This window comes from Cheilinus undulatus, linkage group 13 (assembly GCF_018320785.1).
Source record: "Cheilinus undulatus linkage group 13, ASM1832078v1, whole genome shotgun sequence".
Classification (NCBI taxonomy): domain Eukaryota; kingdom Metazoa; phylum Chordata; class Actinopteri; order Labriformes; family Labridae; genus Cheilinus; species Cheilinus undulatus.
Genome location: NC_054877.1, coordinates 3,519,797 through 3,663,975, shown reverse-complemented (window position 1 = coordinate 3,663,975; position 144,179 = coordinate 3,519,797). Strand labels below are relative to the sequence as shown.

Genomic DNA, 144,179 nt, shown 5'->3' with positions numbered 1-144,179 from the left:
CTTCCCCGCCTGCATGACTTCACATCTCTGAAGAAACCCCTCCTCCTCCTTTTCCTCTCAATCTCCATCTCCTCTGAAAACCGAGCCCTCTGTGTGAATGAGCTCCTCTTATTCTTCAGACTGTGGGTGCTGCTGCTCCTTTGTTTTATAAATTGTTCTCTTTGTCTGTGCAAAAGTCTAATCTTACGGAGGGAAATGTGATTTACCTTGAATGTCTTCTCAGATTTCTCTTTTGATAACATAAATTCATTCAGGAACAGCAGACAGAGCTCCATGGATCCACTCTGATTAAAACACTCAGCGGCTGCTGTCACCAGTATTCATGTGATCAATCAGGTTGAAAAAATGTACTGTTTACTGTTTTTGAAGAAGTAGAGTCCTGAGTGTCCTGACAACACAGAATAACTGCATGATATAACATAAAACACAATACATCATAATAAGACAGGATAAAATACCATACATTACAATATGATGCTTTATGATAAAATGTAATAAATACAAGACAATGTGATACAACAGAATACAATACAATATCATAAAATATATAAATATAAATATATATATAAAGTATTATGTGATGAAATGTGATACAATAAAATGTGTGATATATTGTTACATGTCATGATACTATATGCTATAATAATAATAATAATACTAATAATAATAACTTTATTTATATAGCACTTTTTAAAACACACAGTCACAAAGTGCTTCACAAATCCCAAAAGGGGCAGACAGATAAGCAGACAAGCATAATAAATATACCCACAATAAATGACACAGCCAGTGCACTGTATGTTTAATTACAAACACAGGCACACACACAAGTTCAACAGAGGGGGGTGGAGATTCTAAAAACATGAGTTTTTAGCAGCTTTTAAAAAAAACACACAGATAAGGCAGATCTGATGTTATCAGGAAGGCTGTTCCAAAGTTTAGGAGCTGCCACTGCTAAAGCAGATCTGATGTTATCAGGAAGGCTGTTCCAAAGTTTAGGAGCTGCCACTGCTAAAGCAGATCTGATGTTATCAGGAAGGCTGTTCCAAAGTTTAGGAGCTGCCACCTCTAAAGCACGATCACTTCTGGATTTAAAATTTTGATGAGGGACTGTCAGAAGGCCCTGATCAGATGATTGTAGATGGCGACTGCTAGAATAACGGCGCAGTAATTAACTCTTATATGTTGGAGCTAGGCTGTGCAGGGCCTTGTTTGTACCGTAATTATTGAAATTTTGAAATTGATCCTAGAAGGTAACCGGAAGCCAATGAAGAGATGCAGGAACTACAGTGATGTGGGAATGATAACTAGTATATGTCAATAACCCAGCTTTTGCACTTCGTACAGACTGAAGATGTGAGGTGGAGGACTGAGTGATGCAAGAGAAGAGAGAGCTACAGTAGTCTGTTGGGTGTGGATTAAAATTTTAGTATTTCTTGTTGTTAGTATGTATTTGATTTTTGCAATGTTTCTCAGCTGAAAGAAGCATGATTGTCCTACTGTAGGAATCTGAGAGTCAAAGTTTAAATGATTGTCAAATACAACACCAAGATTCTTGGCGGGAGACTTGATGTGAAAGACAAGGTCTCTCATGTAGTGGCCGACCTCCTCACAAAAATGATCAGGTCCAAGAATGTCAGTTTTATCTGGGTTGAGACTGAGAAAATTTCGAGTCATCCAGTCTCAACAGTCATGAAGGACAGAGAGATTGTTAGAGTGATGAGGTTTAAAATGAAAAATACAGCTGGGTATCATCAGCGTAACAGTGGTAAGAGGTGTTACCAGTGGAGTAGAGCAAGTCAATATATGTGAGCTGTCAGTTGTTTGTGTGCAGCAGCCATGTCAGCCAGTCAGTAATACATACAATACAATATAACACATGAAACGATACGATTCAACTCTGTATGATACCATAAAATTCAATACAATAAGATATAGTACAAATCGATAAATATACGAGAAGATTTGATATGATACAATACTATTCAATACGCTTGAATACGACACAACATTCTATACACAACGATGCATTATGAAAATATACCATACAGTATTCTATGGTACAATAATACAATGTAATATAGTGTATCAGTGTAGCACAGTCTCCAGCGTTATATTACCATACATGTTATGATACAATAAAACAAAATAATTTAGTATAATACAATGTGATACAATGTGATGCACTGCTCTTCAATGTGATATAAGAAGGCACGATAAAGCTGTATAATAAAACGGGAGGTGCTGTATTACAATCAATGCAATACATTTTATAATACAATACAATTTAATACTAACCTGACACACCAGATGGATTTGTTCCACACATCCATCCAGTAAACCTCCCATAGATGGCGTTTGGGAAAGGGCAGAACCTTTGAAAAAAACTCAGAGGGTGATTGGATGAACACTCTGTCTGTCACATCTTTACGGGCCAATCAGAGCAACAAAACACGAGACATAGCCGCTACGGAGGAGTAAACTCTGCGATGGTAGATATGTCACTACACGACTTTTGTTGTTTTTGAAAAGAAAACAACTCACTGCTGTTCTTTGTTCTTCTTTTAACCAAGAAATGTCGTCAAGTTCTGATAAAACTGGCGCTTTAGCAGCACCAAAAGTACTGCCTCTTACTCCTGATTGGTCCTGTCACTTTCTAACCGGGAGCAAACAGTTCAGATGGGAGCTTTGCAAGATGGATTCGCCAGTGAGAAACACGGAAATGGGCGTATCCATCTGCTTTGCAGGGTTAAAATGTTACAACACAACACGACATTACAGGACAAGACACGATTCAATATGGTGCAACCTAGTACAAAATACTTTTTTGGCCTCTTTGGGAAATTTGTTTTCATTTGTCAATACACACAGACACACAGTTATCACACCTACCCATCCTGCACATGATGTGCATTTAATAGAGATAATAAATAATCCCAATGACAGAAAGATACAAGGTTAAAAGTTAAGACAAAGATACCATATTTGTAGCAGAAATATTTATCTTGAATTTTTCCTGTGTGCTTGAAAAGAGAGAAGACACTCTAAGCAAATCGCCAATGTCAGTTTTCTGGTTCAGATCCTGTTTTAACAGTTGCAGCATTCTTACTCAGGTAATGTTAGAGACATGAAGTTGTTTATCAGGCAGGTGGTCGACGTGTTTAGTTTCAGTGAAATGATCGTCAGGTCTGATAATGAAATCTGATACAACGGAGCTGCAGAGGTGGGTTTATTAACATGAGAATTCATCAGCCGTACTCACAAACTGATCAAATTCAACTGTATGAGACCTGATCTCTATCTACGGCCTGGAATTTAAAACACACACACTCAGATCCGCAGCAGAGCACACAGAGGGTCTTTGTGTTGGTGTTTAACATGCTGCTCCTCTCTCTTAAAGATAACAGGGGTTTTATCTGCGGGCAGGTTCCAGTTCGCTCTGTCTCATGCTGCTGTTGAGCTCTGGAAGTTTACCTTGAGGTCACAGCGAGTCTTACATCACTGCACAAACCACAAAGAGCAGCTCAGATGTGTTTTTCTTTTGATGATAGCAGAAAGTATGACAACATATAACGCTGTCCGACAAGGTGGCTGCTTTGCAAAACTTCTTCTGCTTTATGTTTTCACACAACAAATTCTATCTGAAAACATAGCTCAGGTTTCTGAGGTTTCATACGAGTTGAAGTTTTAGATGCAAACAGTGACTTTGGGCAAATAACATAGACTGATCAGATCTCAGCAGCCACAGATTAAATGTGCCCAATCATTTTAATGCTGCCTTTATTTATACCTGACTGATGAATCAAAGGAAAGAGTTGTTTCTGGTAAGAAGATGTCACCTGGTCAGACTAGCTAGAAAACAGTATAGAGGATTGTTTCACCAAAATAGAAGGGCTGAATGACTCTGGACTGTGACACACAAAGAGAGAGGAGATAAAAAGGAGAGAGAGAAGGTAAAGCATTTCATTTCTTCATTAACTTTACAAGCAATTCATGTTGATGCTTCTTATAGGTAATAAATGTCATCAACCATTTGCATTCAAAGTTCTATTTAGTCTACAGCTGTGGTTCTCAACAAGGGTCGGAGTCATGTTTTGGGCCAGAATCATGAGGAGAGAGCTGTTAGGCCCCTTTAGGGTCCCTGAAGGTGTGACCTCGGCAAAGTATATAGAGTTTCTGACTGACCACTTTCTTCCATGGTACAAAAAGAAGAACAGTTCCTTCTGTAGCAAAGTTTTCTTCATGCTTGACAATGCATCATCTCATGCTACAAAAAATATCTCTGTATCACTGGCTGCTATGGGCATTAAAAGAGAGAAACTCATGGTGTGGCCCCCATCCTCTCCTGACCTTTAACCCTACTGAGAACCTTTGGAGCATCCTCAAGCTAAAGATCTATGAGGGTTGGAGGCAGTTCACATCAAAACAGCAGCTCTGGGAGGATATTCTGACATCCTGCAAAGAAATTCAAGCAGAAACTCTCCAAAAACTCACAGGTTCAATGGATGCAAGAATAGTGAAGGTGATATCAAAGAAGGGCTCCTATGTTAACATGGAACTTGACCTGTTAAGATGTTTTTGATTGAAATAGCTTTGATTTCAGTAAATATGACCTCCTAATGCTGCAAATTAAAAAAAAACGACCATTTTCAGTTCTTTGAAACCTATAAAATGTTTTAAAACTCTGTTTTGTGTAATAATGTGAAACAGTGCATTTTGAGTTTTTTATTTTTATTTTTTTAAATAATGGTTGTCATTATGAAGTTTGTTTAAAAACATTTGAAGTATGCTCTAAAGGCTGATGACTTGAAAAATATTTTGACTGTCATTTGCTTTAATATTTAGGAAAATCAGAGAAAAATGTCATTTGCATAATAATGTGGAAAGTGGTGTATTTGTCTTCAAAAAGAGTAGGGTGAAAACCTGAACAGAATAGACAATTGATGTGTTAATTTCACAAAACTCATAGGAAAATAAATAAATATGCATAAATCTCAACCTAGGAAATAAAATATGGTTTGTTATTTAGCCCTTGACTATGTTCTGTTTGATTAAAGAACAGTTAATAGATTCAGTTGGATCCAAACAAATGATTATGTAACTTGAAGTCAGTTGTAGCATCATTTAAGAATACTTTAACTTATTTTATAGATATACAACTTTTATTTAAACCTAGGTAATCACATCAGAAATGCATTTTTTACGTTATCTTACTAAAACTACTTAAATTATTTTAAGTGTTCAGTTTTTAATTAATAATGCAATTACTTTATGCTGTTTTAAATCAAATCCTTTAATAATTTACATTTATACACAATTATAGGATTTAATTCTCATATTAATTTATCTATTTGTCTATTGTTTGATATTGTTTCCAAATTAAATCCACTATCTACAACAGTATTTTAAACATTACATTTAAACTAAATTTGCACCAAATTAAATGTAAATAATCTTCAGTGATCTACAACATTATTTCATCGACAAACAAACAAAGTAGTGTTCTTATTTCATCAAAACAAACGATCTTTGCTGAACCTTCTTGGAGGTAACATCAACATGGGATTCAAAACACAGTTTATTATCAAGGACCACAACCAGATATTTGTAGCTCTTCAATACCAGCACCTGTAAAAACAGTTAGTGGTGGAAACGAGGGAGACTTCCTAAATTCAATAATCATGCCTTTAGATTTTGACACATAGACTCATCACTCCAGGCCACAATTTCATCTACAACAGGCCCCTGAAGACTAACAATAACCGTATCATCAGCAAATTTTAAGATTTGTCTGTTATTGAAGCTGCTATGGCACTCATTAGTGTACAAAATAAAGAGAAGGGGTGACAGGCAGCAACCTTGAGGAGAGGCAGTAGAAGAGGAGAGCACACTGGGAAAAAAAAACACCATTAACTCTCACACTCTGTGACCTGTTCTTAAGCGTCTGTCTCCAGTGTCACGTTGGTGTATCTGTGATGACAGCATGATACGATACTGTTAATAGCCAATGAGAGCAAGCCGGCCAGGAAGTGTGGTGATCTAGATGTTGCATACTTTTTACCCACAGACATGGCAGTGGACATAAACATGACTGTGCCCCAGGACAAATGTAAATACAGACCAGGTTGCAGAATTAGGACAACAACACGAGCGCCTTTAACATGTCTCATATAAGATTTACAGCAGCAGAAAATCATTCTCCATAGGTTTTTTTTCTTCTGGTGTCATGAGTTTGATTTCTCAAACTTCATTATGAGATGACACATTAAAAACATTGATATTAAAATAAATAATTATGGCACTAAAGGCTTTTCTCCCCACACATCAGGTTTGAAATCCAGGAAACGACTAGTAAGGTTTTCCTGCTTAAATGTGAGGGTTTAAATGTCTGAAAAGACATTTTGTGCTTTATGAAAACATTGACAGTATTGTAAAAGAGCTTCTGGTTCATATATTTGCAGCCATTGCACATTAGGGCTGATTTAGAAAACTGCTTCCACAGGACAGTGGATTTTAATGCAGCAGGAAGGAAAAGGAGGAAACGTAAATGAAGCAGACTTTCATTTGCTGTGGTAAAAGTTTGATGAAAGCTCAGAGTCGAGCCGACAAGCAGCAGAGTGATGTTTTCACCCAGGGAGAAAAACCCTCTCTAAATCTTTAAACCCGAGGAGATTTGTGATGCATGAGGCCGGCGGTGAGAAAATGAGCGAGCGTTTCGTCGACTACACGAGTTTAAACATTGAAACAGGAAACTTCAGCCGACGGGGAGCTGAGTGATGTTTTCAGCAGGAGAACACTGTGGGTTATGTTCCAGGCTGAGAGAGGCCGTGTACTACAGAATCACTCAGATTAACAACATGATCAGTGAGGCTGTAGGAGGTGATAGAGACTCACAGCACAAGGGGCAAATTACATGTTGTTTGCTCAAGTATAAAGAGAGATTCATGTTTAGAAAGACGATTAAACTGCTTTGGTGGAGGAAAGGGCAACCCTGGAAAGCTCTCATACAGTAACAGTAAGGCTATCAGGGTTGACGAGTCCATAACTACACAATGAAGGACAGGGGTAAGTCATAGGGCTTAACGTCAGAGCTTTGGAGCGCGAGGTGATTTCTGACCAGCAGCAACAACACTGAGTGTTACTGATGGATGTGTTTTTAGCTCGCTAGCTTCCCTCCGTCTCACTGCTCCTGTCTGTTCTTGTTGTGTTTTCAGTTCCTCTTCCTGTCAGAGGTGTTACAGTGGCGAGCTCAGACCACGCCAGACCACGTCCTCTACACGCTGCTCAACTCCAGGGTGAGACTTCACAACACACTCATACACACACATGGATGTGGAGTTTTGTGGCTAACTCATTAGCTATACTGTACACTTACACCCAAACTGATGTGCCAGACTGTCCTCAGGCAAATCCTCAGCAAAGCTCCGATCCACAACATGGCTCTGACCAATCAGCGTCATTAGAGGGGAGCGAGGTGGTAGCTATGGGTGGAGTCATGTAGTAACGTAGCCGATCGCAATAGCTGGAACCGATGTAGCAGTTAGCTGAGATTTAGCTTTAGTATAGCAGCAGATTTATCAGAAGTGGACCACGTTTCTTCAGCTTTAAAAATTTCTTCAGTAAATAAAGACACTGAAGGCTTTTCATGACAGAGAAGATGTAGCTCTACTGCCGACCTTCTTTAGCATGAGTTTGCAGTCGTTACAGATGGGGTTTAGTTGGACTGAAACAGTGGCTACCATTAGGTAGCGGTTAGCTTGGATGTAGTGGAGGAAAAGTGTCAGATTTTTTAAACCTTATTAATAAACAAATTCTGTGTCACCAGCAGTGGACAAAGTCCTCAGCCTCAGTGCTTGAGTGACAGTACAGTTACTCCTAGTGTAATTTTACTCCAATACAAGTGAAAGTACTTCAGTGTGTTTATTACTCCAGTTAAAGCTCTGGAGTACTCGCTTTAAAAATATTCATTCAACCTTTATTTAAATCTCGAGGAATCATTGAGAGCATGTTCTCATTTTCAATGATGTCGAGAGTAGGGCTGGGCAATTAATCAGAAATTAGATCAAATTGCTATATGACCTGCAATTAACTAATCAGAGAACTTGTGATAATTCTTTAAGTTAACGTGTATCAAGAATGGTTTACGGAAATCCTCCTTTTTGTGTATTATTTGTTTTTCTTAATCAACCACGATCAGCTGATAGCCAGCTGATACCAATTATTGCCCCTCAGCTCCAACAGCCAATCACAGCTCATTCTCCCAACGCAGCGTTCCATTTGAATATGACGTACTTCTCACTGATACCTACTTGTATTTATGCAGATGTACCACACTGCTGCTGCTGGCTAAGCTTCATCTCCTCCACCCCAGCCGCCTCCTTTATAGCTTGAAGCTTGTTGCACGCCCATGCTCAGATTCATGCTACTATGGGTTCATTGCTTCTGAAATAATGTTGTTGTTTTCAGTGCACACTGTCATAATGTATCTATCAGGTGTGTAACAGTATGGAACAATTGACAGAACGACAGAATTTATTATTATTTATTTTATTAAATTGTATTAAAACAAATAGGCTGTATAAATTACATTTAGATTATTAATAATTCAGCAACCTCCTTCCAAAAGTTCTTCAATGAATAAAAATATTACTCAATAAGTACACTTTTGAATTACTAGGTTATTTTAATTGATATATTGACTTATTTAAACACCAAGTTTTCTAGCCAACATGAACACATCATCATACAACCGTGCGTTAGCTTGTTAAGTATGCTAATTAGCATCTATCCTGCTGATTTCAACACAGACTTCAGCACTGGATTACTTTTTTAACCAATGGGACCTACTACAAAGTTTGGGAGAACTTTTCACAGCCCATCTAGGCGGATAAAGAGGTTAGAGCTGTGTGAAATCTGAGGATTACTTTACCAGTGATGCAGCTGCAGACATGATGGAGTCCCCTCTCCCCCTACTCCGAGGCTGACGGTTGAAGGTACTGCTGCATTTAGAACTACTTTTATTCTCAATACCAGGGGCCTCATTTATAAAACTGTGCGTAGGAAAGATCACTACAGGAAATGCGTACGCACAAAAACTTTCAGATTTATAACAGAGTGCGCACGCACGTCCTACGCCTGTTTCCATTTATAAATCACAATCAACTCTAAAGTTGTTGCACGTGAGGGAACGCTTTACCCCGCCCATATGGTGCCTATAAAAGGTCAGGTGAACGCCCTCGATGAATATTCAATGATATCAGTTTCACGATGGACCAAGATGGAAAACGAGCGAAAAAAAAAAAGAAATTCCACTCAATGTGAGGTCGAGATATTAATAGGAGAGGTGGACACACGCAGAGTCTTATTTGGTGGGCACAGTGTGGGCGTCACTAATGCCAGAAAGAGTGGAAGCATGTGGCTGACGCTGTAAATAACGTTGCCTCAGAGGGTCGGACTGTGGCTGAAGTAAAAAAGAAATGGTCCGACATTAAAGTGGAGGCGAATAGTAGTAGTTGTCCATAGAAAGAGTGTCTGTGTAACAGGTGGGGGAAAGGGCACATCGGAGCTCATCCCCACAGACCACAAGCTGGCGGGGATCATTGGGGAATCCCTCCTGAGCGGTGTGGTGACGGAGGCGGAGGGGGACACGGATGCACCAAATGTGCCAGAAGCGATCATGTCATTGATCATGTCATTTTAATTTCAATTATTATAAATGTAAAACTTTATTTGTATGGCACATTTTGGGAGCACGGTTACTGTCTGCCTTATTGTTTATGTGAATGGACGTCATAAAAACATGTAGGGTTTGTTTCACAATGACAGAACATGATCGATTCAATAATAAAGGCTATGTGTGTGGGCACGTGCGCGTGCGTACGTTCACACACTCCCTCGGGCATCAATGTAAATTTTTCCTCTTTTTGTCGTTTTTGCAAATATATCCTTCACATATGTTATGTGTTGTGAAATGTGTAATGTTTGATTGTTTCACACAAATGTTTCAATCTCACATCAGTCTTTAATTTCATCCTTCTACTGTTGAGGTCAGTGTCTCGTCTATCCAGATTTTGTGCGTATGGCAGGGTCAGAGCTGCCGTGGAGGTGCAAGTTTGTTTTTTATAAATCCCAAACGTGACTTAGAAGTGACGTACGCTTTCTTTTGTGCATACGCAGCGTTTATAAATGAGGCCCCAGAGCACTATTGTTAAAATAAAAACATCATAAGGGGAACTTCGTAACGGACTGGTGAGACTTCTTGTTGTTCCTCCTCGTTACAGTGACGTTCTTGTTTGAGTGGTGCTTTTTTTAAATGCTTTGATTGGTCCGCTGGATGATGTGCTGTCAGCGACACAGCTGCTGAATAATGTCAGCGCTACTGTTGTTGTCTTTGTCCACTGCTGTATTTTACTGGGAAATAAAGTGTTCCTCAACAGGACACTTTTATCCGGGAATATTCAGGCTGTAGCTGTTTGCTGTGGTTGTGTGGTTGCCGGGACAGTGTGACAGTCAGTTGAGCCATGGTTTTCTGTTTGTATGTAAGCTTCGTTCCACATATATCAGTTCAGTACCCATCTGTACCGTACCCAGAGGCCCGTACCGAATCGGTACAGTACGAATACACGTACCTTTACATCCCTAGTATCCATCTGTGTGGGGGTTTCAAGCTACGCACCCCTGGAAAGTCAAAGCAGCTGCTTGACTAACTCACGGAGTATTTTTGGAGCAGTCTTCTCCGCCAAACTGTAGATCCATTTTGCGATAAGATGGTTAAATCTCTGATGAGTTCCTGACTGAATGTAGGTTATAATATAGAATGATTTATTGCTTGAATTTGTTGAAAAATACATTAGATAAGGAACCTTAATAAATTGCAATTGGGAAAAAAATCACATTTAGATTCTTTTTGCCAGCCGTTCAACCCTAGTCAAGAGACGAAAACAACAGGGTTATACAGTGCTGTGAAAGAGTATTTGCCCCCTTTCTGATTCCTGATTTTGTATTTGTCACAAATGTTTTAGATCATCAAACCTATTTGAAAATCTCACAAAGACAACTCAAGTTAAAACAAAATGCAGTTTCTAATTGATGATTTTATTTATTAAGGGAAAAAAATCCAACCCTATCTGGCCCTGTCTGAAAAAGCGTTTGTTCTTACTCGGTTTGCTCTGCTGTAGCCGTCATTAGCATTGAACTGCCCCGTCAGAGTTGCGTATCAGGATTGAACCCCTGAGAGTGCTGAGTCCAGCTCCTCATTTTGAAAGTTTCAGTTTAATCGGACCTTGACCAAATTTTTGTATTAAACGAGAGCCACGCTGACAGATGTTTTAACACGTCTCCAGTCAGGCTTCTTCATGAATTTTATCCACCAACAGAGTGGCAGCAATAGCCTGTGTGGCTCAGGTTAGCAGTGGAGCTGTGCATGCCTGCATTTTGTCTTGTCGTTCTGATTGGCTTGTCATGAATGTGACAGACGGAACGTTTGTCCAATCAGCCTCCCAGTACTTTTTGAAAAGTCCTGCCCTTCACTAACACTTTTTCTGGGGAGGTTTGCCTGTTGAATGTGAAATAAATTCATGCAACGGATCCATGAAACAGTCTATGTTGCGTGTCAGGTTAATTTAAACCAGTCTGCCACAACATTTTGAATATCTTTGCAATCTAATGTAATCAAGGATGATATAAAATCAACTCAGCTTTATTTGTAAAACACCTTTCATACATTAAAAGCAGAGCCCAAGGTGATTCAGAAAAAACAGACAGAATATAATAGCAGGAGTAGAAAAGGGCACTGATTCCAGGGAACCCAGAAGGTCCTTTTCAGTGCTTTTCTCCCTCATTATTAGAGATTTATGAATGCAAACAAAGCTTCAGTTTTCTTTTTGGTAAATTTGCCGTTTTGAGTGAACAGAGTCCTCAATTTGATACAAGAAGTAGTTTTGAAAAATGGGCCTCAGAGCTGGGCGGGGCTGAACAGGGCTGGTCTTCACTTGCTGGAAATGCTGAGAGTGCGGGGGTTTCCATGTCAGAGGTTAGCAAACCTGCTGCAGCTTCCATAAAAAAACACTTCCTGTTAAAAATAAAGAATTTCCTGTCTTCTAAAATTGGGAATTATTTGATATTCTGTAAGACTTCAATGTAATGAAATTATTTTAGATATTTCAGAGAAAAAATTCATACTGTGACTTTAAAAGCCAGGTTGAACTCACACGTCTTTAGCTTGGTTTCCAAAACACCCAGACAGCTCGCCATTTTGACGGCGGACAGAAAGCTCTCTCCCCGCTGCATCAGTGGATCACACAAGGGTCTTTTAACGGAGAAGTCTTCAAGGACTACAGTGCAGAACCATAAAACAAAAGAAGGTCTGTTATGTATGGAGGAACAAGGCCGTGCTCAGGCTGGTTTCACATCAGAGACCCAGGCCTGGATCCAAGTCCTCTTGACCTCAGAGTCTGGTTTACTTGTTTCATTGTGAAAAATAAAGAATCAACCCTTATTTATTTACTGTTTAGTTCACCATAGTTTTTCTTGCAGATTTGAAAAAGACCACAGGGAACAATGCAAAGGTTTTCACAATGGTGCTTTTTTGTCCATAAACTCAGAGAAAGAAAATCTCTAATCCTCTTACTCCTTTGGCTGTTTGTTTGTATGAAACAACCTCACAGACAAAGAGGAGTTATTGTAACAGTTCTGATGGAGTCGCTGTATGAGATTGTGCATGGATGGTCTTTGTGTGGCAGTGCTGTTAGTTTGCATAATGGCAATATGATCCGCCGGTTTGTTTACAGCTGTTCGGCACCGTGATGCTGCAACGGAAAATCTGACATGACATCTGCTGATACACTGCGCTGATTGAAAGTGTCACTCATCTCTCTGTCTCTGCAGGGTACGATAGCCAGCTCTCTGACATGTGTCCAGCTTCATAAAAGGGCAGAGAAGATCGCAGGCATGCTGGCTGAACGGGGCCACCTACAGGACGGAGACCACGTGGCACTGGTCTACCCTCCAGGTAAGCAAAGATCAGGATGAGGCTGCAGTGTCTTAATGTTTTTGTTTCTGTTTGTTTTAATATTTTCATGATCAGTCTGGGTATGTCTTTGTAATGACAGTGTGGCATCTGAAGGCCTTGCTTCTGACCCTTGAATCATGTAGATTTGTTGCTAATAAAAGAAAGTAGCCAAAAATATATGGACAGATATTAGTGTACTAACTAATGACAGGACCCTTTAGCAATCTGCCAATATCTGAAAGAAAAGTTAAAAACTCAGAGGTGAGAATTTTCAGTTGCTAGAAGGAGGTGCTGTGACAAAATATTGATATTGATGTATGGATGTGTTCAGGATAGAAGTGTGATCATCCCTGTGAAGTTTGGAGATGATTGACTGAAGCATTAAAAAGTTCTGAGGCATAAATGATGTGTTTTTACTACAAGAAGTAGTAAAAAAGTTTTTAAAAAGTAGTTTAAGTTAAGCTCTGGTCATGGCCCTACCCTAGTGTAAAAACTCACAGTTAGCACAACTTTAAATCTCCAGGTTGTACAGTGGTTCTCACCCTTGGGGTCGGGACCCCATTGGGGGTCGCGAGACACTAAGAGGGGGTCACCAGATGCCTTAAAGAAACTAGAATATCTTTTTTTTTTTTTTTTTGCCACTTTAAACCAATCTTGCCAAATTTTAACCCATTTTCATCCGTTTTCCCAACCAATTTTGCCAATTTTGGCACATTTTTGCCACTCAAAACCCATTTTTGTCAAATTTGAAACCCTTTCCACTTTTTCTGCCAGTTTTTGCCCCTTATTAACCAATTCTTGCCACTTTCTGCCTATTGTTGGCTCTGTTGACCCATTAATGCCACTATTGACCCCTCTTTATGCCCCCTTAAACCACATTTCACTATTTGATATGACCGTTTTTGCCAGTTTAACCCATTTTAGCCAATTTCTGCCTCAGTGAACCATTTTATAGCAGTTTATAGCAATTTTTCACCCTATTTAACCAAATTTCCACCATTTTTGCCACTTTAAATTAATTTCAGCCACTCTTTAATCCTTTTTTTACCACTTCATATGCCCGTTTTTACCATAGTAACCCATTTCTGCCATGTTTTGGTGATTTTTTTGCCACTTTTCTTTATTTTTTGTTTGACTTCTAACCCTTTTTTGCTACATTTAAAATCCAATTACACCAACTTATCCACCATTTTTTGCTATTAACCCATTTTAATTCTGTTTTTAAGAAAAGGGATTTATATTTTTAAGAGGACTGCTAACTGCACAAATGTATAACAAAGATATTTTTTGCTTTGATAAGAGTGGTTATTATTCAGGTTAAATATAATATATGGATACCACAGCTTAACTTTACAGTGGCACCTTTATTTTGGGGGTTGCAGGCTGAAAAGGTTGAGAAAGGTTGAGATCTAGTGAGCAAAAAAATTCTGGAGTCAATCGGATGAAATCCCTCGGACTAGTTTGTTAAAATATGAAACTTGTGAATCACCCAAAAACGCCAGGATTTGACCTTTAGCTGTTTGTAGTGACCATTCTGTGCGTTTTAGAGGAGGCCTCCAAGAGACTTTTTTTTCCTCTAATCATAATACATATGTGTACCAATTTTCATGCATGCAGTTCTTACCTAGTCCACTATCTCACGTTTTGGGCCCCTGTGGGGCTCCTGCTTGAAGGACTTGATGGACTACAAAATTTCCACTGGGGGACAATTTTCTGTAAAGTTTGGTGAGTTTTGAGCTGTAAAAACCCCCAAATTAGTAATTTTTCTGACAGAAAAATGAAGCATGTGATACAATAAGGTCCTCGCCAACCTCAGGCCGATGCTTGAGCCCGAATAATGGTAATAGCTTTTATTTATATAGTGCCTTTAATGCAAGAGTGTCCAATATATGGTCCAATTTTGATTGGCCCGCAGCAAATTCTAGAAACAAGAAGAATTTATTGATGTGTTTTTTTGTGACTAAACTGGGACAACTCTGTACATGGTAAAAAATATTGGAAATCAAAATATATCTTGTTTTCTAACTCCCTGATAAGTTTCAACAGCAGCATCAATAATATTCCAGGGGTGGAGCCAGTGGTAGTTAGGGCCAAACAAGGACCACTGGAATCTAACTGGCATCCTCAAAAACCTGAAACCAAATGTCTGTTTTCACTGTCAGCCATTAAATCAAGCGTTTAGCATTAGTTCAGGCAGGCCATGGAGTCAAGTTCTTCCCGATCAGCTGATCTAATGCAAGCCGTCATCAGCTGACGGCCGGCTGATTTGCTCTAAGCCTGCTCTTGGCCAGTCATTCTCATGCTCTTACTTAAACTACTCTTGACTGGCCACGCTGTGTAACTCTCTCTGCAAAGCTGCTCTTGCAGCCCTCCTCCACCCCAGCTCCTCCTTTATTCTGCTTCAGACTTGATTAATGTCTTACACCTTGCTTTGTGGATATCAAAGTGGCCCCAACATCCTTATATATTTCCATATTTGGACATCCCTCCTTTAATGGAAACGAAGAATGGTTCACAAAATTACAGAAGCCAAGACAACACAACGACAAACACTAGGTTGAGAGTTTGGAGAGGCTTAGATTTAGGAGATATTGTAGGCTGTGGTCAGGTGGTTCTTGGGGATTTTTTAAACAGAAGGAGCATTGTGAATATCTTCAGCGAAAATGTTCCAAAGGATGAGGGGCCGTAGTCCTGAAGGCTCGGTCTCCTCAGGTACAGGGTCAGGTGTTAGGATTAGTGAGAAGGCCAGTATCTGAGGATTTGAGGTTCTGGGAATGGGTGACGGAGGTCAGAGGTACTGAGGGGCATGGAGGGATTTATAAGTAAGAAGGAAGACTTTGTGTTTGACTAGGACCTTAGCTGGGATCCAGTAGAGGTGGATGAGGGTGGGTAATGTGCTGCCTGATCCTGGAGTGGGTGAGAACCCTGGCAGCAGAGTTTTGTACGTACTGCAGCCTGTCCAGGGCTTTGTTTGGGTAACCCAGACAGAACAGGCTGCTTTGGTCACAGATTTGATGTGGGACTGGAAGGACAGGGTGGGGTCCAGGATGACCTTAGAGGATGAGGGGATGGGACTACAGTCCAGATCAAGATCTCCACCCTTGAGCAGTGCTGAAGGAGCCATACCATGAGCTGTTTTGTTGCTGTTCAGTTTGAGCTTGTTGGTTGGGAGGATGGTGTTGTGTGTAGATATAGTTGTGTGTCATTGGCACACAAATCAAAATTAAGACTGTTTGTGGATGACGTGACCAAGAAGGAAATGTGAATGATAAACAGAGCGGTCTGAGGACAGAGCCTTGAGGCTTGTTTGAACCGGATGAGTGCAAAAAAGTACAGAGTGTCTCAGATGATTCAAAAGCTGTACTTTCAGTCACCTCCAGTGCCTCCTCTCTTTTCTTCTTTTCAGTAACAGCAGTAAAATCCGCTGCTGCTTACTGCCCAACCTTATCCTGTACACAACAACGTCTGCTGACACATGACTGGTCATACAGACCAAACAAAACATGTTCAACAACTTGTACAGATTCTACATTAGTATGCGTGTATGGTCTGAGTTTACCTTCCAGGATAATATACTCAGTGTTTATTGGCTCAAACATGCTAGAACTTTTAGAATATCCTGTATCTTGGCAGCTGACATAAACAAGGACAAACTCTGGATGTTTTTAAATGAGGAGTGACGTGGCTCAGACGATCGAAGAGAGAGGACGCTGCAGGGGAATCTAAATAGAGCAGAGAGGATTGTAATTTCCCTCAGAGACTCACATCCTCGTGTCCGTGCAAGCAGCCGTGCAGGAACAATTCCCAGACATGAGGAGATTGTCTTAAAGCCGAGTTCGATTAATCTCCGCTCAATAAGTAACCTCCTCGCCACTGTGAGAGTGCTGGTGACCATTTATTTTCTCTCCACATCTTCCTCTTACTGCCTCTCCTGCTGTCCTTTCTTTCCCCTTCTCATTTTTTTCTATTTCCTCTTACAAGTGTTTCTTTTTCTCCTCATTTCCTCCCTTACATCCTTTCCTCATGTCATCTTTATCTTTCCTTTGTTGGCATTTCATTTCTACTTTTTTAATCCTTTCCTTGTCTCTTAAGCGTTCCTCCATCCTTTCCTTTTTTCTTCCCCTCCATCCCTAACCACTTCTCCTTCCTCTTGATCCTTCTTTCTCCATCTTTCTCCTCGTCTATGGCACTTCCTTTCCGTCCACAACTCTTCTTTAATTTCGTCTCTTCTTCTTCTCTTTTCTTTCAGGCATCGACCTCATCGTGGCGTTTTACGGCTGTCTGTACGCCGGTTGTGTGCCGATCACTGTGCGACCGCCTCATCCTCAGAACATCACCACCACGCTGCCGACCGTCAAAATGATAGTGGAGGTAAAAACACTTGCTACTTTTTTCAAATCCGTACCAGCCTGAAACTACAAATCCCAATTCCAAAAAGCTGGAGCGCTGGATAAAATGTTAATAAAAATGGAAAACAGTGGTTAACAAATCCTTAAACTGATAAAATGTGTCATTATCTTGGAAATGTTCACACATCCTGAATTTGATGCCAGCAAAACGTTACAAAGAAGTTAGGATGGGGGCAAGAAAAGCCAGGGAGTGTTGTGGAGTGCTCAAAACACCTGAAACATTCTACAGGTAGGTTAGTTGGTAACAGGTGGCATCACTGGGATTGGGAATTAAAAAAGCACTCCTGAAAGGTTCAGTCCCAAGGTTCTCCATATTATAGAAAACCGTGAAGGAATTTTGAGATTTGACCATCTACAGTCCATTTTTATTATTAAAAGAATCAGGTTGTTATTAATGCAAAGTTGTAAAGCAGACATCTTTGATGGTGTGGGGGTGTATTAGTGCCCGTGGCGAGGGTCTCCACATTGAGCAGATGGATCAAAACAGCCTGAGAAACATGCAAAGTATCCGCCAACACAAAGCACGGACTGCTAATCATAAATCATCACTATATCAACATTACATCTCATCCTACAGCACAGGCAAAAGGTCACGGGGAGGTCAGAGGGTCACACAGCTACCGTGGAGCCAGCACCATAGATAAGTTAACTTTTGAGGTGGAAAAACCACAAATCCTTTGCAGAAAACACAAAACCTTTAACTTCATAATGTACTCACCTATGGTGGAAGAAATGAAATTATGGAGTTGAAATGAACTGAAATCAACCCCAAAAAGCAACAAAAGGCACAAAATTATGACAACCTTCAAATTAGTCCACAGTGGACGTTCTGTTTCTTGGTGAACTCATAGTTCTCCTGCGATCCTCTTATCACAAGCTGTGCTGAGTTGCGTTGCAATTTGCAGCACTACATTGCATTACGCTGTCACATTGCACATCGTTGCATTGCCTTTGCTCTGTGTTGCGTTGCACTGCGCTTTGCTGCGCTGCATAGCGTTGCGTTGGGTTGCACAGTGTTACATTTGACAATGTTGCATTGTGCTGCCATTGGACTGAGCAAAACTGCTGTGCTGGGGAGTATGGCGACAGCGGTGTATGTGGAAATTCTGGGCTACTACTCAGAGGTTTTGGAACAACATATGCTTCCATCCAGATGATTTCTCAGAGACATCCCTGCTTATTTTAGCGAGACAATACCAAGACACAATCTGAACCAGTTACAACAGCATGGCTTCACTGTGAAAGAGGCAGGGCAACCTTGAAAATGGATGGAGCATTTTAAGAGCAAATTTTGCAACAGAAACCCTGCACTGTTGACCAACTTAAGATGGCCATCAAGAAAGAATGAGAAATAATTCCACTTTCAGTACTTTAACAGTGAGTGTTTTTAGTCTTCAGAAGATTACAGAGTGATGTATGCAGACAACAGGGGCAACCATGCTCCTGTCCCAGCTTTTTTTCTGAATGTCACAGGCATCAAATTTTGAATGTGTGGATATTTGAAAAATCAATAAAGTGTGTCTTCTTATACCCTTTATTTGACTGAAGAGAGGTTTAGACTTTACTGAGTATTGGGGTTTGTGAATGAGTTATAATCTATGGATTATGAGCATTAAATCTGCACTAAGATAAATAAAAGTATGCTTTCTTTCCCCCATGCTTTTTTCAAATTGTGAGCAAACTTACAGAGATTTATGTACAGATATTTAGAGTTACAAATAATTAACATCTAAAATACATTTAGGAAATGTTTCAAAAGAAAATCAAACTAAGAGAATTATATCTTGGTTGCATCTCGAGGCTCTTAGAACAGCAGGAGTGTAGCTATATTTCTTTTCCACGTTTCAGTGTTGATACCCGGCTGTTTTAGAACCTGCTAAAAACTCCTCTCAGGGTCTTTAAGTTCAGGAAACTGGGTACCAAACACCAGGAGTTTAGCTTTGAGAAACAGATCAGCCTTGTGGCTTTGAAATCACTTGTGTTCAGCTCATTTGGAAACCAAAGAGAGACGGAGCAAAGGGCTAAAGGATTCGACAGCCTGCAGACACCGGGACAGAAGCCAGCAGTCTGAAAACTGAGAGAATGAATGACTGCGAGCGCTGAATGAGGACCAGGCTCGTTCATCTTTTAGTGGAGCTGGCAGGAGGCGATGTAGGAGGTCAGAGCTGCAGTGACTCGGCCATAAATCTCACACAAAGCCCAGTTTAACCGTTTTGTTTCAGAGGGAGGCTGTTCTGTTTGTTTGACTGCTTCCTGCTGATGTATTCAATCTGATTTTATCTGTCTGTCCCCCCTCAGGTGAGCCGCTCAGTGTGCGTGATGACCACTCAGCTCATCTGCAAACTGCTGCGGTCGAAGGAAGCCTCGGCCACCGTGGATGTCCGGACATGGCCTCCTGTCATGGACACAGGTACATACAGGCATACAGGCCCTGAGAAAGATGGGAAATAGATTGAAAAAGATCCATTTTTTGCACAGAGGAGGCTACTGATCATCAAAAATGTAATCATTTAAGTTAAGACCTTCAAACCTTCCAGCTGTCACAGGGCTTTCTCCTTATTATCTGTAAAACTGATTGCACAAGTATCACTCCATACATTGCTAAATTACTTGCCAACTCTGCAGACACAAACTAAACATCCATCAGACCACCAACAAACAAGTAATGGTTTGTATTATTATAATTTGAGCTACCATTAGAGGCTGTGTTGCTGTAGGTGTAGAAACTCCTTGCATTAGTTAGTGCAAATGGCGAGAGAATAGTGATGAAATGACTAAAGTGTTTGACTTCCTGTTGTCATTAGATGGCGCTGTGGTAACATATTTACATGTTGCCAGGTTAAGTCCAAGACTGTGGTTTTTTGTGTTGAGTTTAAAGAACATAAGACTAGGTTTAATGGGGAAACAAGCACCTCTGTCAGGAATAATAGTGTTGGCCAACTGCAAAAGTAGCTCAACTTTGGCCCTCAGTTGTGGCCACGTTCGATGTTGGGAGGTAATGGTGAGCACAACTGTAGATCTTCATCTTGTCTAGAATGAGCATAAAAAATCTGGAGTTGAACAGATGAAGCCCCTAGGAGGGGTTCATTCAGATACAGATCCTTTAAATCATTAAACACTGATATGAAAATGGTCGACTTCCTGTAGGGATTTTGACATCAGCCTAAGAGTGAGGTATTGTGACCATATGAGCATGGGAAGCTCTTATAAAACCTACCTCCTGTTTGAAGACCTTCAAGGCGTTGCCATGGCGCCAGGCCTTTGAGACTTGGATTGGCACAATGCCCATGGTGTTAGGATTGTTCCATGACAATTTTTAGGAAGATCTGACCAACCATGTAGGAATGAGAACTAATAATATATTCTAAAAAGTATGAATGTGTTCAAGCGGGTGTCGTTATCATATCTGTAAAGATTTAGGATGATTGTGATCAGCTTTGCAGAATTATAATGAATTATATGGCACTTTGGCAAAATTCCAAAAACACTTTATCCACCTGGCCCTTACCTCTTGTGATCTCAGTTCCTGTGCATGCATTTAAAGGACAGTAAATTAGTTTTTTGTTCATCTGGATGTGATATATAAATGCACCAATGTTGGTCAGGACACAAGCATGTTTTTTTACATGTCAAACAGCAGTGATGAGGCAGGTTTTTTTTCTCTTTTGCAGACGATTTGCCAAAGAAGAAACCTCCTCTGCTGTATAAACCGTCCAACCCCGACACCCTGGCCTACCTGGACTTCAGCGTCTCCACCACGGGCATGCTCGCTGGAGTCAAGGTAAACACTGGCATACAAAACACCAAACAAAACCTGAAACACGTCCTACTCATGTCACTTTTCAGGTTCAAAGCTAAAGTATTAGTTTAATGTTGCATTTTTGAACAGCTTTATGCTGTCTATGTGGAACTGGTTAGATGATAATAAATTCTGACACTTAAGTTTAGTTTTAATTTGCTGCTTCACGTAAGACTGCACAAATACAAAATATAAAAAGAAATATTTGCATATCTGCTGTCCAGATGTCTCACACAGCCACCAGTGCCTTCTGCCGCTCCATCAAGCTGCAGTGCGAGCTCTATCCATCCAGGGAGGTCGCCATCTGCCTGGACCCGTACTGCGGCCTGGGCTTCGTCCTCTGGTGCCTTTGCAGGTCAGAAAAACACAAATGAACGCGGTGAAGCAAAAACAAGTCTGCATGAAAGAGCAACATATCCTCCAGAGACCCTGCATGTACACATGAGGGCATCATGTTTTGGCCTTCCCACAAAATAATAATAAATTCTGCTAGAATTGTCCAGAACTTCTAAAAGTTTGATATTTTCACAGAATGTTGGGGGGATTTGCAACAGTATTTTCATGACTTTTTGGATTTCATCTATTTATTTATTTATTTATTTATTTTGCAGAAATTGCTTTGAAGTTTTTGGATACTTTCATTAGAATTTGGGGAATTCATTTGTAGATTTGATTGGAAATCTTTGAGGAATTTCCCTTTGGAATTTAACAGAATTTTTGTGCAAATTTTGGGGGGAAAATTCATCATAATTTTCTGGGGAATTTGGACAAAGATATGTTTACATTTTTGGAAATGGGATTGGAAGTTTTGGATGGAATGTGCTTTGAAACTGGGACTTTTTCTTGGAATTTTGGGGGAAATTGTTATTTAAATCAAGAATATTTCAGAAAGTGTCTTGGAAACTTTAGGGAGCCTGTTTGGTTATTGGGATTCATTTGTATGACATTTTTTGTAATTTTCCATTGAATTTGGGGGATTTACTTGTTTATTTGGTGGAATTTGATTGGGAATATTGGATTAATTTGCTGTGAAATTTTCTGAGATTGCTTGAATTTTCAGGAATTTTAATATAATTTTTTGGGGCAATTGTTGTTTAAAAGTTGGGACTTTTTTTCAGAAAGTTTGGGGGCTTTTTGAGACATTTTGTGGTATTTTTAAGGAATTTAAAAAATATTTGAGCAACAGGCTCTTCCTGGTAAGTCTGAGAAAGATTGAAACGTCCCTTGTTTGAAAATAAATCCTTCTTCTGGTATGCAGACCTTTTCTGCTTCTTTAACCATCCCTACCACAAAATGAACCCTCTGTACTCTTCCTCTGTCTTGTCTGCCATCTCTGCCTCTGCAGTGTGTACTCAGGTCACCAGTCCATCCTGATCCCTCCGTCCGAGCTGGAGGTGAACCCGGCTCTGTGGCTCTCAGCTGTCAGTCAGTACAAAGTCAGAGACACTTTCTGCTCCTACAGCGTCATGGAGCTGTGCACCAAAGGCCTCGGCCTGCAGACTGATGCCCTGAAGGTAAAAGAAAAGCGCTGTGTGGTGGATTTTATGGTTGTGCTGTCAGCATGTAATACATTTTACCAAGAGGAAATCCAGAAAACTTTTAGATGATAGGAAAAAAGGAAATTATAACCGTGCTTCCTCCCTTCTCCAGTCTCGAGGGGTGGACCTGTCTCGGGTCAGGACTTGTGTGGTTGTAGCTGAAGAGCGTCCCAGGACGGCGCTGACGCAGTCCTTCTCCAAACTCTTCAAGGACCTGGGACTTCACCCTCGAGCTGTTAGCACCTCCTTCGGCTGCAGAGTCAACCTGGCAATCTGCCTGCAGGTCAGTCAGACCTCTCTGCTTCTTTCTTCTTCTTGTGGTAATTCCTTCTTGTGTGCTCAGTAATGATGCGTTTGGATACCTAATAGCTGCACTTTAGTACGTGTATCCATACTGTTCATTAACTCAACATCTTCAGTAGTGACCTGAAGTCAGAACAACAGTCCATGCGTCATTGCTATGGCTCTCTTGCTGCGGCTTGGTATCTGTGTGTGCTGCGTGCAGGGAAGCTGCTGCTGTTAAGATTGAATGGGCGCAAATTAGCCACGAGCTAAGAGGCTATCTCTGCCTTTTTAACAGCTTTTCTCCCGCATGTTGCCATAATCGTGCTTTAAAGGACACAGTGATACACTGTAAAGCAAATAAGTCTTGTTTAGTACTGGCTGGACTGAAATGGCGACTAAATTCAAGATGACAGATACAAAGACGTTGATGCGTCATACACAGTAAAAGAGCAGGCTCCTTTTGTTAGCCAGATACCAGTTGAGCAATTATGTCCTTTTTAAAATTTTTGTTGTTGTTATAAAGACATGAAATTGGCAAATGGTACCAAATGAAGAGCCATTTGAGAGCTGAAACAACAGCTCTTAGTAGTGCACTGAGAAGAATAATCTGTCTCTGAGAAGAGCTGCTATTACCAACATCCTATGTGAAGCTTGATGGACATAAATAAAGCCATGTTTTTGTTTATTAGCAGACCCGTTCTTTAATGCATGCCGGTACATGTTGCATCAGCACAACCAATCCATGGTATCTCAGACTATTTTCATATACACTTTGAGCTATCAGATATCAGGTTCAGTATGAACATCCACACAAAGCATTAAGAATTACCACTTGGTGTCTGCTGTCTGAATCTGATGTAAGTCTGTGTTAATGCATTGACTGCACAGGGAGTTGCCTGTTTAGAAAGTTTCTGGTGCTGCAGCTTGATTGGCTGAACTGATGCATTTGAATTTATAACAGTAAGCCTGGACTGTAATGCTTTATGCAGTGAATCTGCAGCCTGCAGAGTGTGGCAAATTGTTTCATATTGCGAGTCAGTGGCTCTGCCACTCCTTTAAAATCCCGCTGGATCCATCCCGACAGAGAGCTTCATACAGCACACTCTCATGCTTCATAGTGCTGAGCCAAGTTGCAGAGATAGAGAGCAGCTTTATAATTCACCCTCTGCTGTGACCTGTGAGTAGGCTACAAACTACGGTGTTTAAGGTGAGGTTTCAGTGCGAGAGAGGGAGAGAGAGTGGAGGGGTTGGGCGGGGGTGAGTGAGAAAGAGAGACTAAAGCAACAGGCGCCAACCTGAATCATCAATCACCCATCTATCTGTCAGTCCATCTATCCATGGTTGATATTCACACAATGAATTAGCAAACTTTTGTCTTTTAAGGGAGGTTTCGGTGCGACAGAGAGAGAGAGAGAGAGGAGGGGATGGGCGGTGGTGAGCACGCAAGAAGGAAGCAGAGGGGAACTGTTTTGAATCATTAATCAACAATTTCAATGACTTGGACTGATGCGAAATTTCACATAAAATCGAATGCAATTGGAAAAAAATATGATGGAAGAAAATTTCAGCCTAAGTGTGCAAACATAATTAGAACAACCTGAGCTCGATTTTATTTTGAACGTGCAAAAAATTCTGATGAAAAAAACAGACTCAGTGTGCAACAGCCTTGAGTGCCACATCTCATGCACACTGGTGGAGATTCTAGATAATAGAGGGCTTGCCTTATTTTCCCACGTGTAGTTCTTAGCCAAAACAGACTGGAAACTGATAAATCAACAGCCATATTTACCATGTTGTAGCATATATGTACGTCCACATTGGCAGAACATGTTTCCAATCAGCCACAAGCTAAGCTCTTCTCTAACTCTACTAATAATGAGGCTGTCTGTTTCCAAACTGGTGCAAAATGTCAACGGAAAAAAAAACACCATTCGAGTACACCTACGCTTTAGCATTTCTTTAGTAAAAACTCTCTTTGTTTGAACAGGATGGTTTTACTTCGAATTTTTCCTGGCACAGTTCCACTACACGCTGAATCACTTGAAGGGAGATTTATTAAAGTAAAACTGATGTGGAAGCAGTAATGTTGCAGACACGTGCGGGAGCTGCATGCAGCAAAACATGCTGAACATGATTATTGACACATGCAAACCTCGTGGACAGTGTTGGGAATTTAAGGAGACCGGCAGATGTGAGGAAGTTGTTAAAAAAATTGGAAGTATGTGAGTGCTATTTGGTTGTATTGCATTAAAACTATGCAGCAAGACACTTGAAACTTGTTCTTTTCTAGCTTTAACATCTCAAAAATGTGATCTCAATGCGTTATCCTGCAGACACATGGTATTAGCCAGCAACATCAGTGGTTTGTCAGGCATAAACTGAAGGTTTTGGTGGGATAAGAACCTCATTATTAGGATAAAACATTAAAATAAAGCCACATTTTATATGTCTGTCTGTTTTTTTTTATTCAAACAAACCAACATTGAGACATTCAATTTTATCTCTGTGTGTTTTTATGGTTCATCATCCATTTCAAGCTGATCATTGCTTTCTTAATTTGCAACCATGCTTGGAACTGTTGGAGCTTTTTACCCCAGGTTTGTTGTAAGTTTTTCTTTGACGCTCTTGAAGCCCAAAGAAAAAATAAAGATGACTGGATCTAATGTCATCTGCTTCAGATTTCTTCTTAGAATGCAGATAATTTTTTATGTAACTGGTAAGATGATGAAGATAAAAGCCGATATGGTCAGAAGATAGCATTCTCTGTGCATGGCTCTAACCTGGTAAACAGAGTCAATATACACTAATATTACAGCTGAATGACTAATATTACACAGTATATTGGGCTTCTGCTCTGTTACTGTCTCCCATGGCTCTAAATGACTAAACTAACATCTGGCTGAACGTTTGTTTCAGTTCTGACTGCTTCTTTTGTCTCTTTGAGTTTCTCCATTTTGACATTTTTTTACTCCCTCCCCTCCTTCTTCCTTGTTTTAATCATAACCCCGCCCACATATCTCATACTTGGTTTTGTCTCCACCTCCCCCCCTCCCTCCTCCTCCTCCTCCTCTTCGCCCCTCTTTGCTGCTGTAGCCTCACAGGCTGGGAAAGTTTGCCGACCAGGTAGGGAACCACCATCAACCCCCCCAAAAATCACCCCCACCAACACTACCACCACCATCCCACTGCCTGTCAGCCTCACTCACAGCTGGCTTTATGTCTGAGTTCAGATCAGTCGCTCCAGTGTGAACACAGATTTACAGCGTTAGGGCTGGAAGTTGTCTGTAAGAGCTTGGAATTAGAAAAGTCACACAAAAACTCATGAAGAAATGACGAAACAGTAGACCAGAATCACTGTCAGCAGCTTACAGTGGTGACAGAGATTTTGGTGACTTTAGTAAATATAGTTAACACGATAGTTAAGATGTAATATTGGTCTGAAATAAGGGCATTAGATTTTTAAAATTTGCATTTTTTTGAATTGCATCAGTCACATGCTCCTTTAAGGCACATTTTAGTTACGCTACTGTAGCAGGGCAGTAGCTGGATGCTGCTCTCCCTAGCGTCTTCCTGCTCTCACAGTGATGTAAAATAAGTCCACTCCCACTCCGTAATGTCCTATTTAAGTTTAAAAAGTCAGAGACAGCTCACTGGACGAGTCAAAAGTCATCTGCACTGTGCGTTATTAAACATTTTGCTCAGATTAAAAGCCGGTTCTTATCCGGATGGGACGCATTGAGAAAGATTCCAAAATAAAAGCACACCAAAGAGCAGTTTGATGGAAATATCTCTTATCTTAATCATTAAACTTCGCTGGGTCACCCACACAGAGACAGCAGCTGTCACTTTATCTGGGCACTGTTGGATGTCAGTGAGTCATTTTGTACATGCACTCCTGCATCTTTTTTATGAATAAGGGTGTTACACAGTGGATTTTTTAAGATATATTTTGTTTTTTTTTGGCTTTTAGAGTGAGGGCTACGAACACTGGGGCCACAGGCTAGACTGGGACCCAGGTGGCCCGCGTACATGGGGCGTTCCTTAAACCACTAGGCCATCTGCGCCCCACAAAGTGGATTTTAAAGAATTACCATTTTAAAGCTGTCTTCTTGCTCTGCAGCACTCTTTGATAATCTATAAGTCAACATTATAGAATGAATGTCTTTGGCTGTATTTGACTGGCAAAAATTAAGCCATCAGAAAGAATCAATTCATGTTGCCAGTGTGGTCTTCTGCCAGCTCTGAGGAGTTATCTTAAACTATGTGAGGGTTAAAGCTACCTCCCTACAGCAGGAATTTTCCCAGGTTCCAAGAGGCTACAGAGGATCTTTGTGCTTTTCCAAAGCAAAGACAAGAGCCTCAAAGAGATTCGAGACAATCTATTCTGCCCCATAAAGAAGTGGTTCTCAACTGGTCCTGCATCAGGACCCACCACCATATTCTTAAAGACAAAATGCGAGCCAAAGTTTCTATGTTTTGCAGTCATTTAAATGCTTTTAATGGAAAAATGGTGCAGTATGGATTAGAAATGGAATAAAAGATGTAATGAAGAAAAGGGATAGAGACATATCCTTCAAAATAAAAGCACATCACAGGTTTTTTGAGAATCAATGGAGAATCAATTCCCAAAAGCATCTGTGAAGTAGAAGCAGTATTTTCCAACATACAAGCTCTTTGGAATGAACTTGCATTGTTAAAAAATTATTGAAATTTATGGCGTATCAGTAGACTCAAGTCTAGTTCACACATAGGCGGGCATTTCTTATAATTTTTCCTTCTCAGTTTTAGATACTACTGTCCACACATGCTAGGTTCTTAAAAATATCTAGGTCTACATGAAACACTGTTAACTGTTTATAGCGTGCCTTGAGACTAGTCTAGGTGTGTCTTGGAATTGGTCCATAATAAAGGAGGCTGTGTCACACTGATATATTGTGGTGTGCCTTGAGATTCTGGGTTCATCTTTGGTGTGCCTTGCGTGAGAAAGTTGAGATCTGTTGGTATACAGCATGCCATGTTATGTTAACTACAGTCAGCCCCTTACTGCACGAGTGAAACGGGAACAACGATGTCCTTGACACGTGTAGAAATTTTTTAGCCGATCCCCTGCAGTGATGGTTTCCATTTCAAAGACGTCCCACCCACCTGTTCGTCCTAAACGTCCAACCTAGGAGGCGGGGTTTGTGACCTCAAAGTGTTGACTGAAGCAGCAGTGACCTCTGTAGTCCATTCAGCTTTGTCTGTTTGTAGTGGGAGAGCAACAGTGTTTGTATGTGTAAGAGTGGAAAAAGTCCAGCAAGTAGCATCTGCACAGGATTGGCTCCTGTTGTTGTCATGGAAACCAGAGTGAGAATGTCCCACACCAGTGACATCCAATGGAAGAAACTGGCTCACAGTGTGGCATTACTAGCCTGAAACTCCAGCTGTTTCTCAAAGTCCAGGATCCTTGCTCTATAGAAAGGACCTTCCCGAGTCAGGACACTTGGAGGCAGGGCCAGAGTCCTCCCTGGCATCTCCTGAACACACATCTGGGACAGGCTAGTAAGTGTGCTTGATTATGTCATAGGAAGAGTGCCGCCCATATACTCGGTGGCGGTACTAACCTTCCACGTCTAGTGTTCTATCAAATCATAAAATCATATTCATCTTATGATAATATATAATATAAACATTCTATGGCACTAGTTTTACCAGACCAACACTTCTTTGATGCTATAAGATACTGATGCTAACATATTTAAAGTGGAAACATCCATCCATCCATTTTCTTCCATTTATCTGGGGTGGGGTCGCGGTGGCAGAAGGCTAAGCAAGTCAACCCAGACATCTCTCTCCCCAGCAACATTTTCCAGCTCCTCCTGGGTGATTCCAAGGCGTTCCCAGGCCAGATAAGATACATAATCCCTCCAGTGAGTTCTGTGTCTACCCCGGGTCTTCTTCCATTTGAGCGTACCTGGAAGACCTCCACAGGGAGGTGACCAGGAGACATCCTGATCAGATGCCCAAACCATCAACTGGCTTCTTTTGACACAAAGGAGCAGCGTCTCCACTTCAAGATCCTTCCTGATGTGTGAGCTCCTCACCCCCTCCAAGGCTGAGCCCCGCCCCCCTCCTGGGGAATCTCATTTTGCTTGAACACTATCTTGTTCTTTCAGTCATTACCCAGAGTTCATGACCATAGGTGAGGGTTGGGACACAGATCGACCAGTAAATTGAGAATTTTGCCTTCCGGCTCGGCTCCCTCTTCACCACGACAGTGCGGTACAATGTCTGCAATACCGCAGATACCGTATCGATCTGCCTGTCGATCTCACAGTCCCTTCTACCCTCACTCATGAACAAGACTCAGAGGTACCTGATTTCTTCACTTGAGGCAAAGACACCCTCTCTACCCGGAGGGTAGAGTTTGAAGGACTCAGTCCTTGGAAAGTGTAGAGGATCCTGACTTTGGAACAGTCCTCCAGTGGCAGTCAATGATGTAGTATCCTTCAGAAATGGTCATTTGAGGATCGTTCCTAGGCTTTGAGAAACGGTTTCTTAAAAGTGGGATTTTAGTGACCTTAAATGCCTTTGCATGTGTACAGAGGACTAAAATGGACGGAAGAACCCTCATTTAAATTATCGGCCCATGTGTGGACTTGGTCATAATTTTCTTATGCTAAATGGTCTTCATGTCTGAAGATCTCTTGGACTAAAATAGAAAAAAATGAAGAAAATCTTCCTACTAGACTTTCCCAGAGCCTTGTTGATCTCTGTCAGTCTTCGTTCCTAATCCACGTCTACACCGATGAGAGACAGGGAAATAGAAAAGTGTCGTCAGTGTAGAATGACATAGTGTCTCTCTAAGCCATGCTTAGTGACGCTGTTAGGACACTGGAAGAGAAAACAGCAGGATCAGGCTGATTATTTTCACTGACACTTTCATCACATGCTGTTAGGACACAATGAAGCTCTACTGCAGGACTTCATGTTATCTCCCATCAGCCACTGAGGCTGACAGTGATGTCTGACCACAACAAATCTGAGAATTTACACTAGAAATGATGGTAACTAAAGACAGGACAGCACAAAAGCACTACCCAAACACCACTGATCAATTTGACCTGTTTCATGCCTCCTCTTCTCTTAGTGGAGTTTTAAAGTCTGAGTTTGTGTCCCCTCTTTGTGGTGATGATGCTTTCTGCCACTCTGCTCTGGCTATGTGGGCTTCTGACTCCCAGCATGCCTCTGTGTGCTGTGGCGGCTGTTTATCTTTACCCTGAATCACTAAGGATGAAAAAAGATGGTGGAAGAGGAAAAGAGAGGTCAGAAAGGAGTCTTTATCTCAGATGTAAAACAGGATATTTGGCACATAAAAACATGCAAACCAGATTTAAACCAGTCACTTAACTACACCTTCCTTCCCTCTCTCCCTTTATTTGGTGCCACTTTCCCTTCTTTTCTTCCCTCTGTGTCTTTTTCTCTGCATGTCGACCACTACCAGCTGGCTTTCTGAAGCATTTTTAAAGTTTTTAATCTAATCTGTGTTTTGTTTTGCTGGTTTTCCTCCTCCTCCTGCTGTTACCACTTTGTTCTCTCCAAACATTGAGTAAACTGTGGAGGTTTTGTGGGTTTCATCTTTGTTCTCAAACCCAAAGCTTTCCCCTCTGCTGCAGAGAGAAAGCTTGTCTTTGTGAGCACTAATGCATGAGCGGCAGCATCCACTGAGCCCTGAATGTAGGCTAGAGCTAGTGACAGTAGTCACAGTAGAAAACATTTATGTGATTTGGCTCTTTAATGGTTTAACTGGTATAAACAGACACTGACTGGACATTGTGTGACGGTAACTGTTGTTTGTGTTCCTCAGGGCACCTCAGGACCCGACCCCACGACTGTGTACGTCGACATGAGAGCGCTACGACACGACAGGTGAGTTTAACAAACCACACACCTCAGGTTATGAGTGCTGGATGACCTGAATCCTGAACCCTCTTTGGCCGGCCGCACACTAGACGATTTTTTAATCTGAAACGATTTTAAAACTGTGGGAGACCACAGACTTCAGGACAGTTTCCAAAGATTTTTCATCTTTAATCCTCTGAACGCACACACTAGACAACTCAGCCAGATCGTCAGATCACTGGAGACCACACACCTGCCGACCTGCCTAAGACCTCACGTGATCACGTGACATCAGAAAAGAAAAAAAAAAAAACACGGATGTCTGTTGATACCGTCTTGCTGTCCCTCCAGACCAGGCTGTCCTGGCATGCGTTACAGGTGAAGCAAAAACTCTAAAACATGGAAAAGACTCAGGACAAAATCCTGGCTGGAATTAAGATGTGTTTATGGTAGTGAGCGGTGAAAGCACGTATGAGCCGTCTGGTGAGGCTACCTGGTGTGCTCGCTCTCATTGGTTGTTGTGGGTACTCCATCAGCGGCACTACGACCTAAAATCGTAAATATCAGACATGTTTGATATTTACGATTCAGGGTCTGGGAGGATAAGATGCGATTTAGAGCAGTAAATGAACCGTGTTGACACCACACACATGCAGACTACTCAGACAAACAATCGTTTGCGACGAGGCTCCAGTCGGGATACGCCCCCACGATTGTCAGGGTGGTCAAATCTCGCCTAAATCAGGCTTAAAATCCTGTAGTGTGTGGCCGGCCTTAGTTTCCAAAGCAACCAAGCATAATCTACTCCGTTCATGTTTACACCATTTCGTCAGTTTAAGATTGTATTTAACACAGTCACTGACTAATTTTGCCAAATATATCAATGATTCTTGTTTTCTTTAATCGCACGAAGGCTGTCAAGGTCAGTGTTTTCTCTGGCAGATCCATTTCCTGGTTGAAAGCAGACTCAAAAAATCGGGAGAAAATCTTGTTATTCCAGTTTTTTTTTTGTTTGTTTGTTTGTTTTTTTGACAGACATAGAAAGGGGGGCTTATATTAAAAAAAAAATCATGATTAGAAACATAATATCTGATGGTGTATTACGAAAAACCTAAAATGATAATAGGTAAGTAATGATAATAATATATATATTGTTCCAGAGCTTTGGTGTCTGGACTGAAAATGCTCCATCTGTTTTAGATAAATTATCCATATTTAAATCTTGTAAATTATTTAAATTTACAAGAAAACCATCTGAGGCAGAAAGGTTGGGAAACATTATTCCAGTGGAACAGGTAAGATGTAGCCTTCTTAAAAATGCAATCCTGTTAAAACAGAATTACCTTTTTATTAATATTTCTAATGTTGATGGACACACTAAACTCAATGATCAGGAAAGTAATGTTTACCTCATAGTTGGGTCATAATGTGCAGAAACAGCAGGATGCTGGAAAATATAATAGAAAATACTTTGACAACTTTTACTGAAAAGAACTGAATTATTGTGAAATACAGACAACAAAAGTGGCAAAAATTGGCAAAAATGGGTTAAAAGTGTTGAGAAAAATGTGGCAAAATTGGGCAATAAGTGGTCAGGCAAAGTAGAAAATGGGCTCATTTTCAGTTGGATTTCCCTTTTTTCCTGGTAACTAAGAGCTGCCTTTTGGCTCTGAAAACCTCTCCTCTTGGCTGCTGCTCAGAAACTTTGAGTATAATGAGAAGCTGAAAGTTTCTTCCAGACAATATAACTCTGAGGCGGCCTCACCGCAGAGAAAGATGCCCTTTAAACCCATCACACCCCGTCTGAGTCACATTTCAGTCCGGCTGAAACCATAAATAGCAGCTGGGGAGTCTCCAGGATCGTTTCCCAGGGTGTGAGCTTTCAGAGGAGACGTCTGAGTTTATAAACCATCCAGAAGTTTAAAGAATGCTACGGGGGCTCAGCGTTGGTGTCAGATTTCATGTTTAACGTGTGAGGAAAAACTGTCAGCTTTCAGGAGACAGCGGGATGAACTCTGGGATAACAAGAAAGGCTGAGATTTATTCAGATATCTGCCGACAAAGTGGACATGAGAGACAAAACTGAGCCGACTTCTGCTCAGCCTTAAGAGTGAAATATGAATTTAAAGAGGAGGTGTTACCAGCTTAGCGTGTCTGAGAAACATCCTGTCCTCGTCGTCTGTGATCCAGCACGGTTTCAGTCCTCAGTGTGTGACCGCTCTGCCATCACTGAACCTCAGAGAGTCACAGTGAGGTCGATCAGTCTAACTGTGTTTAAATAAATCTGTCATCATGTTTGATTACATGTTTGCAATGTTGATTTAAATGCACGCCTCTGTTTCTTGTGTCTGACTGAACCAACTGGCGCTGATGGCTTCCTGTGATGGAGAAACTTTTTAGGGAATGAGTTAGAATAGATGAATCATTGCCTGGACAGAATTACTCTTAACTACACGGGCTTTAATGCTAGGGACCCAGGTCCCGATCCTACACTTTAGCCAATTGTAAGGCTCCATTTAGCCCATGTGAATGCTAATCATGGAGTTCTGTAGAGTCTGCTTGAAGAGGTGGCTGTAAACACAACAATGAAAAAATACTGGGGACTTGTCAGCAAGAAAAGTCAATCTAAATGTCTCCTGTCTCTCGGTTGTATCCATGCAGCACAGACATATTCATTGCTCTGAGCTGCAGGTGTGGGACTAGGAAGAGGATCACTGTAGCATCTTTAACGGTCACATATTTCACCCCTTTATGACAAGTTTATATCGGTCTCAGAGGTCCCCAAAATATGCCTGGGATGTTTGTTTCTGAAAAAGCACTCCAGTATTGGGTTTTTGGGTGTCTACAAACCCCTCTGTTTCTGTGGCTTTAAATTTAAATGAGCTATCTGACTCCGCCCCTGACCACGCCTTCTCAGGAAATGGATGTGGCTTAATGGATGTGACAGAATCAACGTATATACAACAGTATTTAGTGCAAAATTATAAATTGGCAGCATATCAGCTGGTTTTTGTGCAGTGTGATTGTTGAGATGTGCAAAATGGTGCAGAAGGTGCAAAAAGATGTGGATCCTAAATTATACTGCACTGAGATAGGTATTTAACCATAAACTGCCAGCCCCAGTCTACCAGAACTGAATTATGGGGAAAAAAAACAGAGCACTAATGATAAATCATTTAAGATAAAAGAAAGAAAGTCAAAATCATACATTAAAAATGTAAAAAAAAAAAAAGGAATTTTAAGATATGAATCTTGAAGGTCAAAATATGGAATAAAAATTCATAATTATTAATTTAAAAAGTCACAATATGACCTAAAATTTTATAATGTGAATCTAAAAGGTCAGAATATTAAATAAAAGTCAATATTATACATTCAAAAGGACAAAATATGACTTAAAATTTTAAAATGTGAATCTGAAAGGTCAGAATATGAAATAAGGAGTCAAAAATATTAGTTTAAAAGGGCAAAATATGATTTAAAATGTTAAAATATGAATGTTAAAGGTCAGAATATGTAATAGAAATTAAAAATTATTAATTTAAAAGGTCGAAATATGACTTTGATTTTTAAAATGTGAATCTCAACAGTCAGAATTCGAAATAGGTCAAAATTATTTGTTTAAAATGTCAAAATAAGACAAATTTAAAAATGTGAATCTCAAAAGTCAAAATATAAAATAAAAAGTCTAAATTATTAGTTTAAACTTAACTGACTTAAAATTTTAAAATGTGAATCTAAAAGGTCAGAATGTGAGCTCAAATGTCAAAATCGCAATGCAAGAGCACGTATCCTGTAGCCAAAGCCTCCATTGCATAATAGTGACAAAAACACAGAGGATTTCTGGGTAAAAAGATAAAATGCTTGAAAAGTTTTCAATAGTGTGTACGTTTGAAACAACATTGTTTTGTGGCCCATTTTTACAAAGAACCGGCTAAATTCTGTGGAGAAACTACCCATCTGTACAGCCTAGCTTCTAACCAGAGTCCCTCTTAAAGCCCTCCTTAAGTTTGTGGGCAGTGTTTGAATTATTTATGTTTAAATGTTTTATTCTTAACTTTAAAATAAACATGCTACTGCTAGCAAACTGAAACATAGGCACAGAAGCTTCATAATCATTTCTAAATGGCAGAAAAGTCAGCAGGAAGAATCCTCACTACTACAGCTCTAGACTTCTGGGGCCAAAAGCAGAGCAGGTTTTACTGACCTTGCTTGTGCAAAACTTCAAATATTAAAAGATTCATTTGTCTACTTTCTAGTGAAGATAAAATAAAAACCCCCTAACTGTGAAGATGTGTTTTGTTTCTTCCTCTTCAGGGTCAGACTGGTGGAGAGGGGGTCCCCACACAGCCTGCCTCTGATGGAGTCTGGGAAGGTGACCGTTTCAGTTTCTTTTATTTAATCTGTATTTAAATGGTTTAAATGAATCAAAAAATAATGTTGGTGTTTGTCTTTTGTTTCTGAACAGATCCTACCAGGTGTTCGAATCATCATCGCCAACCCAGAGACAAAGGGACCAATGGGAGAGTCACATCTGGGAGAGGTTTGTCTCAGATGAAACCCACATTACACACCAAACCTAAACTGCAGTAACGATTATAATTAGTCATTAAACGAACTTCTACAGCTCCAGTAACATCATGATGTCTGTGTTTGCAGATCTGGGTGCACAGCGGCCACAACGCCAGCGGCTACTTCACCGTCTACGGGGACGAGGCGCTGCAGTCCGACCATTTCAACTCCAGACTGAGCTTCGGGGACACCCAGACCGTCTGGGCTCGGACCGGGTACCTGGGCTTCCTCCGCAGGACTGAACTGACGGACGCCAGTGGAGGTGAGGAGGGGATGAGTGATATTTCTGGTGTTATAAATGAGATGGTGATTGATGGGGCTGACAGTGACCTTCAACGCTCTCATATTAAACTGAGGAGGATTAAAGCGCTTCAGCGCTGATCTGACGAAGACCGCGAGGGAATTCATCAGTCTGGGTTCACTGCAGAGTTAAGGGAAGGTTTAAATGCTGTTTCACAGGATTTTTGGCTTCTGATTAAAATTTGGAGGCAAACCCAACTCAGTTAATGTTTTTTTAATTAGAACACTGGCCTCAACAGGGACTAAGAACAGCAGACATGAGGTAAAATTCAGTATGTATTGATATCTGATCCTCTGACTGCATACAGAGATGGTCTGGGATGCCTTCATCTCAAATGGACTGGTTGTTGGACAAAAGTTGATAAAGTCTAAGTGGAAAATATCTGAAAAAGGCTCTTTAGGTTGGACATGATAAATTACTTGACTCGCAGCAAGGAGGTTCCTGGTTCACTTCCAGACCAGATCAAGTCCTTTCCACTTTGCATGTTCTCCCCGTGCATGTGTGGGTTCTCCCCGGGTACTCCAGCTTCCTCCCACAGGCCAAAGACATGCTTGTTAGGTGGACTGTTGGACGGTCTTAATTGGCTGTAGGTGTGAGGGTGCCTGGGGGTTTATTTTTATGTCAGCCCTGCGATTAACTGGCGACCAGTCCAGGGTGGACCCTGCCCAGTGACTGCTGGGATAGGCTCCAGCCCCCTGACCCTGTATGCCAGTAATCATTTACTGGAGGCCTGAGGGACACACCTGGCCCCCCACATCCTCCCATCCACCCCCCAGAGCATCTTTGAATTCAGAACATGTGCAGAGGAGAAGATATGCTGTGGTATTTTTATAAGCTCCTAACAGCTATCACATTTAATTTTTAATTAATTAATTAAATTATTTTTGTCACTTTAAACCCATTTTGGCAACCTTTTAATCCCCCTTTTACCTCTTTTTATTTTATTTTTTTTTGCAATTTTTGCGTATTTTTTTCCACTTATATCTAATTTTACCACCTTTTCCACCATTTTTAATCCATTTTAAACCTGTTTTTAAAGAAAAGGGATTTATATTTTTAAGAAGGTTATTTACTATGCCACAAAATAATTCTAAAAAGCGTTTAAGAATTTTTATTATTCACGTTAGATATAAAATAAGGATTATCTCATTTTTGCCACTTCTAACCCATTTCTGCTACTTTTAAAGTCTCATTTCACCACTTTTTCAACCATTTTTTGCCATTTCTAACCCATTTTAATTTAGTTTTAAGGGAAAATGGATTTACATTTTTAAAAAAGACTTTATTCTTCAGCACAAATGAATATACATATCAGGTTGAATATGAAATATTGTTATCACAGCTTAACTTTTTTAATTGACCAGGATTTTGCTGACCTCCTTGGTCCCCCAGTTCGTCAGGACCCCAGTAGTTCTCCCCTTTATCCCTCCTTATGGGCAGCCTAGTCCGCACATTGCTTTTCTTGATTGTGCCACCAATGTCAGGTCCAGTGGGGGTCTATGGCACTTTTATTTTGGGGATCGTGGACTGAAAATCTCCTTGGTATAGTTAATTTTCACTAAAACCCCATCTCCCCCCTTTGTGTACCTCAGTGGTTAAATGGTTCGTAATTCCTCGTCTGTTTTTACAGAGGTGTAGTAGGTCTAATCCAATAAAAAATGTTACATCTTAATCAAAATTTCTAGCTATTTCACTTTAATTTAAACTAAAAATGATACATTTTTTAACAAGGGTGCCCCACTGCACACAGTAGGGGCCTTTGTTATCATTTTCGCCCCTGCTCCTCTAACATCCTGAGTCCGCCACTGGATGGGACAGAGTTTAAAGCTCCCTTTGAGTTTCTGAAACAGGGAAAAGAAACCAAACACTTCATTTCCTGTGTGACAAAATGCACCGTGAGAGAGAAAAGTTAAAAACGTTTTTCTCAGTTGTGAAATGTAAACACGATGTATGTTAACTCTCAATGGCACAAATCAACTCAGAATCATGGCAGCAGGAGACCAATAAAGCACGTATACTTCAGGAGACCAATAAAGACCAATTAAGCATGTATACTTCAGGAGACCAATAAAGACCAATTAAGCATGTATACTTCAGGAGACCAATAAAGACCAATTAAGCATGTATACTTCAGGAGACCAATAAAGACCAATTAAGCACGTATACTTCAGGAGACCAATAAAGACCAATAAAGCATGTATACTTCAGGAGACCAATAAAGACCAATTAAGCACGTATACTTCAGGAGACCAATAAAGACCAATTAAGCATGTATACTTCAGGAGACCAATAAAGACCAATTAAGCACGTATACTTCAGGAGACCATTAAAGACCAATTAAGCACGTATACTTCAGGAGACCAATAAAGACCAATAAAGCATGTATACTTCAGGAGACCAATAAAGACCAATTAAGCATGTATACTTCAGGAGACCAATAAAGACCAATTAAGCACGTATACTTCAGGAGACCAATAAAGACCAATTAAGCATGTATACTTCAGGAGACCAATAAAGACCAATTAAGCACGTATACTTCAGGAGACCAATAAAGACCAATAAAGCATGTATACTTCAGGAGACCAATAAAGACCAATAAAGCACGTATACTTCAGGAGACTAATAAAGACCAATAAAGCACGTGTACTTCAGGAGACCAGTAAAGACCAATAAAGCACGTATACTTCAGGTTAATTAGGTATTTTTTATTGGAGTCTGGAGGCTTTGAACGGTGTGGTCTAACTGCTGATTTTAATGTTCACACTCATCGTCCTCTTTAATAACAAAGGTGCATGTGTCTGTGTAGAGCGCCATGACGCCCTGTACGTGGTCGGTGCCCTGGAGGAAGCCATGGAGCTGAGAGGGATGCGTTACCACCCCATCGACATCGAGACGTCTGTCATCAGGACGCACAAGAGCATCGCAGAGTGGTGAGCAAAGACGACCGCCTCTCCAGTTTCTGCTGTTTGGAAATTTTCAGTAGGATGGAGAAGCTCTTGTACCTGGTGTAAAGATGTGTTTTTGTCCGTTTTTCTTCTGTGGTGCAGCGCGGTGTTCACATGGACTAACCTGCTGGTGGTGGTGGTGGAGCTGGACGGCTCGGAGCAGGAGGCCCTGGATTTGGTCCCCCTGGTGACCAACGTGGTCCTGGAGGAGCACTACCTGATCGTGGGCGTGGTAGTGGTGGTCGACATCGGCGTCATACCTATAAACTCCCGCGGCGAGAAGCAGCGCATGCACCTGCGTGACGGCTTCTTAGCCGACCAGCTGGACCCCATCTACGTGGCCTACAACATGTAGCACGCCCCCTAGTGGATGCCGCAGGTGGATGGAGGATTATTTGGGAAAAGGCGGTCAGCTCCTGGGACTGAGAGGATTAAAACAGGATTCTGATGGGAGTTTAAGCCCTGATTTTTGTCTGGCAGGATTATTCTCTGCCTCTAATTAGCTCCTAAAAATCCAGAGGTTCTATTTAGGATATTAGAGTTCAGACTGTGGTATGATTGGAGGAAATGAGAGTGGGAAGTCCCTATTTTTGGTGACTGTTTAACTAAAAGTAGCACTCCTGCAGCCTGAAGGATTGAGGACGATGGTAGCAAAGATTCAGGCTTTAAACAACGCGTGGCTCATTTTACCCTTACTTTGGTTTGTTTCCTTTTTTAACATGTCCTCCAGTAAAGGTTAAGGCTATTTTTTAAAAAGGATATTTACACAAATACCAAACAAACTGTAGCAAAAATGATATTTACGTTTTTACGATGATATCCATTTCACAGAGCGAGATATGTTTTGATACAAGGGTGGGGCACGAAGGCGGCCAATCCCAGCTGTCCTTCGATTTTACAACAAGGTACTACATGTCATGTCAGTTTGTTTTTTTTTTAAACCTAAGTGTTACTTTTTTTTATCCAGCGTCGATCCGTCCGCTCATTCTCGGAGGGAAATTAGCGTGCTAATTTTTCACAAACCAACAGCTGCAGCCTTTAACGCCGTTTATTTACGTCGATATCAAACCAACAATCCATATCATGTAAGTATGTACAAAAAGAAACTGATTTAATTTATTTTGTTTCTCTTTTAGAAGTATATGACGAGACGTTCAAGAATGTTTCTGCTCTTGAATATTTGCTAATATAACAGAACAACAGAGCATTGTATTATCTGGAGCGAAACGCTCACATTCAGCATATAAAGGAGAAATAGAAATATAAGATTATAGAGTTTATCAGAAGACGAGGAAGGGGTTCACGCCAGGCCGGAGGAGTTCACCACACAATGCTTTTTATCCTCATGTTGGTCTGATGTTTCTGTTAAAGCCAAAATAAGGATTTGAGGAGTTTTATCCCAGTTTGTGAGAAGATTTTAAAACTAAAAATACAGTTTAGGGAGCAAATGTCACAGTTAGTCTGCAAAGAAAAGCTAAGACAGATGTTGGAGCATGAATTAAGCTACTTTTGCGCTTAAATTTTACATTATCATGTTTTAAAAGGCTCTTAATTTTCTTTGTAAAATTATGCAATTAAATACCTTCTATTTCAACTGCTTTCCCTTAGATATCTACACATAAATGCCACATTTCAGCTCTGGCATGTGTCTACTTATGCATCGTTATGGACTTGTCTAGACCTTTTGCCCCTGACATCACACGGTCTGTTCTGTCTGCCGCTGCCCCCGCTAAAAGGTGCATATTACTTCCTAGATGCTATAGCTAAATAATGCTTCTGTTGGTAGATCTGTGTTGTGCACATTCTGAGCACATGTGTCTGGAGAGCTTGAAATGCCAGTATCAGATGCCTGTAAAATCATTGTCTTTTAAGATGACTTGCATTAATCAGGAGTGAGCTTTGACGTGCAGCGCATTAGTTATGTCTTTCTGTTGGTCAGTGATTGACACAGACGCATACAAAGTGTTGCAGGCATGGTGCGTATGGCAATGTTTTGATATTTCTCTGTTTCCATTGGCTAAAATAAAGAGAGATGTTGTTCAAAAATGGGACATATTTGTGTTTTAAAGAATTTTGTTGGGGCACAGGGCACAAAGCTTAAAAACAGGACTGCTCTGGGTAAATCAGGGGCACGGTCACCCTACTCTAACCGTGTAACATCTAAGGCTAAAGCTAACAAAGCTACATTAGCTATGTAGATAACAGCTACAGTGCTTAATGTAAAGCTGACAAAACTATGTAGGTTCTGTAGCTACAAGGCTAAACCTGAAGCTCACTAAGCTACATCAGCTATGTAAACTATGTAGTTACAGAGCTACATAATAAATGTAGCTAAAGCAAATAAAGCCGTGTTACATATGTTTATGCTACACTGCTAAAGCTAGACCCGTTCTAGAAGTAGCTAAGTGAACCGTGACTCACTTTAGCCTCATTAGCATTAGCTTAAACTAACGTAGCTACACTGGCTTATGTAGTAACGTTATCTAAGTAGCTAGCGGAGCTATTTCAGCGGGTGTTAGTGAGTCTCTGTTGACATAATTACTTCAGAACAGGTCCATATTAGGGCTGCCAAAGAATAGTTTTTTAAAGTGCGTTTAATCTCACAGCTCTGCAGCTAATCGTGATTAATCGCACACTTTTATCACATTTTAAGATTTCACTATTTTGCAAATGCTGGTGTTATGGTTTAAAGGTGACCATGTTTAATGGTGACTTTCAACTACATGAGATGTTAACAGAAGAGTTAACCCCTTAATTAACACTAAAGAGTGATTCATGTAGATAATTGCGATAATTACGCTTGAGTCATAGGTCAGCATAGGTAGAGCAGGAAAACTTTGTCAGACTTGCTCACTCAAATGTCTTCGCCCTCCCCAGATGTCATGGGATAATATCGGTGCATGCATGTTGGATCAGTAGCTGAAAACTCGCCATCTGGCTAAAGTTTGCCTCCTCGTTCTGGCTTGGATCAGCTTTGGAGGCGACTAAAGCATCTGTTTCAGGTCTTAGCATGGCTGCACGTGCTAACGTTACTGTCCCAGTGATAAAGTTCAACAGTCTCACCCACAGTGTTAATATAACAGAGATAAATGCTAATACCACTGTAAGAAAAAGGGGTTTGCATTTAACAGGCAAAAATAAATCAAGAAAATGTATTTTGTTACTTCAGAAAGTGATGGCAGGTATCTAGGTAGAAAATTAAAGATCTTTATTGCTTTAACTGAGGATCAACTATGTTTTTGCTAACCATCTTAGGCCCCTCTATGATGCTGGGCCCCTAAAGTTCCCCCCCTTATGAGTGCTCTTGGTTTTTGTATGAAATTATGACATTGAAATTATGAAAAGGATCTGTTAGGGACAGATATTTAGCCCATTGGCCTATAGGTGCAAATGATCTGCAGCTATCCATTCACAAATATCAAAAGGTTTTGTAAACAGAGACATAAAAACACAGAAACAACATAAAAATGCCTCTCTTAATGCCTTGAAATACTTCTAGACCTACTCAGAGATGTAAAATATCTTCCAGGGAGTTTATTTCACTTAAAATTACTAAAAGAAATTGAGGAAGACTTTTTTTCTCTGTCTGATATTTTAACCAGATACTGAACAATCATACCTATGATCCTTTACTGACCTCTAGTGGTGACTGGGAGGAATAAAAACTATCTTACTGTGTTTAATGTGGTCAGAAGTCTCCATACAGAGGTGAATGTGATGTCTTTTTCTGTTCCAAATAAATAAATAGGATTAATTTAACATTTCTGAGCTGGGATAAAACTCCTTAAACCAACAGACCAACATCTTTATTACTGGATTATTTTTGTTTTCACTCCATCGGCTGGGAAAAGTGAACCCTCGCTTCCTCTCAGAGTGGTCCCGTAGAGCCAGGCGGGTCAGGAGCCGCTCTTCTGTAAATACCAGAGTGAGAAGTCGTTGATATTTTTACATGAACCAATCAGGGCTCACACAGCACGATGTCACGACAGGAAGAGGAGGAAGGACTGAAGCAGGAAGAGGAGGACGTTTGTTTTTAACCAGAGACCCTTTAAACTCATCACAGAAACGTGGAGGAGGGCGCCAGAGAGGGACGTCCCATCTGTGGATTTTAAGGTCGGAGAATGTTCATCACATGAGGATGTTTTTAAAAGAAAAAAAGCACTTTCTTCACCGTTTGTTTCTCTTTCTTTATCAGCAAAATGTATGTCCCCAGTAAGTTTTTTTAAGGTTTTAAATGTCTTATTTGAGTTGACATAAAGTCTTTCAATTAAATAAATATTTCAACAATTTTGACAATAAATGAGATCTTGGAGTAGTTTGTTGTTGCACAGGTTTGAGACACCAGTTAAACAAATGCCTCTGAAAGGTTATTTGACAAAGGGTCAAATGGTTTTTATATCATTATAATGCTAAATAAAACACAGAATGTCTATGATTAAAAAAATGTTTTTATAGATTAAAATTGAACAGTACAAGCTGCCTAATGCTTGCCTTTTCACTCAGCTTTGTTGTGACATCGCACACTCATGGAACCACTTCCTGGTGGGCACAAAAGGGTCGGGGGGACAGACACAGTCTCTCTCATCTTTTATAGATATTAATAATCTTATTTAACCTCTGTGTGGATTAACAGCCATCCAGGTTATCCAAACGGGGCAACTGGACTTGTATAAAATTGTTAAATAAATTTCTTTTCTGCTCTGAAAGGTCACAGCTAGAGACCGAACATTTAGAGCTGGGGTCATCAACTACATTTGTACAAGGGCCAGCTTTTTACTACACAGTAGAATTAACTTTTTTAGAATGGTCTAATTATTATATTTAAAGCTTCATTTTTGTCACCTCTTTCCAAGCAATTTTTGCCCCTTAAAACCTTTTTCAGTCACCTTTTCTGTGTGTTTTGCCATTACTGACCCTCTTTTTACCACTTTTTATGCCCATTTTCACATTTCACTCTTTGTTATGCCCTTTTTTGCCAGTTTAACCAGTTTCTGCCAATTTTTCAGCCTTAGCTGACCCATTTTTTGCCCCTTTTTAAATTCACCTTTTGTCATGTTTTATAAACTTTTTTTTGCCATTTATGCCACTAATCTAATTTTTGCCATTTCTAACCCATTTCGGCTACTTTTAAAATCTCATTTCACCACCTTTTCCACCAGTTTTTACCGTTTCTAACCCATTTTAATTTTGTTTTTACGAAAATAGATTAAAATTTTTATGAAGACTTTATACTTAAGCACAAATGAATACACACACACACACACACCCACACACACACACCCACACACCCATATATATGTATATATACACAGTACTGTGCAGAAGTTTTAGGCATGTAGAGCGCTAACAGTTCTTCACAGGTCCTGATGTTCCACAATCCTGGGCTGAAGAGAGGAGGGAGGGCAGCCAGAGTCAGTGTCGACACATTTGACATGTATGTGTGTCGCTCAGCAGCCAAGATCGAGCCTAACAGCACTTCTTTTGTCCGGGCCTTTGCACCCCTGATAATACGCCCGGCAACCACCAACAGTTTTCAGGTGCTTCAAACATACATACGACAACCAGGGGGTTGTGGCAACCCTCCTACCTGCCCTAACAGTTCCCTAGGCTATGTTTAAGCGCCACATCAACCCATAACTCCACCCTAAAGCTGTGGTTTTTGTTTTGTTTTCATCAGGTTATTTTCCCATGCCCTTGGTAATGTACAAAGACATCCAGAGCATAACCTGGGTTGTGTCAATTTTCCTTCCTGCCCAAAGGGGCCCTCAGGTGGGCATACCTGTCATTATACGCCTTACTTCAGCCTAAAATTTCTGCCCAAACATGCCTAAAACTTCTGCACAGTACTATATATATATATATAATTAATTATATAAAAATATATAATATTTTTTACAAGAGTGGTTATTATTCAGGTTAAATATAAAATATCAAAGCTTAACTTTACAATAGACCATGATTTTGCTGACCTTCATGGGCCCCCAGTGTGGCTGGGCCACCTGTAGTACTCAGATCACCTGGAGCTTGCATGTACAGAGCCTTGGTTGACTGAAGGGGCCAAAGCTGTTTGATCCATGGTGGCCATGTGGCAGAATGGACAAGATAAAGAGGAAAGAGAGGAGCTAGAATTCACCATTCAGTCTTTCTGAGATGTTGTGGACAAAACAGCCATAAAGTGAGGATCCCTGGGGATGTGGTGGCTTTTTACTGCCTGTAAGTCTACACTGTCAGATTGTAGGGGCCAATAATAAGGTTATACTGGGTTTAAAGGAGTGCTGATCTTTCTTTAGGGTACATGTGTATGTGCATCCTGTGTTTATGATCCAGTAACTTCCTTATATGATACTCCATTCACTCAGCTAACTGATGGGTAATAGGGCATAGATGAGTAAGAAGAATGAAAACCTGGAAACACAGGAACTTGTTGATACATTTATTTCCTCCATGTTAGCACATAGAATATATTTATGTACATATTGCTAGCTAAAGCGTCAAAAAAGAAACAAAAAAGTCAGGAGCATAGAAAATGTTAAGCCACGATGAGTAGTTTACATATGGACAGAAGAGAAGATGACACTGGTTTCACTCCAGATTCATGAATACAGAGTACATGGTGTAATCCTGCTCGTACTCTAAACCTCTGGTTTATGGGCGACAACGTGATCCCCTACTCACTTTTTCAACTGAAAACAGCTCGGGCTGAAGTTCCAGAAAATAAAAAAGCATCATTGTCATTATGCCGAAGGAGCGCGGCTACATGAGCGGGATAAAACAAAACAAAAACAAAAAAAAAAAAGAAAAGGAGATACGCACACCTTTACTCATGCAATTAAAACCCAGAGATACAAACTGGAATGACATCAACAAAAGAAAGTCCTCACATGAAACTTTAACGGCTGGATGGACGAATATAAAACCAGTCAGAACATAAAAACATGCGTTTAGAACGGGAGAGCGAGTTTATCACTGAAATATTCAGACACTGAAATGTGTAGCGTAGCTCTCACTGTGTTTAAAATAAGCATGAAAATAAACGCTGAAGTGAAAAACAGAAGCTGATATGAAAACAGTTGTACACTGTACAAAACAAGAACTAACAGTCATCAGGATCGCCGTGAGAACATCAAAGAAAAGCAGCGTGAATTCATTTACAATGTACATACAATATAACGGAGGAAGAGATATCCACAGATGGTGTTTTATTTACATGTAGTGCAATGATGATAAAGAATAAGAAAATAGACGTTATGTTTGACCTTAAAGCCAGCAGAGGAGAACTTTTTCTTCCAGAGGATAGGTGTTACAGAGGTGGAAACAGAGGCTGAAATGTTCAATAACATGTTTGATATCAAAGTGATACACTTAAATGAGCTTTAAAACAAAGACCCCAGAGGTTAGAGACTCTATAGTCTGGAGCAAGTTACCGTAAATTCTCTAATAGAGGGGTGTAAATAAATAAAGCAATCACCATATCATTCTGGGTCTTTTCCTTTCAGTCCAAACATCCTGTTCAAGAGTCAAAGAGCAATGACTGTAACAAGTTTAAGTTCATAAGCAGCTAAAATCTCCCCAAAAATTCACTTTTTTACTGGATAAAAATGAGGCTTTTTAGGAGATCACTGAGGATTTCTAAAGCTGAAATAAGACGGGTTTAAAATGACATTATCAGCAGGAAAATATATGGAAGCCCATTTATGCCACTTAAAAAAAGAAAAATGTGGAAGTTAGGCAATTAAAAAAACAAAAATCCACTCATAATTATGACTTATGACAAGAATTTTCTTACTTTTAACATTTTTTTTGTTTTAATTTGGCAGAAAGGTGATTCCATATAGAGAAGAGCCAGGAGGCAAAGACTGAAAGTACTGAAGTAAAGTTTGATTTCCGTCTGGTTTTGGTCTTTTCACTCATGTGTGGAGAGAAGGGGAAAAACACCAGAATCTGCTTTAGAATGATGTTTATAAAATTCAACAATTCTTTCACATTTTTGCATTCTGCCTAAAGAGAAGAGGCAAACAAATTTAGAGCAAGTTTGGGGCAATATTGCCTACACACAACAAAAAGTAAACTAGAAAGCAATTATACTGATTAAATGTAAAACTAAGGCAAGAAACTATCAGTTAAGGAACTCTTGATGAAGAAAAAACTAGCAAGTAGCTACTTTTTAAATTGATAAATCCTGTAAAATAATAAGACAATGTTTCTTGGTTCTCTAAAATTTCAAAAATGTCTCTTGTTTCTGCTTTAATCCATTATAATCTCATAGTTTCAGATACAAAAAAAACTATTTGAAAATGTCAGGAAGTCTATAAGACACTTTTAACCTTGTTTGATTTGTTCTCTTTTTGTTCTGTTACACTCTGTACTGTCTGAAGGTGCAATTTTTGTTAAGTAAATCTGATTGGTTGGAAAATATCACATATTTGGTTGCAGTTTCTCATGAAAGAGCAGGTGGTGGATGCTGAGATTACACCACTGATAAAAACCACTGCATGCCTCACAAGAAAATCATGCTGATTTTTAACCTGATTTAAATGATCTGATCAGTGTTAATTTTGGCATCTATTTTTTTTTTTTTTATCTTAGTTTCAGATGAGACCGTTAGAGCCACTCTGATTTCACATCAAAATAGCTTTTGAACACCTGTATGCACCACAAATTTACCTGTTTGGATACTACCAGAGAATTAAACTAAAGATTCACAGTATTTAGTATGATAAATCCTGTTGTGTGGTGGGAACACTGAAGACAGCTGAGCATGCTTTCAATGGACTGTCACATGGAACAGAACAATAACCAATCAGGAAGCATGCCGACTAAGTGAGGAAGCACAACAAACTCAGCCATAAAAGTGAACTAAAGCAAAGGTAGATGGACGGCAGAAGTGGGGGAGCAACTTCTTGATCAGTGGTGACAACACGAGTGCTTAAACATCATGTCTTATATGAGAGTGGTTGTCAGCCCAGCCTTTAAAACCCACTACCACCTCTTTAATAACAGATCCTGCCCCTATTTCTTTCATTTCCCCAATCACAACCAAAGTTTTTAGAGTGCAGACTCTGGTCATAGTGTGCTGTGTTGGTAATCTTTTTGCACACTACACACTATGAAAACAAAATTTGTTAATCTGTCATTATATGTTGTCCAGTTGGGTCTCTAACGTTTCTAAATCATTTAAGATTTTAAACATCTTTTGGTGGGTTTAATCAGAGTGCAGTGCATGGCTTAAGACTTGGCAGCCAGGGAAGATAAATTACAAAAAGATGAAATCTTTACAAAATGTTTTAGGATGTTTTTTTCATTTATCTCTGTATTTGGCCTCCAAACATCTCTACCTGATAGATGTATTACTGTCTTCCAGTTAAAAAAAACAGGTGAAATAAATTGATTTCTTGTTTGCTAATAGCAAAAAACAAAGTATTTAATATAAAGTCAATACAGTAAACATGAAGTTTGAATTGTAGACCATCAACTAGAAATGTTAAAGGAAGGAAGGAAGTCCTGATTTGTCATTTAAAGCATAAAAACAGCCAGACATCTTTATGACTAACAGGATAAAAAAAGAAATAAAGTCCCGGTTCTCTCTTTACTTTAGGTGAATAAAAAGTTCTGCCCCTCTACGTGAGAATTTACGGTATTTTATTTGTCACATTTTCACAGATACACAAACTGATTAACAGCAATCTGTGTTAAAAAAATAAAGAAAAAAGCGATGCGTCTATACAGAGTAACTGGATTATTTTCCTCTGTTCAGTTAATCTTCATAACTGAGGAAACAGTCAAAGTTTAAAAGTGTCACACTTCCCAAAGAAAACAACAAACTGGCAATTTTATTGCCCATCTGAAACACACATAAAGGATTCCAAGCACCATATTTATACACGACACACACTCGACATCCAGCGCAAGGAAAACTCTAGAAAAGGTTGTTTGATCATTCACATTTGCATAATGGTTTATATTGGTCCATCCGTCGTCGTCACTGTTAATCAGACACTAGCCAACGTCTGGCCTCCTCGAGCTTCTTCTTTTTTTGTTTGTTTTTACCGTAATGAATGGAAAAGAGACGAACTATGAATCTATTGACATGCGGGGAGGAGGAGGAGGAGGATGAGAAAAATAAAAAACAAAAACAGGCACTGACCACCAACTACAGCAAAAGCAGTGAAAGTCTCAAAGCTAGTCACTTCAGGATAAAAAAAGAAAGATTTTTGAGTGTACAACACTATAAAAAATGACACTGACGACGCTCGGAAAAATATACATCATGTTTTAGCTTTAGGAGGGCGATGAGGGAGGGACGACTCACCAGGTCTTCTCAGGTAGGATTAAAGACTGCATATACGACATGGACGTAGCTACAGAGCTAATGCCTTAAACCTGCTAGCGGCCAGCAGGGGGCGACAGCAACAAAAGACATCTCATTATGGAAGTTCTTATTGGACTATTCAGATAGACTATTTAAAAAGATGGACAACACTTCAACTGCCCAAAACAGGAAGCCAATCATTTCTTCCCCTACTTGGCAGGCTGCAATGTAGCTCCACCCCCTCCATGCAAACAGATGGGATGCTTGGCAAGCTTCAAAATCAAAATAAACTAAAAATAAACTCTACTCTGACATGGTTTCTATCATTATAGCTAGTTCTTTTAATGATTGTTTATTTTCCAGTATTCACTGTTGAGAAGTTTAGTTTTACAAAGTTATTTCAAGCTAAAGAGGAAGTCCAACGACATGATTGACAGCTCTGCTGGCAAATACAACTCCTGCAGCGCTGTCAGTCATGTCGTTTTGGAGAAATGAAGGGGGAACTACTCATACTCCAAATTCAACAAAATGTTAGCTTTACAAGGGTATCTTGGCTTCACTTCTATCCAACTAATTGTAAAAGGAGGTATATCGTCCATCTCTATACAGTCAAACATTGTTATATTAGTGTGGAAGCCCTCAGTGAACATGCATGAACTCATTTTAATTGAGTTTTCAAGTGATACGCAGGGATTTGCAGTCATTTTCTCAATATCTAAACTATGACATCTTGGGATATCAGCTATTAACTTAAAATCTCAAAGAAGTAGCTCAGTGTCACTGGGGAAAGTACAGCTGTTCTCCCAAAATGATGAGAATAATAAACAAAGACAATATGTAGGAATTTGGATAGGTTCGCCTTGGTGTCTACCAAATGTTTTTAAGTGCAGCTGTACTGTTGTAAAGCAGACACAGTGCATTTACACCTTCTTATCGTAGGCAGTGAGCATTTGTTGGCAAACAGAGGGTAGCAAAGATGTTAAAAGAAGCCAAAGAACCATGCTGACTCACAAAATATGTGACATTGCCAGGTTTTGTTCTAATATGACTGCTAGTGTCTAGAGCCAGTTGTTGCCAACTGTTTCTTTCTGGAGTACATGTACGTGTATCGAACTGTCGTCATGATACCGATAGGCTGTGGATACATGGCTACATTAAAGAGGCTTATTTATAAAATGCTAGTTAAAATAGGTTTGTAAGCATTCAAACTTAAAAAGCCAGCTTCAAGACTTACAAGGAAAGAGAGATTCTTTGGCATAAGGTGGATTTATTAGTATGCAAACATTACACTTAACTTGGTATGGATGACTTTCTGCATATGGCAAAGCTGCCAAACGTGAGACAACACTGATAATAGAGCCTCACATTTCATCGCAATCTGTTCTGAATATTAAGGAGAGCCACATCCATTTCCTGCGAGGGGTGGAGTCAGACAGCTCATTAAAGTTTAAAGCCACAGAAACAGCTCGTTCTGAGCAGGGCTGAAACAGAGGGATGTTTAGACGTGCAAAAATCCAATACTGGAGAGTTTTTTTAGCAACAAACTTCACAGGCATGTTTTGGGGACCTCTGAGACCGATATAAACTTGTCTTAAAGGGGTAAAATATGTGACCTTTAAGCAACTATTTGAAAGTGGAGTAGTTAAATAATTTTGCTTTTAAATGATGCATGTCCACTTAAGGCCTCCGTACATTCTTGAATATTTCCGTAATGGTTTTGTTTGCTTTTAGCAGGTCCGCTGCCAATTGCCCATTTTTATTTCTGAAATTGTGGTAATAATAAAAGCAAAATACAAGATAAAACGGAAAAACCTAGAAGCTGCCACAATACCAACATCCATCAGGGTAGCGGTGAGGAAACGGGTGAGAAACCTCTTCCAGATACGGTCACATCTGGCACCACAAGATGCAGCAGCCAAAATGTCAAATGTGAGGCTTCAAGGCATTAGCACGAGTTACGCTCACTTCCTAGATACAGTCTATGATTAAGTTCAACAAAATGTCACATTTTTTGGCAATATTACAAGCATTTTGGGTTTTTAGAAAATGAAATGTGCAAAAAAGTGGAAAAACTGTCAAGTCAAGGAACCTCTCTCAGATCCAGCTCAGTCAAGATTGCTATACAATTCTCCAATTTGGAACAAATTACAAATTAATTTATATCCATCTCATAAAAATCACAGACTATTTTAAAGAAAAACACCCCGAAAATGTGCATACAATAACATCACATGGAAGATTTATTTAGTCGACGTTTTTTAAGGCCGACCTGTGACCCTGTTCCCAATAAGTGATGTGAGGATTATAAGATTTTAGGTAGAAATGATAAAAGGTGCCATCCACCATACAAAATAATATATTAACGTCTGTAAGCCATATTTGCTATCAACAAATTTACTTGTTTTTCTCCTTTAAATTCTCCATGGAAGCAGAGCTAGTTTAATGCTGCGATGGTTCTCATGTTGTGTTTTCATTTTTCTCTTTAAGATCGACCATGTGTTTTTGTTGCATTTACAGTAAGAAAAGTGATTTTTCTAAAAATTCAGGTAATAAAACGCTCATCAGTATTAATGCTTATCTGTTACTAAACACTTAAATAACATTCCTCTGACACGAGCTCAAAATTAGCACTTCAGTAAGGAAAAACAAAAAAAAGAAAGGAAAAAAAAAACCACACACACACAAAAAAATCACACCATTCGAGAAATGCTCCCGAGCAATCTGTTCACAATTCAGAGGAAAAATAAAATAAAAATATAGAAAGAAAGACCCAAAACATGGTTACATTAAATAAAGAGAAATAAAAACAAAAAAGGGGACAAACTGCTCTTTTCACGCAGAAAATATCGGGTCCACAAAGTGTTCAGGAAGGCAAGTAGAGAAGCGGGAGGGACGTGTGTGTGTTTATGTGTGTGTAATTGTGTGTTGTAGACACTGACTGACAGGAGGAGAGAGCCAATGGTGGGCTGTGTAAGGTGAGAGGGGGCGGGGCTTGTTCATCTCTTCCTGCGGCAGGTCCGTTTGTGGTCGGCGTGCCAGTGCTCCTGCTGACACTTGATGGAGCAGTATGAGGTGTTCCAGCAGCAGTGGTACATGGCCTCCTCCTCGCAGTTATAGCACTGGAAACGACAGACAGCTTACTACTCCAGCTATCAACACTTTACATTCAAACAGACATAAACATATACATAGTTCAGTTTTCTTCTAGTCCAACTGAAATCAAACTAGCTGGTGGACTTTGGAGGTACAGCAGATTGTGCAAGAAGTTGTATAAAAAAATAAAACCATCAGTAGATTATTAAAAACTTAAATCATGTTCTAAATGATCAGAAAATACTTGAATATGTGTTTATTTCTTAAATAGTCTGAGAACAAATAAAGAACAGGCAGAAATTTAACTGAAGTCACCTTTCCTAGTTATTTTGTCTGATATATACGTCCTTCAACAAGTATTGGAATGGTTGGCCCAATTCCTGTTTTTTTCTGTAGACTAAAAACATTTGGGTTTGACATCAAAAGATGAATATGAGACAACAGGTCAACATCTCAGCTTTTATTTCCAGATATTTACATCTGGATTGGATAAACAACTAAGGAGATAGGTTTATTTGTAACGCAACACCACGTTTTAAGGTGAGCAAAAGTATTGGAACAGAGAGACTTAAAATAAATTAAAGTGAATATGACTTCATATTTAGTTGGAAATCATTTTCTTGCAGTAACTGCATCAATCCTGTGATCCACTGACATCACCACACTTTTACGTTCTTCCTCTGATGCTTTTCCAGGCTTTCATTGCAGCCTGTTTCAGTTGTTGTTTGTTTTGGGGGGTTTCTCCCTTCAGTCTCCCCTTTAGCAGCTAAAATGCTCTATAGGGTTTAAGTCTTGAGATTGACTTGGCCAGGCTAAAACCTTCCACTTCTTGCCCCTGATGAACTCCTTTTTTGTTGAGGCAGTGTACTTCCGGTTATTATCTTCATATATCTTCTATAGCATCATGAAGGATCTCCTAATCAGTTTGGTTGCATTTTTCTTCACTAAAACTAATAAAAACTAAACTAAATGTCTGCAGAATAAAAGCCAAACTAAAGTAACAAACTAGCAGTAAAAACAAATTAAAACTAAACTGAAATTGAACACAGAAAGTGAAAACGACATATAAATAAAAACTGATATAAAAATTGCCAACTATTAGAACCTTGCGATTTCCTCATTCATGTAGACTCTTAACTGCACCCTAACTGGGCCATGCATGCTCCACAGTTATACCCAGCTGTGACACAGAACAGCATAAACATAAATGAAGCAGAGGGTCACCATGTTCCCCAAGTATCAACCCGCTTCAACAACGCAGTACTGGGATTTTATTATATTATAGACACATGTTCTAAAGCACAGGGTTAGGGTTACCTCCATTTTTCACATAGGACGACTGCGCCGTGCACCGAAGCACTGCGGGTTTGGTCCGACTGAAGGCGAGCAACCTCGCCCACTGAAAGTGAGTCTAGAGCACTGCGCTGAGGCGCGCAGCCCTTATCAGCAGGAAAAGATCATGGGAGAACTGCAAGTTCACGCAGGAATAGTATGTCAACAGCAGACGATTTTACCTTTTGTGGTTAATTTATCATCCTTTCTGGTATAAATCCATGATATTATTTCTTCTGCCATTGGGTGACTGCATTAGGAAGTTAAAGGGTTAAAGGATCTGTAGTTTTATGCAAAATTCTTTTGCTAAATATCCTTAAAAGTTAACTTTTCCTCATCAATGGTGCTGTTGTAGCTCTGTGACCCACTGACCTCTCGGTGAACCTTTGCTCTTGCTGTAGGATGAGACATAACGTTTATATAGTGATGATTTATGATAGGGAGTCGGTGCATTGTGTTTTATTTTGAAAGAACCGGATATTCTACGCTTGTAACTTCTTCTGGAGCTTTCTGATCGACGGGTATTGACGCAGCTTGGCAGCGACGAGTGCTAAAAATTGACCTGCAGCGTATCTCGAACGAAGCGGAGCGAAGTGTCGGTCCAGGCACGCGCTGCTGCCGGTCTGGAGCGCCGGCTGTGGAAATGCTCTGATAGACTAGAAAGGGAGCGACGTGCCAGACAGTACAATTTGCTGGCGGCTCGCGGCTCGCGGCGCGTTTGCCGTACGGGGAAATTGGAGGTTAGAACGCTCAAAATGGGTCGATAATGCAAAATTTGAACTGGGCATTTATCATCATAAGCTAGATGGATAATGTAGCTGAATCAAAATAAGTGCAGATTAGGAAGTGTGCAGAGATGGAGGGTTGCTCATGTTTTCACTGTTCATATCCTGCATCTACTCTGGGAACAGTGCAATCCTCACATCATGAAGCTGCTTCAAAAGCTTTGCTGTTTTTTCTCCACTCTTTTGTTGCATCATTGTTTACATTATTAACATAAAGATGTTATGATCCTGGTTACATAAATCAATTTGGCTGTTTTCTTAAATTTAGTCTAGTTGTCTGAACACGGTTAAAGTTTGCATTTCAGATTATTTGCCTGGGAACATCCTTACTGAAAACTGAGCTACTGGATAATCAAGAATGCCTTCTTAAGTGTCTGTCCACGTCTGCTTCTTCTGTTTAGACAATTGTGTGACATTACCATGATTTATAAGTTGTGGCGCAGAAAACTGTTACTGGGCACCTCTGCGACCTTTCACCCCAGTTGTTACCTGTTCGTTCTTGCTTCTAGCTGGACATCTGTCCCAAATGTGATCATATCTCCCCTAAAGCATTCATGACTTTTCTATTTTACAGAAATCTGGTTGATTAATGCGAACCTCCAGAATGAAAAACTTCCATAACTGTGCAGAGTCACAGAAACAAACCGTTACAGGGAGGGAACAAATCCAGGACTCACCCACTGCTTCTTCTTGGTTTGGGAGATGAGCTGCTTGTGTTGAGCCACCAGCTTCTTCACCTCCTCCACCAACTCCTCTTTACACTTCTCCTTCACCTGCTTACACTTCCTCTCCATCTCCGCCTGAGCTCCGGCCACCGCCTTATTCACCGCCTGACGCTTCTCCTCCTCCATCTCTGCACGGAGCTGAAACAGCACAGACACAAATCCTGTGTCAGCTCAAATTTTCCAGATTTAAGACAGTTATCGTCACCATCTTCCTGCTCTCACCTTCTCCAGAGCCTCTCTGACGACCCGCTCTGTCTCCCGTTTGTTGTCGGCCTTCATCATCTCCTTAACGTCGTTGAAGACCTTCGTGTATTTCTCGTGGCACATGTTCTGGCAGGCTCCGTCACTGTTGGTCTGAGTGCCGCGGTGCAGCGTGCGAGGCGACCCTCCGTTTGCCTTCTTGGTCTGCGTGGACACTGACAGTTTCTCGGGCTGCTGAGGGGCCGAGGACACCGGGATCTCCTGGCTGGAGCTGACTGCCTCCATCTCTGGCTCCGGGTCCTGGTGGAGGAGGGGAGACATTTTTTTACAAAACGATGTTTGGTACAAAAAAGGGGAGCAAAGTGACGACATTAGAGACCCTGTAAAGTGAAATCCAAAGTTTTTATCTTAACACCCTAGAAATGTTGAAATATTGTTGCTGTAAACATGTGAAAACACTGAGATCTACATGTGCCTGATTTCTGGATTTAGACTGTTAGAACAGTTTTCACCTCTTTCCTTGCTTGGTTTAATTTGGGTGGGGCTAATCTGTGAGCTCATGATGTCACGAGCCCTCAGTGGGGAATGACCCCGCCCCTCAAACACTACAATCTAAAATCACAGAGCAGTTCATCTCAGTCCAGTCTGTTTTTAGCTGGTGTCACTGCCTTTATTGAAAGTTAACAGTCAGTTAAATGCTGTTTTTTCTTTTCATTGTGAGGTAAATTTACCAAATCTGTCAGCTTCAGTGGTCTATGGATCACTGAAAGTATTATAACAGAGATTTGAGCCAGAAAACTGACTTTGTCTCTGACACAGAGCCAGGCAGCTTTGCTATGATCATACGGTCAACATTTAGGGTGTACTCACTCTAGGCCATCCATACCGTGCCTGGGCCCGTTTCAGCCTAGAGTCTGGTACATTTGGCCAGTGTGAGTGCAATCGTTCCGTGCTACCGAATATTTTGGTATAAAATGACAAATGAGAACAAAACATCTAGAAATTTTTGTTGTAAACTGTTTTAAGGGCTTTAATGGTTGTGCCTTTCACCTATAGGAAAATAACCACTCTCAATATTTATCTATCAACCTTTATCATTTTGTAATCATTGTTTCCTCTGACAGTTTAGAAGAAGACCGGGTTGTTCTATTGTTTACAAAGACTAAACCACAATGAGCAAAGCACTTATCTTCATTCCATAAAGTTATAATAGCAATCAACATCATCAACATTAACCTAAAACTTCATCTTCAGCAAAGACATAAAAAAGAGAATTATGATTGCAGAGTGTCAGGTTTTAACTTCAGCACTGAGGCTCCTTCACCTCTTTAATATCCTCCCAAATCATCCTGACATGATCGTGTTCAGCAGTAGAAAAAAAGCAGCCAGCTCACATTCTTAGATTGCCATAGAACAAAACAACCTGTTTTCTAAACATTGATTACTTACGCTGGCTTCTTCTTTGGGCTCGACCATTTGAGATCGACGGCTTTTCTTCGCCTTGGGCTCCTGGCTGCCTTTGAGCTGCAGAAAGACAAAAAGAACAAAAATATGAGTGAGAAAACCTTTAAGAAAGTGTGAAGAATCTTCCTGTTCTTTTTTTATCAAGAGAAAACTCCCTAGATTATTAAGAAGGAACCTAGACCCTAAAAAGCTTAAGAAAAAAAATGATTAAAGAAACCAAGGCACTAGTGTTTAAAAACAAGTTTTAGAGGTGTTATTATACCAGCATATTCTTTAAGCAAAGCATAGTTAAAAATGTGGAATTAAAGCATTTTGACATCCAGCCTGCTACAGGAAGTTACAGAACAGGTATGTAGATTAACAGCTACCTGCATGTCTGTTGTTACGGTTCAAAGTCAAAGACATGAGAAAATATAGGGACGGGGAAGCCGTAAAAACAATTCTAATAGAGTCTAATAGAGTGATTTGGTCAGGGCTTTTGAGTGAAGTAATTCTTAGATTATTTTTAAAGGCTTTATATTTGCAGAATGCTGAAAAACCCTTAACCCCAAACTGCACCCACTTCTGCATCAGCGCTGTATGAATGAGAACAGATCGGCTGACACTGATGATACACAGCAGCCTCTGCCATCAGTGTCTGCATGTGGACTGAATGTAAGGAGAAAGGGTGATTGTGACCTTTGGTTTGAGTAATCAGACAATTAGTAAAAAGCAAGCTCAAGTCCAGTTATCATTTGCATCAGGGGTGTCAAACTCAATCAAAGCATGGGCCGGATTCTGGATTCAGGACAAAGCTGAGGGCCTAACAGCATAATCTTTTTAACCAGAAACTGTCAACCTTATTTCACCGGTAATAAAATATGAAAAATCTTAGCACTGATGATAAATGATTTTGACATTTAAAAAGTTAAAAAGATAAGTTTAAAGGCTCACAATCTGAGAAAAGTCAATTTATTAGTTCAAAAAGATCAAAACATGAACAAACATGAACAATAATGTTTTTTTAATGGCAAATATATTAGAAAGAAGTCAAAATAATGAGTTTAAAAGTTCAAAATATGAATAAAATTTGTCATGAAATTAAAAATCAAAATATGATTCAAATTTTGAATTGTGAGTCTTAAAATCAAACAATGGGATAATGACGTCAAAGTTTGGAGTTGAAAATATTAGATAAAATACAAAATAATTGGTTAACAAGGTCAAAATATTACTTAAAAATCAGAATTATGAATCTTAAAGCTCAAAATATTATATAAGAAGTCAAAATTATGAGTTGAAATGCTCAAAGTATGAAATAAAAAGGAAAAATCCTAAGGTTGAGTCCTAATAATAAGATGCTAAATTGAAAATTTGAAATTTAAACACAAATGAATTTCTTTTCCCACACTTCTGACTTCTTATCTAAATATTTTTACTCCTTAATTTTCAGATTTTGTGACTTAACAAGGATATCTTGAATCATCAAGGATAAGTTCACATTTTTATACCTGAGGAAATCTGCAGACCTCAGACTGATGGGCCAGTTAGAACAGAAATATGAGATCTTCCCGAGGGCCGGATTTAACTGTTCCACGGGCCGGATTTGGCCCCCGGGCCTTGAGTTTGACACCTATGATTTACATGACACTTCTTGTGCCAACTTATTCAGCACAGTTTCTTTAAATCAGACACTCACAAACTTCGGACTTTTAAACTTTCATGACATTTGATGGACTTTTGTGGTAATCTTCTTCAGCTGTACTATTATCTGGCATGAACTTTCCTTCAGGATCATGAAGCTTACTCTCAATTTATGACAACACACATACACAGAAGGGTTTACCTTGTAAAAGAAAAATAGTGCATCCACTGTTTTTTGCTCACTGTGAAATCACTTCTTCATGTATAATACACCGTGTTCTCATAAGCTATAAAACCTTTGCAAAACTGAAGTTGTGCAGGTTATGCTACATCCATTGTGGTTTTATCAGAGTTTATTCTAAGCATGATAGGGTGAACATTGCACCTATGAGAGGCTGGACTATAAATGTGCAATTGAGCCACCAGATGTCACCATTTCCCACATTTATCCCACAGGAACTGAGTTGTTCACCTGAAGTTAACCTGATGATTGTTTACAAACTGACTTATCTTTCTACAGTGCTGTATTAATTTGGTTTGAATAAACTGCATGTGTGGTCCAATGTTAAGAAACACAGGAACGGCCCTTTAACTGGCCAGGCGTCACTTACATGTCGGACCTGCTCGTTGCTGGTGGAGGAGATGCTGGACTCGGCTTCATCCGTCCGCTCCAGCCTCTCCGTCCTCCCGCTGCCCTCCTGCTGCTGCGGCCGCTGGCTCTGACTCTGGCTTTGACTCTGACTCTGGCTCTGCTGGTGTGGCATGGTGCTCTCCTCCATCTTTGTTTTCCAGAACCGTCCCTCTCTCAGAAAGCGCTGGTAGACCTCCAGCTCCTCGCACGCCTTCTTCCAGCCATTGCTGCGCTTCACCTGCAGCTGCTGGACGCTGACGCTGATGTCCTGGATGTTGTCTGAGGGGATCCACGCCCTGCAGAAGACAAAAAGCACTCAAGGTTTACTAAGGCTCAGTTTATTCTAGTGAGTCATAGTGAGTTTCAGAATACTCCACTTTTAAAATGCATGGACCTTTACATCCTGAGAGCTTTTGTATGGAAAGTATTTTTAGTTTTTCCCACTTATTTGGGATAAGAATGACCTGATAGGTTTAAAACTCAGTCTAGTCTTTGAACAGGAATTAGTCTGACCAAAAATTACGTCTGAAAACCTCTTGAAGGCCCCGTTTCTGTAGAAAATACAGTACTGGAAAGTTTTTCTAATAATGTTTTGGCTTTAAGTTGGCCAGTTGGTCAGTTATTGGGGGTCTTCAGACAGTCAGAACTGGTGTCAGTCATTGAGAAAGCTATGGTGGAGTCATTTTTTTTTTTTATTTAGATGATTGCTTACAAGAAGCACAATTTCCTCTATAAGTTCTGAAGTTTTTGGAAATACTCCATTCCAAAATCCACAGAAAGAAATCCCTAAAATTTCTAAGAAATTTCCTCAAATTTGGCAGAATATTTTTAAACATATTTTTTCTAAGAAATCCATAAAAAGTACCCCAAAATTTCTTCAGATATTCCCCAAATGTTTCAGTGAACATGTATCATAAATTCTAATATAAATGTTCCTAAAAAGGCCATGTTATTTTCAAACAAATTCCCAAAATGTCAAAGCAAATTCCCCCGAGAATTTCATAGAAAATCTCCCAAAACTCCATGCAATTGAAGGCAAATGCCCCCAAACCATCAGGCAAATTCCCTTAAATTACCATATTTCTTGAAAACTTCAAAAGACAACCCCCTCAATCAAATTTCCAGTCAAATTTCCTAAATTTACAAATACCTTTATCAACTTGCCTTTAAAACGCATGCAAAATTTTCAATGAAATTTTCCCAAACATTAAAACAAATTTCCTAGGTTACAATGAAAGTGCCTAAAAATATAAAAATCAAATTTCCCCCAAACGCTCCAGAGGACACAAACACAACCCCAAACTGTGCATGAAAATCCTTAAAAATATCCAAATGAATTTCCTCAACCGTACATAAAATATGCCAGAAATTTCATTTCAATTTATCCCAGCATTTTAAGCTAACTGTTTACACTTTAACAGGCATTTCAGACCTTTATCTCAAAAACTCTAACTACTATGTTGTAAAAAACAATGTCCTCATACGGACATGCACGGTCTTAGGAGGTTAGAGATGCAGTCAGTAGGATTTCAGCCCTCAAACATCTAAATAATTTTAAAACGTAGTAATGTCAGCCAGCTGTGCTCACCTCTGATGCTGGTGTCCGAAGAAGCGTACGTCCACCTGGTTGTCCTCCCTCTGAAGGACTTTAGCCGGCCAATAACCGAATCCCTTCATCTTGGCCCACACCAAATCATGGCTGGGGCTCTGCAGAAAGCACACACAGAAACAATTTAACACGACACGAGCCAGTGGAAATCTGCTCGCAGCAGATTCATTAAAATGACTGCTAAGAAAGTTCGGTTGTACTCACACACGGGTAACAGAACCAGTTGTCTGGCCGGGCGTTTGACAGGTAGAAACAGTTCTTACACAACAACAGCTCATTTAACTAAAACCACAGAGAGAGGGAGAAGAAAGAAAGACGTTAATGCACAAGTTTTTGAACAGTTTTAGCTAGAGAAGGAAGCAAAAGTTCACAAACTAAACAGTAAAATGACGCTCGAAATGAGAGCTAAAATGTGGAAAATTAAATAAGCAGTACCTCGTGGCATGTGTCACTGAAGAGCAACCGTGCAATCTCTGCCTGGTCACTTTGAACTGCAACAAACAAAATCATGACTTTAATCCAGACAGTTCTGCTTCTTCATAACATCCCGTTTGAATCTTAGTTCGTTGCAAATAGCTACACATCTGATCCAAGTAAGGGTGGGCGATACGGGAAGAATATATCACGATTATTTTCATGGCCAGATCACAATCTTGATTTTATCACCTTATTTTCATTCCATTTTTGAGACAAATTTTAATCTTTATGACCAGAAAAAAACAAACCTTTTCTCTACACGATTTTGTCAAACGCACAAATACTGTGTCCACTAGTCAGTGTTTTTTCCTCTACAACAACCTGCTGGGCGATGCATGAAATATTGAAAAATTTGCCATTTCAAAAGTTGGCACCATCAGGTAACGGAGTCTGGAGGTCCTTCTTCCAGAATATTTAAGGACCAAACATTTATTTTCCTGCATTCTGATCTATTTATAGAACCAGTTTCTGCATTTTCTGCACCACTTAAAAATTATGATTTTTGTTTTCTCTTCTGTGTTTTTAAATCTACTTTAGTGTTTATCAGACACATTTTAACACCTTGATTTTTTTTTTTTTTTTTTTTTTTTTAGGTTTAGTTTTGGGCTTTTTGTGCCTTTATTCAACAGAGGAGGACAGTGGATAGAGTAGGAAACAGGTGAGAGTGGGGAGAGACATGTGACAAAAGGCCACAGGCCGGATTCGAACCCGGGCCAGCCCTCAGGCCGTCACATTGGAGCAAATCTGGCCCTGGACTCGATATGAGTTGGACACCCCTGTTATAAAGTCTCATTTGTGATCCTGTTGTCCTGATGTTTACCTGTCAGGTAGAAAGGCTTGTAAATAACTCTGGAAAACAATGGAAAGCAAAACATTGTTGGCTGTTAAAACAACAGCCTCTGCCACTCTTTCCTCCACTGACCGCGGTGTGGATCTCTTCCCTGTTCGAACTTCAACAGACGGTTTAGGGCGCTGTATTCTGAGCTCATCAAAAATGTTCAGGAACTCTGTGCAGATTGTGAAATTAATGTTTTTTTGTGCACTAATGGATTAGAAAACCAAGACATGAGACAGTAAGAAATCTGAAGGACTAAATCCTAAGTTTTAGTTTCATTTGCAGCCATGAATCACAGCTGCTTTGGAAAGCAGAAAGGGGTTGAGGGAGACAAGAGCTAGAAGTAATAGAGCCAATTCTGCGATAAAACAGCTTTGGCAGATGGCCGATACAGTTTATTCCTTCAAGATCTGGGATTGTCCTATCGCACATCTATAAATCAAAGTAAAAATTTCTAACCAGAGATATGATTAATATTTACCAGGAACACAACACACCCATATACAAGTAGTCTGTGTATAGTTAATATGTAGTTTTTTGGTGGCTACAACCCGCACAACCTGCACAACCTGCACGTAAACACAAACATCTACATCCTGGCTTCCTGATAGGCTCTATATCTGACTGGTTTGTCAACTGTGTGCATTTTCAAAAATCAAGAACTTTATTTGTCCCCAATAGGGGCGATTCAGTGTGCAAAAATATGGGGAGCAAAAGAAACATACAAGCCACATAAAACAAGAGTACATAAAAACATGTAACAGCACAGTTTGACATATTTAAGCACAAAGTAATGTAAAATGAGACAAATTTAAAATCCAAAAGGGAAATTGATCAATTAATTTATCTCACTGGCCGTCACAAAGCGCAAAAGTGCAAAGACCATCTCTTACTACTGGAGTTAAGAAGAGATGGCAGCAGGAATACAGGAGTGTTTGTATCTGTTTGGTTTTGATCGGTGGAAGTCTGAGAAGGGAACCTGGTAGAGGAAGCTCAAATTGATGATTAATGGATGCGAGCTGTCTGACAAGATAGACTTGCCAATGTTGAACACCCTTTTGTTGTACAAATCCCGAAGAGGTTCCTGAGTCACACCAATTATTTTACTGCAGACTCTAACTACTCTCGAAAGGACATTTTTGTTTTTAATGTTTAGGGATTGAAACAAACAGATAAAAGAAAAGGTGAGCACTGGATCAGAACAATAAAATATATTTAACAAGGACCTGTCAACCTGGAACTTAGCAAGCTTTCTGAGACAGAAGAGGCGCTGCTGGCTTTTCTTATTCACTGCGTTAGTCCAAAGTGCAGCGATTGGTGGAGCCAGCAGTGGAGAGCAGCACCGTATGTGCGTGAATGTCTGAGCTCTGTAACAAACTATGAAATGGCAAGAATATAAGGCATTGTGAAGTTGATATAAATGTGCAAAGATGTAACAATCGCAGATGGAGCTTTGCCATGGAACTGTGGTGGCAATGCATGGTGAACATTATTCAGTGAGATGTTATAAACTAAACTATGCCTTTGGATTTATTATCATTTATACTTCTCAGAAGGGGGTTAAAAATACTGGAATAACAATGAAAGTGAAAAAATATGACTTTCTGCTTTTCTGCTGTGAAGTTGTCAAAATTAGATTTGCACATATTGACTAAAAATCATGATAAAATACAAATTAAATAGTTCATACAAAGGTGTTTTTGTAAGACAAACATGTGTACAACTATTTTCTTAGGGTTTTATCAATGCGATAGTTCAAATAATGTGTGATTTTGTGTGCATTTGTGCTTAGCCTCTCCTTAGACAAGACTTGGGGGCTCCAGGGAAGGAAAGGATGGAAACCAGTGGCTTAAAATTACAATCTTGTATACAAAAGGACTTTTTACATGCACAGTGTGAAGAGGCGAATAAAAAACAGTGGCAAATGTTTCAGCCCCTCACTATCAGTGCACTATGAAAGCGTATTTATTTGTCCACTAATGGCTGCATAACAGAATTTTGTTTTCATTTATCTCAGCCTGTGGATTTTTTTCTGGCTGATCAGCCCAAACAAAAAGTGTGCAGGTGTCTCTGGTGTTTCTTTTAGAATTTCTCCACCACCAACATACCCAGAGGTCACTTTTTTGATGCCCCAAGTATGAGTAGTTTCACAAAATCTGCTGATTCAGCTCATGAAAATCTGAGCTTCTATCGTTCAGAACTATCCATCTCTAAGCAATAGCAAAGGGAACCACACCGGGTCAAATATTGAAACACATACAGCTGTGTCCTACCTCCATATAAGATGGCCGTGTTGTGAACGATGAGCTGAGCGTCTGCTTTGAACTCCTCAAAGGTTTTGTATTTTCCTTCAGACAGATTCTGAAAGAGAGACAGACATCGTACATTTTCTGAATATTTGATCAGTTTGTATTTTGACGCTTCGGCAAACTTTAACGATGACAAGCCTTTGACTGAATTTGATCTAAAGTTAATAAAAAGGAGGGAGAGTTTATCAGAAAGTGAGAGAACAAGTACAGAGATGTTTATTCACATGCTGGGCTCCAGTGTTTGTGTGTTGTGACCGACGTGAGGAGGTCCAGGACAGGGCAGCGTACTTACTAACACTAATACTCTCACACACACCGAGGTCTGGGCAGAGCTCCAGCGTGTCTGGCAGAGTTGTGGCGTGATGCACCGCTGACCGCAGCACAACAGAGTCCTGCCTGACCTCTCTCACACCACACACATCGGTTAACTCAAAATTCAACCCTAAGTCTAAGCCTGAAAATCTCACAAGGAGGACTCAGTGGACCTTTTTTACCTTGGGTTGTAAAATAAAAGAGTAGTCAGCAAAAGTGTCCTGATAGCTGTTAGAGGGGCTGTGTGGTGTCCAAAGACTGAATAATAGATTGATTTTTGGGGCTTTTTAGACCTTTAATATAGAGAAGGATAGTGGATAGAGTCAGACACAGAGGTATGAGAGTGGGGTATGACACCTGGAAAGGAACCACAAGCTGGACTTGAACCTGGGCCACCAGCATACATGGGGCCAGCATAACTGCCCTATCAAGGCTACATCTCATCTGAGATTCATAAAGTCAAAATGTTAAAGCCAAAGCTTAAGACACACCAGAGTCAGTGAAATAAACCTGTGTTAAAAAATTAATGAAATAAAAAAGAGGGCAAGACAGTGGAGTGGAAAGAAAGCTTCAGTGGGCTTTGGCGGTTACCTCCTGGATGTTCGAGACGTCCAGCGCGGTGTGGATCAGCCGTTTGTACATGGGGTGTTTAGTGTCTTTGCCTTTCTTGTTCAGGTCCACTGCCTGCGATGCAGAGGAGGGAAAATGATTTAAAACCACTCCTTAGAGAGGAGGAGGAGAAGAGGATGAGGGAGTAACTTAAGGAGGACACATTAGAGACAACACAGAGGATAAATGATGAGATTTGATGGGAGCTTTGGAAAGACAGAGACGGAAAGTAGAGAACAAAGGAGACGGAGGGAGGTAATGAGATTTAACACAAGCTTTATAGAGAATTGGTTAGACAGTGAGGGGGAGGGTTTAAAGAAGCGAAGAAACAGGCTGAAAGAGAATGAAGAAGGATGAAGAGGTTATTTTTCTTGCTATGAGAAAGTGTGGGGATACTTTAAACTCAGCTATCAAAGACTCAGTATTCACTTGTACACAAAAGAAAGAGATGTAATATATTTCTGCTCTGAAGCTTTTAGCTGAATTCCAGATCATATCTGAAACTGGAGTAAAAATAACTACATACAGGTTATTTAAATAGACTAGTGTTATAAACCGATAGGTTATGATGCTATATTTGACTACGGACAGGAGTCTCATAAAATTTAATTGGTATTAAAACCTGTTTCAATACCCAGGCAACATAAAAGTAGTCCTTGTCTTTTGCCATTTATTATTATTCATATGTTCTGAGTTGAAAGCTATCAGCAAACCTCACCATCATTGGGCCTGTGAGTTCATGGTAAGCCCTTAGATTGATGTTGACATGTATGTCTGAGTAAAACTGTAAATTAATAAAGCCATGCTTTTTGTTTACTGGTGAAATAAAGCAGCTCGCCACAGTTGACAGGATGATCTTAATGAGTTCCAGCCTCTACACAAACCACTGTATGCAGTCTGAGCTATCAGATATTGAACCGTAAGGACCACCTGGTATCCGAACACCCAAAATGGACAGATATCCGAGTGTATGTATGGTGCAATTGTGAAACTTGGGCTACAATCCACAATCTGCTTTTCATTAAGTAGAGCGACATGACAATGTTAGAAAACATTAAAAAAAAAAAAAAACAGAAAAAAGGTGGAATAAAGATGCTTGTTCTCACCCTTTCCTTCATACGCTGCACGATGAAGCGCAGATATTTACTCATCTCCTGTTTGTTCAGGTTCTTCTTTTTACTTCCCTGCAGGAGGACGACAGTGACGTAGAGAAAGAGGAAAAACAGAGGAAAACTTTAGACTTACAGCTGCTTCTCCTTTAACCCCAATATTTCATCACACATGCATGTTTATAAAAATAAATACAAAGGCTGAGGGTGGAAGTCAAACAGAGTATAAAGCCCCCCTAAACCTTCCTAACGCTGTCCTTAAGAGACCTTCACAGGATGTCTCACTTTCTAAAATGAGCTCTTTTGACTACCCACCTTGCAGACGACACACTGCCAGTGAGACCCTCCGTCTCTGGGCTTGAACTCCTCCGTCAGACACTTGGGGTGGTAAACCCGGAAGCAGTTGTCACACGTGAGGACGTCGCCCGGTAGGTGACACTCGAAGCAGTACCAGTCGTGACTCTCTGTCTCCCACTCCTGCAGGAAAGACACAGCAGAGCAAAAGTTTGGGTAACCCCCCCCTCCAACCCGCCAACCACAGCAGAGGAGGAAACCAAAAAAAAATCTTTATCCTCCCTTCTCATTTTAAACTAGATCTCTGATTTAACAAGAGGTGAAAGAAGTTAGGTTCAAGCTAAATAAAACAGAAAATCAGCTGCAAAGTTGATTTAAAAAAACACCTTTTTCCAGTAGGTTCACTTGCCAAGTATACTGATCCAACTAATTCTGGTGCTCCGCTCGAACAAAATGTCTTAATAAACACAAACTCTGCAGACAGAGAAGCGCCACATCCAGGTCAGTGATTGTAACCTGTAAACCCTGTTCTATTCCTCCATGCAATTTGTCATAAACTAGGGACTGGTGCAAATACTCCAGCACTTGATCTGCAGTACTTTGAGTGATGTTTCATTACTTAGCAGTGAAGAAGTCAAAAGTTGTCTACATGTTGCTATGCTGCCCATAAGGGCCAAGCCACATTGGGGTGGTTGGGGGGGTGTCTGTGTATAGTTGAACTGTGATAACCATACTTTATTTTCTAACACAAATACTCACCATTCTTATCAATGCAATAAATAAATATATAAAAATACAGCTGCTTCAGTAAAATTTAGTCAAATGTCTTTTTAATTGAAATTACACAAGCCTTTTTTGGAAGTGTTAACAGTGTGGGAAAGCAAGAAAGCAAATCATTCGGCCAAAAAAATAGCTTTTCAGCCTCAAAAAGAGACTAATAGGAGCACTGATCTAATACACATGTTCTGATATTAATGAATCCCATCCAGGGACGGCCTGTTTACCCAACTGTTTGGGGTCCCAGACAGTTCTGTGGGCAGGCATGGCACCTTCTAATACTAAACATTCATCATTTAACCCTTCTGTTTTTATTTACTTTTAGCGTCAAGTTCCTGTAATCTGTGGCTATGCTAATGGTTTAACCAAATTTTATGTGGACAGGAGTGAAAGTCCACTTTATTTCAAGCAGAATCTCTACTGTAAAAGTACAACAAAGAGCAGTTTGTTGAGAAACTCTCTTGTCTAAATAGTTAAACTTAGTTGGGTCACTTACTCTGAAACTCTCTTAACTGAGACGCATTAGAAGTCAGTGAGTCATTTTGTACAAGCACTCCTGTACATTTCTTAATGTGTAGTGGTATTTGACAGAGTCAACTCTTTAAGCTGTCTCCTTGCTGTCTCCCTTTTGGGGTGGACCGATTACTGGCCAGGCTGATTACTGACGCCGATTCAGCCTTTGGCCGATTATCAGCATCATTTCATGTAATCAATAAACAATAAAATTAATCTAAAAGTGTGCTACTTTGGTTCTACTTCGGAGTGTGTCTTCCTCTCAGGCTCCGTTTTCACTCTCCAAGGTGTCACCAGATGTCCTGTATACAACGCAATCTGATTGGGTAGATGTCACATGAGTACTAATCAATCAACACTTCAGGCTGGGTGCCACTGACCTGCTGCTCCTGTGTTGCTCTGTGCCATTTCTCACGCTGATAGGGCTGAAATTTTTATTTCCTTTCATGCTTTTATCCCTGCAATTTTACATTTGCCACATCAAGTAGTTTTGTAAATCCTACCAAATGCACATCGGTTATCAGTCTCATGGACAAAAAATAATCGGTATAAGGCCTGACAAGCCCTACTGCAAAAATTTTCTAACATCAAAGTAACAAGTATTTATTTTATTTTTGCACTGAAGTCTTCAAATTTAGTCAAATCTTTTTAAACCTTTGTAAACTAAAAGTAAAATGTGTTTTGTGAGGCTCTATAAGAGTTTTCTTTTTCAAAATGAGCATCATAGTTTACAGTGAAATGCTTTTGAAAGTATTAATATTAAAGCCTTAGATCAGTGATACTCAACGTGTGGCTCTTTTGTGATTATTTGTTGCTCTATTATATCTTAATTTCAAATATAATCCCTTCAGAAAACCTTAGAAAAGGGAAACTCTTTGCCCTTTCAGCATTTTTGCCACTTTTCACCTATTTAAGCTAAGTTTTGCCGTTAAATACCACTTTTTTCCTCATTTTTGCCCATTATAGCCACTTCTTGTTGCCACTTTTATCCCATTTTTGTTCTTTTTCACCATTTTTGTTGCCATTTTTCACCCATTTAAGATACCTGTTACCATTGCCAATACCACTTGCTTGCTCTTTTTCACCTGTTTTGCCCCTTTTTTTTTCGCCACTATATCCCATTTTTGCCCTTTTTCACCACTTTTCACCCATTTCAGCTACCTTTTGCTACTAAATACCACGTGTTTCCTATTTTTTTTTGCTAATTTTAGTTGCTTCTCACTCATTTTCTCATATTTGGACCATTCTATGTCACCTACAACTCATTTTTAGCCACTTCTCACTCACTTTTTGCTACTTTCTGACTTATCCTCCCCTTTCTCACCCCTTTTCATCCATTTTTGTTGCTTTTTGACCATTTTTGCCACCTTTAACTTATTGTTATTGTACTTCAGGCTGTTTTTGCTTTACTGCTTAGACTATGGAAAGATATTTCTCAGCACTTTGGCTCTTTGGTTGAATAACTCTGCCTTAGATTATCCTCTCAAAAAAAGTCAAATTCCAGTCTGTATTCATTAAAGGAAAGAATGATTGACACCTTATTCGATTCAAACTTTTCTTTGTGCACTCGCTCATGCTGTAGTAATCCCGTCTTACACTGATTCTCATTTAAAGGTTCAAATCAAGGGCACAGTGACGGGAGGCATGAACGGCTAACTACTCATCAGCCTGCCAAGAGTCCAACTCCTCCCACTCACAGTCTGGACCGACTCTGTAGGGGAGAGTAGGAGAATTGTGACTGAACGCCGCTCAATATAAGCTACAAAAAGAAGCAGCATTACGGCCTCTTTCTTGATCTTTCCTCCATGTGCTGCATGTTGGGCTTAAAATACTCAGTTGTAGATCTTTCTGAGTCTGAAAGCCATGTTAAAAAGACATTTGTGGTCTCTTTCCTGGCATAAAGCTTTTTCACTCTTCAGGAAATGTCATCATTAACTACAGCATTTTAAATCTCGTCATCTGCATAAGCACCAACAATAAATGTAAAGAGCAGCTGTTGCAGGAAGAGAAGCTACTGCTCATCTTTGTTCATCATTATTTTACAGGGAAGACTAACAAAAGCAGGACACGCAAGACTATGGGACACGTTTTTACACCATACAGGTATTTTATACAGTTTTATCTGCTAAACAAAGATCACAGACTGATTAAGCCATAAGGTCGGTTACTAGCTGCAGCTTTATTTATGACATGGTGACTATAAATGTCACCTTATCAACAAGTTATTTGCTTCTTTGTTTATAACTATGATTTGTTGGGATTTTCCTCTATTTTGATGGGGGAGATTTGGGGTAAGACACGCAACAAGGGGCACCAGGTTTTAGACCCAAACTTGCAACACGTGCTCTACCAACAAAGCTGAACCAGAGCCCAGATATTTAATATTTTTTCTTTGTTATACATTTTCTTTTCTACTATTCTCAACTCCCCTGTGTTGCGTTGACTTCCTTTACCTGTTTTTATGGGTTCCACAGTGCTTTAAGTCAGGGGTTCTCAACCTTTCCGGCCCAGACCCCCAAAATAAAGGTGCCAGAGACCGAGGACCCCCACTGTACCTGAAGGTGGTTGAACACAGCCATGTACATCCAAGAATAGTCATGTGCAGACAAGACCGCCTATTAGGAGGGAAAAATGGGAGAGCCTTCTGGGGGCCAGCAAAACCATGGTCCATTTTAAAGTTAAACTGTGGTATTTTATATTTAACCCGAACAATAACCACTCTTATCAAAGAAACACATTTTAATTCATTTTTGTAGAAAGGAGCCCTCTTAAAAGAGATCCTTTTGTTAAAAACATAATTAAAATATGTTAAAAAATAGCTAAAATAGGTGAATAATGGCAAAAAATGGTGGGAAAGGTGGCAAAATTAGATTGTAAAAGTAGCAGCAATGGGTTAGAAATGCCAAAAACTCAAGTGGCAAAAAAAAAAAAAAAAGACAAAAATGGGTTATAGTGGTAAAAGTGATTTAAAAGTGGCTGAAATGGTGTTAAAGTGGCAAAAATAGGTTGAAATTTGGTGAAATGGGATGAAAATTGATATAAGGTGTCAATAATGTGCCAACAGAGCCGACAATAGGCAGAGTGGCAAGATTTGGTTTAGAAGTAGCAAAACTGGCAGAAAAAAAAAAAAGTGGGTGAAAGGGTTTAAAATTGAAAAAAAAAGGGTTTTAAGTTACAAAAATGTGTTAAAATTAGTGGGAAAAAGTGATGACAACAGGTTAAAATTGGGCAAAGTCGATCTAAGTGGCAACAGTGACATTAAAAAATGTTTTTAGTCTTTTTAAAGCATCTGGAGACCCCCTCTCAGTGTCTAGCGACCCCCAGTAGGGTCCTGACCCCAACGTTCAGAACCCCTATCTTAAGTAGAGTTTTATCTTTTTTTTTTTTAACAGTTTTTATTTCCTTTTGTTGCTTCTAATTTCACATATTTGGATAAGAGTTGCCTTACTTTATTGCCTTTATCCCATTTTAATGATTTACTGCCTCTTTTATTGTTTTCATCTTATTTTCTTGAATTCTATATTGCTGTTTAGTTTGCTTTTATCTCCTTATTTTATTTTTTTAGTCTTTTAACTGTTTAAATTATCTTATACATCCCAAACCTCTGGTCTCACTTCACATTATAGGGTTCTTGAGATGGTTGGGCTCATTATGTCAGGGTTCATTATGTGTTTTTCATTTGGTTTTAATGTTTGCCTTTGCTTGTATGTCAAAGCAAAACGCTTTTAAATTTGCTGATCTATATGCTTGGAACAAATTACTAATGGAATTTATTGATCTGGTCTTGCGGATGCTTTTTAGGGATGCACAATATCACTAGCATGACAGTGGTTTCAGCAGACATTAGCTGAGAAAGTTAACAGTCAGCTCTAGCAGATATGGAAATTTATGACAATATTTGCAAGGGATATATTGGCTGTAATTTAGCAAATAAGTTTGTGGAGTTGGACCAACAACCTTCATCAGCTAAAGTATGCTCCTTTGCTCATCCTCATTCCTTAAACCTTAGAGTGTGTTTTAAGTACAGTTGGGCAATTAATCCCAAATTAGATTAAATCACAGTACAGCCAGCTGAAATCTGCAAATCACAGAAATTGCAACATTTCTTTAGCTTGAGACATTCTTTTTGCAGCAGAGATTTTATGCACATTATGCAACAATGCAAGTGTCATTTTTTTTTTAATTCTTGTTTTATGTAAGTTTATTTTAGTCAAGTGACATAAAAATGATAATCCCTTCAAAAAAGCAATTGTATCAAATTTTCAATATGAGCACAAATAATTAGTTAATTCTATCTGATAATGATGAAGCTTAGCATCAGTTCATACCCCCAGCTGCCATCTTACCTCCTCCACCCCAGCTGCCTCCTTTATAGCTTAAAGCTTGTTGCTCCCTCATATTTACATTCACGCTTCTGAAATTATTTCATTGTTTTCAATACACACTGTCATTTATGCATCCATCCATATGAGGGTTTTTAGCCATGCACTCCCTGTAAAATCCAAGCATGCTGCTTGACAAACCCAGGAAGCATCTTTAAAGCAGAGCCTTCTCCACCAAGTAAAACGGTAGATCCATTTTGCATTAAAATGCACGATGACAGTGTTCCTGACAGAATGTAGGTTATAATGCAGAATGATTTATTGCTTGAATATGTTGAAAAATACACAAGTTGAGAAATCTAAAAATAATCACATATGAAATCACATTATCAGGGGAGAAAAACTGCAGTTAGATTATTTTTGCAAATCGTTCGGCCCTACTTTTGAGGACTGAAGTTTTAGGTCAAAACATTTACATATCTGTATTGATAACACTAATAGCTAAAATGCATTTAGAAATATCAGCATATTGGATATAGATAAAAATCTCACATTGTGCATCCCTAATGATTTAAAGAGAATGCTTAATGACTTGGAGGCATTCACATCTGGCTGCAGATGCTTTGCCTTTAAAATTTATGACTGTGGGTCAATCTTACTGACAGTTACAGTTTAAATCTGCAGCCGAGTCTCTTGATACTTCAAGATTTTGCATCTTTTATTATGCTGTCTGACTTTGGCTGCTTGTCGTCTGAAACTATGTGAACTGCTCGTTTTGGTCAGGGCTATCAAAAAAGAGCTTTAAAACTTAACGTGGTTTTCATGTTTAATAAAATAAAATAACAATCACCTGCAGCTGAGATAACATGTTGGTTCATCTGGGAACAATTTGATGCTCTATTTGCTTTTCCACCCTAAGCACTCAATAATTTTCATTACAAGTAACACCATATTTCTGTCCAATTTTCAGGGGATTAAAAGTTTCTACTTTTTGCCTAAGTTTGCACTGAAGCTGAAAACCTTTCAAGTCCAAATGAGACTGCAGTCATGAACCAACAGTTTGCATTTCACTGTTATTTTTGCATGTGGTAAAACTACAAAACCACTCTCACACAGCATGCAAACTTCCTGCTTACTTTCTTCAACAGAGTATTTGTCAAAAAAGAAGGCTTGTTGTCCCATCTTTTTTTGCTTTTCTGTTTAATCAGTCTTTGTGTTAAAGTCCTGCAAAAATACACTGACCACTGATGATTTTTCGCAATGGGTAGAAAAAATCTAATGATATTAGCACTAACAGTGCTATCCTAGGGTGGGGGCTTTTGTATGCTAAAATAACATCCCTGAATTTTATTTTCTATCTTCTCTCTGCAGCAGAAGTGCATTAAGCTTTTCTAAAGGTTTCTGCTCCCTGGTGAAAGATCCTGCGATGGAAGCATAGTTTATAATAAGTTTGTTCATGATTCTCTGCATGATCTGACCTGGACGGGGTAAATCTCCTCAGGGTTTACATTTCAGCCCATCTATGTACAAAAACGCTCTGAAATCTCTTCCCAGATTCCTCGAAGGACATCTACTTAAAGAGCGGAAAGTACTCTTCACCCACACAAACAGTTGAGGGAACAGAATGGTCCTCGAGTTCTGTCGAATGTCAACAGGCACTCCACTATTGCTGGACTCTCTGATGAAAGACTTCAAAAAGCTGTGAGCCAAGGACATGGTGTCTGCCGCTTCAGCAGAGTGATATTCAGCAGGAGCGGGGACAGAATAAGGCCCAGGAAAAACCGATGATAAAGCAGCAGTATGATGTTTGAGTACCAGCAAGACAAAAGAAGCAACTCAGAGCTGGAGCAACGCGAGATATTTCAGGCTAGAAGCTGATTTAAGAGGGAAAATTTAACCTATTACTGATGTGGACGTAGATGTGGTGAGTATTTGATTCTAAAACTTTGACCTCTAACACTCAGGTTGAAAAATATTACTGTTAAATTCAGACATATTCATCTGAGCTCTCCATACATTCATGGGAGTGTAAAGCATCCAACAGATGTTCAAAATAAAGTGAAATCATTGAGGAGGGAGATGCCAAGAGGAAGGAAGGTTCACTGAAAGTGATGTTAGTTGATTTAATGAAATAATGTGTATTTGTGCTCTTTTCACAACGCACGGGTCGTTTCTATCAAAGTGCAGCAACAACACATCATATCATATTTGTTATCATGCATTACAAGTGCACAGACTGAAGTAGGTTTAACACCAAAATCTCATACAATCAACAATGCATCCAGCATTTTATTCATTTTTAAAGTAAATTAAACCTTTAATAAGCTAAACGGGTTCACAGTGACCTGGATTCAATTCAATCTGATGTGAAGCAGAGTATTTCAAATTCATTAAGATTATCTGTTAGACATTTTTCAACGTTGATCAGTTTTAGGAGTAGACTGTTTGTTTCTGAATTTCTGTTCAAAGCCTCAGTTTGCCATTTATGCCATGCTTGGTTTTTAGGAGTCATGAGTAAGCCGACTTTGATGAGAATGTGCTAAAGCACAGGTATCAAACTCAAGGCCCGGGGGCCAAATCCGGCCCCTGGAACAGTTCAATCCGGCCTGCAGGATGATCTCATATTTCTGTTCTAACTGGCCCATCAGTCTGAGGTCTGCAGATTTCCTCAAGTATAAAAATGTGAACTTATCCATGATGATTTAAGATATCCTTGTTAAATCACAAAATCTGAAAAGGAGTAAAAATATTTAAATAACAAGTCAGGAATGTGGGAAAAGTAATTAATTTTTGTTTTAATTTCATATTTCAATTTCACATCTCACAGTCAGGACTCAAAGTCAGGATTTTGACTTTTTATTTCATACTTTGAGCATTTCAACTCATAATTTTAACTTCTTTTATGATATTTTGAGCTCTAAGATTCAAAATTCTAAATTTTATGTCATATTTTGACCTTTTTAACCAATTATTTTTATAATTCATCTCATATTTTCAACTCCAATCTTTGACCATAGAATCCCATAGTTTGACTCACAATTTAAAAATTTGAATCATATTTTGACTTTTAATTTTATGATTAAAAATTTTATTTCATATTTTGACCTTTTAAACTCATAATTTTGACTTTTTTTCTAATATATCTGCCTTTCAGAAACATTGTTTTTCAATTTCAATTTCATGTTTCATGTCAAATGTCAAAATTGTTTATCATCAGTGCAACATTTTTTTTTCATATTTTATTACAGGTGAAACAAGGTTGACAGTTTCTGGTTAAAAAGGTGACGCTGTTAGGCCCTCAGGTTAGTCCTGAATCCAGAATCCGGCCCGTGCTGTGATTGAGTTTGACAACCCTGTGCTAAAGCAACGTTTCAGATTTAGAAAGAGTGCTTCCATCGGCTCCGTCACTGCTCCAGCACCCCAAAGTCCTCTAGAGCAGATCTGCAGCACTTCTAATTTTCCCATCAATTTAGCAAGAGTGAGTGAGGCAAGAAAGAAAACTTCAGAATAAAATACTGTGTTGACGGTGCTCAGCACGGTGCTGCTCTGTGCTGGACTGCACTGAAAACACAGTGGATGTTGAGGGACATCCACCTATTTGACTTTTTAGTAGATGTGAAATAATTCTGAATGAATGCCCTCCTTATTGGCTTCATTTTTAAACCCAGTAAGCTACACTGCCTATTACGACCAATGGTGTGAGGAGTTGATATTTCAAGGTCAATATGAGGACACAGCACATGGCAGCTGAATTGAATCCAGGCACCTGTGGAGACGGGACAGTCTCCATCCTACCCACGCCTTTACAGTGACTCTCAGATTCAAAATGTCCCCTGAGTTCTTGCTAACCAGAAAGAATCGGTCAGCGTTACTAACATTAAACCCAATAAAAGACAACCGCCTCCTCTTCTCCATCACTACATCAGCTCCACCCGGTTTCATCCATTTAAAAAGGAGGAGAAAAAAGAAAATAGGCATGCCAGACAGAAGTTAAGACCACAGCAGAACACACCCCTTCTGAGGAGAACTACAACTACCAAGACCAAAAAACTACAAACGTACGGATGCTTGCTACCAACCTGCAGCTATGCTAGCATTGCTTGTAATCTTAATATGCAAATACAATCAATTCAATTACTAAAACTGTTAAAGCAGAATTTCACAGTTTCTGTAAGACTTAAGGTGGCCGTTTTAAAGCCAAACACTGGACACAGCTTTGAGCTGCACCAGGTGAGTGTTTGTACATTTGAAAATCAAGCAACGGCACATCAGTAGATGAGTAGCGAGCAACATATTTCATCAAGATAACTGATCACTTCCGCAAGAAATTTGGCCACGTAGACACAGCGCTGAAATGGACTTTCATGAAGCTTTTTTTTTTACAGTGTAACAGAAGAACAACAAGTAGCCTCTGGTAGGGGGTTTTCACTGGAAAGACACCAGAATATGGGGCAAATTCAAGGCACAAAACTGATAGTTTCAGCCCCTAATGCGAGTAAAATTTCAATTATGTTGAAACAAGTACATTCAGTCATAAGCACTGAATTTAATGCTATAAGGCTTTCTATGTGATCCAGCCTGCATCTTTAAGAACAAACCAGAGTGTATAGTGCTGTTGAGTTTCTCTGCAAACTGCATAAAAAGATTCACTCCAATCCCTGACTGCACTGCATGTGGCAGGTCTGATTTCTCACAGAATGATGTTAGTTGAGGTGGGGAGGGGGATGAAGTGATCACATGAAGAACAAACCCTCAATTGGAAATATAACAATGCAGCCCTTACCTTGCTTCCTTCGGCTTTTGGATCCTGTGATTGCAAGTGATTCAGAGAGTAGTGTTTTAAAAGTCCTGCTGCTAAAATTGACTTGAACTCCGCTGGACAACAGTGTCAAGTCTTCAGACAACAACAGTTTCTTTTCAGTCTCTTTTTTGGCACCACAAACTGCAGACCCCTCGTTATCACTTACAGTCCCAAATAAAGCATGATTTCCCCCTTTATCTACAATCGAACCTTGGTGTTTTTGAAATGCAAGTGTGTACGACTTAAAACCACCCAGTACCTTTACATGCACAGTTAAGTGAATAAGTAATAACTGGATGAGGACGTTTTAATGGGATCATGTCTTTGTCCCAGTATAGATGCATCCAATTTAAAAGGATTGATGAGTTTATCTGCACGATATCTGTATCAGCAGATATTAATTCAAAAAGTTTATATATATATACACACACACATGAAAATATCTCCTGATATTTACAACCTATTTATTGGCTGAAAATATTCATATTTTAGGCAGTCTTCATTTGGTTCATCTTCAGTCTTTAAACTTTAAATGCATCTTAGGGACTTAAGTTTTACATCTTAACTACATTCATACATACAGTAGGTATTGACTGAAAATAAAAATAATAAAATAATCCTTTGATTAACAGAAATTCTGAGGAGAAACGCTCATCAGTGACCATTTCCCATGACAGAGACAGGATGCTGGCAACCTTGCCAGGAACACAGCAGTAAAAATTCCTACAGAACCACCTATTGGCTGATTAACAGATTACTGAAGTAACTGTTAGATGTAGTCCTAAATATAATCTTGCAAATAAGAGATCTGTCTGTCATCAGGCAAGTTAATCTTGAAAAGCTTCGATCCACAGCACTGGTGAAAAACCAGCCGCAGTTCAGACCAATCAGTGTCATTTGAGGAGAATGAGGCGGTAGACATGGTGGGGTTTAGTTGCACTGAAAGCCGATGACAATGGCTGCCGCTAGTGCAGCGATTAGCTCAGATGTAGCTTCAGTACAGCGGCAGTTTCATCAGAGCTGCACCACATTTCTTTATTAAATAGGGGAAAGAGACACACAGAGAGAGTTTCATGATGGGAAAAAATGTTTTTGCTCTTCTGCCGACCTGCTTCAGCATGAGTCTGTGACTGTTTCAGGGGGTTGTAGTGTGATTCTACATATACAATGGCTGCAAGTGGAGCGACTTGTTCGGATACAGCTGTAGAGAAGCGGTAGTTTTGTCAGAGTAATTTTTGTTAAAAAAAGAGCAAAAAGCTACACGAAAAACTTCTCTTTGCAAGGATGATATTTTCACTCCCCTCCTGACGGGCGTTAGCGGCTCACAGCAGCTTGTCAAGCTCCCGGTTTCGGTGTGAATAGCTACACACCTGCTGCTCTCACTAATGTTACCGCTGCTCTTGAGTTGAAGTGTGCATATGTGTGCAAGATCTGTATTCTTTGTCCTTCTCATTACGTCTTTTAATCTATTTATTACCTAGTTTTTATCCTAGTTATGTGGATGGGGACAATCGGTAACAGTGTTTTGTTCCTCCTCATGTGTATCGTGTTTTGGAATGACAATAAATAAATCTTTAATCACAAGTTTAATCCAAATTAAGATCCTCTGATTCTACGCTACAGTAGTGGTTCCCAAAGTGGGGAACAAGCTTGACAGGCAGCCATTATTGTTGTTTACAATCCATAAAGCCAGTTGGTGAATAAAACTCTGAAGAGCAAAAACAACTCTGACAATTAAGTGAAGTCGCTTTGCTCTTCTTTTAATCAAGAAATGTTGTCTAATAAACTGTCGCTATAGTTGTATCCAAGGTGACATCCTCCCTAAGGCCACTGTTTACAGGAATGCAGTCACTTATAAAAAATACACAAGTAGGTACCGCCTCTCTCTCCTCATTTTTATGTCTGGTGATTTTTTGACCCAAAATGAGCGTTTAAGCTTGAAACGGCCTGATGGCAGACAGAAAGTCTGGATAATTCATCAGCTTTGGAAGGTTATACTCCTTTTTTTAACATGATGCAATCTATCCCTGAAGCTTAGAGTTATATCAGGCATATAGCAGAGCGATTTCTGCTATGCTTTATGTAACACAACATTTTTTACTTTATTTAATTGCATGTAAACATGCTGAGCGTTTTAAGGTTCTAGTTTGTGTTGGATGTAGGAATTAGGCTTTGTTTATCCACTACAGCCAAACAAATATGTATTTTTTTTTTCTATGTAATATTTCTTGCTCAAAACTCATAGACAACACTCTGACAGTTTTTCTCAGTTAGAAGCATAAAGATTCTGCGAGGGTGTTACTTCCTTGGTGAAAAAAAAGCACTTGGATTAAAGCAGCCACCAGCTACATGTAAATGCCACTTGCACAGTAATCCATTAAGAGCTCTTTGCATAACAAACAGGAAAAGACATGAGGATAGACCAGACATGGTGAAATGATGCACTCAGTGCAGAGCTACAGTAACAGATGAAGCATGGCTACACAGTGCACATCTTCTTTATGACTAACATGGGAAATAAGGGAAAATGAAACCAATAAAATGAGAAACCTTAATATCACAGCGCTGTAAACCAAAGAGAATAAATTGTATATTGTGTGCACAAAGGATTAATCACTAAGGCCCTTAAAAGTATTTCTGACACTGAGCAGCAAGCATTCATCAGTGATATTTGCTCCACGTGGTGTCTGCATGCTGTGAATGCTTTAACATTGTGTTCACACTGTGAGCAACTTGACAGATGGGTGCATGTATCTTTTCACAATCTGAGGGAAGGTTTAAAATGTGGCGCCTGTGGTGATAACCTTGTCACTGCATGTTTTAAGGATTTGCAGATAGGCACTACGGGGTGTGCATTAGAAGTCAAATCATGAAGATAAAACTATTTTTGATGCAAAAGTATCAGGAGAAGCGACAGCCTCCACTATACAATCAATAAAATAAATGCTACATGCATCAACAAAAGAGCAGACATGAACATAGTGGCTGATAGAAAACATCATGAAGCAGCTGCATGACATGCATGGAGATCTACTAGTTGTTCCTGACATTGCATGGAACTTTTATATACTAGTAGAGGATTTGAGGAAAAATATTGGCGTAACATTGAGGTTGCTGTGTGCACACCTGCAGCTTTCCTAGAACACTTCAGGGAGTTTTTTTCTTTTTACACACATCAATAGGGGGCAGGATTCTTTTTCCACAATATACACTATAAAAGTATTCACTCAGCCATCCAAACCATTGAAATCAGGTGTTCCAATCACTTCCATGGCCACAGGTGTATAAAATCAAGCACCTAGGCATGCAGACTGTTTCTACAAACATTTGTGAAAGAATGGCTCGCTCTCAGGAGCTCAGTGAATTCCAGCGTGGTTCTGTGATAGGATGCCACCTGTGCAACAAGTCCAGTGGTGAGATTTCCTGGCTCCTAAATATTCCACAGTCAACTGTCAGTGGTATTATAACAAAGGGGAAGCGACTGGGAATGACAGCAACTCAGTCAAGAAGTGGGAGACCACGTAAAATGACGGAGCGGGGTCAGTGGACCCTGAAGCACATAATGAGCAGGGGTTGCCAACTTTCTGCAGAGTCAATCGCTACAGACCTCCAAACTTCATGTGGCCTTCAGATTAGCTCAAGAACAGTGCATAGAGAGCTTCATGAATGGGTTTCCATGGCCGAGCAGCTGCATCCAAGCCATACATCACCAAGTGCAATGCAAAGCGTCGGATGTAGTGGTGTAAAGCACGCCGCCACTGGACTCTGGAGCAGCGGAGACACGTTCTCTGGATTGATGAATCGATGAAGCGCTTCTTCATCTGGCAATCTGATGGACTAGTCTGGGTTTGGTGGTTGCCAGGAGAATGGTACTTGTCTGACTGCATTGTGCCAAGTGTTTAAGTTTGGTGGAGGGGGGATTATGGTGTGGGCTTGTTTTTCAGGAGCTGGGCTTGGCCCCTTAGTTCCAGTGAAAAGAACTCTGAATGCTTCAGCATACCAAGAGATGGTCTGAAAGCATCAAATGGCTTATTGTTTTTGCCTTGTATTGCATTATGGTAAAAAGAATATCAGGGTTCTGGGCTTCCAGTACAAAAGTAATGCAAACAAAAGGAAATGAATGGGTTGAATGGGTTTTATTTACCTTGTTGGTGTATTTAATCAAACTAGATTAATTATATACTTCTTTTGTAGTTTGTTACATATTAGCAATGTGGCAAGCTTCTGCTCTAACCTTCAATCAAATATTTCACAGCGTCATGATCTGATTGGCTACAATAACATATTCTTGTTAAATATTAACCAAAACTTAATAGCTGGGACACTAAAATGTTGTCATGTTTGCTGATGGAAGCTCATGTAAGAAGAAGATATGTTTTATCAACAGAAACTTATCAAATTATTAAAAAAGCATTGCTTACAGTGTGAACACCTGTCAGGATTCTATGTGACTCTCAGAGACACCAGGTGAGGTTGAAACATTAAAAATATGAAGCTGCTTCTTTGTGGTGACCAATAATACAGAATCTGGAAATTATGACTTTACTGCTTTACTCTTTAGTTGGGTAGCTGATGACTGCCATGGGCTTACCATCTCATCCCCGGGCAGCCAGTATCCCTCCTGCTCGATACCGGCCTTGGAGCCTTTGCAGCCGACAGTCAAGGTCTCCACCACCAGGCCGTCCTTCACAGCTAAGCTCAGCTGTCTGGCCGTCTCCTTAGGGTGCATGCTAAACACACGGCTCAGGTACCTGTGCAGGTGGAAATGAAGTAATAACTAGTCTGTGCCATAGCAGCAGGGAGTTAGGATGAAAACTTAAAAATGTACAATTTTGGTGTCCAGGAATTCCCCGTTAAACCTGTAAGAATGAAGTGCAACCAAACAAACTCGAACGGCATATTTCTCTCCAAGTAAAAGGTTTACTTTTGGTATATGCTGGTCGCATTTTCAACTCCTAGTCTGCAACATTTCTCTCTCCTCCCCACATTTCATGTCCGTTCTACTGTCCTGTCCTGAAGACAGTGAAAAAAAAAAAAAAAAAAAAAAAAACAAACAAAAAAAAAACCTGTAATATCTTGTGTATCTGTCAACAGTTTGTTGGCTAATAACATCAAAACATCAAGTAAAGTACAAGTACATTTTAATTTAATTTTCCAACACTTTCAATCACAAAAATAGCAGATGTTTTTGGTTAAAACATGCGGTATCAAACATTTTTAATATTTTGACAGCTGTCGTCACATTAAGAAACCCTGGCACCGATGCACTATTTATATTGCAGAGTGAAAAGGAGCTGGAGTGTGTTTACATCCTTGAGAGCCGCTCTAATAACTGTAAACATTATGACGAGTCAATGAGGGAGCACTTTTTAACTGTCTTGAATCACTCGGCCCTCTGATTTGTAATTTTATCACAGCAATGATCATAAAATACTGCCCAAGAAACAGATTTGAAATACATGTGGCTGAAAGCAGTGAGAGTCTCTCATACATCCTCCTGTAATGCTCCACATTTTACAGTCCAGGCGGCATGGGATCAAATAATGGCTTGTTTGATTGCTGCAGCTGCCTGCAGACAGTCGGTGAACCTCTCTCAGCAAGGTCATATATCCTGTAGAGTGGCACGCAGCCAACAAACAGAATATGTCAGTGGAGAATCAGGTGAGAGTCTGTGTTTACTCTGAGGTACAATAAAGAGGCCTTCAGTGTATCTGTGAAGGACCGGGTTAACTCAAGTCAGAAAGGATTATTGGACCAAAGCATGAGGGAGCAGCAGACAGACAGCATTACTAGAAGAAACAGAGCAGCTTTTATAGGTATGTGATATAGACTGTACTCATGCTGCAGCCTGACATAAACCATGTTCTTGATTTTATCGTACATTTGTCTGACCTGTCTTCTCCAAAGTCAAAATCTCAGCACAACAACGGCCTTATCTTGGTTAGGCATCAAGGAAAATCAAGGCTGTTTTCACGGTATGCAGTATGGATGAAGATCAAATCCCTCGTCTTCACAACTGTAATTATTTAGGTTTCTCGTTCCTCTGATAGTGGCTGCAAAAGGGTGTAAGTATGATGTTAAGAAAAGTCTCGGTCTCCTCTTCTGTCCACACGTACTGCACCATGTTGTCTCAGAGTGAACTGGTCATGTGACACTGTATGTTACGTCCTGTGACGTGTAAATGCGGAAAAAATGTTTCTGTCGCACTTTTGCAAAAATTCCTAATGTCTGTAAAACCTCCTCATGAGAGCGAAAAAGCTTTTTAGCAATATTTCAGAGGGTTTTCAAAAACCATGGTGTTTCCATTACCAGTTTTTTACTGCACTATTTAGATTTTGAGCATTTCTAAGGGTGATGGAAACGCAGCTATTGAGCCTGGGCCATAGTTCCATGCTCCAGCATGAAGTCTGTCCGATGCAGAAGGTGGCAGTACAGGTGTAGTTGGTTTACAAATCAATGCAGAAGGTGGCAGTACAGGTGTAGTTGGTTTACAAATCAATGCAGAAGGTGGCAGTACAGGTGTAGTTGGTTTACAAATCAATGCAGAAGGTGGCAGTACAGGTGTAGTTGGTTTACAAATCTCTAAAGACGAAAACGAAGAGGCAGTGGCAACCATTTGGGTCAACGATTTATTATACTCTTCGCAAACAATGAAGCACATACTGCTATTATGGATGTTTTTATGTTGTGCAAGACAACAACAATGACACTCTTCATTTGTCCGAATCCGCCACGTAGTTTAGAGGAAACTGGTCCGTACTTTGCAGATTCAATCGTTTTTGAAGAGACTTTTAGGTACACTTTTACATCTTAACTTGCTGTACGCAGTAGTCAGGCACAGGTGAGTTCACATCTACCATGCACCATAGCTGAGTATCAGTGTTAATTTAGTCTACTAAAATCATGACTAAAAATGTTTGACTTTTTTTCCATGACAAAAACTAGACTAAAACTAACAAAAATAGATCTGTGGTGACTAAAACTGACAAAAAGTAAGTTTGGTTTTCATCAAGATGACTAAAACTGGACAAAAATATAATGTCGTTTTCGTCGGACATTCAAAATCCGTGATCTGTCAAAAACAACGCATCTGTTTCTCTTCTGCCTCTCAGCTGTAGAAGCAGGGACCCCATGGTTGGAAGAGTGCAGAGAACACACTACCATGATTTGATACCAGATTTAGGCAAGAGAATAAATGCTTGGACTAAAAGGTGGACTTTTCATGGACTAAAATTAGACTAAAACTAAAAAGGTTAGAAATGACTAAAATGTGACTAAAACCAAAAGATATTTCATCCAAAGACTAAAACTAAGACTAAAATCAATGATAGCTGCCATAATGACCACTGTTGAGTAGACCCAACAGACACACAATGCATGAGGATGGCATGATAATGCTCACACTTATCAAATGAACTGTACTCTGATTAATGTACAGCAGGGGTGTCAAACTCAATCAAACTCAATCACAGGACCCAACAGGGTCAACATTTAACCATAAACTATAACCTTATTTTCACAGGTAATTAAATAAGGGAGAGAAAAACTGATGATAAAGCGTTTTGAGATTGTTTTAAAAAAGTCAAAATGATATGTTTAAAGGCTCAAATTCAGAGAAAGAAGTCCAAATATTAGTTAAAAAGGTCAGAACACAAAATCCTAAGTCAAAATAATGTTTTCAATAGGGAAATATATGAGATAGAAAGTAAAATTCAGGAGTTTAAAAGTGAAAATATGAGATAAAATCCAAAACCATGTGCTTGGATTCAAAACTGTGAATCTAAAAGGTCAAAATATGGGATAAAAAACAAAATTTTGAGTTTAAAAGGTTAGACATATTACTTAAAATTTAAGACTGTAAATCTAAAAGGTCAAAATATGAGACAAAAACAAACTTTTGAGTTTAAAAGGTTAGACATATTACTTAAAATTTAAGACTGTAAATCTAAAAGGTCAAAATATGAGACAAAAACAAACTTTTGAGCTTAAAAGGTTAGACATACTATTTAAAATTTAAGATTATGAATCTAAGAGGTCAAAAAACGAGATAAAAACAAAATTTGAGTTTAGAAGGTTAGACATACTACTTAAAATTTAAGATTATGAAGCTGAAAGATCAAGATATGAGATAAAAACGAAATTTTGAGTTGAAAAGGTTAGACATATTACAAAAAATTTAAGATTATGAATCTAAAAGATCAAAATATGAGATAAAAAATAAACTTTTAAGTCGAAAAGGTTAGACATATTACTTAAAATTTAAGATTATGAATCTGAAAGGTCAAAATATGAGAGAAAAACAACATTTTGAGTTGAAAATGTTAGACATATTTCTTAAAATTTAAGATTATCAATCGAAAAGGTCAAAATTAAGATAAACAAAATTTTGAGTTGAAAAGGTTAGACATATTACTTAAAATTTAAGATTATGAATCTAAAAGGTCAAAATATGAGATAAACAAAATTTTGAGTTTAAAAGGTTAGACATATTACTTAAAATGTAAGATTATGAATTAAATAATCAATAGGTCAAAATATGAGATAAAATTTTAAACTGTGAGTTTAAAAAGTTAAAATATGGGGTTAAATTTGAATTTACGATCTTGAAATTTCAAAATATGACTTTAAATTTAAAATTGGAATCTAGAAGTTCTCAATATGCAATAAAAAGTTAAAATCCTAAGTTTAAATCCTAATTTTAAGATCCAAATTGAAAATATTAAATGAAAACACAAATTCATTCCTCTCCCTAATTCCTTACTTTCTATCTCGTTTTTTTTACTCTTAAGTTTTTCAAATTCTTGTGACTTAAAGGATGTTTTAAATCTTCAAGGTTGAATTTACACTTCTATACTGGAAGAAATCTGCAGACCTTAGACCTGTGGGCCGGTTCTAATTAAATATGATATGATCTTGCGGGCCAGGTGAAACTGCACCAAGGGCCGGATTTGGCCCCTGGGCCTTGAGTTTGACACCCCTGATGTACAGGCCCCTAATGTGAAATTTTCCATGACGACTTGGGCAGGGTAAAGGTGAATATATTCTAACTGTGTCACTTTATCATGTTTTCCTCATAAGATTGCTCTAACACTACATTGAATTACATTTTCAATCTTTTTTAATCTTTGAAGATTTAAATATCGAAATAATAGAAAACTTCCACATGTCAAATATGTTTGGTGTTTCTGTAAGTTGACAGAAATGTTTAAATCAGTATGATATCCTGATCTAAACTGGGATTTTTGCTCCTATATTGTAGTATTTATGCCATAAAGTGTTGTTTATGTCTTTGTGTATTTGATCTTTAAGCAGCTGAAGCATTTAGTTTAAAAATATCCAGGGTGAAAAAAGGAAACCTTAGAGTGCAGATTTGCATAAATGTCACAGCTGGTTAAACTTAAACCCTGCATTTTTTTAAGCTGTTAGTTTGATTAATGATTGACTCATTGATTTTTAACAGGTTGATGCATCACCAGTTATTCCGCCTTATACAGAGATTACATTTCCTTCAAAGTGAGGGACGGCGGTTAATTATTCTCCTCGCTTCGTGAAATTAAAGTACAGTTGGGGCTGGAGCGAGGGGGGGGCATGAAGGAGGGGAGCTGGTGGTGCGAGAGAGAGCTTGGGTTTTCCTTTGCTTCGCTTGCATGCACGCCACCGCCGCTGCTGCTTCCTGTTGCCATGACAACCGCCTCTCTCGCCGCCGGTATTCATTTGGCAGGGAGCCAGCTCCAAGGTGCTCGCCAACTTGCCGTCTGAGATGTGTTAAGTGTATCGTTTAGTGTCTGCTCGATCCGCAGACTGAAAGGAATGACTGATCAGCGAGGGGCCGTCCTCTGTGTTGTTGAAGGAGGCTGGTTTGATGCACGCCTCGTAGGTGCAGGGACATAAAAAATAAGCAGCCAAACAAAGGACACATGGATGTACGCTTGCATATAAAGGATTAATAAAAACAGATCTGGTTTCTTCATGCTGCTCTGATACACTGATTGTTGTCTGATGTTTCATGTTAAATAAGAGCTTCCCTGCAGGACAGCAGCTCTATCTGTCAAGATTATGAAATGTGCAGAAGAGGTATTGGTGCTTGAGACTGATCAGAATACAGGAAAGGAAAGAAAACTAAATGCTGAAACTTAAAATCATTGCTGTTTAAGGTAAACATGCTTTAATAAAAATTGTCAAACATGATTTAAAGGTAATCAGGATTTCAAGAAAGGTTTTAAGAAAGACAAAAACACCACTTGAAACCTTAAGCACAACTCCGGTCTTTGTTCTTTTTGTTTCAGCAGTTTATTTTTTAGAGCTGCTTCTTCTGTAAGTGTTTTAAATTGATGGATAATACTGTCCAATATCGATCGTAGGCTCCTGAATCCAATCAAATTTAAAATCATATCATTGCAGATTTTATGGTGTCAGAAAAAATTGTATCATTGTCAAAAGAATTTAAACTGTATTATAATGAAACTGAAGATTTACACCAGTGTTTTAGTTTACTTTAATTTTAGTCTTAGTTTTAGTCACATTTTACTCATTTCTACCATCTTTGGTTTTAGTCATTGAAAACTCAGAAACATTTTAGTCTTTACTTTTAGTCCAAGCATTTATTTTTCTTGCCTAAATCTGGTACCAAGTCATGGTAGTGTGCTCTCTGCAACCTGCAAAACCTGGGGTCCCTGCTTCTACAGCTGAGAGGCAGAAGAGAAACAGATGCGTTGTTTTTGACAGATCACGGATTTTGAATATCCGCAGAAAAAAACTACATTATATTTTTGTCCAGTTTTAGTCATCTTGATGAAAACTTTTTGTCAGTTTTAGTCACCACAAATCTTTTTTTGTTAGTCTAGTTATTGTCATGGAAAAAAGGCTGTCAACGAACATTTCTGGTCAGAGTGATAGTCGATGAAATTAACACTGACTTACACCCGTACTTTAGGCAGGAAGAGGGTTGTTGCTGGTGTCTTAAGTTAATAAAAACCAGTTGGACTTACTGTATGCCATTCAACTGGAAAGACTACAAATCAAGCACAAAAGAGACTATAGAGACATTTACTGCTTGGCATCATACACACCTGAGTCATTTCACCTCAAGTGTCAGGCTTCATTATTGTGACACAGATTGTAAAATGTAAAACTGGCAGCCCCTTACCCCCTTTAATTCAAATTCTTTTATTTTTCATTGTCTTGTTGGTTTTTGTCAGTGCTCTGTAATGCTTTTTTGGTTCTGTGTACTTTGAAATGAAAAGTTAAAGTTAAAGTATAAAAAAATAGAAACCTTCATAGTAGCCTTCAGGATGGATTTCATGATCTGCACAGAGCATAAGCAAATGTCCATGCGGCTGCCACAGTTGTCTCCTCTTCTTTTTGTGTCGATGACCAACTACATGGACACCACCACCATCTGTATACATATAATACATACAGCATGCAAGTGTGTCTGGGCACTGTGTTACTGATGTGACTATAGACCTGCAGTAAAGAGAGGAGGGGAGATGAATCACACCTGGACACAGCACAAAAAATACCTCCTCATATGAAAATGTCCCAAAGGCCTTTCTGCACCGACTCCATCTTTATCATCTGACATTTGCACTGACCCTGAAACTTTTGTCTGTCATTTGTTTAAAGGACACATTTAATTTTTTTGTGTTTTGCTACAATGTACAGAAAATACTACCAAATATTACCAAACTACCCTTTAATGCACAAATACTGGGCCTCTTTTTAATCCAAGATCTCAAACATGCATGCTAGTCTTCTTTTCTGCTGCTATTATGTGTGAAACGTCATCAATATGCATGTTTTATCTTGAGTCTTTATCTAACACCACTTCCTCAGAAAGGAGAATTCAATGACAGCAAGCAGTTAGAAAAAAGTCTGAACTCCAACAGCTGTCAATCTGACTATTGATCACTGTCTTCAGTGTTTAACCCCAACACTGTGTCTTTGCAGCTTAACCAAATACACACTGATGACTACAGCAAACAAAAAGAGGACATGGCTCCAGTTGGCAGATGCAAAACAAGCTGTAATGGCTGCTACGTAATATTTAAGGGCAAATGTCCCCAATCAAAACATGTCTACCTAAAGGTTGCTTTGTTGCCACTGACAAGAAACGACCGCCGTTAAAATGTCTAGCATTAGGAGAGACATGGTTGCTGCAGGAATAAACCTCAAAGACAAAAAGGCTTGGTACCTCCCCAGTCACTTGTCTCCGCATTTTCTGCTCTTTTGGAAAATCTACAAAAATGTAAGACCAATGCACTGTGAAAATGCATATTTCAAGAAAGAAACATAGCCATTTAATAAGTTAAATTTAACTTTAAGTTACTTTAAACACTCAAAATGAAACAGCCTTTACCTCATATAGTGGGATGATTAAAAAACTATAATGTTGGTAGTAGAGCCCAACCGATTGATCGGCGGGCCGATTAATCGGGCTGATTATAGTGTATCACAGATTAATCAACATCAGCCAATATGTAGCGATCTGTGAAAGCTCTACGACGTGCCTTTCTAATCATGTCTTCCTAGCATTCGTAGCTCTTACAGAACATTTTCTAGTGAGCCCAGAACTTGGCTGACTTTCTGGAGTCTCTGAGGACAGCGTTGTCCTATACAACAGTACATGACAGTTTATAAAAACTTTGATAACGTTTGAACCGTAAGTCATAGAAACGCACTCTTTGTTTTCTCTGAATGCTGACCATTTTGCCGTTCGTTTGCCATCTCAACCCATGGCTCTTAAACCACATGTGGCTCTTCTGTGATGATTTGTGGCTCTTTTACGTCTTCATGTGAAATATTTTTGCCCCCAAAAAGATCAACTTCAACCTCAGAAATTATCCATTGCGAGTTACATTAATCAGCTTGTTTCCCGCTCTTGTACAGCTGGCTTTAATTGTCAACCTTTATTTTTTTTTTGTCTGTATATTTTTCTATTGCCCTTATTTGAGATTTTTCCCCTTTTGTCTTTTTTCCCCCATTTTAATCAATTTTAACTGCTTTTTAAGCCCAGGTTTGCCACTTCTGTTTGCCTTTTTCACCAGTTTTTGCCTTTTATCCTGCTTTTTTGCTATTTGTAAATTTTGCCCCTTCTTGCCCATTTAAACTGCCTTTTGCCATTGAAGGCCACTTTTCCCCCACTTCTCCCCCTTTTGCCCATTTTGGCCTCATTTCATTCATTTTTTGCCAGATTTTTATAGTTTTTTTTTTTTTTACCGTTTTTATTGCCACCTGTAATTTATTTTTGGCCACTTTTTTTCTCCCCATTTATGCCATTACCACCCTTTTTTTTGCCACTTTAACTTATTTTTATTGACACTTTAACCCATTTTCGCCACCTTTCACCACTTCGATTGCGTCTCTTGCAAAGGTGTTTTTCAACAGTTTGGCTCTTTGGTTGAGCAGGGTTGAGACGCACTGGTAGAGATGAACTGCTCAGTGGTTTGATATCATTGTAGCTTTAGGAGGAGGTGTAACCCCCTTGTGACATCACAACTCCACATATTTGCCTCGCCCAAATTAAACCCAGCAAAGAAAGAGGTGAAAAACTGGTCTAAATTAGTCTAAATCCAAAATTCAGTCACATGTAGATCTCAGTGTTTTCACAGCAATCATATTCCAGCATATCTAGAGTGTCAAGACACAAGCTTTGGATTTCACTTTACCGGGTCTTCAATATTCAGTGAACTTACTTGGAGATCCTGTCCATGTTAGCAATTTGTTTCTGGTTGCGAATGACCTCGATGGCCGCCCACACATACTGGACCACCTTAGGATCCGCCTGCCTCTTCCTCACCACGCGTGACATGATTTCTTTATTCATCACAACTGTGGGAAACAGGGGAAACATTAATCAGCAGATAGAAAATAAAGAAAAGATACAGTTAAAGGTCTGTGTATTAGAAACCATGTCAGAGAAAGCATTTTTAATCGCAGCTTCACGCAAAAAACATGCTATCCAAAAAATTTTTCTTTCCGTGTTTATGTGAAAGAGCAAGGAAACAAGTCCAGGCCAGCTTAACAGGAAACCTTGAGCCAATGTTTTACTTCTAATTTATTTGGCCAGGATGAGAGCATGCAGCGGTCAGCAGGAAGGAGAGTGAAAACAAAGACTTGGCAGAACCATAACACTGACACGTGACTCTATTTGAGGACGTTACTGAGTGTGATCAAGCATCGACCTACGTCTCCAGAAGATGGTTGTTGGAAAAATGGCAACCTTCAGCTTTAAACCTTATCTTCTTAAAGAAGCACCATTCATATGAGCAGAGAAATATTGCCATGTTGCCATTAGATGATCAATTTTAAAACCTCAGACCATTTCTCTCCCTGCCGTGTTGAGATCAAAAGAAAAACCAGAAAATGTCAGAGGGAATTTGACATGGAAAACTCAAAGACCTTCAAAGGTTTTAAATAATACTGCTTTGCCTCTGTGCGGTGCTGCACAGGCCTGTCCTTCTCCAAATATCTGGAGAAATCCAAATCCAATTTTATGCGTTCTTCCTCTTAGCCATCCGTGAAACTTGAGATGTCACTTCCATAAATCGCAGCCAAAAGCTAACTGTAATAATGCTTCAAGCATTTTGATATGAAGCAAGCTTCTCTGCATTCTGAGGCAGAAAAGGAGCCTGTGACAGATGTCGAAAGAGGATGTTCATCTTCACACTCTCCCTCAGGGGGATGAACTGTGGTTTAGTTTGAAAAAAGCATGTAATGAAGTGAAAATACATGTCCTAATCATAGATAATCTTTAAATAAATGCAAAACAAAAGCATGCAGTAAGTCTTAAAAACAAGGGCTAAATACTGGCTGAAAAAGTTGTGGCTTATTTTGTGGTAACAGCTGGAATGAAGACGACGTGTGTGTGAAGCAATCACCTCCTAAACCTAAGTTTATTTACTTTATGATCCTAAGTGTGAACAAACAAAGCCCTGATCTGGATGTTACTCAAGGATACAGAAAACTTTATAAAGGACATTTAGGCACAAGTGGAAAACTGCAGTCACCAGGGAGTTAAACTGGGCCTATGCACACTAAACACTGTGAAAAACAGTGAAAGTTTCTGCAGCACTACAAGCAAAAAATAACTAAGCTGTTTCTGACAGGAAATTATGTAGCAGCTCTTTTGTAGCTTGCTTTTCATTACAGTTTGCATGTTAACAAGTTGTGGTGGAAAGTTTATTTTTATTTATGCTCATTTGTTATATACATGATGCTTTGCAAACACGGAACTTCTAGGGTGCAAACATCAGACAAGAAAAAACAATGTTTAACGGTGTCTTGATTTATTTTTACAATCACAGAGGAAGTTATATGACACAGGGCTTTCTAGCAATATCTTACTTTTGCAGAAGTAGAGCAGAATGCAGAATTAGTGTCAACTAAGGTCTGCACCCATGCAGATGTCAGTCACCCTATGAAATACCGTGTTTGTGCTTGTACTTTATTGAATTATACAGCATTTATCTTTGTTCTGTAATCTATAAAAAAGGGACTGCATCACACGTCTGGCGGGACTCTCCTTTCAGCTGTCTGTTGACATTGTTGTTGTGAGACTTCTCTTCTTGCAAGAATAAACGTTCAAATAAACTCATGATAAAGACGCCTCTGACTTGAGCTCTCTTTGCTTGTATTCTAAATCTGAGAAAATTCCCGTTACAAAGTCAAGACTTTCAGGCTGCATGAAAGGGCTCACCCGCTGAGAATCTTGAGAATAGTAGGCTCGCCTGTTTTACTGCTGACAGGGAAACGGTTATCAGAGTTAATTTTTCAGATCAAGTGCAAGTAATTTAGTTACTTATTAATACCATACGGGCCTGTGTCCATAGCCGGCTTTTGTAGCACTTGCGGGACAGCTGAAAACTAAAATAGTCCAGCGTTCTGAGCAGAAAACACCCTCAGTATGTTTTCATCATCACACTTAAAGAGGTAGTGAAGACTATAACTTTTTTCCTGTATATTATGAACTACGACAAAACACATCAATGCTGGCATTGCTTCTGACATTTGCACCAAATTGTTAAAAATCTGCATTTTATGGCTTTTGATTGGCTCTAACAGACATCTGCTTTGAAAAATCTTTTCTGAAAAGGCGGGACTTATGTGGCGTAGAAACCTACCGTCGGTGGGTTTCTACGTCACAAACTTTATAAATATAAAAGGTAGAAAGTTACCGCCTCCAACGGATTTTACCATTCAGAGACCACTCCCATACTCTCCTGCCAGCACCTGCACTTCCTCATCTCTGAGAGCTCCGGCTTTAGTAACACCGGTGCTGGAGCCAGCAGCCCAAACAGGTAGAGCTCAGAACCACCACGGTCCACCACCAAATTACTGCCTGCTTCAGGGGACTCTGGAGGGGAAAAATCCCCCACCTCTAAAGATTGCTCTGAGGCACTAGTGCTGTGGGACTCAGCAAGGGGGCGTCACTGTCACTTCCGCCACATCTGGAAAACCCAGCCCTTTTCCCCTCCCTCCTCTCAGAGGTGGGCAGGTTAACTTTGAGCTGGGGGTTCCCTTACACTTTAAAGCACTCTCAGTTGTTAACCATCAGCGTCACTTTTCCCTGACTTACCAATCAAAATTAGGAAGGGGCGGGACTTCTGACTGTATTTGAAGAGAAACCGATTTTACTTTTTTCAAGGGTAGTTTTCGGGTCTGCAGCAGCTGCCTATGTCAGGAAAGGATTTCTTGACATTGTCTGCATGTTTTCTGTGTGACATTTCCATGAAATAGAGAAATATTAAGCATATAGAGCAATTTTAGAACAGCGTTAGATTCTATCGAGGAAAGTGGGATTCACTTTTGGAACGTAGCAACAAAGACACTCGTAAAAAAGCACTCTGGAAAGGAGGTTACTGCTGCTGCCAGTCCTGCAAAAGCCAGCTATGAACTCAACTCAACCCTTTTCTAAATTATTGTTTAGAAAGTTCGTTTTATGTTCATCAGATGTTCTTCATGCCTCCTCTTGACAATTTATTAGTAGTTTCCTCTACTTCTGTCATCATCCTTTAAGTTATAAATATCAGCAAAATGCAGACATGGCTCAGACTTCTACATAATCACATAATGAGGAGCCAACATGCTTTAAATTGATACAGAGTACACTACCAACAATGTTCTACAAGTACTTAGGCTTGTTAACAACACCAGCAGGAGACACAGCCAACAAACAGCACACACCTGCCTGGTATTAACCTGTGATGACAAGAGCTGGAAATGCAACACACCGCAAACACACACCCAGTCTGAAATGAGCATATTAAAATGAATATTTGAACTGTATGCTATTTTGAGCCTCCATTTCCTCTGTATACCCCACCTGCCCCTAAAATCAGTGGTAAATCTTTGAAGGAATTTTCCTAGAATATGCACTAAGTTGTTTCTGAAATGTTTTAAGGCCATAGTTCTTATACAAGTTAGGATTCTGAGAACTATTATACACAAAAGAAAACCAGCGCTGCTTTAAAGACCGCATTTATCTGATGTTCTTCAGTGGACATGAGATGTCAGGGGGAGCAAAGAAGCCCAGCTTTAAGTGATGATGTTAGGTTAAATTTTTATTCAAAATGTCAAGGGGCAAAAACAAACAAAGCTGATTTTTAATAAACAATTAAAAAAAGCTTATTATTGTAGTTTTAAATTAGAAATTTTTTCTTTATAGTCTCTGGAAAGGCAACAAAAACCACTGCCACTAGCTTTCTTTTAACCTGGTTCTTTCTTGATTTCAGTCACAGTCACTAAAACTTTCGATCCAGAAACCTAGAAAATAAAATAAGCCGCTTATTCAGACTTCACAATATGCTAATGCACCTGAAAGAGAAAAAGCTCTAAATCAGAGCACTGAGGTGACAGTGGGGGAACTGGGCTCCTTTTCCCTGTGTGTTATGTGCAGCAGGTGTGAAGAAGGGCCACCTGTGCCCTGAAAGCAGCAAGGCCACTCTGATCTCCCTCCTCCACATGCATCTGCTGTACTGGCGTGTACAGTCGTGGATGAAAGTATTGGCACCCCTGGAATTTTTCCAGAAAAAATACACCATTTCTCCCAGAAATTGTAGCAATTACAAATGTTTTTGGTATAAGCTACATGTGTTTATTGCCTCTATGTGCATTGGAACAACACAAAAAATCAGAAGAAAAAAGACAAAATTGACATAATTTTACACAACACTCAAAAAATGGGCAGGGCAAAACTGTTGGCACCCTCAACTTAATATTTGGTGACACACCCTTGGGAAAAAATAACTGAAACCAATCGCTTCCTATAACCATCAACAAGCTTCTTACACCTCTCAACTGGAATTCTGGACCACTCTTCTTTTGCAAACTGCTCCAGGTCTCTCAGATTTGAAGGGTTCCTTCTTGCAACAGCAGTTTTGAGATCTCTCCATAGGTGTTCAATGGGATTTAGATCTGGACTCATTGCTGGCCACTTCAGAACTCTCCAGCTTTGTCTCCAACCCTTTCGTGGTGCTGTTTGAGGTATGTTTGGAGTCACTGTCCTGCTGGAACACCCATGACCTCTGACACAGACCCAGCTTTCTGACACTAGGCCCTACATTGCAGCCCAAATTTTTTTGATAGTCTCCAGATTTCATGATTCCTTGCACACAGTCAAGGCACCCAGTGCCAGAGGCAGCAAAATAACCCCAAAACATCCTTGAACCTCCACCATGTTTGACTGTAGGTACTGTATTCTTTTCTTTGTAGGCCTCATTCTGTTTTCTGTAAACAGTAGAATGACGTGCTTTTCCAAAAAGCTCTACCTTAGTCTCATCTGTCCACAAAATGTTCTCCCAGAAGGATTGAGGCTTACTCAGGTACATTTTTGCAAACACCAGTCTGGCTTTTTTATGTCTCTTTGTCAGCAGTGGGGTTCTCCTCGGTCTCCTGCCATAGCGCTTCATCTCATTCAGATGACCTTGTATGGTCCCAGCTGACACTTTTGCACCCTGAGTCTGCAGGACAGCCTGAATTTGTGTGGAAGTTGACTGAGGATGTTTATCCACCATTCCAACTATACTGCGTTGCATTCTTTTGTCAGTTTTTCTCTTCTATCCACGTCCAGGGAGATTAGCCACAGTGGTTATAAACTTCTTGATTATATTACACACAGTGGACAAAGGAATTTCAGGATCTCTGGAGATGGTCTTTAACCTTGAGATTGTTCATATTTTTCCACAATTTTGCTTCTTAAGTCCTCAGACAATTCTGGGCTCTTCTTTCTCTTCTCCATGCTTGGTGTGACACACACAGGCACACAACACAAAGGCTGAGTCAACTTTTATTCATTCTAACTGGCTTCAGGTGTGATTTCTAGATTGCCAGCACCTGTTACTGCCACAGGTGACTTTAAATGAGCATCACATGCTGGAAAGAAAATGATTTACCCACAGTTTTAAAAGGGGGCCAATAATTTTGTCTGGCCCATTTTTTGAGTTTTGAGTAAAATTATGTCAATTTTGGCTTTTTTCTTCTGATTTTTTGTGTTGCTCCAATGCACAAAAAGGAAATAAACACATGCATACCAAAAACATTTGTAATTGCAGCAATTTCTGGGAGAAACGGTGTATTTTCTGGAAAAATTCCAGGGGTGCCAATACTTTTGTCCATGACTGTATCTGGCATGTATTCAGCACTACCACCTCTGGTAATGTGCTGTCAGCCTGGACCTCTAACCTCCTGAGAGCTTACACTACACCGTGGTAAAGGTGAGCTAGGGTACAGTTCAATCATGCCATTTGACCAGACTACTTCCCTTTTTCCAGTACACAAGTGCAAAGGAAGTATGACTCAAATACAGGTGCCCATATGTCCTTTTCAGGAAGTTATCAGACTTTCTTGTGGTTAACTTTTCAAACAAGACAAGCCAGATTTACACTTCTTTGTCTAATCCTGCACAGACCTGCATCTAAAATAAAAGTCTACAAACATAGCTGGCATGCACCTCCTCAAAAATGTAACAACATGTCAAAAATGGCGCAGACCACAAACTCTGATTGGTCGGCTTGGTAGCACTGAGTGGCCAGTCATTTCTGCAGGCATACCGAGTGAGCTCTTGGGGGAGATCAATGTCTGCAGACAAAAACACAACTGCTTAAATCTACTTGCTGCCATCCAAAAATATATTCCACGTCTCTCTAAGTCACAGTACAATGGCAAATACTTCCTCATCCTCTGCCTCAGCTGGTTCTGCTTCTGTACTCTCAATTTCCTCAAATGTCTCCTCTCTATTCTTCTTTATAATTAGCAGTACCACCTACCCAGAAAAAACATGTTCAGTTTCAGTTGCCTTGATCTTTTTCTGTAGGGATGCATGATATTACCAGCGTAATATTCGGGTATAAGCAGATAGTAGATTTAAAAGTTAAATATCCCTATTGTTGGCAGATCTAAAAATTTCTGCTGACACTAACAGCTGAAAGATATTCATATTTACAGCTAATACATTGACTTTTCACATCAGCAGTGTACATCATATATCAGTCCTTACTATCTGCAAATCCTTAAATGTGCAATCAGGAATAAGTGGATATAAAAATGTCTCCTATGCAAAGAGAGGCTGAGTCAAGCAGAGCTGAGAGAAAAGCGTGGAAGAAGACAGTCTAGTGGATGTTTAATGTTTGGGGCTTCACTCAAAATGTTCAGGAGTTCAGTGTCTTCAGTGTCAGGTGAACTCAGCAACCACCTACAGTCCCCTCCAAAAGTATTGGAATGGTGGGCCCAATTCCTTTATTTTTGCTGTAGACTGAAAACATTTGGGTTTGACATCAAAAGATGAATATGAGACAATAGATTAAAATTTATTTCAAGCTTTTATTTTCAGGTAAACATCTTGATCTGATACACAACTTTGAAGATGGCACTCTTTGTTTACGCTAGGGCTGGGCAATTAATCGCAAATGAGATTAAACTGCAATATGGCCTGCTGCAATTTTCAAATTGAAGAAGATGCAGTATTTCTTTCACCTGAAATCTGCAACAAAATACCAGTTTAAAAGTTTTTTTGTTTGTTTTTTTGCTGCAGATACATTATGCAATCATTTTAGTGTCATATTTCTGAAACAGTGTACCAAAAAAAAGTATTTTCTTCATGTTTGTATGTTTTTCTTGTTAAATATGAGAATTATATTAAAATCATCACAATTCAATATTTTTTTTTCAAAATTCTCCAGCCCTAGTTTAATCTAATATTGTGTTGGTCATAGTTTAGAGGGAATTATTGCTTATTTTTTTGGAAAATATATGACATGAGGAACTTAAGAAATAATCGCATATTAAATTGCAATCGCAATATTTGGTACAAAAAAAAAATGGCAATTAGATTATTTTGCCAAATCATTCAGCCCTAGTTTAAGCCCACCCATTTTTCATGTGAGCCAAAGTATTGGGACATGTGACTGACAGGTGTGTTTTGTTGTCCAGGTGTGTCCTATTACACTGATTATTAACACAATAAATACTGCTGAATATCTATGCTCAGTTTCAGATTTGGGTTTTGTCTGTGCAGATTGTATTTACAGTTAGAGGTGTAACCAACATGAAAACCAGAGAGCTGTCTATGGGTGAAAAACAAGCGATTCCAAAGCTAAGAGAAGATGGTAAATCCATCAGAGCCACTGCACAAACATTGACCATAGCCAGTATAGCCATTAGTAATGTCCTGAAGAAAGAAACCACTGGTGTACTCTGTAACGGATGTGAATGGTTAAACCAAGGAAAAAAGCAGCAGTTGACAACAGAAAAATTGTGAAACCTGTAAAGAAAGACCCTAAAACAACTGTTAGTGACATCAGCAACAACCTCCAGAGGACAGGAGTGAAGGTATCACCATCTACTGTTAGTGACATCAACAACAACGACCTCCAGAGGACAGGAGTGAAGGTATCACCATCTACTGTTAGTGACATCAACAACAACCTCCAGATGACAGGAGTGAAGGTATCACCATCTACTGTTAGTGACATCAACAACAACCTCCAGATGACAGCAGTGAAGGTATCACCATCTACTGTTAGTCACATCAACAACAACCTCCAGATGACAGGAGTGAAGGTATCACCATCTACTGTTAGTCACATCAACAACACCCTCCAGATGACAGGAGTGAAGGTATCACCATCTACTGTTAGTGACATCAACAACAACCTCCAGAGGACAGGAGTGAAGGTATCACCATCTACAGTTCACAGAAGTATTCATGAACAAAAGTACAGAGGCTACGCCAAGAGATGCAAACCACTCATTAGCAAGAAGATCAGGAAGGCCAGGCTGGAACTTGCAAAAAAGTACTGAGATCACCCTCAAACATTCTGGGACAAAGTTTTATGGACTGACGAGACAAAGATGAACCTTTACCAAAGTGATGGAAAGACTAAAGTTTGTAGAAAGAAAGGATCTGCTCATGATCCCAAACGTACAAGCTCATCTCTGAAACACAGTGGAGGTAATGTCATGGCTTGGGCTTCTTCTGGGACGGGCTCATTAATCTTCATTGATGATGAAACACATGATGGCAACAGCAAAATGGAGTTAGAAGTCTACAGAAATATTTTTCTTCCAATTTACAGAAATATGCAAACAAATTGATTAGGAGATCCTTCATCATGCAGCAAGATAATGACACAAAACACACTGGCAAAACAACAAAGGAGTTCATCAGGGGCAAGAAGTGGAAGGTTTTAGACTGCCCAAGTCAATCTCTAGACTTAAACACTACAGAGCATTTTAGCTGCTTAAGAGGAGACCCAAGGAAGAAACCCCCCAAAACAAACAATATCTGAAAAAGGCTGCAGTGAAAGCATCACAAAAGAAGAAAATGAAAGTTTGGTGATGTCAGTGGGTCACTGGATTGATGCAGTTACTGCAGAAAAAGGATTTCCAACTAAATATGAAGTCTTGTTCTCTTTAATCTGTTTTAAGTCTCTCTGTTCCAGTAAACGTGATGTTCCGTTACAAATAAAGCTGTCTCCTAAGTTGTGTATCAGATCAAGACGTAAATACTTGGAAATAAAAGCTGAAATGTTGGTCTCTTGTCTCATATTCATCTTTTGATGAAAAAAAATGTTTTAAGTCTACAGCAAAAATAAAGGAATTGGGCCCACCGTTCCAATACTTTTGGAGGGGACTGTATACCTGGTACAGCTGTGATATTTCAGGCTAATGTCTGCCAATAACATCATGTATCCAAAATTCCTGAGGGCCCAGAGTTGTATCTTTGATATGCCAATATTAAGAACCTTATTGTAACTAATACTGATGTTGACACCAAAACTTAACTGTACAAACCTAAACGGTCAGTCCATATAACCACTATAAAGTTTGAGAATACAATGAAAAAACTTCAGTCCTTAAAACCCTTGACCTACTGAGCCGGCACCAGCTCTGTGTTTAATATGTCTGGAGTATTATTACCATAACACTATCAAAATTTGTCAGATCAGAAAAATTCCAACAGTGTTGGAAAGCTGAGAATTGTGGGCACGTGCACACACATGGTTCATTACAGTACCTGCAACCATATGACATGGGCATTCATAGCAAAACACCAGAAGTATCGCGAAACCGCTACACGGATCCTCAACACTGCAACTCCTCTAAAGTTTGCTCAATCTAAAAAATTCCAACGCTGACAGAGAGCTGAGAATCTGTGCTTCCTGGCAATACATGATGTGTGGCATATATATCACGGTTAAAGTCGAACAGCACTGTGAAAACGGCAGCTTTGGCAGAAGACGAGTGAAGGGTTAAAACATACTGAAAATAAGTAAGGACCACAGCTCTTCTAGGTCTGCCAATACTGATAATTTACTAACTAAGCTAGTATACAGTGACAGCAGTATCATCCATATAATATTGTGCATCCTTAGTTATTGCAAACACTGTCAGAACTGTGTCAGGGAATCCCAATGCAAACCTGCTGTTTAATAAGGAGAATTCATCGTTATTTGACAGTACACGCTCCCTATAAATGCCAGATATTCACTGAGTGCTGAACAGAGCTCACTGCCTGTCAGCAGGTTGTTACAGGGCTGTTTGTAGCTCTTTAGCGGCTGATGCAGCTTTGGATTAATATTACTGTTAAATCTTATCTTAAATGTATAATGCAATAAAGTACTTTTGCTTTTTCATGACAAGGAGTGTCTGTTTGGAAAGGAATACATTTATATTTCATTTCAGAATCAAATCATGCCACTGTGTCAGTCTCATAAACAAACTTTCAAAATAAGAGTGACGTTTTATAACAGAGAGACTGAGATCTTCATACTGCAGAAAGGTACAGGATTATAATTTAACAGTTACAATGGGCTTTGGACTGTAAAAATCCCCTTAAATCAACTATAGAGAGCACAGATTTAAAGAACTGGATGCTATCACAGATTTAGCATCTGCCACTCAAAGTAATCCATCTAATAGCTACCTGGTTAGCACAGACGTTAGCAGGATGTACTGTTTAATGCTAGAGGATTTATTCTACCCCGCTGTTATTAAAAACATAAAATAAAACCAAGAGATGAAGTGTATTCAGCATTCCTTATGAACATTTTTCAACAAAGAGGTAGGCCACGGGCACTGCCATTCAAGAAGCAGAACTTAGCTTACGTTAGGAGCATGCTAGCTAACATCAAACTGGCGCCTGTCAGGGTAGAAATGTCGATTTTAGTCAGTTTGAGTGCCTTAAATTGTCAGACACGACGCATTTGTGTTCAGCGGAAGCCACCAGTTCCTATTAATATGTTGGCTGAAGAGCAGACTCCCGTTGGGTTAATTTGGTTAGCGATGCTAGTAAACTGATATGTAGCTAACCTGGTGGACTGCCAGACTGCGCTTGTCAGCCGTGCGAATCAAGATTAACTACTACAGCAGCAGCAGTAAAGCATCTGGAGTACACTTGAGGCTCTTCTTATCGTCTACAGAGGCAGAACGCAGTTAGCTTGCTAGCTACATACTGGTTTGTTTTGGAGGGCGCCATGTTGACAATCCTCCATCACGGGATTGGAAATGCAGCTAATGCTAGGCTAACGACGCTAGCGCCGACAGTTGCCAGTTAGCCAGACGCAGTGTTGCCATTGCCGTTCTCATTGATATTTAGCTCAAACTCACCTTTGCTACAGTGTCACCAGCACAGAGCGATGCAGGAAATCCACGAAGGATTGGCGACCAGGCAGCTTACATCGGTATTTACAGGCAAGATGAGGCTGAGGATGGTGGTGAGTGTCCAGCTGGCCACAGCAGAGCAGCGCTGGGCTGAGAGGTAAACAGAGACAGGCAGGCTAACAAGGGCCGAGCAGGAGGACGGAGGGAGACACCGAGTGGTTGAGACGACCAACTGCACCGTAACACCTACTTAAGACTGTCTGTGGCAGGGGCGACTTAAGGACTAAACGAATAAAATCCATGGGGATGCTCAGCTCCCAACGACACTGTGGTGTGTAGTCGTTATTCCAGCTGTTCAGCACACCTTCCAAAACTCTGACGTCTCTGAACAGAGTTTGTATCATTTATTAGGTTCACAATAGCGTGGGTCTCACCCCTTTAATTTGTGTACATTTTCATGGTATATGCAGAAAATTGGTATCAAATCAGGAGCTTTTTAAGACCTTTTCCAAGACCTTTTTCACAGATGTTAAGACCCAATTGTACCTTCAAACCTGTTACAGTAGCAGCACAGTTACATGTTCTGATTGCTGTATAGTGATTAGAAAAGTCTTGTAGGGGGAATTCAGCTAGATTGGGCCACCAGGTAACATGTGCCTGATAAGGTTGGAGCATCATACCTCCTTATTCTGAACCACCAACCACAACGACTGATCCAGAATAGTTACTTGGGGTCAATCCCATTTCTACCCCGTAGCCCAGGGGTGTAAAACTCAAGGCCCGGGGGCCAAATCCGGCCTGTGGTACAGTTACATATGGTGGCCCTGAAGGCAAACACCATTAATATTTCAAAAGTGCAAAATAAATTTCACAAAACACAAATACATTTAAAAAAACACAAACATATTTCACAAAACACAAATATTTCACAGAACACAAAAATATTTCAACAAAACACAACATATTTCATAAAACACAAAATATATTTCATATAGCATGGAATATAAATTTTTTGTTTCGTGAAATATTTTTGTGTTTAGTGAAATATTTTTGTGTTTGTGAAATATTTTTGTGTTTAGTGAAATATTTTTGTGTTTGTGAAATATTTTTGTGTTTGTGAAATATTTTTGTGTTTGTGAAATATTTTGCTTTGTGAAATATTTTTGTGTTTGTGAAATATTTTTGTGTTTGTGAAATATTTTGCTTTGTGAAATATTTTTGTGTTTTGTGAAATAATTTGTTTTGTGAAATATTTTTGTGTTTTGTGAAATATTTTGTTTTTTGAAATATTTTTGTGTTTTGTGAAATATTTTGGTTTTTGAAATATTTTTTGTTTTGTGAAATATTTTGTTTTGTGAAATATTTTTGTGTTTTTTGAAATATTTTGTGTTTTGTGAAATGTTATTTTGTTTTGTGAAATGTCTTTGTGTTTTGTGAACTTTATTTGCACTTTTGAAATATTGATTCTGGTGGCCTTCAGGGCCTCCGTAGTTGCACTCGGCCCGCAAGGTCAAATCATATTCTCATTATAACTGGCCATAAAACATGAGGTCTGCATATTTCCACCTGTATAAAAATGTTAACTTAACTTGATGATATGAAATATCCTTAAGTCATAAAAATGTGAAAAAATAAAGACTAAAAGTAAGTACAACAAAAGAAATGTGGGAAAACAAATTCATTTCATTTAATATGTTCTTTTTTTGCATTGCACAATTAAGATTTCAATAAATTATTTGGAGTTTTACTTCATATTTTAACTATTTTTAACTGATTATTTTCACTTTTGTCTCATATTTTGACCTTTTCATCTTATAATTTTAACATTATCTAATATTTTGACCTTTTCAATTTATGATGTTGACTTTTTATCTCATATTTTAAACTGTCAATTTATTATTTTCATATTTTTTCTCAAATTTTGACCTTTTAAATTGATTATTTAAACTTTTTATCTCATATTTTGACCTTTTGAATTTATTATTTCAACCTTGATATCCTATTTTTACCTTTTAGGTGCACCTTTTTCAATTTTAAGCCATATTTCTGCCTTAAAACATGATTGTGACTTTCTTTTTATAAATTTTCCCTTTAAAAGCACGATTTTAGCATCTAATTTTGTGTTTTGACCTTTTGAAAAAATAGATTTTATTTTTTATCTCAGATTTTGAGCCTTTTAACTAATCATTTTGACTTTTAAAATCTCAAAATCATTTATCATCATTGCTAACTTTTTTCACCATAGTTTATTACTAGTGAAAAATGAGGTTGACAGTTAAATGTGGAACCTGTTAGGCCCTTAGTTTAGACCTTAATTCAGAATCTGGCCCCTTCTGTGATTGAGTTTGACACCCCTGCATAAGACCTTATCTTAGCCCTACCCCTTGGTTTTGCATGTCACATCAGGTAAAGGGGTAGAGCTAAGGGGAAGGGTTAAAGGGTAGAAATGGGATTCACCCTTAAACTCTTAAACTAAGCAGAGTGTTATGTATTTATATGTGTGTGTGTGTGTGTGTGGGTGTGTGTGACGTATAGTTGCAAGAAAAAATATGTGAACCCCTTGAAATTACCTGGATTTCTGCATAAATTGGTCATAAAATGTGTTCTGATCTTCATCTAAGTCACATTAGACAAACACAGTCTGCTTAAACTGATATCACACAAACAATGATATGTTTTCATGTTTTTACCGAATACGACATGTAAACCTTCAGAGTGCAGGGTGGAGAAAGCATGTGAACCTTTGGATTAAATAATAATAATAATAATAATAATAACTTTATTTATATAGCACTTTTAAAAACAAGGTTTTACAAAGTGCTTTTACACTCAGAAAAACAAAGCAGCAAGACAACAAAACACAACAACAAAGACAAAAGAACACTCAAGGGGAGAGAACCTAAACAAGATCAAAACCAAACTATAGGTTCAGCCCAAACAACATTATTACTGAGACATTAGAAATACAAATCCATGGAAGTCATAAGAGCTTTGAAATGTTTCACATGACTACACCTGAGCTGAGACGTCCTGGGACATCATTAAAACAAGACATCATAAGAACCCACGGGTACCCGGCCAACACAGGAACCCAACCACAGAACCTGAGACCAAGGGGACTGAAGTTTTAAAAGGCAAGTAAAAGAGAAGCAGTAAGAACTAAAACATTAAGAGAAGTAAAATTGTAAAGGAAGAATAAGTGTAAAAGAATATGTCTGAGGAGTGAAAACGCTAAAATGATACAAGCATCAAAGGTAAAAGCTAAAACCAGTAAGAACTGCCTAAATTAAAAACTCAAGGTCATTAATATAGAAAATCAAAACAGTAAGAGGAGTAAGAGATATTAAAACATGAATAAGAAGAGTAAAAGGTACTAAATAAGCTAAAAATCAGAAGTAGTAAAGAATTAAAAGTAACAATAATAACAGTAAAACAGCAAAAATAGGTGTAATGTAACAAAAGTGGAGATAAAGGGTAAAACGATGATTGAAGGAATAAGAATGAGTAAGAAGATGACATCACATTAAAGCCAGTCTATAAAAATGAGTTTTAAGAAGTGATTTAAAAGCAGAGACTGTTTCTGTACGCCTTATTTCCTCGGGAAGGTCGTTCCAAAGTCGAGGGGCCCTGATGGAGAAGGCCCTGTCACCTTTACTTACAAGTCTTGACTTTGGAATGACCAGGAGGCCCCCACCCGAGGATCTCAGGGTGCGGGCTGGCTCATAAGGGGTTAGAAGTTCTGTAACATAAACTGGTGCCAGACCCTTCAGTGCTTTAAAAGTGATGAGTAAAATCTTAAAACCAATTCTAAAACTGACTGGAAGTCAATGTAAAGGCGCTAAAATGAGGGTGGTGTGATGTCGTCTGTTAAAACCAGTTAGAAGCTTAGCTGCTGCATTCTGGACAAGTTGGAGGCGGGAGAGAGACTTTTGGTTAATACCGGAAATGAGTTACTCAGTAATGAGTTGCAGTAATATAGGTGGGAGAAAATGAGGGCATGGATGACTTTTTCCATCTCTGACTGGGAGAGGATGGGTTTTAATTTGGAGATAGTACGTAAGTGAAAGAAGCATGACTGTGTGATTTTATTGATATGAGCTGCAAAGGTGAGGTTAGAATCAAACTGAACTCCGAGATTTCTGGCTGTTGATTTGATATTTGATGAAAATGAATCAAGGCTGTTATTGATTATGTTTGAGGAATTTTGTAAATTGAACATGATTATTTCAGATTTGCAGGTGTTTAGTTGAAGAAAGTTCTGTGCCATCCAACAGTTAATATCAAACAGGCAGTCTTTTACAGCAGCTAGGCTTCTAGGATCCTCAGGTCTCAGGGGCAGGTATATCTGTGTGTCATCTGCATAGCAGTGTAAGGAGACTTTATGATTCTGGATTATTTGACCAAGGGGCAGCATATCAATAGAAAATAATAGGACCTAAATCTGAACCTTGCGGTACACCACAGGTAAGAGTAGAGGTAGAGGAGGAGTGGTTACCTATGGTGACCGCAAAGGTTCAATCTAAAAGATAAGAATAAAACCAGCTAAGAGCAGAGTCCCTGATGTCCACCCAGTTTCTAAGACGTTCAATTAAAATATTGTGATCAATGGTATCAAAATCTGCACTGAGATCTTAAAATTAAAATGGCTCCCTCCCCTTTGTGGGTTTGTGGGCGGGGCTTAGGGAGGCAGTGAGATCAGGTGACAGGGAGAGTAGAGGATTATTGAATGGGAAAAGGGGAGTGGTCAGAGTGTGGAAACATGTGCTATTGTTGACAGACTGTCATGCAGATTGTGAATGGGAATGATGAAGTGCATATTGAATGTTTCCTGACAGCATTTGGCTACCCCGCCTGTTCGGATGAATGTTGTCGTGTTTAAAAAGTGAGTCATTACCCCAGAATAAATTAAAATGCTCCAAAAACTTAAAACCATGGGAGGGGCAGGAGGACTGGAGCCAGGTATTCAGACTGAGAATCCGGCTGAAGCGCTCTGCTCGGCAACCTAGAGTGGGGATCGGGCCAGAGATAAAAACAGTCTTTCCTGTGTCCTTGAAAACGTTCAAAGCAAGTAAAAGTCTCTTTTTGTTACCTCAGATTCCCAACAGGAAGTGTCGTTGGTTCCAACATGCAGAACTATTTTTGTGACTGAGGGGGAGAGTGAGGGGAGAAGGTGCAGGAGTTTGTCCAGAATAATGGGACAAGTGGCCCCTGGAAAGCAATGAGTGATGGCGTTGATGAAGCGGACGTTCCTGATGATAGAGTCTCCAATGATCAGGGTGCTGGGAGGGAAGAGAGGGCGAGGAGGAGTGCGGGGGGCATCGCGGCTACTGGATGGTGGACGGTCTGGTAGTGCGCTGATGCAGGCTGTGTGATCGGCGCCGGTGGAGAGCGGTGAGGGGTGCCTGCCGGAGGTAGATCGCCAGAGCGCCTGGAGATGGCCTCCTGTAGCAGCCGACGGCGTGTCATTCCAGACGAGGCAGGCCAAACAGCCCGGTCAGCACTGCGTAAAGCCCGTGGAGGGGACTTTACGCGAGCAGCCGCAGTAGGAGCCAGGCCGCTAGGCTCAGATGGTGGTCTGAAGGCTGCAGAGGCAGAGGGGTGGACCAGGGCCTCGTCCGCCAGGGCCGAGAAACGGTTGGAGAGCGAGAGCCGGGGTGATGAAGCTCTCCTGGAGCTGGATCTGTCCTCCACTTGTGCCGTGTCACAGTCGCCCAGGTCAGTTACACTAGCTTCAGTGTTGAGCCAGGACCCCAGCTTCAACGCTAGCCTCAGGATGGTCCAGCGGTGGGTCAGCAACCCAATCCACAGGTGCGGTGGTGGAGAGAAGGTCCTCAGCCAGGTGCAGCAGGGAAGGATGGCAGCTCGCTTCCACTTAATGACTGGTTGACCCTCCTTTGGCAGCAATAACCTCAACCAAACGTTTCCTGTAGTTCCAGATCAGACCTGCACAACGGTCAGGAGGAATTTTGGACCATTCCTCTTTACAAAACTGTTTCAGTTCAGCAATATTCTTGGGATGTCTGGTGTGGATCGCTCTCTTGATGTCATGCCACAGCATCTCCATTGGGCTGAGGTCAGGACTCCAACTGGGCCACTCTAGAAGGCGTTTTCTCTTCTGTTGAAGCCATTCTGTTGTTGACTTTGGGCCGTTGTCCTGTTGCATCACCCATCCTCTGTTGAGCTTCAGTTGGTGGACAGATAGACTTCAGTTTTCCTGCAAAATGTCTTGATAAACTTGGGAATTCATTTTTCCGTTGATGATAGCAGTCCGTCCAGGCCCTGAGGCAGCAAAGCAGCCCCAAACCACAATCCCCCCTCCACCATATTTCACAGTTGAGATGAAGTTTTGATGTTGTTGCTGTGGTGTCCTCCCATTAACTCAGTTCTTGTTTAACCCTATAGAAACCAGCATAGCACTGCTGCTACGATTAGCATAGTCCTCTTTGACTGGCGGTAGATTTGAAACAGAATAAGATAGATCGATCCTTCTTTTTGCATATAAAACCTGTGGAGTTCCACTAGCATTTCACACATTCACCATGTTTCAGAGCGCTTTTACGTTGCAGTGATGGGTTTGTAAAAATACATAATAAAGCGCACATAACAAAAATCTTTATAAACAAGACCACAGGTATTTGCAGCACTTCCTACGATGTAATAAGTGTCATCATGTTGTGGGCCAGACCTGTCACATGATTCTTACGTGTCTCTACCCGATAACCCCAGACATCCATCACACACACCTTTGACACACTTCCACACATATGTAGTTATGAAGCTGCAAAAACCTGCTGGAGCCAAACATTTTACAGCTGGCATGAAGCTTTCAAACTAATTACAGCATCAGATGAAGAGTCCAACTACTCATCTGGCTCTGTTTTTTACAGGTTACAAAACTGACTATATCTCAAAAAGCAAATTATGTACAGACTCCAAATAAGTATCCTGGGGTTCCAAAGGATATCATGCAACTTTTTTACATTTACAAATTTGAGGAATACAGCTGTGCAATTTCTGTATTTTGAAATATATGTGATTTAAACCAATTCATTTCATTTTTTTTTAGGTTTATTGCACTTTTAGGCAATTTATTATAGTAGTTAAGACATACGGCAATGCTAATTATTAAAACTTGGGGTATAAGGGTTGTAAAAATACTCCCAAAAATGGCACTACAGTATGTAAAAATGTAAGAATATGTCCTGGTGACTTGCACAGTGGTAGGTTTTATATTAGTTTAATAAAGGGTTAATATTTTACGTATGGTAGATCAGTCAACAGAGATGTTAGCATGAGATCTCTGTAAGTCTTCAGCTGACACTCAAGGATTCTTCTTTACCCCATGAGCATCCTGTTCTGTTCTCTTGCAGTCATCTTTACAGGGGAGCATGATGGGAGCATGATGGGAGCACGATGGGAGCACGATGGGAGCATGATGGGAGCATGATGCTCGCGGTAACAGTTCAAACATGTTGAGCCCATTCAGCAGGTTTTAACCCAGGAACACATAGAACTGAAATTGTACTCGTAATCGCAAACTTAAAAGATGCATCTGTCTTTCCAACATGCTTTCTAGTATTGGCACTGGGCCATGATACACAAGCTACTCCAGAACATGCTGCAATTTTTCAGAAACTAAATGGACTTCATTTGCATTATTTGTGTGCATAAGTATTTTTAAAAAGAGTTCATGTATCTGAAAAACTTATGAAAAAACAGGGAACCAATATGACAAAATTCTTTAACATCTTACATCTTTTTCAGGCTTTTCAGTCATCAGAGGCAAAACCTCATTCTTCAGAGTTCACCTGAAATACTTGAAGTAAATAGAAAGTTAGAAAGTTCATGCAAATGTGCAGGGATTTATCATAAAGACAAGGATGCAATACTGCATCTTAGCCTTCAGCATGCTGAACTGCAGCCAGCATCACTCCCCTAAACCGCTCCTCTTCCTGGAATGATTCAGAGCTAGATAACCCCTCCCTGCTCCCAAACAAACGGCTCCATTCTGACCTCATACTTCCTCGTTCCCTCCTCTTCAGATCTGCAGTTTGAAGAAGGCTGTGCCCAACAGGAGCCGACACTCACAGCACTAACACATGTTTTGTAGATCAGAGATGAAACTGGTTCCAGTTGTGAGGAAGTGAAACTCAGACAGTTGTGAGAGGAGAGATGGCACAGAGAGGAGTTCAGCTGGACCGGGAAGCGATTTCTTGTTCGATCTGTCTGGATCTCCTGAAGGATCCGGTGACTGTTCCCTGTGGACACAGCTACTGTATGAGCTGTATCAAAGCCCACTGGGATAAAGAAGATGGGAGGGACGTCTACAGCTGTCCTCAGTGCAGACAGACCTTCACACCGAGGCCTGTCCTGGGGAAAAACACCATGTTAGCTGTTTTAGTGGAGGAGCTGAAGAAGACAGGACTCCAAGCTGCTCCTGCTGATCACTGCTACGCCGGAGCTGAAGATGTGGCCTGTGACGTCTGCACAGGGAGGAAACTGAAAGCCCAGAAGTCCTGTCTGCAATGTCTGGCCTCTTTCTGTGAGAAACACCTTCAGCCTCATTTTGAAGCAGCTCCACTACAAAAACACAAGCTGACAGATCCATCCAGGACGCTCCAGGAGAACGTCTGCCCTCATCATGATGAGGTGATGACCATGTTCTGTCGTACCGATCAGCAGCCTGTCTGCTATCTTTGCCCTGTGGATGAGCATAAAGGCCATGAAACGGCCTCGGCTGCAGCAGAGCGGGCCGAGAGGCAGAGAGAGTTTGAGGAGAGTCGACAAAGCATCCAGCAGAGAATCCAGGACAGAGAGAAAGACGTGAGGATGCTTCAGAGGGATGGGGCGGCTATCAACAGCTTTGCTGATCGAGTAGTGGAGGAGAGCGAGGAGGTCTTCACCCAACTGATCCGTCTTATGGTGAGGAGACGCTCTGATGTGAAGAAGCAGGTCAGATCTCAGCAGGAAACTAAAGTGAGGCGAGGCAAAGAGCTTCAGGAGAAGCTGGAGGAGGAGATCACTGAGCTGAGGAGGAGAGAGGCTGAGCTGGAGAAGCTCTCAAACACAGAGGATCACATCCAGTTTTTACGGGACTACCCCTCTCTGTCCCAGCTCAGTGAGCCTGCAGACATATCCGACATGTATATCCATTCTCTGACATACTTTGAAGAATTGTCAGTGGCTCTGCCAGAACTCCTACATAAACTACAGGAAGTTCTGGGAGAGAAGTGGACAAAAATCTTAGAGCTAGCAGCTGAAGGGGATGTCTCCCTGCCACAACCAGAACCCATGACCAGAGCTGAATTCTTAAATTATGCACGAGACATTACTATGGATCCAAACACTCTTAACAATGACCTTACACTGTCTAACGAAGACAGAGAAATAACAATTTATTCTGACAACTCCTATCCAAGTCACCCAGACAGGTTCACTGAGCTCTGGCAGGTTTTAAGTAAAGAGGGTCTGACTGGACGTTGTTACTGGGAGGTGGAGTGGGAAGGAGAAGAAATCTATATAGCAGTAGCTTACAAGGATATCTGCAGAGAAGGCAGCTCAGATGACTGTAAATTTGGGTACAATGACAAATCTTGGGCGTTGTTTTGCTACCGTACCTACAGTTTTACATTTCTGCACAACAGTGTAGAAACAGAAATATCAGCTGACGGGTCTTCAAGGATAGGAGTCTACCTGGATCATGGTGCAGGTACTCTGTCCTTCTACAGCGTCTCTGACACCTTGACCACCATGACTCTCCTCCACAAAGTCCAGACCACGTTCACTCAGCCTCTCTATGCTGGACTCCATGTTGAGTTCTCATACTCGTACACGGCTGAGTTTTGCAAACTGAGATAGGCAGATGCTATTTCAGGAGCAGAGGGATCTGTTTTTGTCTCTATGTCTGTTACTGGGAGATGTTGTTGGGATTTTTTGGCCTTTCTGCACAGCATACAGACTGTGATTTAAAATTGGGCAGTCAGGGTCAGCTCCAGTCGTTTGGAGGCCAGACGCAGAGGTTCACATGAGGCCGTCTAACGCCGTATTCACATAGGATTAGTTTTACCTAGGGACCTCTGGTAATATGTTATGATCATGCAGGACATCTGGGTTTTTAAAGGAGACATATTTTACCCCTTTATGACAGGTTTGCATCGGTCTCAGAGGTCCCCAAAACATGCCTGTGAAGTTTGTTAATGAAAAACACTCTAGTATTGGATTTTTGTATGTCTAAAAACCCCCTCTGTCTCAGCCCTGCTCAGAACGAGCTGCTTCTGTGTCTGTGGCCGCTCACTCATTCCCTACTCCCTATCCTCTCTATAGTGAGCAGCATATGGTGGACTATACAGTGGACTCAACCGCAAAACACAAAAATGATTTCAGACACCGCTCCAGCCACGGGAAATGTCATCATCGCCGTCTCACAATTAAAACGCTTAACAAAAACAGCTCATAGATTTCAATGACAACGGCTGAGGATCAAAATTAACGGTAGAATTTCACTGAAAACTGACACTGAATGTGATGTTTTTACCCCCCCAAAATAAAAATACTAATAGATAAAAAGCTTGTGTCTTTAGTGGAAAAATAGTCTCCATCTTTGTGTGTATTATCACTTATTTTTGCATAAAGATGATGGTCTCATGTCTTGTAATCCTCAGAGCTACTCCATTTTAAATCCTTAACATTTTCTTACAGATTTGGTTAAAACAAACAAAAAAAAACAAATTATATTTTTTTATACGTGTTCCTGTGCTTCTCTCAGTCGTCCGTCATGTTTGAGAACGGCAACCGCGATGCATTATGGGAAATATTGCTGTTCACTACTTTTCAGAATGCACTGTGGGATAGAATGAGTGCACTATAGTGAATAACAATGCTCTCTCAGAATTCAAACACCTCTACAACATGGTGTATTCACTATATAGTCCACTATAGTAAATAGGGAGTGATTTAGGACACAGCTTGTGTCTTTAAATGTTAATGAGCTGTCTGACTCCGCCCCTGACCACGCCTCTCTCAGGAATCGGATGTTGCTTAATGGACGTGGGTCTCCTGATCTTGCATGCTGAGAGGAGGATCAGGAGAGGAGGGCCAACCGAACCTGAGGGTTGGGGCTAAATTCTCACATGACATCATGAGGGGAAAATCAGAGAACGGCTTGTTTCAGCACACATTTTCTGAAAGGTGGAGCAAGAGAGGGGGGAGGGAATGGATTTCTCTGGTACTTGAGGGCATTGTGGACAGGCCAGGAGCGCATACTTATGTTAGAAAAGCCTTTAAAAAGTGATTTTTTCATAATATGTCCCCTTTAATCCTGTGCTTATCAACCATTTCCAGAATTTTCAGAGTAAAACTTCCAGGGAAATTAGCAAACGTATTTCGGCTCACATAGATCACCCCTTATTCACAATCAAAACACGTGTACCAAATAGTGAAAGCCACTTTAATCTTATACCCCAGTGGTTCTCAAATGGTGCCAAGTCTTTGTGTGGTGTAGGATTTTGTACAACCATACATAATTACTGCAACTATACAATAACTTAACCCCTTAAAGCCTGTTGTATCATATTTGATACATACTTTTATGATACCTCTATCTCATCAATCAGATCAATAAATTACCAAAGAAATTCTGATTACAACCTGATGAATGATAAAAATGCCCTCAAGTGGATTATTAAAAACACCTAATGTATCAAATGACATGCAAAATATACATAAAATCAAATGAACTTTTATGGAAATTTAGTCAGGATCACTTTGTCAAGAAACACACATAACTTACAGTCATAAACAGTTTTTCTTTTTCGGCAGCTGTAAATTTGCTGTGATTCGTATGTGACTGTTCTGTTAAGGAGGAGCTGGGGTGGAGGAGGGTTGGAAAAAGTGGTTTGGAGGGGGAGCAGCAAAGCGTAGCCAGGTGAGAGCTGTTTAAATATGGCAGCATCAGCGTGATTAGCCAATAGCGTGCTCAAAGGGGACATATTATGCAAAAATCACTTTTTCAGGCTTTCCTAACAAGAATATGTGCCCCTGGCCTGTCCAGAATCCCCTCAAATACCAGAAAAATCCATTCCTACCATCTCTCTCTTCCTCCAGCTTTCAGGAAATGTTTGCTGAAGCAAGCCTTTATCAGATTTTCCCCTCATGATGTCATGTGGGGAGATAGCACTGCCCCCTGGTTCGGTTGGCCCTCCCCACTTGGAAGAAAGCCCCGCCCTCCTCTCCTGAGGCCCAGGAGAGCCACAAACATTAAGCCACATCTATTTACTGAGAGGGGCGGAGTCAGACAGCTCATTTACATTTAAAGCCACAGACACAGAAACGGCTCGTTCTGAGCAGGGCTGAAACAGAGGGGCTTTTAGACATGAAAAAATCCAATACTGGAGAGTTTTTTTCAGCATCAAACTTCACAGGCATGTTTTGGGGACCTCTGAGACCAATATAAACTTGTCTTAAAGGGGTAAAATATGTATATGATTATTTAGACGTGCTTGGCTCTGTGACCTGCCTGACCTTATGCTGTACACTCGATTTACTGTAACATATTTTAAATAGGCAATTTTGTATAGATATGGATTTGGTGTGCCTTGAAGTTTTAGCTTGATCTAGGTGTGTCTTGGGCATAAAAGGTTGAAAACCACTGATATACCCCATATTTGATGCCCATTATATTTGATGGTTACGTAAAGGTCCATCAGAGCTTGTGGCTCGCCTACCTTTACCTGAGGTGGCGTTGTCTGTGTGGGTGGTACCATGTTTTCTGATAATGTTTCAGTTTCTTTGTTTGTATTGAGCCAGTGGTTCTCAGGTGGTGGGTTGAGACCCAAAAGTGGGTAGCAGAGCTGTTTTTAGTGGTTCATTAATGTTTCAAAAAGTCTGGGATGGATGGAAACTTTTAAAACTTTACATTTTAAGCTTTAGAAGGCCTGGCTGATAAAGTCTGGGAACCACCACCTGAGGTGACTTACATCCATGTTTTATTTGACCCCATTTTGCCGTGATATTGAGTAAAATCACGAGCTCTAGAAAACCATCAGAATGCATGTTTTCACATGAAGTAAGCATGTTAGCTCTGCTGTAATGAAACGCTTTTACAACATGTCTCTTTGTTTTGTTCAAGGTCCAGACTGCATGTTTTTCTTATAAATTAATGTGAATGCTTGAATATTGTGGAAGTTTGGGTTGCACCATCACAATAAGGAGGAAGTGGTGAGTCATGAATTCAGACCAGGTCAGACCTTTGCATTAGGCTGTCCTGATTGAAGGAATTAGAGCTTTTGGTGTGAAGGAAACATGATGGAAAATGTTTGTTCATAATAAAGTTTTTGAACTGTTTTAGTTGCAAATGCTGCAGTGGTGTTTTTACTGATGCACAACACAAGAGGGCGCCCTCATCCTGTAAAGAGACATACAATGTTAATGAAAAGGCCTCAGTTTGAGAGTTTATATGCTTTAGATCAGGAGTTCTCAACCTTTTAAGCCTGTGACCCCTAAAATAAAGGTGCCAGAGACCGGGGACCCCCCCTGAACACAGCCATGCACAATCAAGAATAGTCATGAGCAGACAAGGCCCATGGAGGTCAGCAAAATCACGGTAGATTGTCAAGTTCAGCTGTGATACCCATATTTTAAATTTAAGCTGAATAATAACAACTCTTATCCGAAAAACAAATGTTTCTTTTATTACTTTGTTTCACAGCAAAAAAGTCTTCTTAAAAATGTAAATCCCTTTTCTTAAAAACAGAATTAAAATTGGTTAAAATGATTGAAAGGTGGTGAAATGGGATTTTGAAAGTAGCAGAAATGGGTTAGAAGTGGCAAAAATTTGATAAAAATGGAAAAAAAATAAGCAAAAAAATGGCAAAACATGTTGAAGTGGCAAAAATAGTCATACAAAGTGGTAAGCAGGGATTAAAAAGTAGCCGAAATGGATTCAAAGTGGCAAAAATGGGTGGAAATTTGAGTAAAGTGGGAAGAAAAATAGGCATAAAAATTGGCAGATGTGTTAAATGGGTAAAAATGGACATAAAAAGTGATTAATAGTGGCAATAATGGGTCAACAGAGGAAGCACTCGGCAGACAGTGGTGAGAATTGATCTAGAAGGGGCGAAAAAAAGTAGAAAAAAGATGTGGAAAGGATTAAGAACGGACAAAACTGAGCTAAAGTGGCAAAAATGTTTAAAATGGCAGCTCCTTCAGCAGCAGACTCTTACAGCCGTCCTGTAAGAAGTGCTCTGCAGATCATTCATCCCCACTGCTGTCAGAGTTTTTAACAGCATCAGGTGAAGTCTGCACTACTCCTCATAAACAGTAGCGTACACTGACGTATGCATGTGTGATGTGTATGTATAGATGTGTGTAAGAACACTGAATATACTCCCACAGTCCCAAAGATGCTGCAGCAACCTTCCCAAACGTGTATTTATGCTTTATGCATGTTAAATTTGTCATCATTTTTCAGATGTGTGAAGTTTTTTGTTGTTTTAGGATCTATTTTGGGCATTTTTGTAGCTTATTTGATAGATGAGGACAGTGGATAGAGTCAGAAACAGGGACGGGAGCAGGGGAGAGACAAGCGATGAAGGGCCTCAGGCTGGATTCCCACCTGGGCCACCGGCGTACATGGGACGCCCCTTAAACAGCTAGGCCACCCGCACCCCTCAGATGTGTAAGGTTCATTTTAGTCCCTTCTTCACATCAACACCACACTGTGTGTGTTTTTATTTATAATCTGGTCTTAGTCCTTCTTCAAGCTTAGGTGTACACATGTGTGAAAAGTATTATTGTTATTAATGATTGCTAATTTTCATATTCATATAGATATATATTTCATATATTGTATTTAAGTAAGTTTTCTTGTTTCTTGCTCATTTCAGTCTGTCTCTTGTTGAGCTGCTGTAATAACCACATTTCCCCCGATGGTGGACCACTAGACGTTTATCTTAAAGGTTATTTTAGCAGTTACTGACATTTTCAGCTGCAGTAATGCTTACAGGTTTGTTTCTGACAGTTGTTGTCATGGCAGTATGTTTCTGTCGTTGGAGTTAGTCCCTCATAGTGGCAGGTTATCAGCAGAGACGGCATTCCTAGTTCATCCCTTCTGGATGCTTCTGTAAAGGGTTAATGAATCCATGCAGAGGTCATAGTTATGCATGACGCAGACCTGAGCATAAAGATTTAAAGGTAAATATACTGACCAGCCATTCATTGGTGTTAAATGTCCCTATGACTGTTGTATGGTCTGCTTTCTGTCTTCTCCAGGAGGGTTAATGTCATTCCAGAGCATGTAGGCACAAAGAGAGGAATGAGTCAGGGTTTAACAGAAAAGGCCAGGCTACAATAGAGTATAAGAGTAGGCTATGATAATAAAACAGGAATTACAATGAAAGAAACTATCTGAAATACAAATCTGTCAAAAATACAGAACATTAAAAACATAGATTAGATATACAGTTATGATGGAGAGCTGAGCTTGTTGGTCTCAGTACAAGAAAGTAAAAATAAAATAGGTTTATGGTGCAGATTATCTTTCAAACTCTATAAAAGCCCTCACTGAGCGTCTTTATTTTTATGTTTTAACCCCCTGAGACCCTGCATGTACACCAGGACATTACATCTAAGCTTTCCAAATATAAAGTAAGAATTTCTGCTACTAGAGGGTTTTTTAGATAACTGTCCAGAACGTCTACTGAAGTTTAAAAAGGCTTGACATGTTGGGTGAATTTGCTACAATTTTCTCCATAGACATTTTAGGGAATTTGTTTGGATATTTTGAGAATTTAGCCTTTTGGAAATTTTTTTCATTGAAAATTGTGGGATATGTTTGTATATTTTACAGGGTTTCATGGAAGTTTAGTAGGAAGTTTACTTAAATATTTTTTGGCCATTTTCATAGAAATTTTTGAAATCTGTTGGGTTGTTTGGGGGATTCTTTTTTCATTTTAGGCATTTTTCTTAAAAAAGTGAAATATAATTGTAAATGCATTTGATCATTTTGGAAATTGTGTTATAATTTTGCAGGTATTTTCAGAGAAACATGTTTGAGAATTATCAGTTTGATTGGGAATTCTGAGGGGCCTTGTCCACTGAAATTCTGAGGATTTTCATGGAAATTTCAGGGATGTTTTTAATGTTACAGTGCCATTCTGAGTTTAGCATTTTCATGGAAATTTTTAAAATATGTTTGCATTTTCAGGGGGATTTTTAAAAGAGAAGTCTTCAGTTATTTGTGTAGATATACGTCAGATATGTATTTGTTAATCTAGAGTCATGTAGATTTAAAAAGAATTTTAAAAAATTTTCTTGAGAATTTTTGTCAATTTGATCAGGATGTTTTCATGGTTTTAGTAATTTGGTATTTTTTGTGGAATTTATGGGAATTTATTTGTAAATTTGGAAAAGTTTAGTACGAAGTTTTGGTGTGAAATAAATTTGGATTTTTGGGTTATTTCTATGGAAATTTAGAGATTTGTTCAGCTGTTTGTTGATTTTTGTATGTTTTGTTTTGATTTTCATGAAAATTTGTAAAATATTTTTGTAATTTTGAAAAATTTGATAAGGTTTGGGGGCATTCAATTAAAAAAAAATCTTAAAAAATATTTTTAGGCATTTTCATGCAAAATTTAAAAAAATATTCTACGCATTTGATTAGGAATTTTAAGGGGCATTTAAAAAATATTCATAGGAAAAAATGTTTGGGTGATTTTCCATAGAATTTGGGGTGTAACTTTGAGAGAATCTGAATAGATGTTTTGGAAATAATATTTGATTTTGTTTGTGAGCATTTCATTGAAATTGAACACTTGTTTGAATGTTTGAGGATTTTTTTAGTAGAAAAATAATTTATGTTTTAGGTAAATTTTCACTAGCTCTGCAGAATTTGGGAAATTGTTTGTTAAATTTGGATAATCTGATAATACTTTTTATTTTTTATTTTATTTTCATGAAAATCGATGTTGTTGTTTGGGGGTTTTATTCAATTTTTAGGCATTTTCATAAAAATTTGGGAAATTAATTTGTAATTTTGAGGATTTTTGAAAGACTTAAGGGCATTTCATTATTGGGGAATTTTCTTAGAGCTTTTTAGGTTTAAATGGAAATTTTGGAGATGTGTTTGTGAATTGTTGTGAATTTGACCAGGAATTTTAAATTGTCATTTGAAATTTCAAGGATTTTTAAACAGCTGATAGAGGTAACTGGAGGGTTTACAGGCTGAACTTTCTGTGTAGTCAGTTAAAATATATATTTATGTGGAACTACTTCCAGAGTTCCTGATATTGTGTGATTTTATTGAACCAGATATTCCACTTAGAACAAATATTTGTTGCCGTTTAATGACTCTCAAAAACTGATAGGAGGATCTCTGTGTTAAAGTGGAGGATGATGAGGAGGGGTCAGGTACTTGCCCCATCTCTTGGAAACATTTGAAGCCGACCCACACCTCTCTGAGGTGGGAAACTGTTTAAATTGTGTTATTGTTGGAGTTAAGTGGGCTGTTCATCTCCCTGTACCACCCGTCCTCAGTATCTGTGTAGACAAGGCTCTGCATGAATGGGCTTCAGGATGTGATCTTATTACCATACTGTTATAGATAGACATGGAGGAGAGGGACTGACGATGATGACCCTGGTTGATGGTTAAGCCCCGCTGGGTTATTGGTGGCCTTTGTTATACGTCAGAATCACCTTTAAACAATGTAAAAATATGCAATGTTTTTGAAAATACAATCAGTTTGTAAGAAATTTACACCGACATTGAGTTAGATACTGTGAGTTCTGAACACAAGGACAGAAAGTAACAGACAGAGAAAGCTTGCTGCTGCCAGTGCAAATGCTAATGGGCCAGGTAAACCCTGGTAGATACCAACATGGCAGATCTCCCAGAAAGCTTTGCAGCAAGACAACGCAATCCCTATAGAGTGGGATGTACATTTGTTGGCAAAAGCCATAAGTTAGCGCCACATTGGATCCCTCAGTGGTGAGTCTATGGGATCTTTCAACAGGTCTTTGGATCATCACTGAAAATAAGTCTGTCTCCTATAAAAGTGGGTTTAGGTCTGGTGTTTGTGGAGGCCAGGTCACCAAGACTTTCTTCCTTGATCAAAAAGCCCTTACATAGTTTGGAGGCGTGTTTGGGGTTACTGTCCTGTTAAAAAACAGATGATGGTCCCACTAAGCCCAAACCAGATGGTGCCTGCAGAATACTGTGGTAGCCATGCTGGTTAAGTGAGCCTTAACCTTTGACAGTGTCAACAGCAAAGCCCCCCACCCCCACCCCCCCACCCATCACAGCTCCTCCTCCACGCTTCATGGTGGAAACATAGGTGTAGAGACCATCCACTCACCTTCTCTGCATCTCACAAAGACACAGCTGGTGGAACCAAAATTCTCAAATTTGGACTCATTGGACTTAAGTACAGATTTCCACCGGTCTAATGTCCATTCTTTGTGGTTCTTGTGTAGTAGTGGCTCAGTGGTGGCTTCTTTGCCGCAATTCCACCATGAAGGCCTGATTGACGCAGTCTCCTCTGAACAGTTGATGTTGAGATGTGTCTGCTCCTTGACCTCTGTGAAGCATTCATGTGGGCTCTGATCTGAGGGGCCTTTGATTTACTGTCTCTGAGGCTGGAAACTGAAAAACATTTCCTCTGCAGTAGAGGGAACTCTTGGTCTTCCTTTCCCAGGTCGGTCCCCATGTGTGTCACAGTGTTTGATGGTTTTTTTGCATCTGCACTTGAGGATTAACCTGACACGCCAGATGGATTTGTTTCACACATGCATCTGATAAACCTCTCATAAACAACGTTTGGTTAAGGGCAGAGCCTTTGATTAAAAACTTGCAACGTAACTTGAGGATACGTTCATAGTTCTTAACATTTTGATGGACGGCCGTTTCTGTTTACGTAGCTGAGTGGCTCTCGCCATAACATGGATGAGAACAGCAGTCAGGTAGGCTACAGTATTTACTGTATGGAACTGTGTGCCACCCTACCCCTGCACAACACAACTGAAGGTGTCAAACACACTAAGAAGGCAAGAAACTCCACAAAGCAAGTCTTGACGAGGCACACCTGTTGACCATTCCAGGTGACTACCTCCTGAGTCTGACTGAGAGAATGGCAGAAGTTTGCCAAGCTGTCATCAGAGCAAAAGGTGGCTAGTTTGAAGAATCTAAAGTATGAAACCTGTTCTAGTTTCTTCAGCACTTTTTTATTTGCTACATAATTCCATACATACTCTTTCACAGTTTTGATGTCTTTAGTATTAATCTACAATGTGGAAAATAATGAAAATAAAGCAAAACCTTTGGATGAGAAGGTTTGTCCAAACATTTGGCTGGTACTTTAGACTTTGGTACTTGGTGTTTTCTTCCATGCTTCCTCAGTTTAACTTCATTCAAAGTCCAGGTCAGTCTGAAATACAACACAACAAGAACACTGAAGGACATTTGCAGGTGTGTGAACTGGCCTTCACAGCTGGAATCAGGCCAAAGTCATTATAGTTCACTAAAACTAACTAAATAACTAAAACTAAAACTCCCAGATCATTTTAGTTAACTGAAACTAAATAAAAACCAAGCTTTACAAAAAAACAAACAAACAAAAACTAAATAAAACTCTATAGTGTGCTTACAAAGCCAACTAAAATGAAATAAAAATAGAGACAGAATACCTTTAGTTTTAGTCTTTGACACAACCACATTGACTGGCACCTACACCCAATTCTGGGAAGTGTAAATGGCCTGATCTGATTGGTTAAAGTGGAGGTATTATGCCTTTTTTCAAGGCTTTACACCATCTCTATGATACCCACATAGTAGCATTACATGCCCCCCCCCCCACTGACCTGCTTTCCTCCGATTGGTCGATTTTCCGGAGGCTGGCCGGGATGTTGCTATGCTAGTACTTGTAAACTTTGAATGAACCGATCCAACTGAGTAAAATATGGCGAATTTTGATATACGTCTGTACGTGTTAGACCCAGAGTCTGACCCTGATAGTTTGGAGAGAGAGAGGGAAGAAAACTGAAGGACAGAGCAGGACGTATCTGTTTGCTAAGTGTTTAATTACTGTGTTGCTAAATGGCTTTGATAATGGTGGACTTACCCCTCGTCGCATTTAGCGGTGTATTTATTCATCTTTGTTCATCTTGTGGGGGCGGTCTGTTCTGCTTTGCCGGCAGCTCAGACGAACCAATCAGGAGATCCTATTGCGATGACCTCATCAGTTCGCTCCATCGAAATCTTGTCTTGGGAAGATCTCGGAGAGATTCCCAATGAACCGTTGTCATCAGTTTACACTCTAATTCCAAGATTTCTGCCACATACGTTTATCTTGCAGTTTGAAAATTGGCATACCTGAAGTATGGACACCCAACATTGTGACTTTATGTTTTAAAAATCGGAAAAGTATTACACCCCCTCTTTAAGACTTTGCACAATGGTAGTTTTATGTCTGGGGTTGTATTCAAGCATCATCTTTAAATAAATAAAATGATAAATGAAGAATGGCCTGTTTGAATATGTTTTTAAAAATGTATGATGCTCACTCAGCCCTGACATGTATTCGAAAAAACTAAAACTAATAAAAACTGAACTAAAACAAAGCATTGTGGCAAAAATAAAAACTAAACCAACAAACCAGCAGTAAAAACTAATCAGAACTAAACCCAACACAGAAAGTGACAACTAAAAAAAAAACGAATGAAAAATCCCAAACTATTATAACCTTGAATCAGGCCTTCTGATGGTTTTTCCTATGATTCAGTTCATTAACTAGCTAACAGCTGGCCTCAGACCTGTATTAGTGCATACATAGGAGAATAATATCTTATTTTGAAAGGCTATCAGGGATGAATGATCTCAGCATTAGCATTAGCTTCTAGAGATAATTATGGAGATTTGGACATTTCTACTGTTTAAAACGGACTCATCAGCAGAGGTGAGTAGTAACGCGTTACATTTAACGTGTTGCATTACTCAGGTAGTTTTTTTGAACAATCTACTTCTGAGAGTAGTTTCTGAGCAGAGCACTTTTTAACTCTACTCTGTTACATTTGTGATTAAAAACAATACTTCTACTCCGTTACATTGAGCATGCACTGGTTGCTACTTTTACTTGTCTATAATTTATTTTCACTTAATATTTTTTTAGCTGAGCTCTCACAGCAGCGTGAGGTAAAATCCTCAGCACCACAGAGTAAACAGAGGAGTGATCCTCCCCCTTAACTATCAACAGTTGGAGATAATGGCTGAAGATGTAATACCTGCGTCTCCTTCAGAGGAGCGTGTTCATCCCTGGACCAACATCAAGACTCTCTGCCTTTCAACCCACGAAGAACAACAGACACATAATACCTGCCTACTGTGTCTGCCTACAACAGAGGAAACCTCAACTCCAAAAACAGCACGTCAAATCTAAGAAAGCACGTAAGATAAACAAGCTAACGACTGCACTGCTGGTTAGATAAACAAGCTAACGACTGCACTGCTGGTTAGATAAACGTAGAAGTTCAAGTCTCTGTTTTAACTTACAGACTGCAAAGACTCAGTTGTGTCAGTGATAAATGACGTCGTGTCCAATCACGCCACAAATGTGATCTTACACGCCATTATTTAACGTGACGTCGTAGGTGATACTGTTATCGTGTGTGTGGCATATCTCTGATATCAGTGATTATACCTATCCTATCAGAGGTGGGGGACTTGAGCCACATGTCTTGACTCGAGTCAGACTTGAGTTGCAAATTTGAGGACTTGAGACTTGCTTGACAAACACTGGTAAAAGACTCGACTTGCTTATGACTTGGTCTTTATGACTTGAGACTTGACTTAGACTTGAGACAGATGACTTGAAAGGACTTGACTTTTTTTATTTAAAAATATTTAAATTTTTTAAAATTTAGATTACGTTAGAAATTATGTTTTATTTTGAAACATGATCAGCTGATTTGACAGTGTAATACACGGAGCACGGACTAAGAACGGTCCGCAGGTTAACACAGGAGCAGCAGTCATGGAGGCAGCTAGACCAAAGATAATTCAGTTTGGGTTCAAGGGTTATGTTGTTGATGACGGTATGAAGAAGAGAACAGTGGTATACAAGGTCTGCAGCTCAAAAATCAGTGACACGACCACCACAACATCCAACTTCATCTGTCACTACAAAACACAGAAAGAAAGGTAAGCTAGGTGTGTGACGTGGATGTGTTTGCGTGTGTGTGTGAGATATAAAGTTCGTGTGGATTAGCTCTTCGTAAGAGTTTGATTCATATTTGATGCATATTTGTTGTCCAGTGTGGACAGATTGACTGGCACCTTTCTGTTTTTTTTTTTTTAACGTTGAGGCAGCGGTGTACACTGTCTGATGGTAACGTTTGCTAACATGAATGCTAACATAGCTTATTAAACTAACGTTAAGTTTAAGATATGTATAAGATTAACTAACGTGACATTATATGAAGGCATATTCATTTTCTGATGATGACCAGGTGGACAGCAGGGCACCAGAAACCTAGGTGTCTGCTGATTACATCCCAGGTGTTGATTTTATCATGGCAGACGTTGCTTCATTAATAATTACATAAGTTACATTATTTTCTGATGATACAATTCATTGTAAGTTTTTTTTCCTGAAAGTTTCTAAAAAGTCATGAATGTAGTCCTTGTTGAGGGTCACTTAATAGCATACACATGCACAATGATAATCATCAGCTTTGTAAATGTTTGATTTGAATATTTAATATAAACACATCAGGCTATTATTATATTATTACCTTACATTGTAAAGCAGCCTCAAAAAAAGAGAAGTGAAGAATATTGATTTTGTTAACATTTTAAATTTATCCTAAAGTCAGTATTTTCTAGGGACACTTGCAATATTTTTAAGGCCATAAGCCCTATAAAGGTTTTCCTATAATCATCTCTGGATAATAATGGAAAAGGACTTATTCAGTGCAGATATCCGACTTTTGTATGACTTGACTTGTGACTTGCTTGACTTATAGCAGGGACTCGACTTGACATGCTTGATTCTCACCACAGTGACTTGGGACTTTCTTGAGACTTGAAAATTATGACTTGAGACTTGTTTGTGACTTGCACATGAGTGACTTACTCCCACCTCTGCCTAACATGGTTATAACGTGGGGCTAGTGGGCCAAAGTTGATTCAGCAAGTTTCAGTTTGGCCAAATTTGTTGAGTGATAATCAGGATAAAGTTCATAAGATTATTTTTATATTAGATATGAGAAAAAAATCATTAACACATAATTAGACAAAATTTTAATGTGATTAAAAAGTAAGAACTGCAAGAATTCATGTATGTGAGATTAAAATCATGTAGAAATAAGATAACTATAACAAGAGAAAGAGTCTGTCTTTTCTCATTATATTAAATTTTCCATCCCATAATTGTGATTAACAAATGTAACGACTGCTGCTTTTTTATTTCTTTTACTTTTGGCAAATTTTGTCACTTTATTTATGACAATGTGCAGTTTATATTACTACCCCTGAATAATATGACGTGATGCAGTACGCTTTAATAAATTGCACAAAATGAATTTATTCATGAAGTTGCTCACTATTTGAGTAGTCTTTTAATGAGGTGCTTATTTACTCTTACTCAGGTACTTATTTTTATGAGTACTTGTACTTCTACTTGAATAATTATTTTTGTTAAGTAACAGTACTTTTACTTGAGTACTATAACTATGTACTCTACCCACCACTGCTCATCAGCTGGTGTTATTGGCATATATGTGAATACTTTTGTGCAGTTTTAGTCAGGACTAGCTGACCGATATCAGTCCACTTATTTTTCTTTGTTTGTTTTCATGCAGACTGAAGTCCTGTGATTTGTGGTACCAGTCTAGAACAAGACAAATGACTACAGATTAAGATACAATTTATCTGTTGGTCAAATAAACTATGGCAATAAACTCTGAAAACAATTCACTGAAATTATTATCAATATAAGTACAAGTAATTCAAGCCTCATCTATAGCTCCAAAGTTGTTGACTTTTGACCCCCTATCATAGAACTGGAGCAAAAAAGAACAAATACGTTCTTTTGCCAAGAAGCTTTATTATGATGGAAACATCTAGTTACCAGTCACATCAAGCTAAGTCTCGGATAGCCGTGGGTTTTTACTGACAAGTCTTTGCCACTAGGAAATGCAGAAGTATTCACCCCTCTGCCTTCTGTCTATTTCAGTTGACAGAACTCAGCGGTGGTCTCATAGAAACCTACTGGCAGCATAAGTCCAGCACAGAGAGGCTGGGTGAACGTGGTCTGGATCCTGCGGAGGAGAGTCGGGGTTCCAGAGATGCTGTAGAAAGCCAGAACACCTGCACTGTGGTCCAGGTACACTCCTACTCTAGTGGACCACGGACCTCTGAGTGGAGTCACGATACCGTTGTGACCGAGGTCGTAGCACTGGTCAAAACAAGACAACGCCCAAGAGGTGTCATCGAGCCCAAAACTAGGGTCGCTCAGACTCCTTTCTCTGCTGCTCTCGTTGTATGCCACTGCCACACAGAGTCCTCTTCCTCTCCACTTCATCTCCCAGTAGCAGCGTCCAGTCAGAGTCTCCTTACTCAGGAAACTGTGGAATCTTTCTGGGTCTCCGAGGTAAGACTGTATCTCACCCACATATCTCACCCTTTTTCCTCCATGAGATAATGCAAACAGCCCATTGGCTGTGTCTGGATCTACTGTGAGGTCGATGGCATACTGTAAGAACTGGTCTCTGGTCTTGGGCTCTGGTTGTGACAGTATACGGTCCACTCCAGCCTCTGTCTGCTGGATGTTTGTCGGCCTCTCTGTCAGAACGTCCTGCAGTTTGTCCCTGAGTTTGATCATGTCTGCTATCACTTCTTCGTAATACTCCAGAGGATGGATGTGGATGCTGGATGAGTCTGTAGATTCCCTGAGTTGTGACAGTGAGGGGTAGTCCCGGAGAAACTGGATGTGATCCTCTGTGTGGATCAGCTCCTGGAGTTCAGTTTCTTTTGTCTTCAGCTCAATGATCTCCTTTGCCAGATTCTCCCGAAGTGCTATCACCCGATGTACCTCAGTTTTGTGCTTGGATCTGACCTGCTCATTCAGATCTGAGTATCTGCTCTGCAGGAGAAGGATCAGCTCAGCCACAATCTGCTCACTCTGCTCGATCGCGTTATCTCCAGATCCATGGATAATCCCCAGTTCCTGATCAAGCATCTTCATGTTGTACTCCCTTTTGTCGATCCTCTTCTGGATGATTTGTTGATTGTCCTCTATCTTTTTCTGCCTCTCGGCTCTCTCTGTTGCAGCTGGAACTGTTTTGTGGTCTTTATGTTCTTCCATTAAGCAGAGATAACAGATTGGCTGCTGATCGGTGCGACAGAATATCTTCATCAACTCATCATGTGTGGAGCAGATGTTCTCCTGGAGCTTCTTGGAGGGCTCCACCAGCTTGTGTTTCTTTAGGGCAGGAGATTCATGATGAAACTGGAGGTCTTTCTCACAATAAGAGGCCAGACACTGCAGACAGGACTTGCTGGCCTTGCGTTTTGTCCCGGTGCAGACGTCGCAGGCCACATCATCAGGTCCAGCATAGGCGTTACTAGCTTGAGCAGCCTCCAGTCTGCTCTTCTGGAGATCATCCACTAGATCAGCCAACATGGTGTTTTTCCCCAGGACAGGTCTGGGTGAAAAGGTCTGCCTGCACTGAGGACAGCTGTAGGCGTTCTGCTCATTCTGTTCATCCCAGTGGATTTGGATACAGCCCGCACAGTAGCTGTGTCCACAGGGAACCGTCACCGGATCCTTCAGGAGATCCAGACAGATGGGACAAGATATTTTCTCCTGGTCCAGCTGAACTCCTTTCTGTGCCATCGCTCCTTGTTGAGATAGGTGTGTAAATGAGGCAAGCCAGCTGAGTATCTGGTCTTCAACTGAGTCAATGGACCATGTCCTGTCACTTTTATCAGCACGGGGGTGGGGACAATCACAGTATGTTTGCATCAAAAGGGACCCCTCCCCTCATTATTATTCAGGTATTTGTCTGCTATTATGCTTGGGACTTGATTTTGTGCCATGTATAGATCTGCATCTTTCTCTGTACATCAATAAAACATGTCTGGAGTAAAGACTGGGACCACAGATAGGTTTGGTCACCACATCACATTCTTTAAATGGCAAGACAAACATAGATCTGACCTACTCATACATTATTAGGCCTAAGAGGCATCAAGAGAGCATTATCTGATTTAAGACATAAAATACTACCAATGTTGACAGTGATTTGATGGATGTCCAAAGTTTAAAGTGGTTAATAAATACTTTAGCTCTGTGTGGTATTGGATTTTTGCTGATATTTAGGGCCTGAGCACCGAGGGCCTGGGAGTCCTATTCTATTTGTAGACGTTAGTTTTATCCATTCACCCCTTTTGGAGGCCGTATCATGTTCAAAAACTCACCAAACTTTCCAAAAAACTTGCCCCCCTCAGAAATTCTTGACTGATGGTTGAACAATGCAAGTTCATCACCCAGGGGCCCCGCAGTGGCCCCAAACATGAGACAGGGGACTGCATAAGATCTACTGGTTAGACAAAAAAAGTACAGTAGGGACCACATTACAAACAATTTTTGGTCAAATTTTGGCGTTTTTGGCCAATTCATATGTTTCATATTTTAAGGAACCATTCCAAGTGGATTTATCCAATCGACTCTAAAATCCAGCAAGTTCATTTTTCCTTCTTGTTCTGAATAATCTACTTGGGTTTCTTTTTTCAGACTATTTATTGTAGGAGATGTTTTTACCTTGACATGTTTCGACTGTCATCTGCAGTCTTCCTTAGAAGCGTCAGCTGACCGCTGTGACATGTCCTTAGATGCTGTTCTTACGAGGTGTGGTCAGCCTGACGGACCTAACAGGGTCGGAACTATAACGTTTTCATCTCCATGTGGACAAGGCCATAGCACCCTTTACTGGGGGCTCAAAGTCAGTGGTTCTCAACGGCACCCACCATCAACTCCTTAAGGAGAATTGCAACACATATTTTGGTAAATTTTTGGTCAACCAGTTGTATTTAATAAAAAATTTATAGAGCTTGGGCCTAAGACAGTGTAAAAGGTGTAACAAAACAATGAAACAGGACAAAAAGTGCATGTTTTAGAGTCTCATAGACAATTGGCGCAATTATTTTCCCAAGCACACATCCGCGACCCACTGAAAAGTCCTTCGTGACCGACTTTTGGGTTCCAACCAACCAGCTGAGAAGTACTACTCCAAGCAATAATAAATAATGATAAATTGTATTTATAACGCACTTTTCATTTCGAGAAATCTCAAATTGCAGTAAAAAGGAACAGTAAAAACATAAAAATGTTAAAAGAGCACTTAAGGTAAGTTAAGCCTCTTTAAAGAGGAAGGTCTTTAGGTGCATCTTGAAAGCATCCACAGTCTGTGGGGTCCTGAGGTGGCTGGGCAGGCACCACAGACGTGGTGCAGCAGTGCAGAAGGCCTGATCTCCCATGGTCCGGAGCTTGGTTCTGGGAGGGTGGAGAAGGTTTTGGTGTGCGGAGCGTGTATTCCTGCTGGGTGAGGAGTTCTTCGAGGTATGGTGGGGCGTTTCCATAGATGCACTGATGGGTGGTGAGAGCGACTTTGTAATTTATTCTTGCAAAGATGGGAAGCCAGTGAAGTGTGCGGAGTACTGGGCTGATGTGTTCATGTTTTCTGACTCTGAGTAGGATCCTGGCTGCGCTATTCTGGATTAATTGAAGCTTATGGAGACTTTTGCTGGGGGTCCCAATGAGCAGGGCATTGCAGTTATCCAGTCCAGAGGAGAAAAAGACGTGGACGAACTTCTCAGCATCAGATACGGTCAGGGAGGAGTTTAGTCTGGCAATGTTCCTGAAGTTGAAGAAGAAGGATTTACACAGATGATTGATGCTGTTTTTAAAATTTAGGTGAGGGTCCAAGTGGATAATTTATGTATTCCTCTTACTGTGTCGAACCTATTAACACTCTGATTTTGACCTAAAGACCTCAATATGTTCCAACATTAACATGTTTCATAAAAAGATGCCTCTGTGGCCACGGCAACCATTTTTAAAGCTCGCCATTTGTGACAGAAACAGTGTTGGGCAAGTTACTTCCAAACTGTAATATATTAAATATTACCAGTTACCCACATTTAAAAGTAATGAGTTACTTTACATTATTACTGTCGTTTTAGAGTAATAAGTTACTTATTACTTTTAGTTACTTTTTCTTTCACCGCAATAAGCACTTAGGTTAAGTTTCATATAAATTTTGACCTGATACAGATAACAAAACTGATATTTAAATGTAGTTCAGACCTAAAACTTGAGGCCCTAAAACGTTGGAGAATGAACTAATCAACAAATAAAACTGACTTTAAAGTAAAAGTAACAATGATCAATAGGCAAAGACTTCTGTTGACATGGGCCTGTTGGCCCAGCCTAAATCTCCCCTAACTGATTCAATGTGTGGCCAGTAATTACAGCTGATGTATGGAGATTTTTACAGCCATAATATTGGTTGTAAATACTGGCAGAAATGTTCACATCTGCCACTACTGATATCATGCCGTCAAATTGGATTAATAAATTTTACATGTAATTGTCTTTCATTTGTCTATAAAATGTTAAAAATGCTTACATCAATGTGTGAGAATGATAACGTCAGAGCAAAGAAGAAGGAAAGATCAAAATCTGCTGACAACATCTGTTGATGCAACATTATTTACTGATGTGTCCAACAGGACTGATACCACCATTACCAGTGTTGAGCCAAAGCATCAGTGTCTCCCCAGTTACTGCACCTTTTCTCTATTGACCCATTAGATTCATCAAAGAACGACCCATTTAGACCCTGGCAATGACCTGGGCCATCATCGTCAGTCCATGCCCTCCATGAATAGGACCATGAGCACCCACCCTAAGGACTCTAATGTTCCAAGGACAGGTCACACACTCCCATGAGCATCCTAATCAAGGTCAACAAAGCAAATGTGTAAACAGTCCCAGGAAACACAAAGGAGAGGTGGGGGAGATTTTCTAACCGTTTTATGTCTGTTACTGAAGCCCCCCCAGGTCTTCTCCTGGACTAAGGAGCCTCCTCAGAGGAATCAACCAAGCTGACCCACTTCTACCTCCTAGCAATTTTTTGAAAACATGTTTTTGACATCAAATATGCACTCATATCTGTCGCTTTCCAACTGATCAATAATAAAAGAAAAACTGTGACCACATTACAACATGAACATACCGGCTGTTCACATATTTCACAGTAATAATGATAATAATAATCACTGATGATAGCTCAGTGGTTTACATTTATGGGAGAGATCCCAGTCAGAGCTAGTGTCCAGTTTGGGCCCTTGGGCAAGGTTCTTCATGACAGGAACACCTGTCCCAGATGTAAGAAGCTTGGGACAAAAGCGTCTGCTAAATGCCATGTAACATAATTGGTCAGGAGAGGTGGTGGTGAGTCCTGATTTTAGAGCAGTTAAGAACCACTGGTTTATCAGAGTATCAACACATTTTATACAGTGGTGGCTGGTCAGGGCTGGCCCAAGCTTACTTGGGGCCCTAAGCCAAGTATGATTGGGGGCCCCATCCTCCGATTACTGTTACTGATGCAGCCAATGTCTGCGCATAAACAACTAATCTAAACCCCTGTGGAGAAAAATGAGGTAACAGAACTTGAGATTTTGTTCATTTTATTTCAAACCACATTATAGATATCAAGAGAAATTTAACATATAACATCACATACATTACTTTGTTAAATCTGAAGTGATTTGTCTCAGTTGATTCTTTAAATGAGTTAAACTAGACTCATGTATTTGACCAGTGTGTATGAACTGTCTCTTTAGTCCACTGATGATCATCCCTGTATATAATGGTAGTGACTATTAGATCCAGACTCTGGGCCCACTGGCATGCATGCAGTGAACTGAGCTGTGAGCTGGACTGTTGTGGATCTGGAGAGGACTGTGATTGTCCCTGGGGGATCAGGAAGTCCTACACTGCTCTGTCTCTGCTGGGATGTTCTGGGTTTTACCTTTCTGCACACAGATGAAGAAAGTTTCCTGTCTCCCTTATTTTTTCTGGAGTGTGTTTGGAGATGGTTGTGTTGTTCCTGAAGTCTGTAGGAGTGGACATTTGTGGAGGAGAAGAACTTCTTCCTCTTTTTCTTATCTGTCAGGCAGTCTTATAACGTATAACAATGTAATAACTTACATTTATGTACAAAACACAGAAATCAGGGGTGGAAAGTAACTAATTACATTTACTCAAGTTATTGTAATTGAGTAGCTTTTTGTGTACTTTTTTGAGTGCTTTTCAAAATCACTACTTTTATTATTGTTGTTGTTGTATTCTGTGTGCTACTGACCATCATGCGTCATCAGAACCAAACACTGGCCAGTTTGCTGTCTTTGACAGAAAGCTTTATGTGCCTCAGTTTAAACTACAAGATGACGTCTTCAGGGGGCAGGGGGAACCTGGTCTCATTCAGCTCCCAACCAGCCACAGCACACTTCTTTGTTAGTGAACTCACATTCTTTCATTGTTTCTTTGGCTCAAGTTTGGCTGAATCTTTGCTTTACTTCAACTCAGTTTGGTGTGTTGCTGATACTCAGGGAGACTAGTTCACTGTTGTTTGACTCAGTAGATTAGTTTTGATTCTCCCTCCATTTGAATCCCTTTGTTTTTACAAACCTAATTCACCCTGAGTTAACTGTCTGATCGTTCCAGGGTTCATGACCTTCTGATTATAAAGTGGATTGTGTCTCACTGAGTAAGAGGCTCCATCAGAGCTGATATGAGAACATGCAGAATATGACAAACATTTCCTGCTGTAAAGATTGAACTGATATTTAGTTTCATCACCTTCCTCTCTTCCTCTGATAGAAGAAGGAAAACACTGCATAACCTTTTGACCTTTGACCTTAACATAGAATACAGAACGGGAAAGTTACCAGAACACATGAGGACATTTACAAAGTTATCAACATAAAATTCTGACTTTTCTTGTTTTTATCTCTAATTCTTAGCCAAAGTTCAACATGAGTCTCACAGGATGTTACATTAGTGAGATTTTATTTTTGTATCTTCATATTTATTGACAAGAAACAGAATTGAATTGAATTTGAAATAGTTTTATTGGAGTAAAATAAGAGATGATTTGAATTTTGTTCAATCTGTCAAAAATACAAAACAAACAAATTTCTCTGAGTCACATCCTTAAGATATCGTACTAAAACTGCACAGGAAAACTTCTACTGATAAAACAATGTAGAGAGTAGATAAGTACAGCTGTTTTAATATTTATTTTTATTAGTGCTGTCAATCGATAAAAACGTTTAATCAGATTAATCACAGGGTTGCTGTGGATTAATTTTGATTAATCATGATTAAATAGCATTCATTTTAATCTATATTAATCGCATTTCATTTTGCATAAGCAAACAGACTCAAGAAAGAAGGGAATATATATGCCAGGGCTATTCAATTACAAATTCAACTGGACAAAATTTTTGTTTTGTCTTGTTTTTTTTTGTTTTTTTTTTTACTCAAACTTCCCATCAAGAGGTCCAATGTGCTGTTTAGTGTCTTCCATATCGAGTTGGTTGGTCACTAACGGTTCAACGGCCCAACGCGGCGGCATGCTCGACAGTAACCCTACTTGGACAAACTGCCTGAAATGCGTTGCCAGAGACGTTTCAGGGATTTTGAGTCATTCTGCACTGTAGATGGGTTATTTGCGTAAAAATTTTTAATCAGATTAATCATGATGGTGGATTAATCCGCATTAACTCGTTAATTTTGACAGCCCTAACTTTTAAGTTTAATCAGGTGCAGAGGACTAACGTTTCGACACGCACTGCGTCTTCATCAGAGTCAAACAGTAATGGTGCAGTTTGAAAACCTTAAAGACCCTGTAAAGTGAAATCCAAAGTTTTTGTCTTAACACTCTAGAAATGTTGGAACATGGTTGCTGTAAACATGTGAAAACTCCGAGATCTACATGAGACTGAATTCTGGATTTAGGCCATTTCATCTCTTTCCTGGCTTGGTTTCATGTGGGCAGGGCCAATATGTGGGCTCACAATGTCACCACTCCTCAGGGAGGGAGAGATTTTCTCAACTGAGAGTTGCAGCGGAGCTGTGATTTGCCTGTTTGTAATGTCCTGCTATTGCGTAGTCCATGTTGTTGTTGCGGATGGCTGCTTTGTGTTCTGCTATGCGTGCTTTGAGGGGACGTTTAGTCAGACCGATGTAAACCATACTGCCGGGACATTTGAGCATGTAGATGATGTGTGTGGTACTGCAGTTTATGAAGGAGTTTATGGGAAATCTTTTACCAGTCGTACGCTGGGGCTTCGGGCGTGCAGCAGCACACCCCGACCCCAGCGTAGGGGTCTACACTGGGCTGTGCAGTAGCAGACGTCGACCCATACGCTACGGCTTTGCCCTACGCTATTAAAACCCGACTGGTTCGGTTTAGGCGTTTCAATCTGACCGGTTAGATTAAGGCATTAAAATTCGACTGGTTAGATTTAGGCATCAAAACCCAACTGGTTAGATTTAGGGTCAGCCTGTTGGCAAGCGGACAGAGCTGGAATTTCGTCATGGCCAATGTACGTCACGCCCCAGCGCAGAGGTTTCGCTCCACCATAGAGGTCTCCAGCCGAACGCCCCAGCGTAGAGGTTTGCCTGAGGCCTGCAGCCAGATGCCTCTCGTAAAAGCTGGAGGGAGGAGCAGGCAGCCAGGTGTCTTTGAGAGGGGGTGGTGTTGTTGTGTGGACCAGTCTGTCTCTGAGGGAGCGGGGAGAGGGAGGGAGGGAGAGGGGGTTGTTCACAAATCTGCTTTAGGGCTGGATCACTCTGTAAAATATGCCAGTGTTTCATGATGGTGTGTTTCATTTGGCCAGTGATGGGGGAGAATTCAGTTGAGACGCAGGGGCATGAGGATGTGGAGGAGCGCTGTGCTTTTACGAGGAGGCGGGGTCTATCGGAGCGCACCGCCCGCTGATAGGCTGCTTTGATGATATCTTCCTTGTAGCCTCTGCTCAGAAAGCGCTCGCTAAGCTCCACTGCTTTGCGTTCAAACTCATCGTGTGTTCTGCAGTTTCTTTCAGACGTAAAAACTGTCCTGTTGGGATGTTATTGATGAGTTTTTCAGGGTGATGGCTGTCAGCTCTGAGGAGTGTATTTCTGCTTAATGGTTTGTTGTTTTCCTAGATGGTTAAGTCCAAAAAGTTTATTTTTTCATTATGATGTTCAACTGTGAAACGTAGATACTGTGTGGTGGAGTTAATATAGGCCAGAAAGTCACTGAGTTCATCAGTAGTGCCAGTCCAGAGAAACAGGATATCGTCTATGCATCTTTTCCAGAGTGAAATCTTGGGGTGAAATGAATAATTATTCACAAGAGACTCTGAAGCACAAGAGTCTCTCTCCTCATTATTACCTTGGAGACCATCCAGGACGCTCTCCTTCTCTGTGCTGCTCACCTCACTTTGCAATGATGAGTATATTTACTTCTATCAAAGAAACTACTGACACACGCTCAGAGAATCTGTCATTCACCGACGAACAAGGTGCAAGCATCATCCTACCGCACTCAACATTTGTAGACATCATGGAGAAACCACAGCCATGTATCCTGTCCCTCAGCAGAGAATTAGAGGATTTAAAGAAAAGAGACACTCGACTCCCCTGGCATGCCATCACTCTCTCTGAGTACTGGAGGGAAAAACACCCTGGGGCCTTGATGACGCCGAATTCATGAATAAATGGAAACAAATATTGAACAAATGTTCCTTTGACCTGATGCCGCTGATCATCGAAAAAAACTAAAGCTGAGAAAGCAAAGACAGACACTGACATCAAACTGTTGGAGGCACAGATCGCAGCAAAAGCGACCACAAAGGAGCTGAATACCATCACCAACAACACGTCTTCTCTCAAATCCTTCGAGGAAGAACTACAGAACTACAAGCTGAAGTAGTCTGAGAGAGACACAAAAGACTACGCAGATAGAAAAATGTATGAATGGAAGGATGAACGGAAGAAACTTCGCCAACCCCGCCCTGCCCGCCATCCACCAATCAACGAAAGCCTCTCCACATCGATGAGTGACTACGACTCCTCCCAGACCAGTGACGTTGACAGCCAACGCAGCCACGGGCCTTTTTATGGCCAACGCCAAGCCTCGCCGCTACCGGAGAAGAGGAGGAGGAGGGGGAGACGCACGAGAAGGGGCACGAGGGGATGAAGGAGCGGCACCTCTGGAGTCCCTACGTCGCTCTCAACGCAACCAGAGCAGACAGTAATCAACATATCCGGCCCAAATCTGAGCACAGATGAAATTTAAAAAGTTGACACATTCAAATTTTTCCAGTCTCTTCAGCTCAAGCACTTTTTCTCCCCTAGATCTAGTGTTCTGACAGATGATGATGTGGTCTTGAGAAATTCTACTGCTAATGATACGAATCCACCTGACAGGGAGGTTACACCCTTCAAAAAGAAATCCAGCTTTGTTCCTCATTTGAATCTCGATCCCTCAATCATAGCCTACAGCAATGTGGTAGAAAAAGACAAAACTAACATCTGTAAGAAAACACAAAGTAAGAAATGTAATCTATCAAATGCCAAATTTAAATGTCTGAATGACCATGGGAAGAGAAATGACATCATTATTCGCTCTGCAGATAAAGGGGGGTCCATAGTGGTAATGAGTCGTGAACAATATGACATTGGGATCAAATTTCAACTCACAGACGTTAACCATTACACTCCCCTGGTTCAAAACCCATTATCTGATTACAAATCTGAAATCGACCTGGTCTTAAAACAGAGCTTTTCAAGAGGCTGGATAACAGAAAAAGAAAGTGAATTCTTGTATATCGTTTTTATCCGGACTTTTTCCGAGAGGAAATTTGTGCTAAATCCCCCCTCCTACTTAGGAGACACCACAGATGTTTTGAACATTTTGGGATCATTTAAAAACGACAGGGATTTTATTTTAGTCACCTGTGACGTCCAAAGCCTGTACACATGTATCCCACACGAGGCAGGCATGGAAGCACTAAAATACTATCTAGACCAGGGGTCATCAAGTACATCTGCACAAGGGCCGGATTTAGTCTCAACAGAAACTCTCAAATACACAAAAAATAAAGAAATGTTTTATATTATTTTAGTCATTACCAGTGAGATCTATCCCTATTATCTATAATGCAGCAGGCCACAAGGAGACAGGCTGGACCCCTGAAAATCACAGAGAATGGGCCCTCCCCAGTGGTCATTAAGCACCAGTGTTAACCCATTTTTGACACTTTCAACCCTTTTTTAATACCTTTTGCCCCCTTTTGCCTCTTTAACACAATTTTTGAAAGTTTTAACCCCATTTAAACCAGTTTTCCTGCATGTTTTATCCCCTTTGTGACACTCTTATCAATTTTTGCCACTTTTCTTCTATTTTGCCACTTTTTAACCCCTTTTCATTACATTTTTTTCAACAATTTTTGCAATTTTAAAACCAATTTTCCCACTTTTAACCCATTGTTGATACCTTTTGCCTCTTTAACACAATTTTTGAAAGATTTTAACCCAATTTAAACCACTTTTCATGCATGTTTTAGCTCCTTTGTGACACTCATCAATTTTTGCAACTTTTCTTCTATTTTTGCCATTTTTAACCCCTATTCATTACATTTTTTCATCAATTTTTGTGACTTTTAAACCAATTTTTCTCACTTTTAACCCATTGTTAATCATTTTTGCCCTTTGTTTCCTCTTTTTAACATTTTTTTTGGAAGATTTTAACCCATTTTAAAAAACTTTTCCTGCATGTTTTGCCCCCTTTGTGACACTCTTTAATCCAAGTTTTGCCACTTTTCTTTTTTTTTCCACTTTTGAAACCTTTTCATAACTTTTTAAAAACATTTTTTGCAACTTTTTTTTCCACCTTTTTCCTCTTTTACCATTTTTTGCCACAATTAACCTCTTTTCACCACTTTATCTGGTCATTTTTGCAGCACTTCTGCCAACGTTAACCCTTTTAAAAATACTAATAATGACAGTAAATCTCTGAAAAAAACAAACAAAAACCAGATCAAATGTAAAGTCATATTAAAACTATTTCAGTGTTATTTTTTGTGGGATGGATTTAACAGCTGCAGACATTTAAAGCCAAAAGATGCTCTTAAAATTTCCTTTTCCTCCTTTTCTGAATTTAATGATCTTTCAGGGGCCGGACAGGAGGCTCTGGGGGGCCTGATATGGCCCTCGGGCCACCAGTTGATGATCAGTGATCTAGACACAAGCTCTCATGCTCTTCCGCCTAATGAATTCTTGCTCACCTTAACGGAGCTTGTCCTCTCTAGAAACTATGTCCAATATGCAGGCTCCTACTATTTAAGAAACAAGGGGTGAGCATGGGTAGTTCTTTTGCACTATGCCTGCTGAACCATGGGGTTCTGGGAGGGTAAATTTATTCATAATGGGAATTATAATTCACCCCAAGATTTCACTCTGGAAAAGATACATAGACGATATCCTGTTTCTCTGGACTGGCACTACTGATGAACTCAGTGACTTTCTGGCCTATATTAACTCCACCACACAGTATCTACGTTTCACCATTGAACATCCTAATAAAAAAATAAACTTTTTGGACTTAACCATCTATGAAAACAACCAACCATTAAGCAGAAATACACTCCTCAGGGCTGACAGCCATCACCCTGAAAAACTCATCAATAACATCCCAACAGGACAGTTTTTACGTCTGAAAGAAACTGCAGAACACACGATGAGTTTGAACGCAAAGCAGTGGAGCTTAGCGAGCGCTTTCTGAGCAGAGGCTACAAGGAAGAGGGCGGTGCGCTCCGACAGACCCCGCCTCCTCGTAAAAGCACAGCGCTCCTCCACATCCTCATGCCCCTGCGTCTCCACTGAATTCTCCCCCATCACTGGCCAAATGAAACACACTGTCATGAAACACTGGCATATTTTACAGAGTGATCCGGCCCTAAAGCAGATTTGTGAACAACCCCCTCTCATCTCCTTCAGAAGAGCCCGCTCCCTCAGAGACAGACTGGTCCACACAACAACACCAACCCCTCTCAAAGACACCTGGCTGCCTGCTCCTCCCTCCAGCTTTTACAGGTGTGGTCACTGCACTCACTGCTCAAACTCCTCTGACACCAAACACTTCTGTCACCCCCAGACTGGTAAAAGATTTCCCATAAACTCCTTCATAAACCACACATGTCATCTACACGCTCAGATGTCCCTGCAGTAAGGTTTACATCGGTCTGACTAAACGTCCCCTCAAAGCATGCAGAACACAAAGCAGCCATCCACAACAACAACATGGACTACGCAATAGCAGGACATTACAAACGGGCAAATCACGGCTCTGCTGCAACTCTCCATTGAGAAAATCTCTCCCTCCCTGGGGGGTGGTGACATTGTCAACAAGCTCCTCGGGAGGGAGGCACTGTGGATATACACCCGTAACACGGTTGAACCATTTGGACTGAGTGAAGAACTCAGCCTCTTGTGTTTTTTTGTAATATGTGGATTTGTTCACTGAGTAGGCCACATTTTACCGTCTTTAATTGTCGGTCTATGTATTTTGTACATATTGTATATTTTGTATATATTTGTTGTGAATTCTGTTCACATATTGCTGTTTGGAATAGTTGGCTAGACTTGAGTGCTGTCACAGTATTGGTCCACTGCGGGCTGACGTCCTACTCTAAACCAGTGGTTCTCAACCTTTTCAGCCCGTGACCCCCAAAATAAAGGTGCCAATGACTGGGGGCCCCCAGTGTACCTGACGGTGGTTGAACACAGCCATGCACATTCAAGAAAAGTCATGTGCAGACAAGACTGTCCATAAAGGGAGATAAATGGGAGAGTTTTCTGGAGCCCAGCCAAACTGGGGGCAAGCAAAATCATGGTCCATTGTAAAGTTAAGCTGGGGTATTTCATATTTAAGCTGAAAAATAACCACTCTTATCAAAGACACAAATTTTGATTCATTTGTGTAGTAAGACGCCCTCGTAAAATGTAAATCCTTTTGTTAAAAACAATTAAAAATAGCTAAAATGGATAATAATGGTGAAAAATGGTGGGAGAAGTAAAATTTGATTTTAAAAGTAGCAGAAATGGGTTATAAATGTCAAAAATAAGACAATAGTGGAAAAAAATGGCAAAAATTGGTTAAAGTGGCTAAAACGGGAATATTAAATGGTAAAAGGGGATTCAAAATTGGCTGAAATGGCATTAAAGTGGCAAAAATAGGTGGAAATTTGGTGAAATGGGATTCAAATTGATAAAATTGATGGCAAAAAAGGGTTAGCGGAGGCAGAAATAGTCAGAAACTGGTAAAAATGGGCATATCATATTATCAAATGTGGCTTAAAAAGTGGTAAAGGGGGTTAATAGTGGCAATAATGTGTCAATAGAGCCAACAATAGGCAGAGAGGGGCAAAATTTGGTTTAAAAGTGGCAAAAACAGGCAGATAAAAGTGGTGGAAAGGGTTTAAAATGGATAGAAATGGATTTTAAGTTGCATAAATATGTTAAAATTGGTAAAATTGGTGGGGAAAAGTGATAAAAATTGGTTTCAATTTGGCAAAATTGGTGTAACACGGCAACAGTGTAATTAAAAAATGTTATTAGTTTTGTTTTAAGGCATCTGGAGACCCCCTCTCAGTGTCTGGCGACCCCAAATAGGGTCTCGACCCCAACGTTGAGAAACTCTGCTCTAAACAACCAATCAGTGTTGTAACTTTATTCAGGAGGGTATTTAAGGTTTTCAAACTGCACCATTACTGTTTGACTCTGATGAAGACGCAGTGTGCGCCGAAACGTTTGTCCTCTGCACCCGATCAAACATCATCATTCATGTGCTCCAGTTTCTTCATTGGGTTTACCTGGTAGATCCATTGAAACACTTCTGCTTGTTGCTGGTCCGTCTGTGAGCACCGACCTCCATTTTGTGGAGGGGCGGAAGCGCAAGAGACTCTCTCATCATTCATTTATATGTATTAAATGAACAGCTTAACAAATAATGTTTAGGGAGAACATTTGTGGTGTGTTTCCCTCTTTTCTTCATCCTCAGGACACTCCCCTACCTTCTTCATGAGAATCCTGGTCCAAATGTAGACAAATGTTCAACCACTCAGATGTACAGAATAAAAAGATGTTGCAGTTTAGGTGGAATAAAACACAACTGAACAGCAAGACAGCACAAAACAAACATGTTTGAAAGAATGGAAGCAGAGGACAAGCATGCATTCAAGTCACTTTACTCCACTTTCACATGAAATGTTTAATGTTTATTTTTATCCAGGGACAGTGTGCAATGGCATTGATCATTCATACAAAGTAAATGAAAATATGGTTGCACCAGATTTAGCAAGTCGCTAATTTCCATCTGTTGTCCCACATAAAACTGACACAAGACATACATAAAAATAGCAGGGACAAAGGCATACACATGACAGGACCACAGCTAACGAGACAAAGTACAAAATTTACACTGTTAAGAAGGCGATAAATAAGTTCTACTATGCCAAAATTGTGTAAGGATAAGAAAATAATCTAAAATTTTTACATATGTATTTTAAAAGCTAAGTCCTAACACACTAGATAAATAAAACCATAACTAGACCCTGCTCTATGAGATGTATAAAGTGCAGAGCATTATCATAATATGTCTATGGAACAGTATTATCAGTACAGAAATACAGAAAGGCAATTGATATGTCTTGACCATTACACATCAGCAACATTACATAGTGCCTAAAATACAATATTGACATAAAAGTGTAACCAAAGTTCATCAGTAGCATAATAAGCTACCAAGCTTTACAAGCGACATTATAAAATAACCATGATGCAGATGCAGCAATACAAAAGTACATGTAGGCAATTAATATATACCACTACACAACAGCAGCATTGAAAAGTGCCAAAGATATGATGGTTAAATAGAAGAGTAACCCAAATTCATCAGTTGCATTATGAGCTACTAGGATTCAGAAGCTGCATTATAAAAAGGCAAAGATACAGTAACAGCATTATGTCATTAAGCTATATTAACAGCATGGTTTCGTAAACAGGAGATGAAAAGTACATTATAAAGTAACCAAGGTACTAACGCAGATTCCCTACTGTGCTCAACAGAGGCAGTAGGTGCTAAGAGAAACTCGCTGGATCAGTGCTGACAAGACTGATTACTCAGAATCCAGTTTTTAATGCCATGGGTGAAGCTTTGAAAGCTTGTTATACTTTTCAAGTCATGTGGAAGTTTATTCCATTCTTTAACTGCCTTATAAGAAAAGGCTGACTGGGAGAGGGTAGAATTACGTTTTGGGATATTACAGTCACCTGTTGAGACAGAGCGTAAGGCTCTGCCCAGTGACTCAGAGCGAGGCTGCACAAAAGCTTTTAGGGGTGGAGGAGCAGCATTATGGATTATTTTATGTACTAATCTAATATCTGAAAACGTGATAAAGTTATCAAAGCTTAGCAATTTGTGTTTCTCCAAAAGGGAAGTTTTGGATCTTTCTTGAGGAATGACCTTGTTATGTTGGGAAACTCAGGTTTGTCATCCTGAGAAAGGAGATAAATAGTTGAGATATTTGGGAAACAACCTAAATTTACTCCTTATTATGGGGAAATGGAGTAAATCAAATATATACATGGGCTCACTCAGACATCCATAACTTCTGGCCCCTATATTTGTGACCTTCTGAAAACAGATCAATGAGCTACTTCTTGGCTCCGCCCCCCTAACTGATAACCACTGGTCTACATGTGGTCTAGATTGATTGTGTTGGTGTTGTTGGTGTCATTGTTCTTTTTTCTGCAACAGCACACAGAGGTCCAAAGCTTCCCAAAGGTCTCTTTTCTGATGAAAACATACAGAAGTAAGTCTGCAAGTGGACTCAGCCTTACAAACATGAGGGAAAGAAAAGGTAGAGTGATATCATGGGTGTATGTTCCTGCAGTGAGCCAAATAACGTAAGGCAGGAACAGCAGAGTATAAATCAGCAGCACCAGGACTAAGATTGCCACGATTCTCTGTTTTTCCCCAGAGGGGACTGAGACAGAAGTAGAGAGAGCTCTGAGGGTCCCAACCAGGAAGAATATGAACAGTGGGAAGGGAATGATGAAGAAGATGGAGAGGATGATGTCTAAGACAAACTTAGTAACCCAGAGAAACACAGTAAAAATCAAGACAAGAGATATGATCCAGACTACAACACAGACCGCCACAGAGATCCTGATGGTTCGTCTGAAGCGGTACCACAGTGGGTGGGCGATGACCAAATATCTGCAAAACAGGATGGACATATTATCTCTGAAAAGATGCACAAAACTACAGAAATATTATATTTAATACTATTTAAATAGATAGTTACCTTTCCAGTGAAATACACACCATGAAGCAAACACTAGTTAATAGACCACAACTGTAAGTACGGTCCACAGTGAAGGTCCATCCCACAGTTTCTGACTGAGCAACGATCAGACAGCAGAACTGAATGAGGTCAGATATGAGAAGGTTGATGATGTAGATTGGAGCCACATGACCATTCTTTACCTGAGGAAAATATAGAAACAGAAACAGAAGATAAGAAGTCATAAACACGTTCTGTAGTCCTCCATCCAGAATGGACATCAACCTCTGCACAGCTACTGCAGTAACAGCCTCGTCTACATTTTCAGTCAAATCTCATTCTCTATGTCTGGAGTTTTTACACAAGCTGTCAGCTTCTCCTCCCTGTACCTACTGAGCATCACTGATGGGATCTACATGAACTACAAAAGAGATAAAGATTAGTTCAGTAGTAGTATGACTTTAAAAGTCAGCTGAAGTTTATGGGACGAGCATCACCTTTGATGGTAGTCAGTAAAAAAGTAAATCAGACAGATAGACCCAATAGTGTGTAGAAATAAAAAAACAGGGGATCAGGGAGCTGATGGACCAGTGGATAGGTTTCTCTATGAAATTTTCTATTGTATTCTGTTATGCAGTTTTCTCCTGATTCATACACCATGTTTGAGTAACACGACTCACTTTGAAGTCAGGCCAACTTTCAGCTTCATCGTACGCTGTTTCTGGTGTAGTGTAGGAGACACGATGGCCAACCATGGC

At 39.8% G+C, this 144,179-nt stretch overlaps 5 protein-coding genes across 10 annotated transcripts in view; 2 read left to right on the top strand and 3 right to left on the bottom strand.

Moving 5' to 3' along the window:
• Positions 1-43,027, top strand: part of dip2ca (disco-interacting protein 2 homolog Ca) — a 287,916-nt gene extending 244,889 nt beyond the window's left edge. For 3 of the 5 annotated variants that reach the window (XM_041803005.1, XM_041803004.1, XM_041803008.1), the window contains exons 24-38: positions 7,215-7,295; positions 12,886-13,009; positions 17,259-17,380; positions 19,717-19,828; positions 21,090-21,199; positions 21,442-21,572; positions 22,563-22,731; positions 22,868-23,038; positions 26,134-26,163; positions 30,887-30,948; positions 35,239-35,296; positions 35,390-35,464; positions 35,581-35,755; positions 38,601-38,724; positions 38,842-43,027. In XM_041803005.1, the coding sequence (XP_041658939.1) occupies positions 7,215-7,295; positions 12,886-13,009; positions 17,259-17,380; positions 19,717-19,828; positions 21,090-21,199; positions 21,442-21,572; positions 22,563-22,731; positions 22,868-23,038; positions 26,134-26,163; positions 30,887-30,948; positions 35,239-35,296; positions 35,390-35,464; positions 35,581-35,755; positions 38,601-38,724; positions 38,842-39,094 (1,797 nt within the window). In that variant the 3' untranslated portion in view covers positions 39,095-43,027. The remainder of the gene's footprint in view (positions 1-7,214; positions 7,296-12,885; positions 13,010-17,258; positions 17,381-19,716; positions 19,829-21,089; positions 21,200-21,441; positions 21,573-22,562; positions 22,732-22,867; positions 23,039-26,133; positions 26,164-30,886; positions 30,949-35,238; positions 35,297-35,389; positions 35,465-35,580; positions 35,756-38,600; positions 38,725-38,841) is intronic. The other 2 variants (XM_041803007.1, XM_041803006.1) reach the window with 1 other exon arrangement.
• Positions 43,028-46,999: 3,972 nt separating this feature from the next.
• zmynd11 (zinc finger, MYND-type containing 11) lies at positions 47,000-102,147 on the bottom strand. 2 transcript variants are annotated; one of them, XM_041803157.1, is made up of 16 exons: positions 101,974-102,147; positions 90,564-90,699; positions 81,461-81,620; positions 76,852-76,875; positions 66,478-66,639; positions 66,160-66,237; positions 65,036-65,128; positions 64,097-64,184; positions 60,947-61,002; positions 60,716-60,793; positions 60,491-60,609; positions 58,883-59,198; positions 56,634-56,708; positions 55,206-55,484; positions 54,936-55,121; positions 47,000-52,167 (listed from the first exon to the last, which is right to left on the bottom strand). In XM_041803157.1, the coding sequence occupies exons 2-16, from the start codon at positions 90,692-90,694 to the stop codon at positions 52,045-52,047; spliced, it is 1,968 nt and encodes a 655-aa protein (XP_041659091.1). In that variant the 5' UTR covers positions 90,695-90,699; positions 101,974-102,147; the 3' UTR covers positions 47,000-52,044. The 2 variants fall into 2 exon arrangements, with proteins under 2 accessions (XP_041659091.1, XP_041659092.1); XM_041803158.1 differs by lacking the exon at positions 76,852-76,875.
• A 7,992-nt stretch (positions 102,148-110,139) lies between these two features.
• On the top strand, positions 110,140-112,125 carry LOC121520106 (tripartite motif-containing protein 16-like). The gene has a single exon (XM_041803384.1). It carries the CDS (start codon positions 110,140-110,142, stop codon positions 111,823-111,825), a length of 1,686 nt encoding a protein of 561 aa, XP_041659318.1. The 3' UTR covers positions 111,826-112,125.
• A 14,053-nt stretch (positions 112,126-126,178) lies between these two features.
• On the bottom strand, positions 126,179-127,849 carry LOC121519861 (tripartite motif-containing protein 16-like). Its single transcript, XM_041802949.1, has one exon. The coding sequence runs from the start codon at positions 127,847-127,849 to the stop codon at positions 126,179-126,181; it is 1,671 nt and encodes a 556-aa protein (XP_041658883.1).
• A 14,908-nt stretch (positions 127,850-142,757) lies between these two features.
• Positions 142,758-144,179, bottom strand: part of LOC121520108 (G-protein coupled receptor 4-like) — a 4,639-nt gene continuing 3,217 nt past the window's right edge. The window contains exons 3-4 of the mRNA XM_041803386.1: positions 143,443-143,624; positions 142,758-143,354 (exon numbers count right to left, since the gene is read on the bottom strand). Coding sequence (XP_041659320.1) covers positions 142,829-143,354; positions 143,443-143,624 — 708 coding nt within the window. The 3' untranslated portion in view covers positions 142,758-142,828. The remainder of the gene's footprint in view (positions 143,355-143,442; positions 143,625-144,179) is intronic.

Excerpts from the sequence above, each read along its gene's own strand:
- LOC121520106 (XM_041803384.1), top strand. The coding sequence starts at position 110,140 with ATGGCACAGAGAGGAGTTCAGCTGGACCGGGAAGCGATTTCTTGTTCG.
- LOC121519861 (XM_041802949.1), bottom strand. The coding sequence starts at position 127,849 with ATGGCACAGAAAGGAGTTCAGCTGGACCAGGAGAAAATATCTTGTCCC.
- zmynd11 (XM_041803157.1), bottom strand. The coding sequence starts at position 90,694 with ATGAATAAAGAAATCATGTCACGCGTGGTGAGGAAGAGGCAGGCGGAT. Across the intron at positions 65,129-66,159 it reads TGCAGCGTATGAAGGAAAGG|GCAGTGGACCTGAACAAGAA; the intron begins GTGAGAACAAGC and ends TCTGCATCGCAG. Across the intron at positions 64,185-65,035 it reads ACGTCTCGAACATCCAGGAG|AATCTGTCTGAAGGAAAATA; the intron begins GTAACCGCCAAA and ends TCTCTCTTTCAG.